This window comes from Amphiura filiformis, chromosome 1 (genome assembly GCF_039555335.1).
Source record: "Amphiura filiformis chromosome 1, Afil_fr2py, whole genome shotgun sequence".
NCBI lineage: Eukaryota > Metazoa > Echinodermata > Ophiuroidea > Amphilepidida > Amphiuridae > Amphiura > Amphiura filiformis.
Genome location: NC_092628.1, coordinates 74,448,746 through 74,588,475, shown reverse-complemented (window position 1 = coordinate 74,588,475; position 139,730 = coordinate 74,448,746). Strand labels below are relative to the sequence as shown.

At 35.4% G+C, this 139,730-nt stretch overlaps 5 protein-coding genes and 1 long non-coding RNA gene across 6 annotated transcripts in view; all 6 read right to left on the bottom strand.

The window, feature by feature from the left end:
• Positions 1-47,383: 47,383 nt before the first annotated feature.
• Positions 47,384-50,758, bottom strand: LOC140166935 (uncharacterized). Its single transcript, XR_011860908.1, has 3 exons — positions 50,662-50,758; positions 48,627-48,707; positions 47,384-47,475 (listed from the first exon to the last, which is right to left on the bottom strand). It is a non-coding gene; the product is annotated as an uncharacterized lncRNA (long non-coding RNA).
• A 5,413-nt stretch (positions 50,759-56,171) lies between these two features.
• Positions 56,172-66,495, bottom strand: LOC140162966 (carboxypeptidase B-like). The gene is made up of 5 exons (XM_072186292.1): positions 66,466-66,495; positions 65,986-66,076; positions 56,977-57,197; positions 56,713-56,797; positions 56,172-56,353 (listed from the first exon to the last, which is right to left on the bottom strand). The coding sequence occupies exons 1-5, from the start codon at positions 66,493-66,495 to the stop codon at positions 56,172-56,174; spliced, it is 609 nt and encodes a 202-aa protein (XP_072042393.1).
• A 3,231-nt stretch (positions 66,496-69,726) lies between these two features.
• LOC140162958 (carboxypeptidase A1-like) lies at positions 69,727-80,748 on the bottom strand. The gene is made up of 6 exons (XM_072186279.1): positions 80,684-80,748; positions 78,463-78,544; positions 76,605-76,823; positions 75,243-75,341; positions 70,615-70,725; positions 69,727-69,762 (listed from the first exon to the last, which is right to left on the bottom strand). The coding sequence occupies exons 1-6, from the start codon at positions 80,746-80,748 to the stop codon at positions 69,727-69,729; spliced, it is 612 nt and encodes a 203-aa protein (XP_072042380.1).
• A 2,123-nt stretch (positions 80,749-82,871) lies between these two features.
• On the bottom strand, positions 82,872-95,228 carry LOC140162947 (carboxypeptidase B-like). The gene is made up of 10 exons (XM_072186268.1): positions 95,224-95,228; positions 93,147-93,228; positions 92,255-92,473; positions 92,058-92,156; positions 90,681-90,782; positions 89,282-89,392; positions 88,688-88,778; positions 85,970-86,181; positions 83,960-84,032; positions 82,872-83,053 (listed from the first exon to the last, which is right to left on the bottom strand). The coding sequence occupies exons 1-10, from the start codon at positions 95,226-95,228 to the stop codon at positions 82,872-82,874; spliced, it is 1,176 nt and encodes a 391-aa protein (XP_072042369.1).
• A 5,775-nt stretch (positions 95,229-101,003) lies between these two features.
• On the bottom strand, positions 101,004-116,627 carry LOC140162939 (carboxypeptidase B-like). Its single transcript, XM_072186257.1, has 9 exons — positions 116,563-116,627; positions 112,571-112,652; positions 111,834-112,058; positions 109,290-109,388; positions 108,613-108,711; positions 106,346-106,487; positions 103,930-104,135; positions 102,610-102,694; positions 101,004-101,185 (listed from the first exon to the last, which is right to left on the bottom strand). Exons 1-9 carry the CDS (start codon positions 116,625-116,627, stop codon positions 101,004-101,006), a joined length of 1,185 nt encoding a protein of 394 aa, XP_072042358.1.
• A 2,664-nt stretch (positions 116,628-119,291) lies between these two features.
• The window catches only part of LOC140153217 (carboxypeptidase B-like), a 102,159-nt gene continuing 81,720 nt past the window's right edge, over positions 119,292-139,730 (bottom strand). Inside the window, exons 5-10 of the mRNA XM_072175913.1 lie at positions 130,944-131,042; positions 129,001-129,111; positions 127,194-127,284; positions 121,745-121,956; positions 120,768-120,852; positions 119,292-120,311 (exon numbers count right to left, since the gene is read on the bottom strand). Of these exons, the coding sequence (XP_072032014.1) occupies positions 120,130-120,311; positions 120,768-120,852; positions 121,745-121,956; positions 127,194-127,284; positions 129,001-129,111; positions 130,944-131,042 (780 nt within the window). The 3' untranslated portion in view covers positions 119,292-120,129. The remainder of the gene's footprint in view (positions 120,312-120,767; positions 120,853-121,744; positions 121,957-127,193; positions 127,285-129,000; positions 129,112-130,943; positions 131,043-139,730) is intronic.

Sequence of the window (139,730 nt, the reverse complement as noted above, 5' to 3'; positions counted from 1 at the left end):
ACGCGAACTTTTTTTCCGTAGTTAACATTTGAATAGGAGGTAGTTTAAAAAGATCCATATACATGGTGTCTCCAAATCCAGATGTGTCAAAACCCACATTCAATCGTATATACATAAAATGTCTACAAAACCTGGATTCAGTATTCTATATATAATATGTCTTTTTATATTATAAATATAATGTGTTTTTGCCCTGTGTCTTGGTGTCATTGGTGACAAAACCTGGATTCAGTATTCTATATATAATATGTCTTTTTATATTATAAATATAATGTGTTTTTGCCCTGTGTCTTGGTGTCATTGGTGACAAAACCTGGATTCAAGTATTCTATATATAATATGTCTTTTTATATTATAAATATAATGTGTTTTTGCCCTGTGTCTTGGTGTCATTGGTGACAAAACCTGGATTCAAGTATTCTATATATAATATGTCTTTTTATATTATAAATATAATGTGTTTTTGCTCTGTGTCTTGGTGTCATTGGTGACAAAACCTGGATTCAAGTATTCTATATATATTATGTCTTTTATATTATAAATATAATGTGTTTTTGCCCTGTGTCTTGGTGTCATTGGTGACAAAACCTGGATTCAAGTATTCTATATATATTATGTCTTTTTATATTATAAATATATTGTACTTTTGCTCTGTGTCTGGGTGTCATTGGTGACAAAACCTGGATTCAAGTAGTCTATATATATTATGTCTTTTTATATTATAAATATAATGTGTTTTTGCCCTGTGTCTTGGTGTCATTGGTGACAAAACCTGGATTCAAGTATTCTATATATAATATGTCTTTTTATATTATAAATATAATGTGTTTTTGCTCTGTGTCTTGGTGTCATTGGTGACAAAACCTGGATTCAAGTATTCTATATATATTATGTCTTTTTATATTATAAATATAATGTGTTTTTGCCCTGTGTCTTGGTGTCATTGGTGACAAAACCTGGATTCAAGTATTCTATATATATTATGTCTTTTTATATTATAAATATATTGTACTTTTGCTCTGTGTCTGGGTGTCATTGGTGACAAAACCTGGATTCAAGTAGTCTATATATATTATGTCTTTTTATATTATAAATATAATGTGCTTTTTGCTCTGTGTCTTGGTGTCATTGGTGACACAACCTGGATTCAAGTATTCTATGTATAATATGTCTTTTTATATTATAAATATAATGTGTTTTTGCTCTGTGTCTTGGTGTCATTGGTGACACAACCTGGATTCAAGTATTCTATATATAATATGTCTTTTTATATTATAAATATAATGTGTTTTTGCCCTGTGTCTTGGTGTCATTGGTGACAAAACCTGGATTCAAGTATTCTATATATATAATATGTCTTTTTATATTATAAATATAATGTGTTTTTGCTCTGTGTCTTGGTGTCATTGGTGACAAAACCTGGATTCAAACATCCTTTACATAATATGTCTTTTTATATTATAAATATAATGTGTTTTTGCTCTGTGTCTTGGTGTCATTGGTGACACAACCTGGATTCAAGTATTCTATATATAATATGTCTTTTTATATTATAAATATAATGTGTTTTTGCTCTGTGTCTTGGTGTCATTGGTGACAAAACCTGGATTCAAGTATTCTTTATATATTATGTCTTTTTATATTATAAATATAATGTGCTTTTGCTCTGTGTCTTGGTGTCATTGGTGACAAAACCTGGATTCAAGTATTCTATATATATTATGTCTTTTTATATTATAAATATAATGTGTTTTTGCCCTGTGTCTTGGTGTCATTGGTGACAAAACCTGGATTCAAGTATTCTATATATATTATGTCTTTTTATATTATAAATATATTGTACTTTTGCTCTGTGTCTGGGTGTCATTGGTGACAAAACCTGGATTCAAGTAGTCTATATATATTATGTCTTTTTATATTATAAATATAATGTGCTTTTGCTCTGTGTCTTGGAGTCATTGGTGACACAACCTGGATTCAAGTATTCTATATATAATATGTCTTTTTATATTATAAATATAATGTGTTTTTGCTCTGTGTCTTGGTGTCATTGGTGACACAACCTGGATTCAAGTATTCTATATATAATATGTCTTTTTATATTATAAATATAATGTGTTTTTGCCCTGTGTCTTGGTGTCATTGGTGACAAAACCTGGATTCAAGTATTCTATATATAATATGTCATTTTATATTATAAATATAATGTGTTTTTGCCCTGTGTCTTGGTGTCATTGGTGACAAAACCTGGATTCAAGTATTCTATATATAATATGTCTTTTTATATTATAAATATAATGTGTTTTTGCCCTGTGTCTTGGTGTCATTGGTGACAAAACCTGGATTCAAGTATTCTAGATATAATATGTCTTTTTATATTATAAATATAATGTGGTTTTGCTCTGTGTCTTGGTGTCATTGGTGACAAAACCTGGATTCAAGTATTCTATATATATTATGTCTTTTTATATTATAAGTATAATGTGTTTTTTGCCCTGTGTCTTGGTGTCATTGGTGACAAAACCTGGATTCAAGTATTCTATATATATTATGTCTTTTTATATTATAAATATATTGTACTTTTTTGCTCTGTGTCTGGGTGTCATTGGTGACAAAACCTGGATTCAAGTAGTCTATATATATTATGTCTTTTTATATTATAAATATAATGTGTTTTTTGCCCTGTGTCTTGGTGTCATTGGTGACAAAACCTGGATTCAAGTATTCTATATATAATATGTCTTTTTATATTATAAATATAATGTGTTTTTGCTCTGTGTCTTGGTGTCATTGGTGACAAAACCTGGATTCAAGTATTCTATATATATTATGTCTTTTTATATTATATATATAATGTATTTTTCCCCTGTGTCTTTGTGTCATTGGTGTCAAAACCTGGATTCAAGTATTCTATATATATTATGTCTTTTATATTATAAATATATTGTACTTTTTGCTCTGTGTCTGGGTGTCATTGGTGACAAAACCTGGATTCAAGTAGTCTATATATATTATGTCTTTTTATATTATAAATATAATGTGCTTTTGCTCTGTGTCTTGGTGTCATTGGTGACACAACCTGGATTCAAGTATTCTATGTATAATATGTCTTTTTATATTATAAATATAATGTGTTTTTGCTCTGTGTCTTGGTGTCATTGGTGACACAACCTGGATTCAAGTATTCTATATATAATATGTCTTTTTATATTATAAATATAATGTGTTTTTGCCCTGTGTCTTGGTGTCATTGGTGACAAAACCTGGATTCAAGTATTCTATATATATCATGTCTTTTTATATTATAAATATAATGTGCTTTTGCTCTGTGTCTTGGTGTCATTGGTGACAAAACCTGGATTCAAACATCCTTTACATAATATGTCTTTTTATATTATAAATATAATGTGTTTTTGCTCTGTGTCTTGGTGTCATTGGTGACACAACCTGGATTCAAGTATTCTATATATAATATGTCTTTTTATATTATAAATATAATGTGTTTTTGCTCTGTGTCTTGGTGTCATTGGTGACAAAACCTGGATTCAAGTATTCTTTATATATTATGTCTTTTTATATTATAAATATAATGTGCTTTTGCTCTGTGTCTTGGTGTCATTGGTGACAAAACCTGGATTCAAGTATTCTATATATATTATGTCTTTTTATATTATAAATATAATGTGTTTTTGCCCTGTGTCTTGGTGTCATTGGTGACAAAACCTGGATTCAAGTATTCTATATATATTATGTCTTTTTATATTATAAATATATTGTACTTTTGCTCTGTGTCTGGGTGTCATTGGTGACAAAACCTGGATTCAAGTAGTCTATATATATTATGTCTTTTTATATTATAAATATAATGTGCTTTTGCTCTGTGTCTTGGAGTCATTGGTGACACAACCTGGATTCAAGTATTCTATATATAATATGTCTTTTTATATTATAAATATAATGTGTTTTTGCTCTGTGTCTTGGTGTCATTGGTGACACAACCTGGATTCAAGTATTCTATATATAATATGTCTTTTTATATTATAAATATAATGTGTTTTTGCCCTGTGTCTTGGTGTCATTGGTGACAAAACCTGGATTCAATCATCCTATATATAATATGTCTTTTTATATTATAAATATAATGTGCTTTTGCTCTGTGTCTTGGTGTCATTGGTGACAAAACCTGGATTCAAGTATTCTATATATAATATGTCTTTTTATATTATAAATATAATGTGTTTTTGCCCTGTGTCTTGGTGTCATTGGTGACAAAACCTGGATTCAAGTATTCTAGATATAATATGTCTTTTTATATTATAAATATAATGTGGTTTTGCTCTGTGTCTTGGTGTCATTGGTGACACAACCTGGATTCAAGTATTCTATATATAATATGTCTTTTTATATTATAAATATAATGTGTTTTTGCTCTGTGTCTTGGTGTCATTGGTGACAAAACCTGGATTCAAGTATTCTATATATATTATGTCTTTTTATATTATAAATATAATGTGTTTTTGCTCTGTGTCTTGGTGTCATTGGTGACAAAACCTGGATTCAAGTATTCTATATACATTATGTCTTTTTATATTATAAATATAATGTGTTTTTGCCCTGTGTCTTGGTGTCATTGGTGACAAAACCTGGATTCAAGTATTCTATATATATTATGTCTTTTTATATTATAAATATATTGTACTTTTGCTCTGTGTCTGGGTGTCATTGGTGACAAAACCTGGATTCAAGTAGTCTATATATATTATGTCTTTTTATATTATAAATATAATGTGCTTTTGCTCTGTGTCTTGGTGTCATTGGTGACACAACCTGGATTCAAGTATTCTATATATATATTATGTCTTTTTATATTATAAATATAATGTGTTTTTGCTCTGTGTCTTGGTGTCATTGGTGACACAACCTGGATTCAAGTATTCTATATATAATATGTCTTTTTATATTATAAATATAATGTGTTTTTGCCCTGTGTCTTGGTGTCATTGGTGACAAAACCTGGATTCAAGTATTCTATATATAATATGTCTTTTTATATTATAAATATAATGTGTTTTTGCCCTGTGTCTTGGTGTCATTGGTGACAAAACCTGGATTCAGTATTCTATATATAATATGTCTTTTTATATTATAAATATAATGTGTTTTTTGCCCTGTGTCTTGGTGTCATTGGTGACAAAACCTGGATTCAAGTATTCTATATATAATATGTCTTTTTATATATAAATATAATATGCTTTTTGCTCTGTGTCTTGGTGTCATTGGTGACACAACCTGGATTCAAGTATTCTATATATAATATGTCTTTTTATATTATAAATATAATGTGGTTTTGCTCTGTGTCTTGGTGTCATTGGTGACACAACCTGGATTCAAGTATTCTATATATAATATGTGACCGTACACCACGAATGAGCCGTAAATGTCCTCAATTGTATTCTGAGTTACAGTGTAAAATGGGCATGAAGGTCGTATTCATAGGTACCTCAATTTGGTGCTACGTGTACCTCATTTAATGAGATACACGTAGCACCAAATTGAAATACCTATGAATATGACCTTCATGCCCATTTTACACTGTAACTCAGAATACAATTGAGGACATTTACGGCTTCATTCGTGGTGTATGTCTTTTTTTATATTATAAATATAGTGTGCTTTTGCTCTGTGTCTTGGTGTCATTGGTGACAAAACCTGAATTCAAGTATTCTATATATATTATGTCTTTTTATATTATAAATATAATGTGTTTTTGCCCTGTGTCTTGGTGTCATTGGTGACAAAACCTGGATTCAATCATCCTATACAAAATATGTCTTTTTATATTATAATTATAATGTGCTTTTGCTCTGTGTCTTGGTGTCATTGGTGACACAACCTGGATTCAAGTATTCTATATATAATATGTCTTTTTATATTATAAATATAATGTGTTTTTGCCCTGTGTCTTGGTGTCATTGGTGACAAAACCTGGATTCAAGTATTCTATATATAATATGTCTTTTTATATTATAAATATAATGTGTTTTTTGCCCTGTGTCTTGGTGTCATTGGTGACAAAAGCTGGATTCAAGTATTCTATATATAATATGTCTTTTTATATTATAAATATGAGGTGTTTTTGCCCTGTGTCTTGGTGTCATTGGTGACAAAACCTGGATTCAAGTATTCTATATATAATATGTCTTTTTATATTATAAATATAATGTGTTTTTGCTCTGTGTCTTGGTGTCATTGGTGACAAAACCTGGATTCAAGTATTCTATATATAATATGTCTTTTTATATTATAAATATAATGTGTTTTTGCCCTGTGTCTTGGTGTCATTGGTGACAAAACCTGGATTCAAGTATTCTATATATAATATGTCTTTTTATATTATAAATATAATGTGCTTTTGCTCTGTGTCTTGGTGTCATTGGTGACAAAACCTGGATTCAATCATCTTATATATAATATGTCTTTTTATATTATAAATATAATGTGCTTTTTGCTCTGTGTCTTGGTGTCATTGGTGACAAAACCTGGATTCAATCATCTTATATATAATATGTCTTTTTATATTATAAATATAATGTGTTTTTGCTCTGTGTCTTGGTGTCATTGGTGACAAAACCTGGATTCAATCATCCTATATATAATATGTCTTTTTATATTATAAATATAATGTGCTTTTGCTCTGTGTCTTGGTGTCATTGGTGACAAAACCTGGATTCAATCATCTTGTGTATAATATGTCTTTTTATATTATAAATATAATGTGCTTTTGCTCTGTGTCTTGGTGTCATTGGTGACAAAACCTGGATTCAATCATCCTATATATAATATGTCTTTTTATATTATAAATATAATGTGCTTTTGCTCTGTGTCTTGGTGTCATTGGTGACAAAACCTGGATTCAATCATCTTATATATAATATGTCTTTTTATATTATAAATATAATGTGCTTTTGCTCTGTGTCTTGGTGTCATTGGTGACAAAACCTGGATTCAAGCATTCTATATATATTATGTCTTTTTATATTATAAATATAATGTGTTTTTGCTCTGTGTCTTGGTGTCATTGGTGACAAAACCTGGATTCAATCATCCTATACATAATATGTCTTTTTATATTATAAATATAATGTGCTTTTGCTCTGTGTCTTGGTGTCATTGGTGACAAAACCTGGATTCAAGTATTCTATATATATTATGTCTTTTTATATTATAAATATAATGTGTTTTTGCCCTGTGTCTTGGTGTCATTGGTGACAAAACCTGGATTCAAGTATTCTATATATATTATGTCTTTTTATATTATAAATATATTGTACTTTTGCTCTGTGTCTGGGTGTCATTGGTGACAAAACCTGGATTCAAGTAGTCTATATATATTATGTCTTTTTATATTATAAATATAATGTGCTTTTGCTCTGTGTCTTGGAGTCATTGGTGACACAACCTGGATTCAAGTATTCTATATATAATATGTCTTTTTATATTATAAATATAATGTGTTTTTGCTCTGTGTCTTGGTGTCATTGGTGACACAACCTGGATTCAAGTATTCTATATATAATATGTCTTTTTATATTATAAATATAATGTGTTTTTGCCCTGTGTCTTGGTGTCATTGGTGACAAAACCTGGATTCAAGTATTCTATATATAATATGTCATTTTATATTATAAATATAATGTGTTTTTTGCCCTGTGTCTTGGTGTCATTGGTGACAAAACCTGGATTCAAGTATTCTATATATAATATGTCTTTTTATATTATAAATATAATGTGTTTTTTGCCCTGTGTCTTGGTGTCATTGGTGACAAAACCTGGATTCAAGTATTCTAGATATAATATGTCTTTTTATATTATAAATATAATGTGGTTTTGCTCTGTGTCTTGGTGTCATTGGTGACACAACCTGGATTCAAGTATTCTATATATAATATGTCTTTTTATATTATAAATATAATGTGTTTTTGCTCTGTGTCTTGGTGTCATTGGTGACAAAACCTGGATTCAAGTATTCTATATATATTATGTCTTTTTATATTATAAATATAATGTGTTTTTTGCTCTGTGTCTTGGTGTCATTGGTGACAAAACCTGGATTCAAGTATTCTATATACATTATGTCTTTTTATATTATAAATATAATGTGTTTTTGCCCTGTGTCTTGGTGTCATTGGTGACAAAACCTGGATTCAAGTATTCTATATATATTATGTCTTTTTATATTATAAATATATTGTACTTTTGCTCTGTGTCTGGGTGTCATTGGTGACAAAACCTGGATTCAAGTAGTCTATATATATTATGTCTTTTTATATTATAAATATAATGTGCTTTTGCTCTGTGTCTTGGTGTCATTGGTGACACAACCTGGATTCAAGTATTCTATATATATATATGTCTTTTTATATTATAAATATAATGTGTTTTTGCTCTGTGTCTTGGTGTCATTGGTGACACAACCTGGATTCAAGTATTCTATATATAATATGTCTTTTTATATTATAAATATAATGTGTTTTTGCCCTGTGTCTTGGTGTCATTGGTGACAAAACCTGGATTCAAGTATTCTATATATAATATGTCTTTTTATATTATAAATATAATGTGTTTTTTGCCCTGTGTCTTGGTGTCATTGGTGACAAAACCTGGATTCAAGTATTCTATATATAATATGTCTTTTTATATTATAAATATAATGTGTTTTTGCCCTGTGTCTTGGTGTCATTGGTGACAAAACCTGGATTCAAGTATTCTATATATAATATGTCTTTTTATATTATAAATATAATGTGCTTTTGCTCTGTGTCTTGGTGTCATTGGTGACACAACCTGGATTCAAGTATTCTATATATAATATGTCTTTTTATATTATAAATATAATGTGGTTTTGCTCTGTGTCTTGGTGTCATTGGTGACACAACCTGGATTCAAGTATTCTATATATAATATGTCTTTTTATATTATAAATATAATGTGTTTTTGCTCTGTGTCTTGGTGTCATTGGTGACAAAACCTGGATTCAAGTATTCTATATATATTATGTCTTTTTATATTATAAATATAATGTGTTTTTTTGCCCTGTGTCTTGGTGTCATTGGTGACAAAACCTGGATTCAATCATCCTATACAAAATATGTCTTTTTATATTATAATTATAATGTGCTTTTGCTCTGTGTCTTGGTGTCATTGGTGACACAACCTGGATTCAAGTATTCTATATATAATATGTCTTTTTATATTATAAATATAATGTGTTTTTGCCCTGTGTCTTGGTGTCATTGGTGACAAAACCTGGATTCAAGTATTCTATATATAATATGTCTTTTTATATTATAAATATAATGTGTTTTTGCCCTGTGTCTTGGTGTCATTGGTGACAAAAGCTGGATTCAAGTATTCTATATATAATATGTCTTTTTATATTATAAATATAATGTGTTTTTGCCCTGTGTCTTGGTGTCATTGGTGACAAAACCTGGATTCAAGTATTCTATATATAATATGTCTTTTTATATTATAAATATAATGTGTTTTTGCTCTGTGTCTTGGTGTCATTGGTGACAAAACCTGGATTCAAGTATTCTATATATAATATGTCTTTTTATATTATAAATATAATGTGTTTTTGCCCTGTGTCTTGGTGTCATTGGTGACAAAACCTGGATTCAAGTATTCTATATATAATATGTCTTTTTATATTATAAATATAATGTGCTTTTGCTCTGTGTCTTGGTGTCATTGGTGACAAAACCTGGATTCAATCATCTTATATATAATATGTCTTTTTATATTATAAATATAATGTGCTTTTGCTCTGTGTCTTGGTGTCATTGGTGACAAAACCTGGATTCAATCATCTTATATATAATATGTCTTTTTATATTATAAATATAATGTGCTTTTGCTCTGTGTCTTGGTGTCATTGGTGACAAAACCTGGATTCAATCATCCTATATATAATATGTCTTTTTATATTATAAATATAATGTGCTTTTGCTCTGTGTCTTGGTGTCATTGGTGACAAAACCTGGATTCAATCATCTTGTGTATAATATGTCTTTTTATATTATAAATATAATGTGCTTTTTGCTCTGTGTCTTGGTGTCATTGGTGACAAAACCTGGATTCAATCATCCTATATATAATATGTCTTTTTATATTATAAATATAATGTGCTTTTGCTCTGTGTCTTGGTGTCATTGGTGACAAAACCTGGATTCAATCATCTTATATATAATATGTCTTTTTATATTATAAATATAATGTGCTTTTTGCTCTGTGTCTTGGTGTCATTGGTGACAAAACCTGGATTCAAGCATTCTATATATATTATGTCTTTTTATATTATAAATATAATGTGTTTTTTGCTCTGTGTCTTGGTGTCATTGGTGACAAAACCTGGATTCAATCATCCTATACATAATATGTCTTTTTATATTATAAATATAATGTGCTTTTGCTCTGTGTCTTGGTGTCATTGGTGACAAAACCTGGATTCAATCATCCTACATATAATATGTCTTTTTATATTATAAATATAATGTGCTTTTGCTCTGTGTCTTGGTGTCATTGGTGACAAAACCTGGATTCAATCATCCTTTATATAATATGTCTTTTTATATTATAAATATAATGTGTTTTTTGCTCTGTGTCTTGGTGTCATTAGTGACAAAACCTGGATTCAATCATCTTATATATAATATGTCTTTTTATATTATAAATATAATGTGCTTTTGCTCTGTGTCTTGGTGTCATTGGTGACAGAACCTGGATTCAAGCATTCTATATATATTATGTCTTTTTATATTATAAATATAATGTGTTTTTGCTCTGTGTCTTGGTGTCATTGGTGACAAAACCTGGATTCAATCATCCTTTATATAATATGTCTTTTTATATTATAAATATAATGTGCTTTTGCTCTGTGTCTTGGTGTCATTGGTGACAAAACCTGGATTCAAGCATTCTATATATATTATGTCTTTTTATATTATAAATATAAGTGTTTTTTGCTCTGTGTCTTGGTGTCATTGGTGACAAAACCTGGATTCAATCATCCTATATATAATATGTCTTTTTATATTATAAATATAATGTGCTTTTGCTCTGTGTCTTGGTGTCATTGGTGACAAAACCTGGATTCAAACATCCTTTACATAATATGTCTTTTTATATTATAAATATAATGTGTTTTTTGCTCTGTGTCTTGGTGTCATTGGTGACACAACCTGGATTCAAGTATTCTATATATAATATGTCTTTTTATATTATAAATATAATGTGTTTTTTGCTCTGTGTCTTGGTGTCATTGGTGACAAAACCTGGATTCAAGTATTCTTTATATATTATGTCTTTTTATATTATAAATATAATGTGTTTTTGCCCTGTGTCTTGGTGTCATTGGTGACAAAACCTGGATTCAAGTATTCTATATATATCATGTCTTTTTATATTATAAATATATTGTACTTTTGCTCTGTGTCTGGGTGTCATTGGTGACAAAACCTGGATTCAAGTAGTCTATATATATTATGTCTTTTTATATTATAAATATTATGTTTTTTTGCTCTGTGTCTTGGTGTCATTGGTGACACAACCTGGATTCAAGTATTCTATATATAATATGTCTTTTTATATTATAAATATAATGTGTTTTTGCTCTGTGTCTTGGTGTCATTGGTGACACAACCTGGCTTCAAGTATTCTATATATAATATGTCTTTTTATATTATAAATATAATGTGATTTTGCCCTGTGTCTTGGTGTCATTGGTGACAAAACCTGGATTCAAGTATTCTATATATAATATGTCTTTTTATATTATAAATATAATGTGTTTTTGCCCTGTGTCTTGGTGTCATTGGTGACAAAACCTGGATTCCAGTATTCTATATATAATATGTCTTTTATATTATAAATATAATGTGTTTTTGCCCTGTGTCTTGGTGTCATTGGTGACAAAACCTGGATTCAAGTATTCTATATATAATATGTCTTTTTATATTATAAATATAATGTCTTTTTGCTCTGTGTCTTGGTGTCATTGGTGACAAAACCTGGATTCAAACATCCTTTACATAATATGTCTTTTTATATTATAAATATAATGTGTTTTTTGCTCTGTGTCTTGGTGTCATTGGTGACACAACCTGGATTCAAGTATTCTATATATATTATGTCTTTTTATATTATAAATATATTGTACTTTTGCTCTGTGTCTGGGTGTCATTGGTGACAAAACCTGGATTCAAGTAGTCTATATATATTATGTCTTTTTATATTATAAATATAATGTGCTTTTGCTCTGTGTCTTGGTGTCATTGGTGACACAACCTGGATTCAAGTATTCTATATATAATATTATGTCTTTTTATATTATAAATATAATGTGTTTTTGCTCTGTGTCTTGGTGTCATTGGTGACACAACCTGGATTCAAGTATTCTATATATAATATGTCTTTTTATATTATAAATATAATGTGTTTTTTGACCTGTGTCTTGGTGTCATTGGTGACAAAACCTGGATTCAAGTATTCTATATATAATATGTCTTTTTATATTATAAATATAATGTGTTTTTGCCCTGTGTCTTGGTGTCATTGGTGACAAAACCTGGATTCAGTATTCTATATATAATATGTCTTTTTATATTATAAATATAATGTGTTTTTGCCCTGTGTCTTGGTGTCATTGGTGACAAAACCTGGATTCAAGTATTCTATATATAATATGTCTTTTTATATTATAAATATAATGTGCTTTTGCTCTGTGTCTTGGTGTCATTGGTGACACAACCTGGATTCAAGTATTCTATATATAATATGTCTTTTTATATTATAAATATAATGTGGTTTTGCTCTGTGTCTTGGTGTCATTGGTGACACAACCTGGATTCAAGTATTCTATATATAATATGTCTTTTTATATTATAAATATAATGTGTTTTTGCTCTGTGTCTTGGTGTCATTGGTGACAAAACCTGGATTCAAGTATTCTATATATATTATGTCTTTTTATATTATAAATATAATGTGTTTTTGCCCTGTGTCTTGGTGTCATTGGTGACAAAACCTGGATTCAATCATCCTATACAAAATATGTCTTTTTATATTATAATTATAATGTGCTTTTGCTCTGTGTCTTGGTGTCATTGGTGACACAACCTGGATTCAAGTATTCTATATATAATATGTCTTTTTATATTCTAAATATCATCTTCTTTTGCCCTGTGTCTTGGTGTCATTGGTGACAAAACCTGGATTCAAGTATTCTATATATAATATGTCTTTTTATATTATAAATATAATGTGTTTTTGCCCTGTGTCTTGGTGTCATTGGTGACAAAAGCTGGATTCAAGTATTCTATATATAATATGTCTTTTTATATTATAAATATAATGTGTTTTTGCCCTGTGTCTTGGTGTCATTGGTGACAAAACCTGGATTCAAGTATTCTATATATAATATGTCTTTTTATATTATAAATATAATGTGTTTTTGATCTGTGTCTTGGTGTCATTGGTGACAAAACCTGGATTCAAGTATTCTTTATATAATATGTCTTTTTATATTATAAATATAATGTGTTTTTGCCCTGTGTCTTGGTGTCATTGGTGACAAAACCTGGATTCAAGTATTCTATATATAATATGTCTTTTTATATTATAAATATAATGTGTTTTTGCCCTGTGTCTTGGTGTCATTGGTGACAAAACCTGGATTCAAGTATTCTATATATAATATGTCTTTTTATATTATAAATATAATGTGCTTTTGCTCTGTGTCTTGGTGTCATTGGTGACAAAACCTGGATTCAAACATCCTTTACATAATATGTCTTTTTATATTATAAATATAATGTGTTTTTGCTCTGTGTCTTGGTGTCATTGGTGACACAACCTGGATTCAAGTATTCTATATATATTATGTCTTTTTATATTATAAATATATTGTACTTTTGCTCTGTGTCTGGGTGTCATTGGTGACAAAACCTGGATTCAAGTAGTCTATATATATTATGTCTTTTTATATTATAAATATAATGTGCTTTTTGCTCTGTGTCTTGGTGTCATTGGTGACACAACCTGGATTCAAGGAGCCTTTATAATATTATGTCTTTTTATATTATAAATATAATGTGTTTTTGCTCTGTGTCTTGGTGTCATTGGTGACACAACCTGGATTCAAGTATTCTATATATAATATGTCTTTTTATATTATAAATATAATGTGTTTTTTGACCTGTGTCTTGGTGTCATTGGTGACAAAACCTGGATTCAAGTATTCTATATATAATATGTCTTTTTATATTATAAATATAATGTGTTTTTGCCCTGTGTCTTGGTGTCATTGGTGACAAAACCTGGATTCAAGTATTCTATATATAATATGTCTTTTTATATTATAAATATAATGTGTTTTTGCCCTGTGTCTTGGTGTCATTGGTGACAAAACCTGGATTCAAGTATTCTATATATAATATGTCTTTTTATATTATAAATATAATGTGCTTTTGCTCTGTGTCTTGGTGTCATTGGTGACACAACCTGGATTCAAGTATTCTATATATAATATGTCTTTTTATATTATAAATATAATGTGGTTTTGCTCTGTGTCTTGGTGTCATTGGTGACACAACCTGGATTCAAGTATTCTATATATAATATGTCTTTTTATTATAAATATAATGTGTTTTTGCTCTGTGTCTTGGTGTCATTGGTGACAAAACCTGGATTCAAGTATTCTATATATATTATGTCTTTTTATATTATAAATATAATGTGTTTTTGCCCTGTGTCTTGGTGTCATTGGTGACAAAACCTGGATTCAATCATCCTATACAAAATATGTCTTTTATATTATAATTATAATGTGCTTTTGCTCTGTGTCTTGGTGTCATTGGTGACACAACCTGGATTCAAGTATTCTATATATAATATGTCTTTTTATATTATAAATATAATGTGTTTTTGCCCTGTGTCTTGGTGTCATTGGTGACAAAACCTGGATTCAAGTATTCTATATATAATATGTCTTTTTATATTATAAATATAATGTGTTTTTTGCCCTGTGTCTTGGTGTCATTGGTGACAAAAGCTGGATTCAAGTATTCTATATATAATATGTCTTTTTATATTATAAATATAATGTGTTTTTGCCCTGTGTCTTGGTGTCATTGGTGACAAAACCTGGATTCAAGTATTCTATATATAATATGTCTTTTTATATTATAAATATAATGTGTTTTTGCTCTGTGTCTTGGTGTCATTGGTGACAAAACCTGGATTCAAGTATTCTATATATAATATGTCTTTTTATATTATAAATATAATGTGTTTTTGCCCTGTGTCTTGGTGTCATTGGTGACAAAACCTGGATTCAAGTATTCTATATATAATATGTCTTTTTATATTATAAATATAATGTGTTTTTGCTCTGTGTCTTGGTGTCATTGGTGACAAAACCTGGATTCAATCATCTTATATATAATATGTCTTTTTATATTATAAATATAATGTGCTTTTGCTCTGTGTCTTGGTGTCATTGGTGACAAAACCTGGATTCAATCATCTTATATATAATATGTCTTTTTATATTATAAATATAATGTGCTTTTGCTCTGTGTCTTGGTGTCATTGGTGACAAAACCTGGATTCAATCATCCTATATATAATATGTCTTTTTATATTATAAATATAATGTGCTTTTGCTCTGTGTCTTGGTGTCATTGGTGACAAAACCTGGATTCAATCATCTTGTGTATAATATGTCTTTTTATATTATAAATATAATGTGCTTTTGCTCTGTGTCTTGGTGTCATTGGTGACAAAACCTGGATTCAATCATCCTATATATAATATGTCTTTTTATATTATAAATATAATGTGCTTTTGCTCTGTGTCTTGGTGTCATTGGTGACAAAACCTGGATTCAATCATCTTATATATAATATGTCTTTTTATATTATAAATATAATGTGCTTTTGCTCTGTGTCTTGGTGTCATTGGTGACAAAACCTGGATTCAAGCATTCTATATATATTATGTCTTTTTATATTATAAATATAATGTGTTTTTGCTCTGTGTCTTGGTGTCATTGGTGACAAAACCTGGATTCAATCATCCTATACATAATATGTCTTTTATATTATAAATATAATGTGCTTTTTGCTCTGTGTCTTGGTGTCATTGGTGACAAAACCTGGATTCAATCATCCTACATATAATATGTCTTTTTATATTATAAATATAATGTGTTTTTGCTCTGTGTCTTGGTGTCATTGGTGACAAAACCTGGATTCAATCATCCTTTATATAATATGTCTTTTTATATTATAAATATAATGTGTTTTTGCTCTGTGTCTTGGTGTCATTGGTGACAAAACCTGGATTCAATCATCTTATATATAATATGTCTTTTTATATTATAAATATAATGTGCTTTTGCTCTGTGTCTTGGTGTCATTGGTGACAGAACCTGGATTCAAGCATTCTATATATATTATGTCTTTTTATATTATAAATATAATGTGTTTTTGCTCTGTGTCTTGGTGTCATTGGTGACAAAACCTGGATTCAATCATCCTTTATATAATATGTCTTTTTATATTATAAATATAATGTGCTTTTGCTCTGTGTCTTGGTGTCATTGGTGACAAAACCTGGATTCAAGCATTCTATATATATTATGTCTTTTTATATTATAAATATAATGTGTTTTTGCTCTGTGTCTTGGTGTCATTGGTGACAAAACCTGGATTCAATCATCCTATATATAAAATGTCTTTTTATATTATAAATATAATGTGTTTTTGCTCTGTGTCTTGGTGTCATTGGTGACAAAACCTGGATTCAAGTATTCTTTATATATTATGTCTTTTTATATTATAAATATAATGTGTTTTTGCCCTGTGTCTTGGTGTCATTGGTGACAAAACCTGGATTCAAGTATTCTATATATATCATGTCTTTTTATATTATAAATATATTGTACTTTTGCTCTGTGTCTGGGTGTCATTGGTGACAAAACCTGGATTCAAGTAGTCTATATATATTATGTCTTTTTATATTATAAATATAATGTGGTTTTTGCTCTGTGTCTTGGTGTCATTGGTGACACAACCTGGATTCAAGTATTCTATATATAATATGTCTTTTTATATTATAAATATATAATGTGTTTTTGCTCTGTGTCTTGGTGTCATTGGTGACACAACCTGGCTTCAAGTATTCTATATATAATATGTCTTTTTATATTATAAATATAATGTGTTTTTGCCCTGTGTCTTGGTGTCATTGGTGACAAAACCTGGATTCAAGTATTCTATATATAATATGTCTTTTTATATTATAAATATAATGTGTTTTTGCCCTGTGTCTTGGTGTCATTGGTGACAAAACCTGGATTCAGTATTCTATATATAATATGTCTTTTTATATTATAAATATAATGTGTTTTTGCCCTGTGTCTTGGTGTCATTGGTGACAAAACCTGGATTCAAGTATTCTATATATAATATGTCTTTTTATATTATAAATATAATGTGCTTTTGCTCTGTGTCTTGGTGTCATTGGTGACAAAACCTGGATTCAAACATCCTTTACATAATATGTCTTTTTATATTATAAATATAATGTGTTTTTGCTCTGTGTCTTGGTGTCATTGGTGACACAACCTGGATTCAAGTATTCTATTTATAATATGTCTTTTCTATATTATAAATATAATGTGCATATTATAAATATAATGTGTTTTTGCTCTGTGTCTTGGTGTCATTGGTGACAAAACCTGGATTCAAGTATTCTATATATAATATGTCTTTTTATATTATAAATATAATGTGCTTTTGCTCTGTGTCTTGGTGTCATTGGTGACAAAACCTGGATTCAATCATCTTATATATAATATGTCTTTTTATATTATAAATATAATGTGCTTTTGCTCTGTGTCTTGGTGTCATTGGTGACAAAACCTGGATTCAAGCATTCTATATATATTATGTCTTTTTATATTATAAATATAATGTGTTTTTGCTCTGTGTCTTGGTGTCATTGGTGACAAAACCTGGATTCAATCATCCTTTATATAATATGTCTTTTTATATTATAAATATAATGTGCTTTTGCTCTGTGTCTTGGCGTCATTGGTGACAAAACCTGGATTCAATCATCCTATATATAATATGTCTTTTTATATTATAAATATAATGTGCTTTTTTGCTCTGTGTCTTGGTGTCATTGGTGACAAAACCTGGATTCAAGTATTCTATATATATTATGTCTTTTTATATTATAAATATAATGTGTTTTTTGCTCTGTGTCTTGGTGTCATTGGTGACAAAACCTGGATTCAAGCATTCTATATATATTATGTCTTTTATATTATAAATATAATGTGTTTTTGCTCTGTGTCTTGGTGTCATTGGTGATAAAACCTGGATTCAATCATCCTTTATATAATATGTCTTTTTATATTATAAATATAATGTGCTTTTGCTCTGTGTCTTGGTGTCATTGGTGACAAAACCTGGATTCAATCATCTTATATATAATATGTCTTTTTATATTATAAATATAAAGTGCTTTTGCTCTGTGTCTTGGTGTCATTGGTGACAAAACCTGGATTCAATCATCCTATATATAATATGTCTTTTTATATTATAAATATAATGTGCTTTTGCTCTGTGTCTTGGTGTCATTGGTGACAAAACCTGGATTCAATCATCCTGTATATAATATGTCTTTTTATATTATAAATATAATGTGCTTTTTGCTCTGTGTCTTGGTGTCATTGGTGACAAAACCTGGATTCAATCATCCTTTATAGAATATGTCTTTTATATTATAAATATAATGTGCTTTTGCTCTGTGTCTTGGTGTCATTGGTGACAAAACCTGGATTCAATCATCCTATTTATAATATGTCTTTTTATATTATAAATATAATGTGCTTTTGCTCTGTGTCTTGGTGTCATTGGTGACAAAACCTGGATTCAAGCATTCTATAAATATTATGTCTTTTTTATATTATAAATATAATGTGTTTTTGCTCTGTGTCTTGGTGTCATTGGTGACAAAACCTGGATTCAAGCATTCTATATATATTATGTCTTTTTATATTATAAATATATTGTACTTTTGCTCTGTGTCTGGGTGTCATTGGTGACAAAACCTGGATTCAAGTAGTCTGTATATATTATGTCTTTTTATATTATAAATATAATGTGCTTTTGCTCTGTGTCTTGGTGTCATTGGTGACACAACCTGGATTCAAGTATTCTATATATAATATGTCTTTTTATATTATAAATATAATGTGTTTTTGCTCGGTGTCTTGGTGTCATTGGTGACACAACCTGGATTCAAGTATTCTATATATAATATGTCTTTTTATATTATAAATATAATGTGTTTTTGCCCTGTGTCTTGGTGTCATTGGTGACAAAACCTGGATTCAAGTATTCTATATATAATATGTCTTTTTATATTATAAATATAATGTGTTTTTGCTCTGTGTCTTGGTGTCATTGGTGACAAAACCTGGATTCAAGCATTCTATATATATTATGTCTTTTTATATTATAAATATAATGTGTTTTTGCTCAGTGTCTTGGTGTCATTGGTGACAAAACCTGGATTCAATCATCCTTTATATAATATGTCTTTTATATTATAAATATAATGTGCTGTTGCTCTGTGTCTTGGTGTCATTGGTGACAAAACCTGGATTCAATCATCTTATATATAATATGTCTTTTTATATTATAAATATAATGTGCTTTTTGCTCTGTGTCTTGGTGTCATTGGTGACAAAACCTGGATTCAATCATCTTATATATAATATGTCTTTTTATATTATAAATATAATGTGCTTTTGCTCTGTGTCTTGGTGTCATTGGTGACAAAACCTGTATTCAAGTATTCTATATAATAATATGTCTTTTTATATTATAAATATAATGTGCTTTTGTTATGAGTCTTGGTGTCATTGGTGACAAAACCTGGATTTAAGTATTCTATATATAATATGTCTTTTTATATTATAAATATAATGTGGTTTTGCTCTGTGTCTTGGTGTCATTGGTGACAAAACCTGGATTCAATCATCCTATATATAATATGTCTTTTTATATTATAAATATAATGTGTTTTTGCTCTGTGTCTTGGTGTCATTGGTGACAAAACCTGGATTCAATCATCCTTTATATAATATGTCTTTTTATATTATAAATATAATGTGCTTTTGCTCTGTGTCTTGGTGTCATTGGTGACAAAACCTGGATTCAATCATCTTATATATAATATGTCTTTTTATATTATAAATATAATGTGCTTTTTCTCTGTGTCTTGGTGTCATTGGTGACAAAACCTGGATTCAAGTATTCTATACATATTATAATTGTCATTGGTGACAAAACCTGGGAGTCGATGAGGTATTATCCAATTATTTAGAGTTAGACAATAAAAGAGTCGAAACGCTTCGTGGAGATTTCATAATTATCTTCATTTTCCATAATTATCTTCATAGTTCATAAGTAAGGCGACGGATTCGCTATCTCTAAGAGCTTCTAAGGACCGCTATCTCTAAGGTTCGCTATCCCTAAGGTTCGTTATCACTAATTACGAAAAAGGTCCACTATACCTATTGTTCGATATCACTAATTTTTAATAAGGTTCGGTATTTCTAAGGTTCGATATCACTAATTTTAAATAAGGTTCGCTATCTCTAATTTTAAATAAGGTCCGCTATCACTAATTTATTGAAGGTTCGCTATCTCTAAGGTTCGCTATCACTAATTTTAAATAAGGTCCGCTATCTCTAATTTTAACAATCATGGTATCCCTAAGGTTCGCTATCTCTAATTTTAAATAAGGTCCGCTATCTCTAAAGTTCGATATCTCTAAGATTTGCTATCTCTAAGGTTCGCTATCGCTAATTTCAAATAAGGTTCGCTATCTTTAATTTTAAATAAGGTTCGCTATCTCTAATTTAAATAAGGTGCGCTATCTCTAATTTTAAATAAGGTTCGCTATTTCTAATTTCAAGTAAGGTTCGCTACAGCGGTCCTTATTTAAAACGAACCCTTTTCTCTATTAGAGATAGCGGGATTCTGATCTCCATAGACTTTACACGTTAGTGATAGCGAACCTTAGAGATAGCGAACCTTAGAGATAGCGGTGCTTAGAGATAGCGGGATTTCACGATAAATAATATCATTATTAATGCATTTTAAGATCTAGGCCTAATGATCAATTGGATTGATCATGACAGAGAAAGGATGAAACCCTGAAAACGGATGTGTTCTCCATGTTCGAAATGATTTGCTACAGATATTGTGTTGAGGACGCCCTCATTTTATTTGAAAATTTGAGATTTTTTTGGCATGTACACATTATAGTGCACCTCAAATAAACAAATGCTCCAAATGAATAAGGCTAAAATATTTTTGTTTTGAAAATAGAGTGATTTTTGTAAAAGATGGGAGCCTCAACTATACAAAAATACTCATAAATTCAAATGGGAGTGATAAATTGAACTGAAATTTTATTTTGTAGTCCTCTGTTGAACTATAGGCCTAGGGCCAAAACACCAGATCTCTGAATATGGATTTAAGGATTGGGGACTTAAAGGTGAGGCTTCTCCTCCCAGTGAATGCTATCATTGGTTTGTATGTCCATTGTCCAGCCCTCTTCCCTAGTAAATGTGGCACAAAAGTGTGATTTTACCCTTTCGTTGTCAACATATCTCGAGATTAAAGCAATCGAATTCAGTGAACAGCACAAACGGCATTTGAAAGCTAAGACTCAGTGCGCCCTTGACGTTGATAATGACACCAAGACACAGAGCAAAAGCACATTATAATTATAATATAAAAAGACATATTTTGTATAGGATGATTGAATCCAGGTTTTGTCACCAATGACACCAAGACACAGGGCAAAACACATTATATTTATAATATAAAAAGACATAATATATATAGAATACTTGAATCCAGGTTTTGTCACCAATGACACCAAGACACAGAGCAAAAAACACATTATATTTATAATATAAAAAGACATATTATATATAGAATACTTGAATCCAGGTTGTGTCACCAATGACACCAAGACACAGAGCAAAAACACATTATATTTATAATATAAAAAGACATATTATATATAGAATACTTGAATCCAGGTTGTGTCACCAATGACACCAAGACACAGAGCAAAAGCACATTATATTTATAATATAAAAAGACATATTATATATAGAATACTTGAATCCAGGTTTTGTCACCAATGACACCAAGACACAGGGCAAAAACACATTATATTTATAATATAAAAAGACATATTATATATAGAATACTCGAATCCAGGTTTTGTCACCAATGACACCAAGACACAGGGCAAAAACACATTATATTTATAATATAAAAAGACATATTATATATAAATACTTGAATCCAGGTTTTGTCACCAATGACACCAAGACACAGGGCAAAAACACATTATACTTATCATATAAAAAGACATATTATATATAGAATACTTGAATCCAGGTTGTGTCACCAATGACACCAAGACACAGAGCAAAAACACATTATATTTATAATATAAAAAGACATAATATATATAGAATACTTGAATCCAGGTTGTGTCACCAATGACACCAAGACACAGAGCAAAAAAGCACATTATATTTATAATATAAAAAGACATAATATATATAGACTACTTGAATCCAGGTTTTGTCACCAATGACACCCAGACACAGAGCAAAAGTACACTATATTTATAATATAAAAAGACATAATATATATAGAATACTTGAATCCAGGTTTTGTCACCAATGACACCAAGACACAGGGCAAAAACACATTATATTTATAATATAAAAGACATAATATATATAGAATACTTGAATCCAGGTTTTGTCACCAATGACACCAAGACACAGAGCAAAAACACATTATATTTATAATATAAAAAGACATAATATATATAGAATACTTGAATCCAGGTTTTGTCACCAATGACACCAAGACACAGAGCAAAAAACACACATTATATTTATAATATAAAAAGACATATTATATATAGAATACTTGAATCCAGGTTGTGTCACCAATGACACCAAGACACAGAGCAAAAACACATTATATTTATAATATAAAAAGACATATTATATATAGAATACTTGAATCCAGGTTTTGCCACCAATGACACCAAGACACAGGGCAAAAACACATTATATTTATAATATAAAAAGACATATTATATATAGAATACTTGAATCCAGGTTTTGTCACCAATGACACCAAGACACAGGGCAAAAACACATTATATTTATAATATAAAAAGACATATTATATATAGAATACTTGAATCCAGGTTTTGTCACCAATGACACCAAGACACAGGGCAAAAACACATTATATTTATAATATAAAAAGACATATTATATATAGAATACTTGAATCCAGGTTGTGTCACCAATGACACCAAGACACAGAGCAAGAACACATTATATTTATAATATAAAAAGACATATTATATATAGAATACTTGAATCCAGGTTGTGTCACCAATGACTCCAAGACACAGAGCAAAAGCACATTATATTTATAATACAAAAAGACATAATATATATAGACTACTTGAATCCAGGTTTTGTCACCAATGACACCCAGACACAGAGCAAAAACACATTATATTTATAATATAAAAAGACATAATATATAAAGAATACTTGAATCCAGGTTTTGTCACCAATGACACCAAGACACAGAGCAAAAACACATTATATTTATAATATAAAAAGACATATTATATATAGAATACTTGAATCCAGGTTGTGTCACCAATGACACCAAGACACAGAGCAAAAACACATTATATTTATAATATAAAAAGACATTATGTAAAGGATGTTTGAATCCAGGTTTTGTCACCAATGACACCAAGACACAGAGCAAAAGCACATTATATTTATAATATAAAAAGACATATTATATATAGAATACTTGAATCCAGGTTTTGTCACCAATGACACCAAGACACAGGGCAAAAACACATTATATTTATAATATAAAAAGACATATTATATATAGAATACTTGAATCCAGGTTGTGTCACCAATGACACCAAGACACAGAGCAAAAAAACACATTATATTTATAATATAAAAGACATATTATACATAGAATACTTGAATCCAGGTTGTGTCACCAATGACACCAAGACACAGAGCAAAAGCACATTATATTTATAATATAAAAAGACATAATATATATAGACTACTTGAATCCAGGTTTTGTCACCAATGACACCCAGACACAGAGCAAAAGTACAATATATTTATAATATAAAAGACATAATATATATAGAATACTTGAATCCAGGTTTTGTCACCAATGACACCAAAAAAAAAAAAAAAAACACATTATATTTATAATATAAAAAGACATAATATATATAGAATACTTGAATCCAGGTTTTGTCACCAATGACACCAAGACACGGAGCAAAAACACATTATATTTATAATATAAAAAGACATATTATATATAGAATACTTGAATCCAGGTTTTGTCACCAATGACACCAAGACACAGGGCAAAAACACATTATATTTATAATATAAAAAGACATAATATATATAGACTACTTGAATCCAGGTTTTGTCACCAATGACACCCAGACACAGAGCAAAAGTACAATATATTTATAATATAAAAAGACATAATATATATAGAATACTTGAATCCAGGTTTTGTCACCAATGACACCAAGACACAGGGCAAAAACACATTATATTTATAATATAAAAAGACATAATATATATAGAATACTTGAATCCAGGTTTTGTCACCAATGACACCAAGACACAGAGCAAAAAACACATTATATTTATAATATAAAAAGACATATTATATATAGAATACTTGAATCCAGGTTGTGTCACCAATGACACCAAGACACAGAGCAAAACCACATTATATTTATAATATAAAAAGACATATTATATATAGAATACTTGAATCCAGGTTTTGTCACCAATGACACCAAGACACAGGGCAAAAACACATTATATTTATAATATAAAAAGACATATTATATATAGAATACTTGAATCCAGGTTTTGTCACCAATGACACCAAGACACAGGGCAAAAACACATTATATTTATAATATAATAACGTTTTCAATCCCATCAATTGAAAACCAATTTAACCCCTGCAGAATAAATGCTGTGGTCCCCGTTGGTAAGGCCTATTGTGTGAATTTGTGTACTGTTGCCAAGTCACGTGGTACACAAGCGATGTTTTGCATTCCGATCATCTCTTGTTTCGTCATTATTTTGTCAGATTCAACAAGACTAGGTTGTGTTTAAAAAATTTTCTTTCGGAAGTTTTTTAGTTTGCAGATTTTACAATTTAACCATCGTTCATAAGTAGTAATCCCAGTAGCTTTATATATTAATTTGGAAGTGTATTTACAACAATATTTCGTGGCGTGGACCATGTTTTCATTGATGGTTTTCGTCGGAAAAATACAACAAAAATATGTGCGGCGGTTTGGAATTTCAAGAACTTTGAGTGGAACATTGGGAGAAAAGGAGCATATAACACCAGCTGGATCGAATTTTATGTCTATTTTTGCTATCACCGAGAGCATCTCGCCAGGTGCATAGCTGATAATTCATCGGTTATGAAAGCAAGTGCGATCATAGGCTAATGATATAGTTCCAGTTTGGTTCCCTTACGATTCCAAAGTCTTTTTTACATGAACGGAAAATCGTTGTTGAATTTACGCACGAAACAACTAGCTGCAGCAATCAAGTAAAGTCGTCAATATTATCATAGTGATGGTACTGCGGCAAGTGGAAATTGTGACATTGTCTGGGATTCTCTTAAATATTTTATAAAATAATACAAATAGTTGGACAAAACTAACCCGAGTGAGAAGAGAGGCGAAGTTGCTGGTATTTTAAATGCGGAATGTGACAATTTTACGTGGACGGGTCACCTAGCGTCGGGCGTTATCCGGCAGTGGTGTTGAGAGCAGTCAAGATGATGAGTTGATTCGGTGAGAAATTTGCTTTTATAATCAATCCCGGGTTTTAGCCTTAAAATGGCATTGGGTCGAGTGCGATTTATTTTATAATTTCACTTGACACGGTTTTAAGTTTTTCAAACTGTGATATTCACACAAGCAGAACGCAAAACCAGGTTGCCAAAAAATTTCTGCTTGAATTGCTGGCCAAATAATCAAAAAGTCTCCAAAAATGTTTTAATTTGGTTTAACTTTATGGGACAGGAAACTATCGGAAGTCATGGGAGCCAAATGTTAAAACGTCGCAAAAAGTTTCCTTAATCATTGGGTTTTTGAGGTCAGGAAATTGTCAAAAGTCGCAAAAAAAATAATAATAATAATAAAAATAAAAATAAAAATCGAAATTCGCCCAATTGGGCTACCAAATCGCGGGTTTGGCAATACTAAATGGTGATCTCGATGATTGCAGATGATTGCGTATTAATTGTTTACCGTCAATCAGTCCTGGGGATTTTGCAAATAGCCGATTTCTGTGGCGTGCTATCAACAGATTATTGATCAACCCATTTACGAGAAATTACATAAGTTATTTATTAATGGTATGACGTCATTCGAACATGTATCACATAAACAAAGATATTTACATGTTGAACTTGCGATATCAAGTTGTGTCCGAAACGAAATTTGAGTGCCAATAAGAAGCAGTTATGATTAAAATGTTTATTATTTAGTTTAATTATGGGTTTTCACATATAATTTGCATCGGTCACATAATGTATCAACTTAAGATAAAAGTGACACGAACGCTGATATAAATAATCTGTTTACATTTATATAGTAGCAATTGTGATCTGCCAAGATAGTATGGCCAAGAGATCGTAAACAAGTGTTGGGCGATATGCAATATAGTAATATCGCTGGCGGTGCATTAGTGATGCGCGGTATATGATATCCTGATATTACAAGTGGGATATTCGTGAATCGTTTAGTCTGATTAAAGAATTTTAGTGGCTCTTGGAAAAGCTTGAAATTACTGGAAGTCAAATTTTGGTTGGATTTTCATGTAAATTCCTGGAAAATTGTTTAAAGCAATCGGTAAGTGTTAGGATATGTGAACAGATTTCCTTTCTGGCATAAAATACTAACATGGAAGGGCAGCATTATAATTTAACAATTTTGGAGGTCGTTTTTCTGACATATGCAAAGGTTGTTGGATTTTGGTCATTCAAGGCAATCGGTGAAGGTCAAAGTTAAGAGTCATTCGTATGTAAATTACAGAAAATATTAACAGTGAGTAGCAGCCCTATAATTTAACAATTGGAAGATCGTTTTATGGGTTTTCTGACATATGCATAGGTGTTGGCATTTAAGGAATTCATAGAAGATGTATCATCAGGGAAGCAAAATAGTAGAGTCATCTGATGTAAAACAAGTTTGGTAGATCTTGGTACGATTCCTTTTACTTGCCCAAATTAACTCGGCATAGTTTTTACTAGATTTGGTTTTACTCTACTTGGTAGCATCTTTGTGAAGCTCGCCTAGATAGTGGGAACAGAGCACACTGCCTTTCCACTTGGACCTTCTGGCATATTTAAAAAGTTGAAAAGTAAATAAAGAGGTAAATAAATGAACAAAATAAATGGAAAAATAATCATGTTCAAGATCAATTCAATTTTCAACTCCTTAGTATATAGTAAGGTAGTTTTATTAATAATCAGGCTTGTATATATGCAAAAGCCTTTGCTTGCACAATTTGCTTCCCTTTTTCTGTTTTCTTCATTGCAGATTATATCAGGTAACAGGAGGGAAGACGTGTTGCTTCAACTTGCTTGTCGTGAGACTGGAGATTTGTTTATGACCACAATAATATTTGACGGTGATCTCTTCATCAAGCATTTACCTATAATCATGATAATGGGTTTACTTCAGTTAGACATGGAGCCACGTAGCAGCTACATTGCAGCAATCAATGACTTATATTTGCACATTTTGAATTAACACTGAATGTTGCACGTTGCTTTATCTACAAACTACGTAAAATGGAAGAATCATGTCAAGTACTTTTAAAAAAAACATAAAATGGTGTACAATCTGGTAAGAATCACAAATCACGTACAATTGTACGTCGTTGTTGTCTTGTGGGTCATAAGTAATATGACTGACCTGGTATTGTGATTTTAAGAGTGATGTTTCAACTCTGCCTGTCCAATTCAAGATGTTGCATGTTGAACATTCACAAGGGACAGTCTATTTGGTTTTTGAATGTCATCTGACCAATAGACCTCTGTTCCCAAAGTCCTGCAGTTGCTGCAATCAATCTTCTGACATTCTGAACATTTGACAGGTATGTACACTTGTACAGCGTCATCAATTATACTTTCAGTTGTTAGGTACTCAAAATTGTTTAATGAAAGTATGCATAACATTTGGAATGCACACTGAATATGTGCACATCATATAGTGGATTAAGGAGATGTAAATTTAAGGCTAAGTACAAGAACACTTAAGAATTCAATTGTTAGATTGGTATAAGTTAATAAGCAAGGAACGTGTCAAGTTGCTGCTTCAGAAGCATGAATGTTTGTTTTTGTTTTGTTTTGTATTGTTTTAAATTAACGATCATCTTGTTCAGAACCATGAATTGCCCTATTGTATTTTATTTAATAAATATTTATTGAAAGCCGGTCTAGCATGTGGGATTTGATCGATTAAGTTTGTTAATACTAAGGAAGGAATCAACTCCAGGTTGGCATGGGATAGCCTAGGCAGGGGCCAAGTACTATGCCCTCAAATTTTTCTTGTTCAACAAAATAAAAAATAAAAAAATTGTGTTCAAGTTTTTTCGTGAGGTTGCGCAGCCGCCTAGTTATCACGTTGATTCAAGAAGTATGTTGACCTATTGTATTATAGAATAGGCATGTTATCCTAGTTCTCTGTACACTTTTATAGCATGGCACACTTCTCGTTTGATGATAACAAACATGGTGCGGGGCTTAGATGTACCAGAAATATAAACAAGTGGCACACAAAATTTGTAGAGCAGAGTTAACGTGTCATTACCCACAGATATAGTTCATCCAGATATGCGTAATATTGACAAAACCACTATGGGTAGGGGATTACACTCACAGTCACCGTTTGGTCTCCTATATATCAGGCAAAAGAACATCCAGAGAGCTTCCCATATCCCCCAGGCTTAACTGATGAAAATTAAAGAATAAATAGAATATGTTTAAAAATCTGGGGGGGGGGGATTGGGAAGTTTATTTCTCATTCAGTTCTTGCATGATCCATTAACTTCTTTGGCAGAGATTTTCTAATTTGAAACATATATCTATTTAAGTATGGATAAGAAATGCACACAAATTAAAGTATGTAGACATTTTAGTATGGATCAAGTATCCAATTTAACCTGTCAGGGATTTCCCTATATATATGAATGTACGATTCCTGGAAACCATCTTACAGGAATATATATTATATATTTTGCATGCACAAATATTGTTAAAGGTTTCAGCACATATCATTTTTATATTACTGGCTGTGCTCTTTGTTTTGGATATTTATAATCTCCCTTTTTGTAGTTCACTGGGGATGTGATTTCAGATAGGTCATCTGGGGTGCTATATTAAATATTCCTTATTTTATATTTATATTTTCTATTAACAAGATATTATTCAGCTCCCTCTGTAGGGGTCACGAGGGTGGTGACTTAAGATAGGTTTCATCTAGGTCCTCTAAAATATTCTTGTTTATTTTAAGATATTTATAAGCCCTTACTGTGTAGGTCACTGGGGTGGTGACTTTTGATAGTTCATCAGGGTCCTTTGCAAATCTAAATATCGTTTTTGCTAATAAGTCCAGGTTTTGGGTGCTGATTCCTTATATGCATGCTATATATTTGTGTTACATACTTATTGCAAATAAATCATATATGTCTGTTGAACGTCTGACAAAGACGCAAATCATTGCTTCCAATTTCATTATTTTGTCTGGGGTTAATAACGTTTTCAATCCCATCAATTGAAAACCAATTTAACCCCTGCAGAATAAATGCTGTGGTCCCCGTTGGTAAGGCCTATTGTGTGAATTTGTGTACTGTTGCCAAGTCACGTGGTACACAAGCGATGTTTTGCATTCCGATCATCTCTTGTTTCGTCATTATTTTGTCAGATTCAACAAGACTAGGTTGTGTTTAAAAAATTTTCTTTCCCACCCACCACTCCCTTTGCAATTTTTCATATTGAGAGTATGCTAGTGGTGGTGCGGAAAAATTTATAAAGACAATTTTAAGTTTCTATGTTAAAGTTAAAGAAGCAATTCTAACGTAATTGATAGAGCAAAGATTGGGTCACGATATTCGTGATTTGATGATTGGTTTGGTGCAGTCGTCTAATTCCTTTTGAGAGCGGTAATTGCTCAAATCATGAAACTCTTGATAGGTGCCTTCCTTTGCTATATCAATCAAGAACTTCCTGCGGATAGTTGAAGTTCATCGTGTAAAATGTACATCTCGGCGGAATCTCTCTCCTTGGGCTAATAAGCATATATTTAAATGTTATCTCTTATGTTTTAGCTTTTCAAACAAAAAGTTTAAAAGAAAAGGACGAGATAGCTGTAGTTGATTAAAAATACACACATGTCTAACCATGTCATTTGAAGTGAGCAATGCTAAAGCATTAGCATCAATTTAATCAAATTTAAAATCCGCTGGCAGAGATTTTCTAATTTGAAACATATATCTATTTAAGTATGGATAAGAAATGCACACAAATTAAAGTATGTAGACATTTTAGTATGGATCAAGTATCCAATTTAACCTGTCAGGGATTTCCCCTATATATATGAATGTACGATTCCTGGAAACCATCTTACAGGAATATATATTATATATTTTGCATGCACAAATATTGTTAAAGGTTTCAGCACATATCATTTTTTATATTACTGGCTGTGCTCTTTGTTTTGGATATTTATAATCTCCCCTTTTTGTAGTTCACTGGGGATGTGATTTCAGATAGGTCATCTGGGGTGCTATATTAAATATTCCTTATTTTATATTTATATTTTCTATTAACAAGATATTATTCAGCTCCCTCTGTAGGGGTCACGAGGGTGGTGACTTAAGATAGGTTTCATCTAGGTCCTCTAAAATATTCTTGTTTATTTTAAGATATTTATAAGCCCTTACTGTGTAGGTCACTGGGGTGGTGACTTTTGATAGTTCATCAGGGTCCTTTGCAAATCTAAATATCGTTTTTGCTAATAAGTCCAGGTTTTGGGTGCTGATTCCTTATATGCATGCTATATATTTGTGTTACATACTTATTGCAAATAAATCATATATGTCTGTTGAACGTCTGACAAAGACGCAAATCATTGCTTCCAATTTCATTATTTTGTCTGGGGTTAAAAAGACATATTATATATAGAATACTTGAATCCAGGTTTTGTCACCAATGACACCAAGACACAGGGCAAAAACACATTATATTTATAATATAAAAGACATATTATATATAGAATACTTGAATCCAGGTTGTGTCACCAATGACACCAAGACACAGAGCAAAAACACATTATATTTATAATATAAAAAGACATATTATATATAGAATACTTGAATCCAGGTTGTGTCACCAATGACTCCAAGACACAGAGCAAAAGCACATTATATTTATAATATAAAAAGACATAATATATATAGACTACTTGAATCCAGGTTTTGTCACCAATGACACCAAGACACAGAGCAAAAGCACATTATATTTATAATATAAAAAGACATAATATATAAAGAATACTTGAATCCAGGTTTTGTCACCAATGACACCAAGACACAGAGCAAAAAACACATTATATTTATAATATAAAAAGACATATTATATATAGAATACTTGAATCCAGGTTGTGTCACCAATGACACCAAGACACAGAGCAAAAACACATTATATTTATAATATAAAAAGACATTATGTAAAGGATGTTTGAATCCAGGTTTTGTCACCAATGACACCAAGACACAGAGCAAAAGCACATTATATTTATAATATAAAAAGACATATTATATATAGAATACTTGAATCCAGGTTTTGTCACCAATGACACCAAGACACAGGGCAAAAACACATTATATTTATAATATAAAAAGACATATTATATATAGAATACTTGAATCCAGGTTGTGTCACCAATGACACCAAGACACAGAGCAAAAACACATTATATTTATAATATAAAAAGACATATTATACATAGAATACTTGAATCCAGGTTGTGTCACCAATGACACCAAGACACAGAGCAAAAGCACATTATATTTATAATATAAAAAGACATAATATATATAGACTACTTGAATCCAGGTTTTGTCACCAATGACACCCAGACACAGAGCAAAAGTACAATATATTTATAATATAAAAAGACATAATATATATAGAATACTTGAATCCAGGTTTTGTCACCAATGACACCAAGACACAGGGCAAAAACACATTATATTTATAATATAAAAAGACATAATATATATAGAATACTTGAATCCAGGTTTTGTCACCAATGACACCAAGACACAGAGCAAAAACACATTATATTTATAATATAAAAAGACATATTATATATAGAATACTTGAATCCAGGTTTTGTCACCAATGACACCAAGACACAGGGCAAAAAAAACATTATACTTATAATATAAAAAGACATAATATATATAGACTACTTGAATCCAGGTTTTGTCACCAATGACACCCAGACACAGAGCAAAAGTACAATATATTTATAATATAAAAAGACATAATATATATAGAATACTTGAATCCAGGTTTTGTCACCAATGACACCAAGACACAGGGCAAAAACACATTATATTTATAATATAAAAAGACATAATATATATAGAATACTTGAATCCAGGTTTTGTCACCAATGACACCAAGACACAGAGCAAAAACACATTATATTTATAATATAAAAAGACATATTATATATAGAATACTTGAATCCAGGTTTTGTCACCAATGACACCAAGACACAGGGCAAAAACACATTATATTTATAATATAAAAAGACATATTATATATAGAATACTTGAATCCAGGTTTTGTCACCAATGACACCAAGACACAGGGCAAAAACACATTATATTTATAATATAAAAAGACATATTATATATAGAATACTCGAATCCAGGTTTTGTCACCAATGACACCAAGACACAGGGCAAAAACACATTATATTATATAATATAAAAAGACATATTATATATAGAATACTTGAATCCAGGTTTTGTCACCAATGACACCAAGACACAGGGCAAAAACACATTATATTAATAATATAAAAAGACATATTATATATTATATTTATAATATAAAAAGACATATTATATATAGAATACTTGAATCCAGGTTTTAATACCATTATAATATACCATATCAGTATACAATATCAGTATAATGATGCTTAAGCACAGTCATATATAGTGAAAATATGTAAACCTTAGTATATAGGCCTACTGCTTTAACATAGATACATGTATAGAAGACTCCCTATTCAAATGTTAACTACGGAAAAAAATATTGCAGCCGGGACTCTCGCGTAAAATTGTCGAGGCCTGCTGGCTTATGCCCTTATCTTTCCAGAAATTCAAGATTCTTTAGCTCATTTATATTTTTTAATACCTTTCGTAATTACCCAGTCCCAATAGGGCGCTGGGTAATCGCAAACGCGACCATTTTGTGGCCATAAGTCCCAAGGGGAATGTTTTTGTCAATGAATGCTTGACACCTTGTAGAACTTCATTCGTACTTTGTGTGGTTGTATGTTACAATGTTTGTCTGTTGTATTTAGAAGCCCAAGAGAAAAGGTGTTCGCCATTACCCAACTTTCCCCTATACTGAGTGGGTTAAGCTGATGAAGTCATTCTTGGAAATACCGGTTCGATGAGGAAGGATTAGAAAACTAAACTAGATATAGACTTCTCCGTAGTCCACTTGCCCATTTAATTATGCATACTCTGGCTATTGCATTTAAGCTTAAACTCTGATTTATATTAATTTGTGCACAATTGATAGATTTTCACATCGGATCATTTCAGTCAATGTACTCCCTCTGTTTGTTAGCTTCCCAAGTAGACTACTTACTTTCGATTGCGGTTAACATGCTTAACACGGCTGTCTATGGATGAGATTGTCGGATTTCTGGCCTACTAAAATTGGACATGATGTAACTACTGACTTTGGATTGCGGTTAACATTTTTAACATGGGACTCTATGGAGAGTTAGGCCAATTTCTGGCCTAACTAAAATTGGTCATGATGTAATGCATCTTTAAATGAATCTGGCTTGTGATTGGTCGCCCAGATCTCGCTATGGTTTCAATCCTCCTGGCACGTGCCATTACCATTAACTACACCGTACACAACAATCTGTGGAATTTACGGCGCTTTGTGCTGGTACGAAAGTTAAACTCTCACTTGGTGCGATGGACGTACGTTTAGCGCGTCTTGTACTTCCATGCTTTGTGCTTGCGGTTAAATTGGATTGATAAACAAGTATGATTGACAGTGTGTGTTAGGTAGGGACAAAGTCCCCGATCAAAGTCCTGTTAAAAATACAAAGTACATCAGAATCAGAATTGTACAGTGTTGAAGTGAGCCATTATAATTATGTCATTATAATATGTTGCAGTCAATAATATAAGCCTACGTATACTTTACTTTTACTGTCACTAATATAACTATATAAACTTTTTGTAACCATTAACTAGTATTTTGATGTAATAAATATCAATATAATTTCGAGTTCAACTGAATGCGTTCATCATGATTAATAACATATTTTAATTTATCAAAAATCGACTATGGCATAGTCTAAACTAAATACAGCTTTACCAAAATCAACTTGTCTTTTACCTTTTAACTCTTTTTCAAAGGTGGTCCGTAGTTTTCGCGAGCCCTGCACGGTGTTGTAAAATGGATCTGCTGCGCTGTTGCAATTTTTGCGGAGTTTGCCATTCTTGCTACACTTTGAGTCATCAAAAAGTATGATTACAGTATGGTTTGAATTCAGCTTTTGTGTTGCATCTTTCCAGGTTTCCGCATTTTCATTTTCCTGAAAAAATGACATTTTGAAATGTTATCATGGTTATTATATTTTTTTTATGTCGAGCATATCTAGGCATTAACAGCTGAAATCTGGGAGTTAACGCTGACGAAATTTCGGCCAGGCTCAAGTGACCTGGTGAAGGGCGGGTTGCCGTAGATAGCTGGTCGGGGTATTTTTACAGGCAGGGGCGTAGCCAGCTTTCTTGGTCAGGGGGGGCAAAATAAAATTTTGGGGGCACAGACAAAAAAATTGCAGTTGCATCATACAATACATAGAGACTGTATGTCTTCAAGCTTCCCGAAAAGGGCCTTATTGGGATGATGTGCGCGCGTAGCGCGAAAAAAAATGGTATTTTACACTATTTTCGCCCATTATCCGGCTAAAAAAGGGCTTTATTGTTACAATTTGCGCGCGTAGCGCGGAAAATTTTTGTATTTTACACTATTTTGGCCCTGAATTTGCTAGAAAAGGGGCTCCTGCCCTTTTTCTTTTCCTTTGCCCTCCTGATTTTCTCTCTCATTTTTTTGTCAGAGGGGCACTTTTTCTTTCATTTTTTTTGTTAGTGGGGCACTGCCCCCGCTGGCTACGCTACTGTTTACAGGACAGGCAAGTGTAGCCGACAACCGGCATGATCGGGCATTACCCTGATCGGACCTGATTGCCAAAGGATATAAAAGTACGTCGTCTATATAATTATTTAAGGATCGAATGCTGCATTAAATGGCCATTCTCAGGGCTGGATTTGCACTGTACATGTTCTTTTTAGCCCGAAAACACCATGTTTTGGACTAAAATATGCGGATAAATTGCAAATTTTGTCCCGCTTCGCGCACATTGGCACTTTACATAGCGAAATTCATCTTCATTTTGGGCGAAAATAGTCTGAAATTGTAATGCTTCCGCCGCCATTGTCGATCTAATAGTAGGCCCTATTTGTGAACCAAAACTTAGCCACCTGAGTGGCGGCGGAAGCATTAGGTTAAATACCACTAATTATGTATTACACGGGTTTCAATGGGAAAATGGCTAATTTCGGGTGGAATTTTCTCATATTCAGAACGCTCACAGTTCAATGCCACTAATATCAGGTGAAACTATATGATTTAGATGACAAATGATCAAAAATTCAACATAGGTTGACCTGAGACTTCTTGTTTTAACGCACTGAACCGTAAACACCTTAAAATGACAGTGCGCCCTCGAAGCTGAAAGTTACAATATGGTAAGGCGAATATTTACTAAAAACCGAAGCCGTGCGTATGAATTTTGGTACTATTACAACAAAAATGTCATATAATGAGAGAAAATGTACCATTTTGAAGTATCAAACTCTAAAAAGTACTTTTTTGGCTATATAACTTGATCAATTTCAGCGATTTTAATGCAGTCTTTTTGAATGCCATGAAAACAAATAGTTCCTCGTCGTATTTCAATGTATCGCCCAGGCCTATTAGTGGTATTTAACCATTACAATAAGATGAGATTTTGTTCTGATTTTAATAGGACATTTGTGCACAAAGCGCGCGAAACATTCCAATTTTAGCTCAAAATGAAGGTGTATTTTGCTTAAAGGGGCAGTGAGAGATTTCTCATGAAAATCAAATTGGAACATTTCACTTTATTTTGATAGACTGGATCCATAGAAACCCACCGGAGTTTCAATTACAAGAAAGAAGTAAGCAAATAAATGAAATTTTGTGAGCGCTACGTTTAGCATACCCGAATTTTGAGTTTTGCACTCGCGTTGCATTCTGGGATTGAACCAAGGCTTATTTCGGTTTCATGTCGATGTGACAGCTATTAGCCGTGTATGGCTGTGGTGCGTGGTGACAGCTCCGATACACGATATAGTAAACAATGGACATGTAAACAAACGGCTAACTACGCCGTATTCAGTTTCTTCTAAAGAAATAATATTAATAATTTCATGTTGTGTCAATATATAATTATTGTGTTTATATCCCACTATGAAAGCTTATGAAATTGAAATAGAGCAGCTTTATAGAACCAGAGAAGATGAGAATATCTTCTCTGATAGAACCGTGCACGCAGCAGGTACAATGCGAAAATATAAGGATGGTACATGATGGTACATAATGAATACCCGGGGATGAATATAATATTCTACATCATGACACAATGTCCCTGCATACTATTTTCGTGCCACTAGAGTCAGAAAAACCATGGAAAAACCCAATCATTTATCCTTGCCCTAACCCACATCCTAAACCTACAGGGGCTGTGCAATAATTATGAGCCCTGCCCCTTTGGGGGAGGGAGCGACCGATTCATGATTGTCAGGCCGGGGGTGGAAGCAATTTTTGGCACACCATTTGGTGTGTTTTTTTGTGGGGGGGCTCATAATTATTGCACAGCCCAAAACACTTGCAAATGGAAGGCGTAGGGCCTACCCATAAACACACAAACACAATTTAAAAAAATAATTTGATCGAACTTCTTTTTACTTGACTGTGTTTTTACACTTTCGCTTCCGCCACTTCCCCGGCCACTTCATGCACCATGCCCTTTTGCCTGGGAGTCTGGGGCAATGTTGTAACAAGTTATGTCTTGTGACTTGAAGTAAAATGAGGCAAGTGACTTGAGGGTTATTCAATGGCTTGACCACAACAGACCCGTAGCCAGGATTTATTGTCGGTGGTGCGGATTTTAAGAGGCTCAAACATAATGAGTGGGGTGCAGGGGTTCGAAGCATGGGGGCACTCACTAAAAATGGGTGACGGATGTGCGGCCACATTGACCCCAAAATTTTCACCCAATGACCACCTTTTTTGTTTTCCTGAACTCCCTCTCATCCAATGACCCCCTTTTTTGTTTTTCTGTCACCAAAAGACCCACTTTTCCAGAATTTTAGACAAATTTTCACCTAATGACCCGTCTTTTTCATTATTTTTTCAAATTTTGTATCAACTTAAATATTTTGACCCAAAATTTTTCCCTGTGTCACAAAACCCCCAATTTTTTTGGTAAGATTTTCCCCAGTCTCACCAAAAGACCCCACATTTTGGGGGCCTTCTCACCGAAAGACCCCTTTTTGTGCGTGGTGTCTAGGCTCTCGCTAAAAGACCACTAGTTTTGAACTGCTGTCCACACCAGGGGTGCAAATTGTGATTTCTTCCTCAGGAGCAAGGTTTTTAGGCTCAAGATTTCCTCAATCATAACCAGACATAAAATATCTTTATTCTACACTTCGAAAGACGACAATGGTAACATTTTTTCAGAGAGACTCTACATGTTAATTCTTCGAGCTTTTAAAGGAGGATTTCGTGATCCTTGCATCCTCTTTTTATGACATTTTTCAGTAGATATCCACGAAAAAAGCTTATTTCCAAAATTTCAGTTGATTCCGATTTTGCGTTTGCGAGTTATGCATGATTATGTGTATTACACTGCTCCATAGACAATGTGTTGTAATTTCGTTCTGGTGCACCAGAACGAAAGTCAAATTTGGCGATATTTTTGCTAAACGAATTAATCTGCAAGAAATATTTGGTAAATAAACATTATGTAGCGAGAGGTATCCAGTGGTGTAAAAATCTCAACTTTTTTGGGGAAAAGTGGGGGGATGAGGCTGTGGATCACGAAATGCCCCTTTAAACTATAGGTTTTTGGGGAAGGATGATGTACATTTTATGTACGCGCGTAGCCCGCAAAAATTCGGTATTTCACACTAGTTTGGCACATAATTTTGGTGGGACACGGTCTCCTTTCCTCTTTACTTTTCCTTCCCCCTCCCCTGATTTTTCTATTTCATATTTGTCAGGGGGCTCTGCCCTGCAGCAGGGCATTGCTCTATTGCCTCAGAAAGCACATCTGATCTTAGTTTGATAGACTTGATGATAAAATCTTGGGAGCATTGTGGTTTGTACTACTTTTCTGTCCAGCATCTCGGAAATCTTTCTCAGCTAGTTGCATTCGGTGAGCAAAATCGTGTGTAAAGTGAGCTCTGTGTAGACTATAGATTGATAATCAGAGAGTTACTTCTGAACACTGTTATGAAAATACTGTCCATCAAAGTCTGTTAAGTTCTGCAACAAGCAGTTTTGATAACTTTTCCTTGTCAAGTTTTTAACATCGTAATGTTCATTTAATAGGGTCCATTTCCTTACTTTTACAACTTGTTCAGTGCTTTATGTTTCTTCTTTTTAAATTTATTTCCTCAAGATTTTCCAGGTTGTTTTCTCCTCACTAACACTTCTGATTTTTTACTATTGATACACTAAATTTCCTTAATTAATGACTACAATGTTTCCATAAATTCCTAATTGCCACGTTGTATAAATTTCCTCAGATAGGTGCCCTATTTCCACATGCATTCACGCATCTTCTTTTTTTCCTCTTGAATTACATTGAATACCTAGTCTTGTGATGAATTGTAAATTTCCTCAACCATTTCCATATTCTAACACAACCCCTTCCTCTTTTAAGGCTTTTTTTAAAACAAACATGTGAATTCCTCAAAATTTTACACAACCAGTGTCTTGAGATTTACTCTCTTCCATTCAGTAGCTTCACTGCCTCACTGCCTCACTGCCGTCAACTTGTTGATTATTAACTTGTTCTTTAGCTGAGATCTGTTTTCCTCTACATTTTTTACGTTATCTTCTACCTCACTCCCCCTCCTTTTCTTCCTCTTTCCTCCCCCTCCTTTCCCTCTCCCTCTCCTTTTTCTTCTCCCTTCCTCTTTTTTTCTTCTCTTTTTTTTCTGCTCAAGGCAGTATTTCCTCAATTTTGACTCTCATTTCCTAGGAGCGGTGCTCCCCGCTCCCGCACAATTTGCATCCCTGGTCCACACATCCCCGTCACTTCCAAAGTCGAATGCCCCCACCCCCTGGGTTCAAAGCCCCGGAAGCTCAGCAATTTTATCAATTTATCATCTGAGACAGGCTTTTTCTGTGTAGTCATTTCATGGGGGATTGACATGGGGGGGGGGTGGAAAAAAATTATTGAAGTATAGCACTTTTTGGCAAAAGATACTTGTATATGTTTATGGTACAAAATCACGCGAAGCACTTTGGGGGCTAAAACGGGCAAATATGAGGTTAATTTGGTCAGAAACCCATATTCAGGCATCAACATTGGGTGCATGATTGTATGGACCATCCCCCTGGCAAAATATTGGGGGGATTTATCCTCCCCCCCCCCAGGATCTACACCTATGCATTTCCCACTTTCCCTTGTGGCTGAGTATGCCCAGCATTTATATGCCAAGTGTTCGTACGATCAAGGATCAAACCACTGAAACAGCTACACAGGTATAAGAACATGTTCACAGTACATCAACTGAACTTGTTTTTGTTTATGAAATAACTTCTTTTAATTTCTTGTGCTTCATTGTTTTTTTAATAATAGTTTCCAATATGTGATGTGGAGTGATCAAGCAAAATCAGTATGAAGTCAGGCATATTCAATTTTCAGTTTTTTGCATGAAAAGCATTTGCAATGCTTTTCATGCAAAAAACTGAAAATTGAACACCTATTTCCAAAGATGTTGAAGTGTTTCAAAAACAACATGCAACAAAAGAAATTATCGTCTTTGTTTGGCTGAAAATCAATATTTCCGACTTCAGACTGATTTTGCTTGATCACATCATATATAATGTTCAATATGTCAAATAATTACAAACAATAAGGCCAAGTAAAACAAAACAAGAAGGGATTCCAAATTATTTTATAGAGGGCTCACTTCTGTACAGAATTTGTGACCAAAGAACCACGCCAACTGTGTAATCCAATAATGACAAAAATTTATCCTGCCAAAACTCCAAGAAACAAGTTGGGGAAAATGTAGGTCTACATTGTATCATGATGATCGTTGCTACCTGTATGTGAGACTACCAGTATCCAGATTTCATGGAATGGGTGGAATGTGGGCACATTTTTGTAAAATAACCTGATGTGGTGAAAATAGTTTACAATAGTAATACGGTAGGCTATTTACAGGCATCAAAAAACAGCCTGGATGTTTCACATTTATTACGGCTTCAGCTTATTTGATGCATGATGGTCTCCTCAACATTTCGACACAGTTTTCTTATCAAAATTGGCCAACATTTTAGTACTAAGGCCTAAAAACCTTATTTTGACAGGGGATCTGCAGGAGGTTTTAAAATTTTTATTTTGCATCAGGGCTTGAAAAAAATGTTAATTTCCTGGGAAGCAAGCTAAATTTCCCACAATTTATAGCATGTTGGATTTATTTTAGAATACCCTACCACTGTAGATTTTCAATGGGATTATGAACGACCCATACACATTACATACACTGTGAATGTAAAAAAGAAAGCCAGTATGTTTTTATACAAAAAAGATCACAACTTTCAGAGCCCCCTCCCGGAACCTGACCTAATGTTTTTTCAGCCGGCACTTACAATGCTCCTCCTAGATTATCCTGCATCATTACAGCATCAAATAAACATGCCTTTAGGAATCTGCAACATCGCCATAGTTGACCAACAGTGACCACCTTTACAACGATTTACAATAAATTATAAACTTTCCATAATTTTAAACTTTATGAACACTGCTCACGGGTGACCGCCCAAGATTACATTACCCGGGCAGGAAATTCCCTGCCCAGGTACCCGAAATTTCAACAAAAAATTGTTTTTTTGGTATCGGAGTGTGTCCCTGGACCTAGAGCTAAATGCTGGGATCATTCATGGTTGATTTACAAAAAAAATTAAAAATTGTGTTTTTTTTATGCAAAGTGATTATTTGTGTTCATGTTATACCGGTACTATATTAATGATTTCAATATGGATAAAATTCAATGTATTTTGAAATCATTAATATAGTATAACATGAATACAAATTATCAATTTGCATAATTATTAAAAACATGAACACTTTTTTTTTGTAAGTCAACCATGAATGATCCTGGCATTTATAAAAAATAGCTCTAGGTCCAGAGACCTTCTGAAACAGAAAATAAAAGATTTTTTTTTAAATTTTGGTTACCCTATTTAATTACCTGAAAATCCCTGGCTTAAGGTGGTACTACACCCCTTGATAAATTTGTGACTATTTTTGCATTTTTCTCAAAAAATAATAACACACTGGTAACAAAAGCTATGTACATGTATATTATAGGGGCAAGGAATCCTTGCCCTTATACATAACTTTTGTTACCAATGCACAGCTATTTTTTGAGAAAAATGCAAAATTAGTCACAAAATGTATCAGTGGGTGTAGTCACCTTAATGAACACCATTTACTACAACAATACGATGACATTTCATCAACTTGAATGTCAGTCAAAGGTCTCATTTCAGGTGTCACATTAGACTACATCGCAAAAAAAGACATATCGTCCGGCAAGGCCCGCAGAGCTTGCACAGTGATTGCTCGCGGGCAACCCAACCCAAACCTCCACGTGGTGTCGGATGGGTAACGCTAACTTGGGCAATGGGGAAACAGGCGTGGAAGCGAAGATTTCGGCGTATTCGGAGGACCATGTTTAGTTTTGGCCACGGTATAGCCACTTCTTCAGCTGATTCGGCCTAGCGTGGCTCTGAGAAGACACCGTTTGGTTTTTGAAAGGAAATTTACGCACAAGCATGCGAGAGGAAATAGAGCAAAAGTATCCGTACATGTTCAGCATAGCATAGACAACGTGCAGTGAAGCAGAGAAAGAATTCATGGTATTGAATAGGATCGAACAAAGGTACTGGATGCTGGAGATTATGTAACTGGCGCAAATAGCCATAGTAGCTGAAGGCGCCATTAAACTCAAAGAAAGAAAGAAAGAAAAGACATATCCATCATGTGATGGCATTTCTTCTTGAAATGATTCCCTGCTGGCTGCTGCCATCAAGTCATTTCCAGTCTATCGCCGTCCCATGCCATGGAAGCTAGAGTTCTTGAGTAAATCATTCTTGAATGCTCCCGTTGAATTTCCATGCTGTTCCCCTCTTTTCATGTTATTTTATATCATGTACATTTGCACCCCATTCATGCCATTTGCTCCTATTTGCCCAGCATGTGTAAGTAATGCTTTGATCACTACTACTACTAACTACATGTAGTTAGCACTGACTGGTTTAGTCTACTTGATGTACTTCACCATCAGTCTCATCATGGTCTTATTCAGAATCTTGTATACTAGACTAACACGTCCTTCACTTACACAGGATCGGCTACATACATACATACATAAGATAGTCCATGTTGCAAATCATGAAATTGCAATGCATATTGAACATGCATCCAGTTGCTGAACAGGCTTCTCATACTGCAGTTACTGTCCGTTTTCCTATACACAATACACAGTGCTCTTTCCCATTGACGCGTGACCTCTACAAATAGCCCTACGTTAAAAGTATGGGGATATGACTAGTTAACGTCGCTGTGTGAAAAATAACCGGCCAATATTAAAAGTACTCTTCTAAAGTTCTAGAAAATATAGTTTTTAACATGTCCTAAATTTTAGCTAATTTAGATGTTTGGAAATATTCGTACTTTGGTGTTTTAGTTAATGTTATAGGTAATAGTACATTGCCTAGTTAACGTCGCTGTGTGAAAAATAACCGGCCAATATTAAAAGTACTCTTCTAAAATTCTAGACAATATAGTTTTGTAACATGTCCTAAATTTTTAGCTAATTTAGGTGTTTGGAGAGGGTCGCACTTTTGTGTTTTAGGAAGGATATGTAAACGACAGATAACACCAAAAATATGAAGAAATTATTTCCAAACCGTGTTAAGTCAACAATCATTATGTTGCTCATTTTCAAGAATGCTGGTTTACAAAAAGCAGACCATTGTCTCATTTCGTGAACAAAGGTACACATACCATTGTTTCCTTTCGTTTCCTTTATAATCGGTTACCCAACTGAAGCTATAATACCAGCTTTATTGCGATATCGCACATGAAAACAGACACTTGTGCACAACCAGAGAAGATCCGATTTAATCAGTTGAGCTGTTTCAATGAGTGTCATCTTGGTTTAATAGCTTTTAATGGGGTTAAGTCCTGGAAAGGTCGAGATGAATTCTACTGTAGACATGACTGCATCATGTGACGAGCAAATGCATAGAGAAGAACTAAGAAGTGCAGTGCTGTCGTCGATGCACTGAACACAGTACACGTCGTCATCATACGCAAAGGTTTAAATGTAAAGTTTTCCATCTTCAGTTGGTTCCTGAAGATGACTAAACTGAAGCAAACTGACCTCTGAAAGCTTCTGAAGCTAAAGAAACGAATAATTACATATTGGCGTCCTGGGTGTATCGCATGCACACTCACCGGCCCATCATCTGCCAACATCAACAACGTACCGGTACATGACGTAACGTAAATGTTATGGCTCAGTCAATCCCATGATGCAATGCACGCGTTAACCTAAAGTCTTCGGGAATTTATGTCCAGATCCGGACTTTTATTCGAAAATCATGAAATTTTACCAGAAAGACGCCGAATTTTGCTTAACTATTTCAGATTATGATTTGTATATGTACAAACATTGCGTACATAACCAGACTTTGAGCTAGTTTGACCGAAATTGAGGGCATTCTGTGCGCGATATCTCTCATTGCCCCTTTAAGGGCCAGTAAGCAAATTTGCCATTTTACCCGCATATTTGTGTCCAAAACATGGTGTTTTCGGGCTGAAAAGGACCATGCAAAGAGCAAATTTGGGCCAATCTGGCCCAATGGTAAATTTGGCCCTGATAGGGAGGTCTATAGGTTTGCATATTAGGGCAATCAAATTAAGGAATCACCCACCACTAATTGCAACAGAAACCATTTAACCACCATTCATTTCAGAAAAGTATATTATTACAAGTCCCCAAAAGCCCAAGTAGCGGAACAGTGCCTGATTAAATCCAAAATGGCCGCTTATGAAGGGGTGAAATTTCAAATTTGGTCAATTGTTGTTAAAAAACCATACCAATGTATTCCTTTCGTCATAAGGATTCAGAAAAAGTATAGTTTGACCTATCTCCGATATACATTTCTGGCGTTATGGGGGAAAAATGTCAAAATTTGGATTCCACAAGGGGACAAAAAATGCTCTAATTTTAATCAAAATGGTTTCATATTGCTCCGCTTGCAGAAACATTTAAAAAAGAATAGTTTGCCATATCTTAGGTGGTTTGTTACCCTGGTAACATGGCAAAGAAGATCGTATTCCATTCAGCCCTGTTGACCTTGACATATTTTGTGATGTTACCTATGTAACAAAAAATCCAAAACAATGCAACGTTTATCATTTTGATTTATTTTGTTAAAGGAACAATTTGAGGCCAGTTGGATTAAAATTGGAGCACATATCCATTGTATGTGTACACCACAAATTGACCTTTGATCTTTTTGCCTATAACTCAATTAAGAACTGTATGTCGGAGACTGGTGAAACTATAATTTTTCTGAATCCGTATGATGAGAGTAAGACATTGATATGGTTTTAAACAAGATTTGACCAACTTTGAAATTTCACCCCCTGCATAAGCGGTCATTTTGGATTTATGCAAATTAGGCACTGTTCCACTACTGGGATTTTTGGGAACTTTTGATATTTTCTACTTTTCTGAAATAAATGGCGGTTTCTTTTGCAATTAGTGGTGGGTTAAGCCTTGGTTTCCTTAATTTGATTGGCCTATATTATCATGATTATTAACAGCAATTTACGATAATCACAGTATATTCATTCTGAAAAAGAGATCTTACCTCTATAATCCCCGATTCACTTCGAATTCGTTTCTTTTCATCGGGGTGAAGTGTGTTCCACGATGTAATGCCAATCACTTCCACATGTGTGCTATTCTGCTTCATAGCTTCATTGACTATTTTTGCCTGACTTAAACCTTCAGCGCAGTATTTAGCTGCGCCCTCGTTGGTCCCACTTGTAAGTATCCACGACTCTGTTAAGTGATAGAAGTTATGGAAAGAAAAATGAATTTGACCGAAAGGCAGCGGCTTTTCATAATTATCATCCACTTCAACTATTCTATCATCAATTTGCATTAATCGCCAGTCTAGTGCAAATTGTTTAAACCTCTGTAGAGGACGAAACCCACACCAAACCAACTTTTTAGGTTCCTTATAAGGTCGCAAAACATATTCCCCAAAAGAAATAGTGGGTATGATAATAAGAATTGATACAGGATCAAAAGGTAGCGATATTTGTATTCTCGTAATAAAGAAAGAGTATAGTTTGACCTATCTACTACGTAATGGTGTTGGTACGCCGTTCTTGGGTGATAAGCAAAAATGTTACAGGCAAAGTTTTGGCTCCACAGGGGCCAATATTGAAAAGTGATCTGATTTTAACAGAAGTAATCTCAAATGCTATTATTGCTCCTTGTGTAAAACAACCGGAAGTAAAATCTAAGAATTCAATATCTAGGGAATAAGCACCCATCTAGTATGTTGCATTACCTTGGAAATACTAACATTTTGCTGTGTTACCCGATACAGAAACAAATCACCCCTTATCCCCTCAATGGCGGTGGTGGCATTTTTTAAAATCATACGTAAACGCCGCGCCATCAAAGGCATGATTGAGTGGAGATACATAATAGTGGCAGGAACTTAGAGCGTGTTTATAGTGGGTGTATACGGAAAGATTATACTGCAATAACAATTGATTTCGTAGTACTATAAGCTAAATACCGGATTATCTGGCTCACTATAAACACGCTCTTCATGTCCGTCTTTCGTATTATAGATGAGTTGACCTCAATGTTTATCATCAAAGGCAAGGGACTGGTATATCGATATGCTTGACCAAACTTCATGCAACCACTACACTGTTCAATAGCCTTAATGTGATGTGGCGGGAGTTTTAAAAGCACGGGCCCATACTACTAGTCTGTTGGGCAATGACAAGGCATGTTAATTGACCAAGTACGTATGTAATGCACACTAGTATAGACGAGTTGACTTCTGACGTCATTGCCTGGCAGTATTTCCATTGTTTTTGCCTGGCAGTATGCGCGCGCATCATATTTTGTTCAGGGCTTTTAAACCTCCCGCAACATCACAATAAGGCTATTCAACAGTGTAGTGGTTGTATGTAGTTCGCTCAAGCATATCGATATACCAGTCCCACGCCTTTGTTGATTTTAAACTTACTTGTACCTACTGTTGCATCAATGATACCTTTACGGAAAACCTCTTTTACATGACTATTAACAGGAAAGTTCCAAGCTCCTCCCGTCAGTGAGATCACTAGGTTGGGATGGTCCATGTTCCATCTCTTCTTTATCTTTCCTATCAGGGTCTTGGCCATGTTGGTGTCGGTCGAAATGAGGTCACACCTACAGGCATTTACTTTCACAATCTGAGTTGAAAAATGAAAATAACAATTCATTGTGAAATATATGAGGTGAATTAATATAATTGACTTAAGCTGCTTTATTTAAATAAATTGAATCAGGGATCAATATAAAGGGATAGGCGACTGGAAAAGGTCACAAAGGTCGCAAGTGGTACCTCATCTCTGTGACTTGAACTGACAAAGGTCAGTATCCTTCCCGGTATGCTTATCAAGTCCAAGCCAAGTCCGTATAATAATATCATGTGTTCCTCCCATTATTTAGTCACATTGACCAACGATGACATATATCCTATGATTGACAGGTGTCATGCATCATAAGAATGCATGTCAATAATTTTATCTGCGCATGGTCAGAGCCGATTCTTAATACTAGCCACAGACCGTCCGACAGTTACTTGTGTCAGGAACAGGAACCATTCATTACAATTAACAAAATGGCTGTTGGTGGTACCTCGTTCTGACATGGTGTGACCTCGAGGTTACCGACATTGCCCTTATGAACTCTCACGCTCCTGAGTCAATTCTGGGCACCAATTTGAAGAAAAAAATGTGCTTTTATATGGCTGAAGAATAAAAGAATTTTTATGACGCTATACGCCACTGGGGTGTGCTAGGTGACAGGAAACTGCACATTCAACTACTTTACCAAGTCAGGTTTGACATGGTTCTGCATCTTTTTGGGAGTGATGACAGCAGACATCGAAGAGGATGGCACATATTCAGATGTCAGCGAAAGATTGATAATATTTTGTGATCACTGGAAGGAGAAAATCACACATGATGTCAGGTATTCATTCATTCATTTTATCATCATATTCCGTCAGGTATATCATATCACCATCTGCCTTTGATAAAGACCATGCTAGGAATCAGATTCAGATAAGATTTATTCACATGATATCTTCCATCTTCATTACATCTAGGATCAAAAGCTCATGCCATTATCCAAATTTGACTTCATATCAACTTTCATCAGACCGTGCCCCTCCCCTAAAAAGGGGGGAATTAGAGGAAAAATGAAAATGATAAACAAGTCTTCTATTTTTCACAACCTAAAACAAAAAATATTGGTCCACACCAATTTGGGCAAGCGAAGCTATATGTACTACATGTACATAGTCGGAGTAGTCTAACCTGTTACAGATTCTTCCTACCTTCATGCCATCAAGGGTTCCAAATTGGTAGTGGTTATCGTCAGCCATCTTGATTTCCTTCCGCTATATGTGATGTTATATCTGTTTGAAGCAAATTAAATTAGGCCTATATTGTAAATGTTATATGTACAAAGGGCGCCCGCTTAATAAATAAAGCAGCTTCAGGATTCTGGTTTGGTACACTAGCACTTGAACATTATACATTGAAACGGGTACATGAACCCATTTAATTATGTTAAATATTATGGGCCCTAGGGCCAAAAATATTTTGGCCGTTTCCTGGAAATTAAAGCATGTTCATGGCCCTGAGTTGAAAAGCTGCGAGTTAGTTAGTTAGTTCCCTAGATGTACCTTTTGGTAGTCTCGACCCCAGAGTTCAAATGTCACAAACTACACACAGGTAACAAAAATAAAGATTTATATATAGTTTAGCGGTTGATAGTCATAGTAGCAGCTTATAGAAATATGTGGCAGTACACTACGAATGAGCCGTAAAGTCGGCAAATTGTATTCTGAGTTACAGTGTAAAATGTGCGTGAGGAAGGTGGTATTCATAGGTACGTCAATTTGGTTCGACATGTATCTTATTCGATAGCGCCAGTCAAACACCGTTTAAACCAATCAATAATCCTATTGCTGAAGAGGATAATAAGCTTCTACTTATTTCTATAGAATCCTTAAATAGCTCTAGTCTTTGTTTGCTTTAGGCTAAATCCTGTTTAAGTGGTGGGTTACAAAGCATTGTATTTTGTCTAGGTATGTATAACCAACAATTAACAATGAGAGGACATTCCTGAACCTCGTTGACTTGGGAATGATTTGAAATGACCCCCAATTATGACTGTTTGATATTTATTACCAGCAATGTGGAAAAAGAGATACATGTATAACCGAAAAAGGTACCATTTTGTTGAAGGAGCAGAGTTCAACAAATATATATCGTTTGAAATCAAATGATTTAAAAAGCTTATGATATATATTTTCTAAACACGAAATAAAACAAAATTGACCGGGCCGACTTTACGGCTGACTCGTGGTGTGCGGTCACATAATATGTTATTTTGTAGGCGGGTCACGTTTGAGAGAAGGTATGTACGATACTAAATAAGCCTTGACTTATAAATCAAATGTTAAAAATTAATTGGTATACTGATAGCACTTATTCTGGTATCAAATAATTGTGATTTTTTTTAAATTCGCAATATAATACAAATTTGATGGCAAATTATTAAAAATAGATATTTTGGATATTTAACAGTCCTCGAAGTAAAATGTAAAGACCTGGCCGTTTCTAAGCAAATAAAGTAGCTTTACGATTTTAACTTATAATTGCTCACGGGCCAAGTTCAGGAGTGATCGAAAATCTTACACCAGAAGACTATATTTCACGCCTGAAAGCGCTTGTTAAACCAGGATTTAAAGAAGAAAAAAAAAAGCGCAGTGATTTATAGTGCGCTACGCACAGGCACAACGCCTAGACGTTGATCCACAAGCCTCGGCACACTTTACAGGTTGTCGCTGACCACTACGGCCCACAACATTCCACAAACCATTAAACAACAAATCAGGGACTTTGCTGCTTCAAGAGCGCACACCCTAGACATTCCACAAGTAACCATCGCAACCAGGATCAGCTCCCCGAGTTTCGTACGGGTTACAACGAGACAAATTCCTTGTCCAGGGGAATTTCAAGCTAACTCAATTTTCTTTCCACGTGAGCGTACTAAGCACCGCCAGGGTTCGAACCCACAACCTCTCGCACCACAGTCGAACGCCTTATCGATTGAGCTAACTTGAAAAGCAGTGTGATAATAAAATAAATAATAGAAATCAATATTTTCATTTGGCCAAGAAAATTAATTTTAATGCAAAAATTAGTGGTTCAAAATTCTGTTGGTTTTAAAATATATCGCGATCGACTCCACCGTCCGGCTCCACCGTAACTACGCATACAAATAGAGAGTACTAATAATTGGTAGCGTTTAACGAGTGAACGGAGCTGTGCCATAATATAACAATGCAAAGTTAATCATACCTCAATTTTCATTGCTTATCTTCTCCATCCACTTCCAGTCCCAGGAGATCCAACGATTGCTAGTCCTATCACTCCGAATGAAAGCTTTTCGTCCGTGTGATACCTTAAGTACTAGGCATCACAATAAATCGAACTACAATACAAGTACTCCTATTCCTAGTACAACGCTTACCAGAAACGAGCTATTCATCTATACACAAATCCAACAGTTAAACTTCAAATAAACTTTCTGTTTCATTAATGGATATTCACCGTGTTCATTGATATGTGAAGTTCGGCGATTCCACGGTTTGGTAAATTTCTGGCAGAGTTTGAATAATTCATGTAGCGAATCATGAAATAAAAGTGCAAATATGACTACGTGCTTGGAAAACAAAATACAAATTTATTCATATATCTATTTATTTTTTACATTGGGATATTTTAAGTTCATTCGCATGGATAGTTGAGAAGTGTAGCTTCACACAAATAACATTTTATGAGGACTTGAGTTTAGAGTTGTGTCCGATATACTGCTCAGTGACAGAAGTGGGTAAGTGCAATAGCTGCCCTGTGATCATTTGACATTTTACACAAAGTATATTTTACTCATCTACACATGACAGATACACATGGCAGCTATTGCAGTGGCATCGAGCAATCGGTGTGGGCAATCTGTTTCTGCTACGTGGCCTTAACTTGCGGTCCCTGAGTTAACATGGTTAAGATGTGACTGCTTCAGTGTCACTGACACACTAGAACCAATTCATTGTTAGATTACAATTCAACTATTATAGTAATAGGCCTATACAACAATGTTTTTGAGTTAAGGGGATACTACACTCCTGTGGTAAATTTGTGACTATTTTTTTTTTTTTTTTAAAAAATAATAACACACTGGTAACAAAAGTTATGTATATTATTGGGGCAAGGAATCCAATTACTTCACTGAAATTTCAGTGATTCAAGACAAACGGTTCAGTATATATGATCGGAAATGAGGTACATCCTAGCGGTACCTTATTTCTTATCATAAATAACGAACCGCTTGTCTTGGGTCACTGAAATTCCAGTGTAGTAATTGGATTCCTTTGCCCCTATAATATACATAACTTTTGTTACCACTGTGTTATTAGTTTTTGAGAAAAATGCAAAAATAGACACAAATTTATCGAAGGGTGTAGTACCCCCTTAAGGCATGAAAAAAATAAAAATAATATTGGACCCGTATCTCAAGAATCACTTAACACCTGGAGAATCGGATGCAATATTTGAATTCCTTGGAACCGGACGCGACGGATCACTAACCATTGTCTTTCAACTTTAGCTGACTAGCGTAAACAAAGTCAGTGAAAGTGTATTTCCAAGTTACTATTTTTGCAGGTTTTAATTTTCATTTCATTGGAGACGTATTACCTGTATAACTTTTGCTATGTAAAACATTACACATGAATTAAAAATGACCTTGGATAAAAATAAAGCGCGAAATCAATTCTGTTAACTAGGGTTCTGAAAACTTGATAATTGTATTTGGGTATACAGGCGCAACGGTAAATTTGCACTGACAATGACTTCGCATGTAAACAGGGCTTCGCTTGAAATGGAAAGCATTAGAATTTGACTAATTCCAAAAACAAGACGAATTTGTCGAATTAATATTATACAAAAACAGTAACTAAGACGTAGTATTGACAATGCCACCCAATGAATAAATATTTTACAGTCTGTGTATGGTGAATATGTGATTTAGTATAGGCTATTAAAGGAGTATTTCGTGATCCTAGCATCCTATTTTTATGACATTTTTCAGTACATATCCACGAAAAAAGCATATTCCCAAAATTTCAGTTGATTCCGATTTTGCGTTTGCGAGTTATGCATGATTACGTGTATTACTGATTACACTGCTCCATACGTTGTAATTTCGTTCTGGTGCACCAGAACGAAATTCAAATTTCGCGATATCTTTGCTAAACGAATTAATCTGCAAGAAATATTTTGTACATAAACATTATGTAGCCAGAGTATTCCAGTGATATAAAAATCTCAACTTTTTTGCGAAAAGTGGGGGGGATGAGGCTGTGGATCACGAAATGCCCTTTTAATAGTGGCTCCTAATTGATTCCGGTAATAATGCTACAATATTGGAATCAGTGGTAAAACTTTAAAATATCCCGAGGAGGGACTTGGGATCATTAAGCATCACGACGGGATTGTTTGACACCTAAATTCTATACCCCCGGGGTGTGATTGATGCTTTTGAAAAAAAACCCAAGGCAATGAAATTGCGAAGCGGAGCGAGCGAAGCTCTCGCCTGTTGCGGCCGGGGGTCCAGGGGCCCGCTTAAGGGCCCCTGGTGGGGTCTAGGGTCAACGCCCCGGTGGGGGGTCGAGGGGGCGAAGCCCCTCGAAGCCAGAGGGGTTTTCCACACTTGAGCACCACTGGAGATGCAATTTCATGGGGTAAAATGCAAAAATGAGAAACTGTTAAAATACTTCACTTTATAGTATAAAAACATTTATTATCTGTGAATACTTCCAGTATCATATCATTCACATACACATGAGAAATTGCATCACCATTTTTGCACAGTACAGTGTGTCTATAAATCATCCAGTCAGGGTTCTAAGGAATTTTCATTTTAAAATTGGAGATTTTCTCATATCCGGAAACTGAAAATTCCGGAAATGTGACATCTCTGTTAAGCATTTAGCTCTTGGTCCAGGGCCACTCCAAAAGCGACCAAAAAAAATAAATAAAAATAAAAAAAAAAATCCGGAAAAATCACACCCCTGATACCCTATAGGAGAAATTCATAAATCCTGCTAAAACATGGTTAAACGGTTTTATACATATTTATTTCAAGCATGTCAAATGTTTATCGTGTATTTTTATTTATCAAATAAAGAGATTTGTTCCCAATTTTTTCGATATTAATGTATAACTGATTATGAAATATGATTGTTCAAACACAGATTCTAGAAGTGGTTCAAATATAGATGCATATGGCATTGGATAGTTGAGACACGAGATTAATTAAGACACGACATTAGTCTCAACAATATGCAGCACTCCTTAATTATACAACTACATCAGATGTCAGAAACATAAACTCAAAAAAAGTATAATATTTCACCAGAATTTATCCGAACGCAGCTCCAGGATGCTGAATGACACATCATAAATCAAACGAATTTACTTGTTATCACTGTCCATCTTAAACATGAAAAATTCGATTGGTACTGAAGGTAGTAGTAGATTTAAATTATGGCGTCGAACTTATTGTAGCTTATTGTGTATTATGGTATTAAATAATCACAGTGATATCATCAAAATATCAAGTAAGCGTTTATTTATTCCTATTAGAATATCAAATCTACGACACCACATCATAAATATTACCATATTGACTTTAATCATAAAGCATAGATACGGTTAATCGATACATATTGATAAAGGTAAAACACCTTAAATGGATGACTAAATTTGTCCCTTACTTTGATATAAACCATTCATCTGATTTAAGTTAAAAATCATATCTTTATCAAGACGCAATACGTTCTCCATCAAAACTCTTACATACCCAGCATACATGGTATACCACTGAGGAGAGGAGAGAATGGGAGAGGAGAGGAGAGGAGAGGAGAGGAGAGGAGAGGAGAGGAGAGGAGAGGAGAGGAGAGGAGAGGAGAGGAGAGGAGGAGAGAGGAGGAGGAGAGGAGAGGAGAGGAGAGGAGAGAGAGGAGAGGAGAGGAGAGGAGAGGAGAGGAGAGGAGAGGAGGAGAGGAGAGGAGGAGAGGAGAGGGGAGGGAGGGAGGGAGGGAGGGAGGAGGAGGAGAGGAGAGGAGAGGAGAGAGAGAGGAGGAGGAGAGGAGAGGAGAGAGAGAGGAGAGAGAGGAGAGAAGAGAAGAGAAGAGAGGGATGCAAACGAGAGACCAATAGGGAAAAGGAGATATTGAGGGAAGAGGTGAAAGAGAGAATAATTGATGGAAAGAGCCTCAGAGAGGCAAAGAGATGGTGTAAGAAAAAAGAGATGGTGTCATGTATTGTTGATCAAAAATTAGACATGCATGATATGGACATACAGTTTAGTTGCAATGTTTGTTAAGACGATATACTAATAATAACTACACACAATTCACCAACTGGTAAAGTCCAGCATAATCTAAATGAGGGACAATCGTTTCATGCAGTGCGCGTGGCAGTGCGAAGATACTACGCCCATAACACGAAGGCACACAACGCTCTATTAGATACATGCGAAGGCATAGATTACGTGCGTGATTTGTTAGTCTCCTCCGCAGCCAGTTTGGTTACGCCCCCTCCACACAAACAGTCTGCCAATTATTATTTATTATTAATCAACACTTTATATGACGCTCTAAACAATTAGCACAGCGCCTAACAAAATATACAGGCAAAAATGAAGCAAGAAACAAATACAACCAACATTAATACAATTGTGTGTTTTAAGGAAACGCTTGAAAGCAGGCACAGACACCGCCTCCCTCAACTGGATAGGCAACTCATTCCAGAGCCGTGGAGAGGCAACAGCAAACAAATGCTTACCAGCTCTCTTATTTGATCGTGGAACCAAGAGCCTTGTTGTATCTGAAGAAGAGCGAAGTCTGGGCCTAATTTCGTGCGTTGCCGTGTCGCTGAGTAAGCAGGTCACATAAACAATATTTTAAACTGTATTCTGTCCTTCACTTGAAGCCAATGCAAGGAGTTCAGGAGATCCGCAGAGCACCTGTCCCGTCCACAAGCAAAAAATAGCCTGGCCGCCTTATTCTGGACACGTTGTAGCCGTTTGAGGTCGGCTTCACGAGCACCAAACAAAAGAGAATTAGCATAGTCTATGCGGGACAGGACAAGTGCTCAACGGCATGATGGCAGGCTTCCTGAGAAATAAAACGGCGTATGCGCCACAGATTGCGAATATGGAAATTGATAGTTTTACACAGGGTACTAATATGGATGGACATGTTCATTGAACCATCAAAAGTTACACCCAGGTTCTTAACAGAGATTGAAGGCTCAATTGTTTTACCATCAAGCTTCAGTTGGATATCAGACACTAAATTTAACACTCTTGGGCCCGCAACAACAAAAAACTTTGTTTTTTCTTGGTTCAATTGCAGTTTGTTTTGCAACATCCATATACATTAAGATCAGATATCGCGTCATACGCCGTTTCTGGTTGGCTAAGAGGGTGACAATGCAAAGTATATTAGAATGTAATTAGAAAAATACATCCGGGAACTTGATTGCCAGTGGGTTGAACTCCTGGCTGAATAATCAGATGGCGAGCAGCACGTGGTGGATGACGTCATAGGAAAAGTGTTAGCAAATCAAAAAGAACTCATTCGTTATCATTGGCAGACTGTTTGTGTGGAGGGAGCGGAACCAAACTGGCTGTTTTGGAGACTAAGAACGATCGGTCCTCATGAATTATGCGCGATTTCTCCAGCATACAAAAGCGTGGGGACTTTGTCTGTTGGTGTGCTATCTGTACCTCTTTAAATCTATGCTTAAGCCAAGGGATCGGTACCAATGACTTTCAAAGCCTCAAACGTTTCGATGGCAGTATCATCAATCAATGTCTCGGGCAGCAGATATCCATATTCTCCCTGATCTCGCACTTCTATACGATATGGGTATTTCACGCCCAATGTGCCGTATGCGTAGTCTTCGGATACCCCCGATTCAGAATCTGTCAAGCATGACATAAACAATATAGTTTTACTCACGATTTATGTGAATATGACACACAATAATTTTTAAAAAGGAGGTTTGTTGACGCCGCGGTTTTCTTTGGTATGTAAAGCACTAACCGGCTTGATTCGATACTACAAGAGGGCGACAAACAAGTTACTTAGCGATCTAGAGCTTTTTGACCGAGTCTTATGTATGAGGTATGATTTAATTCAGTATGCGTTTGATTTTAACTATATAGCGAACATTTTCACATTTTGCGGGAATTTTCACACAAGTTGTGATTTTTTTTTGCCATTCCATGCCTCCCCCAAAACAATTATGGTACCGACACTGCCCAGTTGAACTGTTACTTACTTCCATCCCAACTTCCTCCTTCAAGGTCATAAACGGTTCCGTAAGGTACTTGTAAAGCAGTTAAAGCCCGTATCGCCAAGTCGTCCTATGTAATATCAATGAAAATAACGAAACATTTTAATGGAAATGGCAATTCAAATGGACACAGGACCCAAATAAATTACAACAAGCGACATATGTTGAAACTGAAAAATTTAGGGAAATAGGTTTTTTTTCGGACAAGAATCCCTTGTTATCACGTCAATCGAACACAAAAATACAAACCTGGACTCCTTTATCTGGTTGTGGAGCATCTTCTTCGAACCACACATATCCCCATGGGTAACGCCAATCCTGACCATAGCTTTGGAAATCGATATATGCAGCAATGGTGTTTCTATTTTGTAGTTTGGTAATCCAACTGTGAATAGCGTCCAATTCAAAGCTGCTTAACGGTCCCTCTCCAAAAAATCGATAATCACACGGATGAAGCGATCCACCATATCCTATCAGATCAGTCGAGCAACAACAACATAAAGTGACAACTAGTTTAAGGGATCCAAAATGAGCGTTTATTGCGTTTCGACAGTATTTTTTGTGGGACATGAGAGCACCTCAGACCTATCGAATTGCATTCTGAACACGAAGCATGTCTTTCTGATATCAAATAATTTTCATTTTTTAAAAATCACAATATAATACAAATTTTATGACAAATTATAAAAATTTGATATTTTTCCAATTTTTGATATATAACAGTCCTTGAAGTAAATTATATAAATCTAATGATATATTCTTAAAGTGTATGTAGCAGGGAGGAAAAGCCGACGGTCAATTGAAAATTTTGACCTTTCATATTGAAGATATGGATTTTTTCCCAAAAGACCTAATTTTTTTGTGTGTTTTTGGGGAAAAAAGCCATATCTTCAATACGAATGGTCAAAATTTTCAATTGATCGTCGGCTTTTCATCCCACCTACATACACTTTAAGTATAAATCATCAGATTTATAAAGTTTACTTCAAGTACTGTTAAATATCAAAAATATCAATTTTAATGATTTGCCATAAAATGTGTATTAAATTGCGAATTTCAAAAATCAAAATTATTTGATATCAGAATGACATTCTTCGTATTCAGAATGCAATTTGATATGTCTGATGTGCTCTAATGTCCCAAAATAAATACTGTCCAAACGCGTTCATACCCCAGCCCTTAACAAGGCAATAATTGAAATTCGCCGTCGAAGTGACGTAGTTAATCGGATATATCGCCCTGCACTACAACGTTCACGCGGTACCGATGCATTGATTTCAATCAGCGGTATTGTATTCAATCTATGTTTGCTGACATACACAGGTGATTAATGCAATCTGCTTGTAGTGCAGGGCGATCTATTCAAAAATTGTATTCATCTTATGCTATGGTCCGATTATGACGTCACTTCAATGGCAAATTCTTTACGGCCAGTTAAATATTTATGCCGGGGATGACAGAAATGAAAAGAAAATCATCAAATTATGTCACGTTCTTTTTTGTCCATTCAAATATTTCACGTCCTTCAAACAATTATTTCAGATCCCCAAGGCCTCACAAAATTCTCCCCTTGACATAAACAGATAAATATTAAGGGAGGACAGTTTTTATGGTCTACTTCGCTCAGCAATGCTTTGCTGTCTTCGATAATGGTTCATGTACGCTAGAGCGTTCGATAGGAACAAGCGAACAGTATACGAGTTTGCTGATACACATGTATCTATCGGAGCGTTCAGCAGAGCAGCAGGATTATAAACACGGTTGATGGTAAAACCAAAATCAATTTCCTTTGTGTTCAGTAAGTACATAACGACCCACTCATCAACTTCTCAAGTGGTCATTAAATAAGCATGTCTCGGGTCGTCAATAGAAAGTAAATAATGTGTGTAAGTTTATGTTTACATAAAGTGGTGTAATTAGGTTTCAAGGGGTTGTTAATTCAAGCATGGTCGTAAAATTGATTCGATCGATATTTTGGTCAATGTGTTGTATCGGAGCAGAGTTGTCAATTGAGCGGAGCCTAAAAGAGTTTTCTACAGGCTTTAATGGGTTTGGGCTTTGATAAAAGCCAGGTACCTCTCCGATACAATGCGCTATCGAAGACAGCAAAGCATTGCTGAGCTCAGTAGACCATAAAAACTGTCCTCCCTAAATAGATCCAAGATTCTTTACAGTTTCAGACATGATAAACTGCGCCTTGTTAAGCTGTGGTCCTTAAATAATGTTATAATTTAGACAAAGCCTATTACGATATTAAGATGATATGCCAATTTTTGCACGTTTTACTCCCCCATTTCTTTCACAGGTTTTGTCACCAGCACCTATAATGAAACACAGAGATAAAGAAAGATAGAGACTGGATCGCGTCTGACGTCACTGTCAAATTCTCTACGATCCTTGATTGGTTAAAGGACGAAGCACATGGTTTTATTTAAAACAAACTCATATTGACCATAAGAACGAATAAAAACAGTCGGCTCTCAACACGCGATATTCAAAATTCCCGCGCCGGAATTGTCTAAGTGCAATGACGCAATGGTTATTTGTGCTCAATTGTCGTCACCTTTCATTGTATTACTGGGACGTCATTGCACTCGACAATGTCGGCGCCCGGGAATTTTGAATATCGCGTGTTGAGAGACGGGTGTTTTTATTCGTCACTATGGTTTGTTTCAAATAAAACCACGTGATACACGCAAGCGACTCGTATGAAAAAAAAACACCTGTTGATCAAACTTGGAATGAACTGCATTGATGCCCGCATTTAAATATGTAATCGTTGATTTCACCGCAACCAGTCAACCGAATCAAATAAAATTTGCATATAATGCAAAAATGAGCTACGCGCTACATTTTAAATTTTTTGATTCCGACGTCTAATTCTCGACTTATGTCTAAATTCATTCACCCGGTAATTTTCTCTGGAACACCCTGTATTAGTTCATTAAAGTTAATTACAATCTGAATTTTTGAGAATAATTAAGGGATTCCACGCTAGCAACTGTTAAAATATTGCTTTTAAAAGAGGTATATTACAATTCTGTAAGGGGCTTGTAACGTACACATAGGGCCTGCACTTTGGCTCGACATTTGAAAGGGGTGTGAATTCATTTTTGGATACGCCCCTATTATAATTAGGTAATACTCGAACACATTCCCTATATGTATATATACATGTACCACATGTAGTAAATCTGTCTGCTTTATCTGTATTGTGCCTTTCTTAAGCAAATAGTTAAACACGATTTCATCAAACATTATAACAATAGCTCTTTTACAGTGTGCAATCATCCCGGGCAATAATTGGGCAATAATAGAGGATGTGCGTGAAATTATTGATTAGCTCCATACAAAGGATTTTAACCGGTGTCCTTCACCGTAATCATGGCGCAATGCAGTGCATTCAATCAAACGTTGTCGTCAACCTATTTGATCCTATAGTGCATTTGTTATGTGTGTGAGACGAGCTGTCGCGGTAGATTGCAATAGCTTGTAATCATGCTTTTGTTGAATGAATTTGAGTACTCCGCCATATTTACGGTATGAACGTCATAATCTAGGTGATTATTTGCATTGGATGTCTTGAATACGCTGGCGAAGTTGTGTAATAATCGGATTAATGCTATAACAGTAGGTGAATACAAGTTTTGAATATATCGCGTTGCAAAGCCCCATTCAGTGATCCCAGCGAAAGTGAAAAAAAAAATCAAATTGTTACTTTTATAAAAAATTTTAATGGAAAAACCCAAGAAAACGGCAGTATCGACGAAGTTGAAGCCCCATTCAAATAGGCCTACATGTAGCTAATTTATATATACTGTCAGTATATAAATTAAATCAGTTCAATTCACGCCGAGTGTCCTTGACAGGTTTGACTCTGCTTCAGCGGTCATGAAAAGAAGTCAAAAGATAACCTCGGCCCCAACAATCCCAAGCAATGGTCTGAAACTGCTCTTCGGATGATGATAGTCATATAATGATCAAAAGATTATTACTGACTATATCATTGTACAAAATCTGAATTTTGATGATTTTTACGATCGTCAAGATGAAAAAATCACTGAATGGGCCGTTAGTTCCCTGGCAATATGAATCAAAGAAAAATAAAGAAAAAAAAAAAAAAAAAAAAAATAAAACAAGAAAAAAAAAGACAAAGAAAAAGAAACAATAAAAGAAAAACAAATATGAAAAGTTCGAACAATATTTGGTTTATAAAATTAATGTGACCGTGATGAGGCTCGAACTCACCACCTTCCGATTTAAAGTTCGAAGCGCTCGTGTACCAAATTCTGACGCCTTACCAAGTGAGCTGTGCTCCTGAGATACGAAATAAAAATAAAATAATACACTGTATACCTGCTTGTCTGGGTAATTGATTTGCTCAAATTCCATAATGGTGCAGTGCAACAGAGCAAAAATGCCCAAAATTTAAAAGCTATATAATTTATGAACAATATACACTACACATAAAAATACTAATACAAGGGAATTTCAACATAAGAATCCAAACAATTAAGTACCAACATGCACAGCTTTGTTCTTATATCACATTTGGGTTTTAACAAAATGTTATCAAACCTCTACTGTGATTGGCAGCTGCACAAGGCATCTCTTTGATAGCTGATAATGGCCATCCATTCAGCAAGTGGCTACTAACTGACCTTGACAGGCTTGAATGAGCACTGTCATCTGCTACAAAACCATCACACTCTAGGACCTGGTCGCCTATATTCATGATATTAAGGGCTGGGGTATGAACGTTTGGACAGTATTTATTTTGGGACATTAGAGCACATCAGACATATCGAATTGCATTCTGAATACAGAGAATGTCTTTCTGATATCAAATAATTTAGATTTTTGAAATTCGCAATTTAATACACATTTTATGGCAAATCATTAAAATTGATATTTTTGATATTTAACAGTACTCGAAGTAAACTTACTAAATCTGATGATTTATACTTAAAGAGTATGTAGGTGGGATGAAAAGCCGACGATCAATTGAAAATTTTGACCTTTCGTATTGAAGATATGGATTTTTTTCCAAAACACAAAAAAAAAATTAGGTCTTTTTGGGATAAAAATCCATATCTTCAATATAAAATGTCAAAATTTTCAATTGACCGTCGGCTTTTCCTCCCAGCCACATACACTTTAAGAATATATCATTAGATTTATATAATTTGCTTCGAGGACTGTTATATATCAAAAATTAGAAAAATATCAAATTTTTATAATTTGTCATAAAATTTGTATTATATTGTGATTTTCAAAAAATGAAAATTATTTGATATCAGAAAGACATGCTTCATATTCAGAATGCAATTCGATAGGTCTGAGGTGCTCTCATGTCCCACAAAAAATACTGTCGAAACGCACATAAACGCTCATTCTAGATCCCTTAATTTATTAGTCAACATTTGCATAGGAACCGCATGCGATATTTTTTTTCCTAGTCAACATTTGCATCACATAATACATTAACATGATATAGGCCTATATGAGGCTGGATTGAGCTGTGTTCAGTTTTATACGGCGGATTTATTGCCATAATTATTACCTCTTACTTAACAAAAGAAAAACAAATTTATTCCAATTAAAATTCTACCAGGGTTCGAACCCACAACCTTTTGATTAACAGTCGAGATCGAATACCACTACGCTGTGAGTGCTTCTGCCAGAAATGCGTTTGTTCATCATACTTATTGATTACGGAATAAATCGCAAACACACGATATATATATATATTACTTGTCTATACGTATATAATCTCCAATCAATAATGAACCTTGCCTCCGACTATGCGGTTCCTATGCAAATGTTGACTAGTAAATTAATATAGGCGAACCGCATAGTCGGAGGCAAGGTTCATTATTGATTGGAGATTATATACGTATTTATTACTAATAGACAAGTAATATATATATATCGTGTGTTTGCGATTTATTCCGTAATCAATAGAGGTAATCCACTTCACTCATGTGTGACTTCTAACAAAAGGCACTGGTTCCCGTAGTATTCCTCATTCAAACTAATTCAATGTACGACCTCGGAGTTACCTGCATGACTTTGGCGGGCTATTTTGAAACAGTCATGGTTGCACATGCGGGTACTTCTTTAGAATGTCCTAAACAAGGTATAGCAGTCTTTGATAGGACATGCAGCTTATAGAACATGGATAACCTCTATAAGTATGATGAACAAACGCAGTTCTGGCAGAAGCACTCACAGCGTAGTGGTATTCGATCTCGACTGTTAAATGAAAGGTTGTGGGTTCGAACCCTGGTAGAATTTTAATTGGAATAAATTTGTTTTTCTTTTGTTAAGGGCTGGGGTATGAACGTTTGGACAGTATTTATTTTGGGACATCAGAGCACATCAGACATATCGAATTGCACTCTGAATACGAAGAATGTCATTCTGATATCAAATAATTTTGATTTTTGAAATTCCCAATTTAATACACATTTTATGGCAAATCATTAAAATTGATATTTTGATATTTAACAGTACTTGAAGTAAACTTTATAAATCTGATGATTTATACTTAAAGTGTATGTAGGTGGGATGAAAAGCCGACGATCAATTGAAAATTTTGACCTTTCGTATTGAAGATATGGATTTTTTTCCCAAAACACCAAAAAAAATTAGGTCTTTTTGGGAAAAAATCCATATCTTCAATATGAAAGGTCAAAATTTTCAATTGATCGTCGGCTTTTTCCTTCCTGCTACATACACTTTAAGAATATATCATTAGATTTATATAATTTACTTCGAGGACTGTTATATATCAAAATTTGAAAAATATCAAATTTTTATAATTTGTCATAAAATTTATATATATTGTGATTTTCAAAAATGAAAATTATTTGATATCAGAAAGACATGCTTCGTATTCAGAATGCAATTCGATAGGTCTGAGGTGCTCTCATGTCCCACAAAAATACTGTCGAAACCCAATAAACGCTCATTTTAGATCCCTTAAGTAAGAGGTAATAATTATGGCAATAAATCCGCCGTATAAAACTGAACACAGCTCAATCCAGCCTCATATAGGCCTATATCATGTAAATGTATTATGTGATGCAAATGTTGACTAGGAAAAAAATATCGCGACCTCGACACTATAATGCTACAGGGAGCACAGTACTTTGACAATGGAGTGAAAGACTATTATTATTGATTAGGCGCGGATTCTAAAAGTACAGCTCCTATGCGTGTGTAGCAAAAAATTGGAATAGAATGTTTGGAATCATGTAACTAAAATACTAAATGCATTCTGCAAAATGTGCTCTTACCAATTTATAAAGCATTTCATTAGCTTTAATTTGACATATTGTTTGACATGTTTGGAATTATGGTAAATCATTAAATAAAATATTTATTAATTAATCAATTATGTCAATTAATAAAAATTTAATGCAAATATGCATATTTTCTCTGACAGAATTGTAGGATTTGACAAGAGCCATCTTTCTTGTAAGTTTGATTCTTATAACATACTGGTATCGTATTGCGTCCCGTTATAGTTGCAGAAAAATACGCGTGCAGGACACACATACGCACACCCCCCACACACACACCCAGAGGATCGTACCGCTTTACAATCGTATAACATTCATTGGCGCTAGTAGTAGTAAATTCCAATTTTCTTTGCTTTACCTCACTTGTTCTGCTCAAAATTAAAAGGGACATATCTGACAGTAAAAGCTTACATTTTATGGAAATTATGTTTAAATTTGCTTAAACAGCACAAAACAGATAAAGCAGACTAATGTACTATACATAGGCCTATACATGTATGGTATGCCAGGGACTGTTTAAGAATATATCATTAGATTTATGATATTTACTTCGAGGACTGTTATAATATCAAAAATGTGAAAAATATCAAATTTTAATAATTTGTCATAAAATTTGTATTATATCGTGAATTCCAAACAATGAAATTTATTTGATATCAGAAAGACATTCTTCGTATTCAGAATGCGTTTTCTTTGTCTTTTTTTTTATTTATTTATTTTTTCTTTATTTTCTTTGATTTATATTGCCAGGGTAAGGAGAGTAGGGCCCATTCAGTGATTTTTTGATTTTTTTTTTCATCCCGACGATCGTAAAAATCATCAAAATTCAGATTTTGGATACTAGATTGCGGAACTCAGTCTTCAATGATAGTCAGTAATTTATATATTTTGGACATTATTATGACTATCATTTGAGGACTGAGTTCTTATGATCCGAGGAGCAGTTTCAGATAATTGCCTGGGATTATTGGGGCAGAGGTTATCTTTTGAATTCTTTCATGACCACTGAAGCATAGTCGAACCTGTCAAGGACACTCGGCGTGAATTGAAAGACCATGTCACTCGCCACAAAAGAATGTCAAAGGTCATAAAAGGCCTATGGCTGATTTTGTACGTTTCGTCATTGTCATAGATGTGCTAACATAGCTTGCTAGTGTAGTGGTTCAGCCGAAAGCCGTGTGTCTAAGACAAAAAAAATAATGCATTTACGTGAGTCTGTAATTTATATACCGGTACTGACAGTATATAAATTAGCTACATGTATTTGAATGGGGCTTCAACTTCGTCAATACTGTCGTTTTCCTGTTTTGTTTTTTGCCATTTGTTTTTCATTAAAAAATTTATACACGTAACAATTTGATTTTTTTTTCCACTTTCGCTGGGATCACTGAATGGGACTTTGTAGCGCGGATTATTCAAAACTTGTTTTTAGCTACTGCTATATAGTATTAATCCGATTATTACATAACTTTGCCAGCGTATTCAAGACATAGGTTATGTAAGGGATAAACTGTACATGGGTATAGGGTATAGAGGCCCTGCATGCTTTTATCGATTGGCTCCAAACAAAGGATTTGAACCGGTGTCCTTCAGCGCAGTCCATTCAATCAAATGTCGTCAGTGTGCGAGACGAACGATGTATAAATCTGGAGGTCACATCATCACTTATCATGCTTATTGTAAAAAGTTTGTCCAATGCATATACTGTGTGTATTGTTCCCGGGGATTGTCAATGCAGTCAAGCAAACAGGTATTAGGCCTATATTTTGAAAAGGCCGCTATAGTATATTCACAGGGGTATCTTGAATGGCCAATCATATGGGACATAATCAAATTGCAGTGACTGCTTCCTTTGTTACCACATGTCAGTCATCTTGTGATTATTGGACCATGTAAACCTGCAAAAAACGAGCCAAAGTGCAGGCCCTATGAAATAGAGCTCGCTTATTACCTTGCCACTGGTACGCGTAATTGAAGTGCAGATTGATGCCCCAGCAGGTATGGTACGAATGTGGTTGCCAATTCTTGGCCCACAAACGGTCCTGTGAAAAAAAAAAAAAGAAGTGTAAATTAATGTTTTAATCTTTTTATTACAAATGTATCTATGACATCATTTTAAAATAATATAAAACACGAATAAATAGTCAGTTTAAAGCCATCTTTGGTCTAAGTAATTAGATTAATCTGATACCCTTATGCCTATCCTAACACTATCCCTTGAGGGTCAATGAGGGTGCTGTCACCGAGCTAGACGACTTTTAATTTCGCGGGGATTTTTAGCTTTTTAAATCCTTTATTTTCACCTTTAATCCGGCTATCCTGGTCTTTTATCGCATTTTTAAGCATTTATATATGTTTGCGGATTCGCGTATTGGTTTATTGTTCATCGTTACTATGTTTTTATGACAATTTAAAACAATTTCGTGAACACTGAAATAGTTCTGTATGTGAAATCAGCCATCTTGTACATAGTCACTACAGTTACATCGTACTCGACGTGTACTATTCTATTGATCTAAGTGCAAAGTTTTTATCAGCCTGGATATTTAGTTTGAAGTCTACAAGTTATTTTGTTGTTGGATTGTTGCTCACTTTGGCCCGTAGACTTAAGATTTGCCGACTGTGAAGATGATGTGATATTTGGTACTTCAAATGATCTTCTTGGAACTACTATGCTCTCACGTAAACAATTCATCAAAACTCTCAAAAACTCAAGAGGTCTATCATGGACCCATGTTCTGATTATTGGTCTTGGCAATGACGTTAATCCAAATCCAGGCCCTCCATCAGGCTCTTCATTTAATGACCCTCCAGCACCGTGTGGAATCTGTGGTGATGAAGTAGGGTATTATCCTGTTAAGGGTATCCAGTGTGAAGAGTGTGAAAAATGGAACCATGCTACCTGTATCAACATGAGTAGTAAAACTTACAACCTTCTTGCTAATACAAGCACATCCTGGATTTGTGATGGATGTGGACATCCAAATTGTTCTGACTCATTGATCAATATTGATTTTCAAACGGACAACCCGTTTAGCCCTTTGGATTCGGATCAGTCACTGAATGATGAGCAACTGCTTGCTACATCATCCCCAAAGTTAAACAAAGGCAAAACCAAGAGATTTGACTCTGCTCGCACTCCTAAAGAAAAGCAACCAAATAAGACTAAACCAGAAAAAAGACTAGAGCGAAGAAACTCACCATTTTATACATAAACTTTCAAAGTATAAAAAACAAAACAATTGAGTTCCTGTCAATTCTTCATGAACAAAAGCCAGACATTGTTATTGGCACCGAAACTTGGCTAAACAGTTCCATCCTTGATGCCGAGTATTCCACCTGAGTATACCATCTATAGAAAAGATCGTCCTGATGGCTGGGGAGGAGTCTTGATAGCCGTCAAAGGCCTCTCCTGTCATCTTCTTGATGATTTGAATTCTGACTCTGAATGTATTTGGATTCGTGTTGAATGTGGCCCAAAGAAAAAAGTGTATGTTGGGGCATTCTACAATCCTGACACCTCGCATGAACCAATTGATTGCTGAATTTGTCTCTCTCCAAACTCCACCAGAAAACTAAAGGTAAATGTGCAATATGGCTAGGAGGTGCTTTTAACCTCAAAGACATAAATTGGCCTAATCAGTCTGTTAAAACTGGTAGCAATTTTACTGCTCAATGTAAGAAATGTATTGACATCTGCAACTTCTTCAGCTTCGATGGACTTGTTACCGAGCCTACCCGGAAAGATATCTACTGGTGAACTCCCAGATGATTGAACTACTGCTAATGTGTCTCTTGTGTTCAAAAAAGGCAGTAAAAGCGATGCAAGTAATTATCGTCCTATATCGCTCACGTCCGGTTTGTGCAAGTGTCTTGAACATGTTATCCATCGCCATAAAATGTACCATCTTGAGCGTAACAACATACTTACTGACTGCCAACATGGCTTTAGGAGACGTAGAGGTTGCGACACCCAGCTACTCACTACAGTGGATGATATCGCGAAATCAATCGAAAAGGGAAAGCAGATTGACGCAATTTTATTAGATTTTTCTAAAGCGTTTGATCGCGTCCCCCATCAAAGACTTCTCCTGAAATTGAGACACTATGGTATTACTGAAAATATTTACAACCAGATCTCAGGGTAGTTCTTGAAGGAGAATGTTCTACATCAGCAGAAGTTTTATCAGGTGTGCCTCGGCCCGCTACTGTTCCTCCTTTATGTGAACGATATTCCTTCATATGTATCTTCGAAAACCAGGCTTTTTGCAGATGATTAATTAATTAATTAATTTATTTATTATTCATTTTATTAGGCATTTCAACAAAAATATACAGCAAAATTAGAGCAGCAAGCAAGGGCTGCCAGGGCCCAACAAAAGTGGCAAATTCAGCACTGACATCTAAGAGATGAGTGGACCCCACCCTTACAAGCTGGTCATGAAAATAAAGTATTGCACTATAAATACACATAAAAATTACAAAGATAATTAACACATTAAAAGTACAAACATTTTTAAAAACAGCACTATGATAAAAGCATGAAGCTCCAAGATACAAGAGACACAATATTATTGCACTTCGCAAAGAAGGATAAAACACACCACAACAAATGATGGGCTATTGTATAGAGAAGTTAATTCCTCGTCAGATGCTGCCTCTCTTCAGAGTGACCTGGATGCCCTGTGTAGATGGGAAAGTGAGTGGGAGATGAAATTCAACTCTGACAAGTGCTTTGTCATGCACATGACCACCAAGAAGAACTCAGCTATCCACCCTTATGAAATCAATGGCAGACCTCTGCAGACTACAACCAACCACCCATATCTTGGGCTTATCTTCAGCAGTGATTGCACCATGGTCATCTCACATAAATAAGATCACCACCAATGCCAAGCAGATCAATGGTATTATCAGAAGTAATTTTAAGTCTTGTGGCAGGTATGTGAAATCACGCCTTTACCAATCTCTGGTTCGCCCGAAGCTGGAATACGGTGTTTGCGGTTGGGCTCCATTTACTGAAGGAGAAAAGAAACAGCTTGAAGGTATACAGAGATTTGCAGCCAGAATGTGTTGTAACAACTACAGTAGGAAAGCTAGCGTGACAGCCATGCTTCAAGAACTCGGATGGCCACTGTTTGAAGCTAGACGCACAATAGCCCGGCTCAACATGCTGTATAAGATTACACATGAACTTGTGGATGTGCAACATGAACTCAAACCTCAAACCAGAACCCACCGGAGATCCCACCAGTATTCATACCACCGGGTCCATGCCAAGTCTAAGGTCTACAGTACCAGTTTTTATCCATCAACCATTCCCCCATTGGAATGATCTCCCAGAGGCCATCATTAAGGTGACCAAACTAGAGCAATTCAAGACAGCCGTCGCTGATCATCTTGTTAAGGGAGGAAAGCAAAACTACGTCATCTAGCTCCGCGACTCGTCCAAACTCTTAAGGGATGAGGATCTACCGTTTTGCTGGAGACCCAGATACAGATATAGATCCTTTAACATACGCTACTGTATTAGGGCATTAGAGGTACCTATACATGGTTTACCGGCAAGTGAGTCATTTCTGAATGCAATCATGCATTATGAAAAGAAAAATAATTTCCTCGGCGTCAATGTGACTCGAGCATAGGTTCGTTATTTCGTTGTTTATGAATCTAGGTCTTTACCTAACGTTGTTTATGGTCTAACTTTCTCCATGTTCTCTGAGACTAGCTGTGCCCAATCATACGTATAGGAGAGACAAAACAGTTTATTAAGCTCGATTCAGCCATCACCGGAGAGAAAGCTCCAACGAAAACCTGGACTCTGCAGTCTTCACCCACTCAAAACCCTCTGGCCACCAATTCAAACCTGACGACATTGTAATCTTCGAAGGAGGAGAGGTGGTTTGAGAGTGGAATTAAAGAATCCATCCGGGAAAAGGCCGAACAGCCAGCACTCAATAAAAAGGGAGGTCTCCGATTCCTGCTATCGCACGACTGGGACTCCACCGTGAAACAACTCCCTGCCGATTACCATCACGTGACCAAACCATCAGTCAAGTCTCTGCACAGTCTGATGAAGACCCAGCGAACGGGTTGCAACGTTACTGAAAAAATCGTGGGTTAGTCCAGAATTTGATTCATATTTTGTCTATGATTGAACTTGCTTTTATACTTCTCAAGAAGGATTATGTCGGGACCCAGCGCTAATCTCCTTATCATATCATTTTGAAACTAGCTATACGTTTCAATTAAGCCCAATATTCTTACGACGGTTTATCATTTAATAAAGGCTCAATTATTAAAGTTAACGTAAGCTTTGTCAATTTCTAATTTCCATTTTACAACATAAGTGTAATGAAACACCAATTCTTTCTTTCCCTCCTTCTCTATCTCTCCCCTCCTGTTTCCACTCCCTTCCCTTCCCGTCTCCATATTCTCCCCTCCCTTACTATCTATCATTGCTCTCTTGCTTGGGACTATACTAGTGGGGGAAGTAAAAAAATGATAATAATAACTTCCATGTACCCCTAGAAATCAAAATGGTGCACCCCTATTATATTATAAAGCACTATCCACTTACAGTCGTCCATGTGAAGTCGTAACCATCTGGGTTAACTACTGGGATAATATACCAGTCATAATTATCTACCATAGCTTGTACTGTAGGATCAAATGTATACATCGTTGCCATCTGAAAACAAATAATAATAATAATAATAATAATAATAAATAATAATACTACTAATAATAAATAAATAATAATAATAATAATAATAATAATAATAATAATAATAATAATAATAATAATAATAATAATAATAATAATAATAATAATAATATAATAATAATAATAATAATAATAACACCCCCATTCCCTACAAACTATGTGTATATAACACAAAATGCAAGGTGGAATATTTTGCGTTGTATTGCATTAAACCTCAACTCAGTAGTGACCAAAACAATTAAGAGTTCAACTGCGCATAACATGTGACAGGCTTATCACTGTTATAGTGCTACATAGGATGACTAGAAATAATAATAATAATGATAATAATAATAATAATAATAATAATAATAATAATGATAATAATAATAATAATAATAATAATAATAATAATAATAATAATAATAATAATAACAATAATAACAATAACAATAATAATAATAATAATAATAATAATAATAACAATAATAATGATAATAATGATTAGAATAATAAGTTTTTGTGTCTCCTATTCAAATTTATAAAACATTAGGATGGCACGAGTTAATCATGTCAACAGTAATCATGGGAATCCTTTTTGATGTGGATTTACTAATATGGTCAGTAATTTATTTCAAACTGCAACCTTGCCTAGATACTTCACTATACTACTGTGAATTCGTGAATTAAAAGTTACATACTACTCCCTTGAATACATTCATTAGGACTGTTCCATGAAACTAGATTTTTTTCATATACTACGTAAGTGTGTTTAACCTGGATTAGTATATGAAACAAAAGACAAAGATAAATAAATAATATAATAAGATAATCAGATCTATTTATTTACTTAACATGTCAAATAGGGTACATTGTTCAATAATATGTGACCCGGCAGCACAAATGAGCCGTAAATTCCCTAAATTGTATTCTGAGTTATGGTGTAAAATGTGTACGAAGGTCGTATTCATCGGTAACTTAAGCTGGCCCGACATCAGACTCATTTTGATAGTCAAAAACTAATCAATAATCCTATTGTTGAAGTGGATAATAAGCTTCTACCTTAGATGGCTATAGAACTTTTAATAGCTCTGGTCAAGTCAAGATTTTGCTTTTGCTAAATCTTGTTCAAATGGTGGGTTACCAGGCATTGTATTTTGTACAGGTATGCATAACCAACAATTAACAATGAGAGAACTAGTCTTTCTTAAACCTCGTTGACTTGGGGATGATTTGAAATGACCGCCAATTATGACTGTTTGATATTTATTGCCGGCAATGTGGAAAAAGAGACACATGTAAAAACGTAAAGAGCTATCATTTTGTTGAAGGAGCAAAGTTTAACAAACCATAACCCCGCTTCTGGATATCGTTTGAAGTCAAATGATATACCATTTTTAAGTTTATGATGTTTATTTTTTAAACACGAAATAAAACAAAATTGACCGGGGGAGGAATTTACGGCTCATTCGCCGTGGACGGTCACATATACATGTAGAAATTATGCCCGTAACAAAGGCCCAAAATAGACAGTACACATATCTCCATCACGGTCAAAATATGCAATAAGTTTTCTTTTTCATTTCATCTCATTATTTCGGCTTATAATGATTGAAACTCACCCATAGACAATACCGGGGGAAAAGAATTCGGTGCAAATTCAATCGGGGATGCGATTTGATCCCCAACGGATCTCTGAATGTGATAAGTGATAAGTGATCTTTAGAAAATAGTTGATTATATTACCATGTTAGTCATATACATTAACATTGCAGGTGCTATCCAGTGATGTGGCTGAGAACCTCCTTGAAGGTATATGATTTGTTTTTTATTTCCACCAGAGCTGATCTAAGTAAATCAGAAATGAAATACACGTTATTAGTAAACATGTTAAAAATGCTAAAAATCAAATTCAGTGCACAAACTAGATTCCTATTAAATGCGTGTTAAATAGGTGTTATTGGCTATTTTCTGACACCTGTTCTTTACCGTTTGTTTATAGTTCCTGAGTATATGAGTATAGTTTAAGTTGACTTCATGAGATGTTGGTGATTTGTTTCAATGGATATACATAGAACATGTTTATCTAGCAGAGTAGCCATGCTTTTAGTGTGAGGGGGCAAAGCCAAATTTTCGTCCCATTTGTCAAATGTTTATTCAATTTTTACTCATTTTAATGACACTTTCATACTCTTTGCTATCCATATTTTCATCCATGACAATTTTCTGTTGGGCAGTGCCCCTGGCTCCCACTGGCTACACCACTGCTGTTTTATCTACACATTAAGGGATGTGTAATGGGCGGGAACCTCTTTTGGATTCCAAAGGGACTGTGCCTGTAACAGACACAGCCACCAGAAGAGGACCAGCTCAGATCGCGCGCCAAATAAGTTAACAGTTCAGAAATTGCATTTTTTTCTCAGCTTTGAAAAAAATAGGCAGAGCTGGGAATCGAACCCGGGACTTCACTTTCATAAAACTCAGTGCGTTACCACTAAACCAACTGGCTATTAGCTGTGAGAAGTTTGATAGTAATCCTTGATATTGCTGAATAGAATAAATCAATACTGATAGGCCTATTTATCTAATGTACGATGCTATTCAAAATTAATAGACGTTCCATAAGGCCTATAAACTAGGAATATAATGTGAGATGACTATCAATCGAACAATCAATCAAGTTTTCAAGTTATCACCAATCAATAATAAACCGATGAATCATGGAATATTACTAATTTCATACTAACCCAGGAAACACAAAATGTTTTCGACATCATTCGCAAAAGGTTATAAAAGGTTGTCAGAAAACGTTTAAATGTCGGGTTATATAAAGGATACATCAATGGTATAAAACGTTTTATAACATTAAATAACATTTGATGGTAATTTACTGCACAGCAAACACAAATGTTTTACAGAAAAAATGTCGGGTTATGTAAATGGTATAAAAACGTTTTAATAACATTCCAAAAACATTTTTGAAAACTTGGTACAAATCATTTTAACAGTTGAAAAAATATTTTGCAAAACATTGTTGTCCAAAATATTTACAATAACGTTTTTAAAATGTTTTCACGACCTTTATATAACCCGATATTTAAATGTTATTAAAACGTTTTGTAAAAAAACATTTTAAGAACATTTCTGTGATTGCTGGGTGCAAATATTTTAATATAATGTTATTTAAGTGTTGACAAAATATTTGGTCCAAAATATTTGCAAAAATAGTTTACAATGACATTTCGAAAACATTTTAAAAATATTGTTGTAGTGTGTTTTCATACAAAACATTTTAAAACGATTTCATGACCTTTATATATTAAACCCGACATTTTAATGTTATTAAAACGTTTTTAACTAAACCAAAACCCAAAATATAACTTATTTAAAACGTTTTAAAAACGTTTTTGTGTTTGCTGGGAATCTACCAAATAAATAAGTAAGTAAATAAATAAATAGGTTTAGGCCTAAATAAATAAATAAATAAATACATAAAGCAGAATGCAGTTATTATTTTAGTTAGAAAATCCCAAACATTCTATTATAATTTTCTGCTATGCACACAAAGGACCTGTGCTTTTAATATCCGCGCCTAATCAATAATGGGTCTTTTACCATGCTCACACCATGTTAAACTACTGACTTTATCCCTGTAGGATTATCTACTGACCAGGTGCTAAACAAGTCAGTAAAGTGGATGCTTTTACAGTACCCAATCAAGTCTACATATCAAGGTCATAGCAGCGCATTTACAAAGAATCGTCAAAGGTCAACGTTTCCAAAGAAGTATAGTATAGATATTGACGCAAGCTTTCGTGCGGGAAACATAAAAACATACTCGCCAGCCGTGGCCTTTTTATGAGATTTGATACGGCGCGGAAGTCTATAGCTGTTCCAAAATCAGTTCCAGACCCGGTTTCCAGACGCAAATCTGTATGTTGTTACAAGGAATTCAAAGTAATTTTATCATCAAGTGACCCATATAGAGGAATATAACATCTACCGTGAGCCAATCTGCGGCCTGCAAAAGCCAACGATCAGGTAAAAATTCTAAAAGGAGCGTGACTAGATATTCGCGTTAATTTCATGATAAGCTTAAAACGCATTGAAAAGGCCAAATTGCAGTCACAAAATATATAATATCAGTAAATCACCAAAGCAAATGGTAACGTAGGTATGTGGAAAAGAACTGCAATAACAATAACAAACTATGTGCCAAAATAGTTGTCTTTGGCATGTCGCTTTTTTGGAATATCACATATCAAATTTTGGATTAACGCCCCAAAATTTAAAACAAACACGAACCTTCCAAAATAAATACACATTCGCACTCGGCGGCCCAGTGACTACCTGCCTCTGTGATTTGGGATAACTCGTTGCTTCCTCTCTCCAGATACATGTACTTCAAGTTCGCCAATACCCACGCCTTAACACTTAAATAACATGCATAAAGATCATACTTTTTTACTTTAGTGTGGATAGGTTGTTGTACAATAACTTACTTTTATTGCCTTGATATCACGTCCTCCATAAGTTTGACCAACGATTTCTTCAGTTGCTAAACTCTGCTGGGCAGTAAAGTCCGTCACCCACTGATTAATCTATCGGCAAAAAAAAGGTGCTATATCACCCAAATCTTAATCGCTCTATAAAAAATTCCACTGAAAGACCGACCTTATTGCATATAATCATTACTGCAATTTCACTAGGGACTGCGCGCCGAAAATCCCAACTTTTTCGATGTCTGTGTATCGCATCAGGGGCGACTACACCTGTTCCCTCTCACCCTGACTCCCACGGTAAGCACAAAAACACGGGCAACTGGGCAAACTACAATACAAATATACATGATACTAATAATATCGACATACATAATGATCGATTTGAATTTGATAAAATAATAAATAATAAATAAAAAAAGGTCCTCCGCTTCATCTGTTTGAAAAAAAAAGGTATTTTGTTCTTACTTGGCCTTAAAATATATTGCTTGTATTATTATTGCATATCATAGGCCTATAGATCGCGATCGCTGTTGTCAAATTGTTCCGACAAATATATATGTCAACACAACACAACTTCGTAACCACAATAACTTTTTGTTAAAGCCTTAATGTACGATCTTTTTCAGAATATACCTTTATTTTTTCAAAACCGATTTTTTGGCATATTTGTAATACTTACACATGTTCCAACTTACATCTATGCCATGAGCAAACTGTCAAATTCGCCCTATTTGTAGTAAAACGGGATGATTTTCTGTTGGTCCGACATATTATCATAACTTTTCAGATTATCTTAATCTCCTACGAACCCAGTTTGTACGAACCCAGTTTGGTTATGCTCTCTCCACACCTGTGGAGGGAGCATAACCAAACTGGCTGCGTAGGAAACTAATTCTGAGGCCGCACTCGGCGTCTAATCCAAAGAGTGCGAGATATTTAATACGAGTGATAGAGGTGAAGTTTATGATGTTGTTTCTTTGCAAATTTACAATGGTTTTCACGTCCAAATGTATTAGGAACTTTCATAATGATTGCATATTATCATTTGCCATAAAATGTGTATTACATTGCGAATGTCAAAAACTCAAAATTATTTGACATCAGGACATTCTTCGTATTCCGAATGCAATTCGATATGTCTGATGTGCTCTAATGTCCCACAATAAATACTGTCCAAACGTTCATACCCCATCCCTTAACTGTGCGATGCCAATCTGCATTTTTGATATTCAAGGGTCTCCACATAAAGGAATCCATGGGAGAATAATAAAAAAGAAGAACGAACAATCCTACACTTCTAAGTCGAATTAAAACAAAATGCAGAAAATCATGTACGATAAGGATACTAGAGGACATTCGTACCTCTTCAATGGTATGATAAATATTATAATCAAATCCAGCGCTTGTTTTAACACAGTCTTTACACCTCTCTGTTTCAATCAACGTTTGCACATCTTCAATATTAGTTGTGAAAGTTAGTCCTTGTTTAGCAATCTCAACTTTAGCATCTTCAAGGAGCTCGGGACTTGTCATAATATCTACGGGTCTGTCCACACCCGATGGCTCTTTCCAGAACTGAACCTACAGTACGTACAGTGAGAAAATCAAATAAATGATTATTTATATTATTTCCCTTAACGGTTATTTATATTATTTCTAAACTGGCCTCAAAAAGAAACTTATAATTTTTCACAAGGTCATATCTTAAAATCCTTAGATGAAAAAAAATTACAAACAGGATAACTTCAATACTCTACTCTAAACACATGTCAATAACCAAGCAGTTGTCCAACTGACACAACAGTAAAATGCACTGACACGGAACAGCTTCCGGGACCACATTCACAGGCGAATAATTGGAACCCAACAAAGAAATCTGTTGGGCTGTGAATTTTGGTCCAGGAAGGTGTTCCATGTCAGTGCATTTGCTGTTGTGTCAGTTGGACAACTGCTTGGTTACTGACATGTGTTTAGAGTAGAGTATTGAAGTAATCCTGTGTGCAATTTTTATGGAGAGGATTTTAAGATATGACCTTGTGAAAAATTATAAGTTTCTTTTTGAGGCCAGTTTATAAGTACAGATTAATGGAAATGCAATTTGTTATCAGCAGCAGACCAGCAGTAAATTGATAAAGGTCAGCCCTTATCTACATTATTGTTTTATTGTATTCGTGCTTTTTCATATTGAAGAAACGATTGGTGGCAAATGATTATCATTAGTTATGCAATTATTCATCACCAGTATAAAGTGATAAAGGTTGGCTTTTTGGTTTTTCTTGGTTGAAATGAAAACGATAAACGATCATAGTGGCCCTTATTCGTTATGTGAGAAATTGGATTCGTCTATAAATGATAATAATTGTATATAGACGAATCCAACGAGCCAAGTCATGGTCAGGATTTGGTCGGCCATCTTTGGGTAGCCGCTAGCACCAACCTGGTGTTTTGAACGCCCTATTGTGCAAATAAAAGCCGCCTAACACCTAGAGAAGATGCAAGGACGAGGAGGGTTAATAGAATAATACAATAGAGATAATTCCGCAGGTAATCCCGTCGCATCTATACATACATAGTCCTTTTATTCGCAAGTACATCCATTTGTAGTGTTTGATATGGTGTAGTTAATCCGATTATTATGTCACTTCAACAGCGAATAGACCATGTATATAGAAACTGTGTGTTTTGCCGAAGGGAACTGTAGGGCCTATTGTGTTGTAAACTTTAATCATTCTTTTGTCTACCTGTGTTTTTGCGGAAGATGTAAAACGGGTGATGGAATGCAGTTTAAAATTTCCGCCAAGGCCGAATCATTTCACATTTTGGGTGCATTGTAGCCGACGGCTACCCAACTAAAGGCTGCTAGACAGGTGTAGGAATGCGTGGATTCGGATTCGTCTATATAAAGGACCGAGAATCTCACCGATAGTACAAAGCGCGGTCAATGGAATGGATCTAATCTCTCTTTATGGTTATGATTCGCCAGCGAAGTGGTGACATAACTTCCTGGTAACTGGATCACGCTCCTTTTGGAATTGGCAATACATGTAACATGTCATAGACTTGGTGTTGCGATCATTTTGATCGTGGTGCAGAACTCAAAAGCGTGATCCAGATGACGTGGTGATAACACGTGACACTTCACTGGCGAATAGGATAAACCTTGCTGAAATGAGTTAATGAATCGCATATAATGTGTTTATAATTATTTGTTGTTATTTACCATATTAGAAAAGTCATCGTAAAAGGTTCGTATCTTGTCCAGCTGTTCTGCATCACGTGGAACTATACGAAGTACCTTGTAGCTGCAAAATAATAAAATGAATTGAAATTTTGCGAAAATGCTCTTCAAATTTATACCCTTGTTGACAGGACGAGAATAATACTTTACAACATAATACATAATACCAAAGAGCTTTCAATAGTCGTAGAGTAGCAATAGATGATGTAATGCTTTGTTCCTTTGATGCCGATTAGAAATTGCGACAGGCTATTCATAAAAGTGGTACCATTGTTTCAAACAAAGGAGTTCCGCCATTAAATTGGTCACTGATCCGGCATCATATTAACGCTTTACACAACAGGCGAGTATAAATAAAGTGACCACAATACAGTCATGTGTAAGGGCAGTCATGTGTAAAGTGGTACCATTGTACTCACGTATCCCAAATGTGCGCGTGTGCGGGCCTGAAGTCTATAAAGGAGGCTTAAGTTGTCGATATAATCTTTTTATCACCCACCTGACTTCAGGCGCATTATTTAAATAAATTGAATGCTCCAGCTGATCGATTACACATCAGAATGTGAAGGCTGCCGGGTCCACATTTCTATAGTACTCTATAATGGTAATCGCTGCATATACATGTAAGTATAAGTATAGGCCTATACTAAATTTAGGCCTTTTTTTAAATGTCCATTTAATTTTATTTTAAGAATGAGATTGGCATAGAAATATCGGCGTACCCAAAGGGGGTGGGGGAGGGGCAGCCTCTCCCTGTGAGAAGTCTTGAGAGGGGATGAGGGAGGAAGAGGGTATAGGAGGGATATAGAGAATGAACAGGGAGAGTGAGAGAGGACAAAAAGAAAGAAAGAGGGGGAAGAGAGAGAAGGAGAGCGAGGGAGTGATAAAGTTAGTGTAGGCCTAGTAAAGAATTACAGAGAAAGAAAATAAAGGAAAATAAATGTAATAATAATTATTATAGAAACTTAACACATAACAGCACTAAGCAGCCATTCGATGACATCAATGCCGTTGTGCGTTGCGTAAAGAGCCCAGTCAGATGTATTTCGCACCTGCCAAGCACAAGTCACCCAATTTCGAAAACTGGACGTTGAATGTACACTCTCATGAATATTGATTGGCAACATTTTCCAATATGTCAGCGCTCTAATAAGACACAATAGAACAATGAACGTTGCAGCCCGTATAATTATCCGCACCCCTCGTATTCCTTCCACTGAAACCACCAGTAATATCTAATTGTTAGCTATTGGAATTTCCTTCCTGGTTCAGTAACCTCTTTCCCTCCCTAAGACTCCTAGTGCAAACTCAAGGGTCACATTTCTGTCTGCTGAATTTATTGTGCCTACCTGCCCTGGCTGGTCAAAGATTTATCCATGCACTGCAAAAACACTCTTTAGCATTATTGTAATTGCTCAAACATTTCTAAGATACGAAGTACCTTGTAGCTGTAAAATAATGTCATGAATTGGTTTTTTAATTATTTTAACTGTTGGACAGGGCGAGAATAATGCTTTACTGGCCCTATAATTAGTGCAGACAACCACTATACAGCACTGTACACAAAACATACATCTGATCTGATGCACAAAGAGAAAGTGTGGAGCAAACAAACAAACGCAGAGCTTTTTTAAAATTCAGTTTTAATAGTCATTTTAATTATTAATTTCTTTATAATTTTTCAGGGCACGAATATCATAAGTGCTAGGTAGTATGCAAGACTATCGTAAGCACTACATGCAACAGCAAAATAATACTGCACCTATAATGTCTTATTTCATTAATTAAAATAATAATCAATCACCTTCGCATGGGGACACAGTGGCGCAGCGGTACTGGATTTTCCTCGCAATCGAAGGCTTGCGAATTCGAGTCCCGGTGGTGTCACCGTGTTATGCGCTTGGACAATGCGCTTTACGTCACTTGCCTCTCTGTGCCCAGGGGTAAATTGTGGAGCTGTTAGGAATATTGTCTATTGAGCGCCGCCAAAAAGTATGAACATGCCTTGGACACTGTATAACATATTCTAACGACAGTTGAATAAATGTAAAAGCGCTTTGATACATGTGAAAGGCGCTGAAAAATGCCAACATTTTTTCGCAACGTTTTTGTCAAAATGTGATTATCTAGCATTCCGCCGACAAAATGCATCGTGGTTATGTATTAAACTTTCAATCATCTTGAGCACACCCAAATGACTCACCCAGTATAGTCTTTGGCTGCCAAGGCAGACGAGATGATCACGAGAAACACGCAGATCGACTTCATGTTGTACAATGAGGAAAGGAGTAGTTGCCAGGATCATATTTCTGGGGGGCACTCAACTTAGATTTGGTAGGGGTTGGGGACTAACGAACTGATTTTAGGGTAAAATAGGGACTTGATGAACTGAACTTTTAGCATTTTTGGGTGGTCTGGTGAACTGAAATTGGTTCAAATTATAGCTTGGGGATCTAAAAAATTCCAAATTTGAGCGAAAGCTCTACGATTGTCAGAGTTTGAGGCTCAAATAACCGGAGCATGATTCAAATGTGTGTCTTAAGGAACTGCCAGAGAGCCTGAAAAAGGGACCCTTGATCGCCGCACATACCCGTACCACCTTTACATGTGAGTGACCCCCCGGGATCATATTGTGTTTGTACAGATGCTGCATTTATTTTGTTATCGTCAACTGGTGAAATGAAAGTTGGGGTGGGCAGAACAAACGTTGATAGCGCAGAGTAAACGGACTTTGAAATTGCCCGGGGGCACTCGTGTATAAAAGTTGCAAGCATCCGTGTGAATTGACTTTCAAAAATGACCCTTAGCGAGGATGTAGCAAGTTTGATAAAATAACCCTAAACAAGGATTTTACTAAACGAAAAACACCCTAAGCAAGGAATTGGTTTGAAATTTGCCCTAAGTAAGGATAGACATTTCGTGTGTTGGTATGAGTGTCATTCAGTGATGATGATCGGCTATTCCTGGCGCTGTTGATGTCGGCTCCAAATTCTTTGTAATCTGGTTTGTCAAATCAGTCGGAAACCACTCTTTTTTGTCGAATAACTTGATAAATATGTCACTACACGACTAATGGCTCTTAATTGGGTAATTTTAAACAACTACTAAGCGAGGACCGCTCCTTCTTCTAGTAAAATGAGTGTTTTGAGACCCTAATCGCTGATCCGCACGGATCCTCGTTTTGTTTTTCAAAACTACACTCAACCCTAGTTTTCTTTCACGCAGATGCATACAAGTATAATTCTGAGTGCCCCCGGGTGAATTTGGAACCCTGTTTATGCGCCTGTCACACAGTGCCGCATCAGCCCTTCGTACAAAGAAACGGATGTTATTTTAGTCAATCCGTTGCTGTTCGTCAATGGTCGTTTTATGTTCTTTTTATGTTCTGCTATCTTGCGCCATTGTGCATTTTGTGTTAGGTGATGTCCGGGGGTGATGTTCGTGAAATCCGTCGGCAAATTTTAAGCATGCACACGGTGCAGTGCGCAGTGGTACAGGCGATGACCATAATTATAACGATGTTCTGGCGAACATGGGACGGATTCGCCGGATACTTGACGGAAGTTGAACGTGAACGAATACATATCGGACATATACAAGGTTATTACTGGCCAGAACTCATATCTTCTGCCTGATGGCAATTGGTGGTGGGTTACCTACCCCCTTATAAGTTTAACTAACCTATTACAATAATAATAATTATTGTTCGCTACAGACAGGTATCCTTGAATGGTTGGTGTCTTGCTTTATCATAACATGCGAGTATATGTATCAGATGGAAGATATGCGGAAGAACTTTCAGAAGTCTTCCGAAGTGGATACAATCAAATTTATGGGTGTTTTTAAAGAATGAATGAATAAATAAATAAATAAATACCCAATTCCATGGTCCCAATTTAATCCCTTAAATAAGTAAATAATAGCTGGAAATGAATATACGTAAACAATTATGTGCGTAATTATTATAAACAAGTTGTTTAGACTCTTAACTCGGGATGGTTAACGCCGAATTTCGTTGTTTAATATGTCAAAAGTTACAAATATAACCAACCATTTATGTGGCGATAATAGCGGCAATCGTTTCGATCTTGTGTTTGTACAGGTGTTGCATAAATTTGTTATCATGACATAAAAGTTGGCATGAAAACAACAAAGAAGACCTTCGACCCCTCATGGGAAGTATAGAAAAAAAAAAAAAATGGAACCAATTCGTCGGCCGTATCACATACTGACGTATTTGCAAAATACGCATTTCGAGAAAATCGAACATTTCGCCGTTCAAATGACAAACACGTCGCGCAAATACGTTAGTATGTGAAAAGGACAAAACAGCAATATTGCTTTTCCCCCAATCACCATACCCCCTGGCTCCCTTGGCTATAAATGCCTGTTTAAGCCAATGGATCGGTACCGATGACTTTCAAAGCCTCAAAAGTTTCTATGGCAGTATCATCAATCAATGACTCGGGCAGCAGATATCCATATTCTCCCTGATCTCGTACTTCGATACGATATGGGTATTTCACGCCCAATGTGCCGTATGCGTAGTCTTCGGATACCCCCGCTTCAAGAACTGTGAAATATGACATAAACAATACCGGTTTGAAAAACAAAATATACAACCAACAATGATTTTATTTGACAATGATGCTATTTATTATTCTAGCCTCTTCTACCAACCGAAGGTTCGTATATTGTTGTCTTTAAATCGAAAAACATCAAGCGCTCATTCCAGTACTCTGATCCCACAAGTGAGAAAACATCATAGAAAACATACACAGTATTACAAATATCTTTAGATCTGACATGTTTAGCAGAAATCTATTTTCAACTGTTCCTGATGTTTAGTGAACCTGTGCTTTATGTGATTAACCCTAACACTACTACTAGACTCTACAAAACCATACAGATCGAAGCGACTGCAAGACCATACATTGCACGTGATCCTATTGCGTAATCATGTCAAACTACATAGGCACGAAACCGTTCAGGCCACGGTTACACGCGTGGCTTGCTATACCCGTTATAATGGTTGGCACCCGAGGGTCGGTGGATCAATTCTCGGGCGAAAAAAGACAACTTTTCTCTTCATCTTCTTTCTTCCTTCTTTCCTTCCACTTTTCACAAAGAAAAGCAGAGAGGGATGTTAATCTTATCTAATTTGTACATTGTTCAGTGTACAATGTCTGTACGGATCACAATTTCCCTTGATCAGTTACATGGACAGGTTCCATTTCTCATAAACGATATTAAAATACAAGTTCAATAGAAGCTAATAGACAATATACTAGTAATGGAGTGCAAAAATAGAACTCTTTCCGGACGGTGCTTAAGATTTTTCTCAGTTCTATTGTCTTTGCATTAGTATTGAAACATGATGAAATGATCTAATTTGATATCGTCACAAATTTAGATGTATCTCCGTTGCCATTTTCTTTTGGTACAATTATTTGAAGTATTGAAGTCTATTTTCACTTACTTGAATGTCCTAAGCCGTAAACGGTTCCGTAAGGTACTTGTAATGCGTTCAAGGCCCGTCTCCCCAAGTCGTCCTACATATTATATTAATGAAAATAACGAAACATTCATTCTTTTTGCCATTGGGGGAATGGGTTTGGAAAAAAATTTATTGAAATATAGTAAATCCAGCACAATTTGGCGACAGAATAAGTTTATGGTACAAAGGTGAGTAAAGCGCGCCATATTGAAGCTAAAATGGTGAACTATGGTGCAAAGGTAGAAAATACTTCTCCGTAGTTCACCTGTCCATTGTGCATGCTCTGGCAATTACATTTAAGCATAAAACTCTGATTTGTGTTAATTTGTGCGCAATTGATATATTTTCACATCTGATCTTTCAGTCACCGTACTCCCTCTGTTTGTTAGCTTCCCAAGTGATTTTTTACTCGGGCTTAGCGATCAATAAACTGGTAGATTCTAAAATCAGAATTGTTCAGTATTGAAGTGAGTCATTATAATTAGGCCATTAAGATATGTTGCATTCAATAATATAAGTCTATGTATACTTTACTTTTGCTGACACTAATTATATAAACGTTTTTATAACTATTTACTAGTATTTTGATGTTATAAACATCAGTATACTTTCGAGTTCAACTGAATGCGTGCATCATGATTAATAACATATTTTTATTTATCAAAATTGTCTATGGCGCAGTCTACGCGAAGTGCAGAAAAATGGGCACTTTGTAGGCTAAAATGACCTGCCTCCCAATCAAAGACATCATTATTATTATTGTGTCAATATTTAAATTCTGGTTCGCGGACAATGTTGCAGAACTAACTAGTTCCCCCGTCAGTCGTCACCGGGTAATGGTGTGTGAGATGCTAAGATTTGTGTTTCTTGAAAATCTTCTATTAGAGTTACCAGTTGGTTTATCCTTAACCATTTTCCATTGAGGAAGGAACCATAAATTATCTGGTTAAAAACCTAATGAATCCGCAGTTTTAATCTTTCTACTTCTTGTTTGTAACCTGATTATTAATTTATACAATTACTGTAGTGTGCTAAATCGGTACATTGACTATTGCTTAAACTCCTATTCACGCACGGAGACAGAGTATACGTAAAAGCATGAGTCAAAGAGTTCAGAAGTTTATTTCAATAGCCATATTAGAGAGATTGCGACATTCATACTTGGGTACATATCGCTAGTTTCTGTTCCAAGCTGGATTGTGCGCATTTGTCACAAAGGAGCATAAGCCGACTGTGACCGAAACGCTTTTGCAGAAGAAATCTGACCACATGAAGGCGACTGTCTAATATTTTAAAACGATAAGTCTATGCCTGCTTTTGATGTTGACTAAACAGGGCTAACATGCCGCTGAAAATCAATTATATTTCAAATCTTTCCGAATATTATGGTAGGAAAAAAATATAATTTCGGTAGGTTCGGGGAATCAGGACCACTACGTGCATATATAATGACGTTATTATCAAAATTATACTTTTTCGTGGGCAAAATAGTCACGTTGCATCAAACCGCGTGAGGCAGTATCAAACGATAATTTCAGCGTTCGACGGATTTAAGTGGACTTTTGTATGAAAGATGCAAATCGCAAGCTCCTTTTATACACATTTCAATGGACAAGCTGCTTGTATGAACCGCATGTATGAATGAAGTCAAATTTTCACAACTCACTGTTGCTTTATTGTAATAATTTCTTACACATATAATAGATCATGTTAATAGTTAGTATTTCCTTCGTATGTTCAATATCCTTACTGTCTTTAATAATATTGTAAAACGTGTACAAATGTTGTGCATTTCTTGCGTTCATTTTGAACGTGCAGAATCTTCAATACTTGCTAAATACATGAAATAAGGGACTATGCTCCGTCACCGGAGAGTGATTTTGAATAGTTAGACGGGCGTCCCATCACGGTGTATGGAAATCGCAACCTCTTTATTGTCTTTTGACAGACGTGTTCCTTTGTCATCACCTCTTTCGAACACAAAATACAAACCTGGACACCTTTATCTGGCTGTGGAGCATCGTCTTCGTTAAACAGATAGGCCCATGGGTAATACAACACCTGACCATAGCTTTGGAAATCGATAAATGCAGCAATGTTTGACATTTTGTTGACCCAACGGTGAAGATCGTTCAATTCTACGCTGCTTAGTGGCCCCTCTCCAAAAAATCGCTGATCGCAAGGTAAAGGTGATCCACCATATCCTATTAAATCGAGCAACAACAACATTAACAACAAGGTACAGCGACAACCTTCCATAGGGTGTACTGTGTAGTTTAACAACACAGCTGACCTAACTTTTATAACCAGTGTACTTCGGTTATATATATAAATGCGCTTTTATAAATGCCCATGTGACCACCTCCGCGCTGCCATAACAGCTTGTAGACAGTACGTCTCGAAGTGACTTCCTACATAGCGAGTGGTCTTCCTATACATTTGAATGCAAAGGCGGAACAACATGTTGTCTATTATGTTCAACTTTGTGATTATATTTTAAACATTTCCGTCGTTGCTTATTTTTTTCCGTCATCAAATACTTTCAAAATGTTGTTTTTAATAACATATTACAAATTTGGAATTGCAAAATGTGTAATAATTTTGCAATTCAATCAATACTTAAATTTGATGATATTTATCTACAGAGTTGCTATCCCTTTTCTGTATAGCGGTCAATGCAAGAGGATTTGGTCACGCTTGCTGGTCTTGGTATGTCGTGCTCATGGGTCACGTGCGCATTTATAAAAGCGCATTTATAGATATAACCGAAGTACACTGATAACCGAAAGAACACAAGAAGATAGTATGGGAGACGCATTCTTAACAGCTTCAGACATGTTATAATTTGCTAGACTGCGTATTAACAAATGCAAGTGCAAGATAGTTAAAGCCTTAAAGGCCCTTTCAGTGATTTCACAGGAACATTAAAAAAATGGAAATTTGTCAGAGTTGCTTAGAAATAAAGAATAAGTCTACAGAATTTCATTAAACCACTTTTCCCCTGAATACATCGACAAATTAGTCAAAAACAGAAGTTTTAGAAAGGTTTTCTACTTCAACTCAGATCGACTCGAGAAAATCGAGATTTTCGTACAGTGCGCCACCAATCGACTGGAAAAACTTCCTAGTCCAGTGTTTCTAACACGGGGAAGTAGAGTCTAAATTGATTTAAAACAGACGCTTAATTTTTGTAGTAGAAAACAAAATAAGCAATTAAAGGTCACCGAGGCAAACTAACGGTCAATTCAAATATGAAAAACAGTTAAAATTGTGTATTTTGTTTAAAATAGTAGCTACTGATGTAATAAGTAGTAGAAACAATACGCAACGCGTGTTGGTACAGTGGAGAGTGAGCTTCTTTCGATCTCGAGTCGGACTTTTGTACTGTCAGTATCAAAAGTCCAGATTCATGTAAATGCTTTATTTTGTCTAAAATACACGGCTTTCGACCGAACCACTAGCAGGCTATGTTAGCACATCTATGCCAATTACAAAGGTACCAAAATCTGAATTTTGATGATTTTTACGATCGTCCGGATGAGCAAATCACTGAATGGGCCTTTAATGTACGATCTTTTTAAATGTTTAGATTTTACTTTTTTTCTTCCAAAATGATAACATGCAATCATTATGAAAGTTCCCAATACATTTGGACGCGAAAAACATTGGGAATTTGCAAAGAAAGAACATCATAAACTTCACCTCTATCACTCGAAACATCTCGGACTATTTGGATTAGGACAGCGAGTGCGGCCTCAGAGTTAGTCTCCTACGCGGCCACTTTGGTTACGCTCCTCCACATGTGGAGGAGCGTAACCAAACTAATTTTGTAGGAGACTACGGTTTGCGATCGTGGCCGACATAAAATCATAATCTAAAAAATTATGATTTTATGTCGGACCAACAGAAAATCATCCCGTTTTACTACAAATAGGGCGAATTTGACAGTTTGCTCATAGATTTAAGTTAGAACATGTGTAAGTATTACAAATATGCCAAAAAATCGGGTTTGAAAAAAATAAAGGTAAATTCTGAAAAAAGATCGTACATTAAGGCTTTAAATTATGTTATGGATGAAGACGATTACGATATAATAAATAGCACATTTTTTTTTTTTTTTCTCTTTAAGATTAGTCACTTCAGATTCAAACTTGCAGCAAATCGAGCCAATTCGAAATGAAAATGAGCCAGTCCAAGGTCATAATAATTCAAAAAATCGCGGATAGGCCAAACTATACTTTTTAAAAATTATTTTAGAATATAAGAGGGCCTAGATTGCATCCTCGCTGGGATTTAATGACACATATTTTTAAAGTGTTAAGATTAAGGGTGCCTATTACCAGATTTAACATGTTTTAAGAACAACATCAAATACAAAAAAGGAAACCAAAAAACAGCCAATAAACTTTGGTTTTTAAATACATCAGTACAAAGTACACCAAATAGAAATTAAAAAACCCACCTCTATAAAGTGATTCTAAGCTCGCAAGGGTCAATCAGAGGTCAGCACATGGAAATTTCAAACTTGCCGAGAAAAAGTATAGTTTGACCTACCTGCAACACACCATTCTGATTTCTTGAGCAAAAAGATCATAGCTGGGGGTGGTCAAAAATGAAGAACGCTCCGTTCAATGAAAATTGTCTCAAATTGCTCGTCATGTACATGTAAAACAGGGACTATTAACGTACAAATAGGATAGACTCTATTACCTCCCCACTGGTACGCGTAGTTGTATTTTAATTGTGTGCCCCAACACACTTGCGTCGAATGCGGTTGCCAGTTCTTGCCCCATAAACGGTCCTGTGCATGAAAGAAGATTAATGTAGTCAGTCTTCTGGCAATTAGGTCCAGTGGTGTGCCTGCATATTTTGTCGGGGTATACTGCAGTTACTGTTCATTTTCCTATACATAATACAAAGTATTCTCGCCATTGACGCGTGACCTCTACAAACAGTGTATGTTATAGGTATTAGGGCTAATTTAGGTGTTTGGAAATATTCGCACTTTGGTGTTTTAGTGTATGTTATAGGTATTAGGGCATTGCCTAGTTAACAACACTGTGTGAAAAATAACCGGCCAATATTTAAAGTACTCTCTGAAATTCTAGAAAATATAGTTTTGTAACATGTCCTAAATTTTTAGCTAATTTAGGTGTTTGGAAATATTCGCACTTTGGTGTTTTAGGAAGGACATGTAAACGACAGATAACACCAAATTTGGGAACATATTGTTTTAATGGTAGGCCTTTATCTAAAATAGAAAACAGAACAGCACTGATAATACAGTGTAAACGATACACTTACAGTCGTCCACGTCATCTCGTAACCATCAGGATTAACTACTGGAACAATATGCCAATCATAATTATCTACCATAGCTTGTATTGTAGTATCTGTTGTATACATTGTTGCCAGCTGAAAACAAGTATATAATAATAATAATAATAATAACAATAATAATAATAATAATAATAATAATAATAATAATAATAATAATAATAATAATAATAATAATATGTGCGCGAAATGAAATTGTTTAAAGCTGTTTATGGCTGTTGTTTAAAACAATTGTTTAAAACATACGTAGTTGTTTAAAATTGTTGTTTAAAAGGTTTAAACATTTTTGTTTGTTGAAATCAATTTACTTGGGAGAATGGGCAAGAATAACTGACTGTAAAACATGCACATCAGCCCCATGCATCTGTGCATGAGCAGTGTGAATGCGATACATTCAGAGGTAAGTGTTTGGTTTAATGTTTGATGTGGTTAAGCTTACACTCACACTGTACTTGTCACGGCTGCATACTACTGCACAGCTTGCATCATTTAGCATGTACAACACACAACTGTGTGTTCATATAATACTCTATCACATCAAACAAGATTTAAACCAAACACTTACCTCTGAATGTATCAATTAGGTCTGGCATTTTCCCACTTTTGGAGCAAGTCAATCACATAGTCATCCGCCATGATGATGAATCTGACCCTGATTTCAAGGAAGGAAACCCCTCTTTTGCAGAATTCGATCTTTTTTAAACAACGTTGTTTAAAAGTTTGAACAACATCGTTTTAAACAGCGACATTTTAAACAGTGTTTTTGCTGTGTACAACACAAAAGCCACAGTGTTCATGAATTACACTGGCCTGTCTCAGGTGTTATTAAACTAGTTTCCGTTTTCGTATTTTGTAATTCCATTGAATGTGCTTCAACCCTACGTAAGACCCGTACAACTCCTTATGTCTCAGAAATCCAACAATATTGCTTTAAGGGCTCGGTCACCCACCTTTGCACAGTATTTTTGTGGGACCTGATAGCACATCAAACACATTGTATTGCATTCTGAATACGGGGATTATTCTTCTGATAATTTGGTATTTTATGAAACTTCATGTATATTTTCAATACGAAAGTTCAAAATTTCCATATGATGGTCGGCTTTTCCTCCCAGCTACATACACTTTAAGTACATATCATTAGATTTATAAAGTTTACTACGAGGACTGTTAAATGTCAAAATGTAAATTTTTAATAATTTGCCATAAAATTTGTATTATATATATAGTACTATATATATATGATATCAGGATGACATTCCGCGAATACAAAATCCAAGTTGGTGTGGCTGATGTGCTCTCACGTCCCACAAAGGTGGATGACCGAGCCCATAAGTGAACTTTCAAATATAGATGATCCTGTTACCATGTTTGCCATATACATTAACATTGCTGGTGTTATCCAGTGATGTGGTTGAGAACCGCCTTGAAGGTGTATGATTCGTTTTTTATTCCCACCAGAGCTGATCTAAAATTAATAAACATACAAATATTATTAAAACACAAAGTTATTGAATGCTCCTATTAAAAATCAACGTGATTCATCCTAGGGAGGACCATGCTTGGGGGTGGGGCACACTGGGCCTGATGGGCATGGGGAGGGGGGCACAAGCCGTTTTCATCGATTTTCTCAATTTTCAAATCGATTGGGGCACGTCTCTACGCCCCTATGACGCTACCACTAGGCTATACTTCAAATATTAAGTATTTGAAAATCGTATATTCGACATTTAACGTTGCTGTATGCCTACACTCATAGAAATGACTTGTTCGCCTTGTTGGCGCAATTCAAAAGGAGTAAGTTTGGACAACTCAAAAATAGTGTAAAAGTTGCCAAAACAAAATTCAGTTTAGTTATCCGAACTTAAAAATGCTGAAAAAGCTCAAAAGTTCCGTCAACTAATCAACTTTGTTGGCATTACTTAAAAAGTTGATGTAAGTCGTTGCGTCAACTTTTTAAGTAATGCCAACTTCTGAATTCAAGTTCAGGGAACTTAGAAAAATAAACTAGGTTCAAAGAACCAATTAGTTGAGTTCTTGTAACTCAACATGTAAGTTGATGTAACTCGTTCATATTAAGTTACTGGTACTTATTGTTTTGAGTTATTCCAATTTGGTACTTTGTTACTTAATTCACGTAATTGGATCATTTTCTGCACAATTAGTAGTATTCAAATATTTATTTTTGTAATCAGTGCAAAATTTTGTATACTATAGCACACCTCTATTATGATAACCTAGGCTAGTTTCATTTTCTGAGTTGTAACAACTCAATAAAGTGAGTGCGACCAACATCATGATATCGAGTCAGCGTTACTCAAAAAACATGTTGGCATTCGGAAAATTGACGCAACGACTTACATCAACTTACTGAGTAATGCCAACGAACAATTTCTATGAGTGTAGTATAGACCTTGTTTTTCCCCCAAAATTGAGCTTTTTTGAAATGTATGTACTTTGTTAAGTTTTTTTATAACTTAGGAAAGAAAATCCAGATTTATAAACTCTAACTGCTCTATTTTATGGAATTTATTTCACTATTTCACTCGTTTCCGCAATTTAAAATCGGGGTACACGCGAGCACGTATCGTGTTGCCTAGTCGCGTAATTTGTTAACATATACGCTACGCATACGCAACGCTTATCTGCATGCGCGGCGCATCCTATGAAAGCACCATGGAAGCACTGATGTCACAAGAACCTAGTGGTTTGCCGTTTTAGCTGATACAAAGTGATAACTTACTTTTACTGCCATGATATCAAGTCCTCCATAAGATTGACCAACGATGACTTCAGTTGCTAAACTCTGCTGGGCAGTAAAGTCCGTCACCCACTGATTAATCTATAGAAAAAATAAAACACCGGTGCTTTTCCTTTTATATCACCCGCAATACTGTAATACCACCGTCTATCATAAATAGTGATAGAGGACATTCTTACCTCTTCAATGGTATGATACACATTATAATCAAATCCAGCGCTGGTTTTAACACAGTCTTTGCACCTCTCCTTCTCAATCAACGTTTGCACATCTTCAATATTAGTTGTGAAAGTTAGTCCTTGTTTAGCAATCTCAACTTTAACATCTTCAAGGAGCTCAGGACTTATCATAATATCCAAGGGTCTGTCCACGCCCGATGGCTCTTTCCAGAACTGAATCTACAGTGAGAGAATAAACGATTTGTTGATTTAATTCCCTTTTACAAATGAATTGAAATGTTATTATCTATTTGAAACATAAAAAAGATATAGGTTTAGCCATTATCTACGAATGTCCTTCTACAGTACCACAAATATTAACAAAATGTATACGTGTATAATCTACACGTATACATTTTGTTGATATTTGTGCTTTCTCATAAAAAACTATAAATATCAAATTAGTATCATTAAAAGTATAAAAAGGCAGGCCGTCAAAGTATCCTCCCCACGTCAGTATTATATGAGACATTTCATAGTGGAACCCGACAACGCGTGAACGACTAGGTATGGATCTCTTACAAACTTGACAAGTTATATAGATGAAACAGTCTACGGGTCAAAGTTTCGAATCCGGGGGTACGTACCAAGTGACTTCTCTTTGCTTTGTGACTTATAGTAAAAGTAACCATAAAAGGATATACAAGCTGCCCGAGTGCCAAGAGCGGTCAATGTATAAATGCTCAGAATATGACAAACATTGCTGAAATGTACAGCATTCTCAAAAAGCAAATACGTTTATATTTGATTTCATAATATAAATTAAAATTAGTGAATGGATAGCAATGTAACTAAAAATTATGGGCAAGTCCATAATAATTTGTCTTTTGTGTTGGTTTCTTTACAGACTCACCGTATTAGAAAAGTCATCGTAAAAGGTGCGTATCTTGTCCAGCTGTTCTGCATCACGTGGAACTATACGAAGTACCTTGTAGCTGCAAAATAATAAAATGAAATTGTTGAGTTTCTTAAAGCCATATTATAACATTTCTGTAAAAATAGATTAGTATTTATTTTCCATAAAATGTTAGCTTTTACTGTCAGACATGTCCCCTTTTAATTTTGAGCCGAAAAGTGAGGTAAAGCATAGAAAATTGGAATTTACTACTAGCGCCCATGCATGTTACTCCCGCGGTTATAATACGGTACGATCCTCGGGTTGTATTCACAATCCTCGGGTTGTGTGTGTATGTGTATCACACCGTGTACGTACTGTGCATACGTGTTCGACTAATATTTCCATCGTAATAATAAAACGCCGGTTTTATTCAAAATCTCGGATTTTGACAAAACTACAACACCTAAAGTCTTGATTTTTGCAGAGTATCTTTATTGACTAAAGTACATTACAATCGTGTAAAACCAGAATTTAAAATTTTTTGAGCGCGTTCTCCTCAGCAAATGTTATAATATGGCTTTAATTAATTAACTTTGTGCACCGAAGGCTGCTTGTTCTGGTAAGAAGGTAGTATTTTTCTCTTGTAATCTGCATGTTTTATATAGCATGATCCAAGTAAACACAAAACGTTTTTGAAACGTTTTAACAGGTTATATTTCGGATGTTATATAAAGGTCATAAAACTGCTAAGATGTTTTGAAATGTTTTCAAAATGTTATTATACAATATATTTTGCAAATAGTTTTGCCAAATATTTCGTCAACACTTAAATAACATTATGTTAGAATATTTGCAGTAAGTTATCAAAAAACGTTTTTCAATGTTATGAAAACGTTTTAGGTCTATTGCCATTTGGTCTAATACCATTTCGTCTAATTCCCGTTTAGTCTATATTCAATTGGTCTATTACCAGAAAGGCTAATTGCCACTTAGTCTAATAATCATATAGTCTAATGTCCATTTAGTCTAATATTGTTTGGTCTAATAACCGGTATGTCTACTAACCATATAGTCTAATAACCATCTGGTCTAATATTTCTTTAATAACCATTTGGTCTAATAACCGTTTGGTCTAATAACCGTTAGGTCTAATACTCGTATGGTCTAATAACCAGTTAGTCTAATACCATTTCGTCTATTTATTAATAAACTAAATGCCTGTAAGACAAAATGGTGTGTAGACCAAATGCATATTAGACCAAATGGTTATTAGACCTATTGGTTATAGACCAAATGAGTATTAGACTAAACGGTTGTTAGACTAAATGGTTTTAGACTTATTGGTTATTAGACTAAATGGTTATCGGACCAAATGGTTATCGGACCAAATGGTTAAAGGACCAAATGATTATTAGACGTAGTGGATATAGACCTAATGGGTTTAGACGAAATGGATGTAGACGAAATGGATATTAGACCAAATGGTATTAGACCAAATGGAAAATCCCCACGTTTTATACCCTTTATATACCATATATAACCCGACATTTAAACGTTTTCTGGCAACATTTCTAATTATTAATTTGTGAATGATGTTGATAATGTTATGTGTTTGCTGGGATGGCCGCTTGTAGCACTCCTGGAAAGGAACTGGTAATAGAATTATCAATATCCCTCGGCTGCAGAGCAGGCGACCACAAGATTTCTTTGGCAAATGCGGATATCTGATCTGCTGAAATGCCTTCATCATACCCGAGCACACGTTGAAATATAGTTGCATATATTTAAGAACAATTGGAAAACATGTTCCCTCGTTCACTTGACTTGACTCTGCGCTTGTTCTTCTTATCATTATTCAAGTGTATTATTTTTCAGTATCATCACAACCGCTGTGGTCTTAATAAATAATGTTTAGCATAATTCAGAAGCAGGAGGTAGCAAAATTGTTGAGTTTGCCTTCCATGCATACGGTATTTGACAACAACCAGGATTCACAAGGAGAATAAAAAGTTATTGTCAATGCAAGTAGTGTGATAAACCATTTAATTGAACATTAACAAATAATTATTACTGCTTTGGGTCTATTACATACCTCATAGTCTATTGGGTACATTATTATAAACCATTCAGGGAGAAATGAACCAAACCATCATAAGTACCGAGTAAGATACTAGCAAAGTTTGAGAATAGATACAGATTTGGTGATCTAGAAACCATCGCATTGGAAGAGCGCCGAAAGTTTTGAGGTCATCTTTTGTTCGAAACGTAAACCTGCTTCAATCAGTTTTAAATTGGGTCTTGTAATATCAATGTTGGTTGATATATACCTATTACACTAGAACTGGTTTCCGGCTCTTAAACATTCAAAGTTAAAATGTGCAAACACATTTCACATGAAATTTGTTTGGTATTTTTTAATATCGATCCTGCATCAGCCTATTATTACAAATAATGTGACCTGCCAAATAATGCACAGAAATTAAAGAAATTGGCGAATGAAAAAAATAAAAAACGCCCGATTTAAGCCTGCTTATATAGAAGAAGACTTAAAGTACGGCGTAAGAAACAAAAGATGACCTCGAACCTTACGAGTTTCGACGCTGTTTAAAGAAAGTTGGTAAACTCGCCAAATTTTGATTTATTCTCCAACACCATGGCAGGCAGATCTCTACTGAGCAATTCTGATGTTGTGAATAAGTAGCTACGAATCGCAAGACTATTTCTATGAGACACTGTCGCTATAAATAAATATATCCTACATTATAAAATATTTTAATTTCATTTATCATCATTCGTGTATAACAATAAATTGCTAAACGTAAAAATCAATGTCTCACACAAAAATGAATATATATTACACATTGAGTAATGTTGCCCCTACCTTGTGTACGATGGCAAATAATAGACAGCGCCATGGTTGCGCGATGGGTTTCACCAGTATCACCAACTATGTTGAATTTGTTTATGGAACGGTTTGAACGCACGGCTTTAGATTCGTTTACTGGTACGTCACCGACGCACTGGTATCATTACGTCGATGATATATGGGTGAAGATTAAGAACGATCAACTGTCCCCCTTCTTCGCTGATCAAGTGAATGAACACATCAAGTTCACCCAAGAACCCATCAAGGAATGAAAACTTGCTTTCTTGGACTGTTCAATCTACATACAAAGCGACGGCACAATTATTTAAACGTCAGTTTACTTTAAGGACACGCATACTGACCAATACTTACTGTTCGACTCGCACCACCCCTTAGTATACAAGCTTGGAGTTATCAGAACTTTGTTCCATAGAGCCGATACCATCTCTTCAAATGAAATCGTGAAAGACGAGGAGCACAAACACCTCAAATTAGCCTTGGACGTGTGCGGATATCGCAAATGGAGACTCCACAAAGCGCTTCCTGTAAATTAACGTGTTTCCAAAGACTCTGACACTCGCGACACGCGAAACGACGACACGCCGGTCCAAAGTAAGAACATTTCCATCCTTTACGTGTCAGATCTGTCTGAAAAACTTTGGAAGATTTTCTGCCAACATCAGATCCCCGTCTCTTTCAATCCTACCAACACGTTGAGACAAAAACTGGTTCACCCAAAAGACAAGCCACCCAAAGACAAAAAAAGTGATATTGTCTATGCCATACAATGCAAGGACACTGATTGCCAGGAATTTTACATAGGTGAAAACAAAACAGACATTGGTAAAAAGTATGTACCGACACAGCAACACTGGATGTGTAGATTCCGCAGTGTTGGACAGCACGTATCACACCTTCGACAACAAGAACGTTGTGATTTTAGACAGGGGGCGTGGGTGGTACAAAGGAGAGTCAAGAAAGCGATTTATGTCAAAAAGAACAGCCTTCACTCAACAGTGGAGAGGGTTTTTGTCGCAATTCCATAATCTAGAACATTCCAAGAAGTTTGACTTTAAATCAACGAGCTCTGGCAACCATATCTCGCCACTGGTCAGTGACCAATTGCCGCCAGATCAACAGACGACCTGAAGATGCACATATGTGCGATACTGTAGCCTCTCAAAAAACGTGAGTCCAGTTGATTAGTTAACTATCAATTTCATTGATCTAATTCAATATTATATTATACCTGGATGAATGACAACCTTCATGAACGTACCCTACCTTGTATAGACATTTGGTAAAACACTATAGATAGTTTTTTTTTCACTCAACTATGAGGGTAGCATGCAAAACTACAACATCGTATTACATTAATTAAAAACATATTTAATCGACTTCACAACTTAAAACATGAATTAGAAATGTGTGCTTTGATGCGACTTTTCAAAATTCATCAAAATTTCATTTCCCCCTAAAATGTCACTTTAGATGGTCTCTCTTTCTATCGACGAAATTGTGGTTATGCCTATAAATTTATTTGTTTATTTGCTTGTTTATTTATTTATTTATTTATTTATTTATTTATTTATTTATTTATTTATTTATTTATTTATTTATTTATTTATTTATTTATTTATTTATTTATTTATTTATTTATTTATTTATTTACCTGGGGTGACCAATCAATACACTGGCACTGTTCTCCCTTGGTTCCCAAATATGACAAGCTTGTGTTTTAAACTTTCAACTACCTTAAACATGTTAAATACACCCAAATGACTCACCCAGTATAGTCTTTGGCTGCCAATGCTGACGAGACGAACACGAGAAACACGCAGATCGACTTCATTTTGCACAATAAAGAAAAATATAATTGCCAGGAACATTTTGTGTTTGTACAGATGTTGCATTCATTTTGTTATCGTAAAATGAAAGTTGAGTTGAACAGAACAAACGCTGAAGATAGCGCAGAGTAAACGGACTTTTAAGGCCTACTTAAGGTGTGTGGCTAATTAACCATACCCTCTTATTTCTGTATAACACCTACAAACCACACACCCCCACCCCACACACCCCGTCAATTGCTTCGATTACGTCAAAATGCGCCGATTATGTCAAAATGCGAGTAACGAGTAAATGAGCGGTGAAACGAGTAAAAGAGCAAGGAATGAGTATTTTGGGCAGTATTTGAGCGGTGAGTTGAGTAAATGAGTAGTGAAATGAGTCAATGAATAAGGAAATGACTCAATGAGCGGGGAAATGAGTAAATAGCGTAACAAAACGCGTAACCACGAAAGGGGTTTTAGAGGTTTAAAATTTAAATGACGAGGCGAGTCGGTCAATCGTATTTTGTTTCTCCATTTTATTTTATTATATTCCAATTTGCGGCCTTTGACGCGTTACATCTGCTCCTCATCCTCATCTTCGTCGTTCTGTTGGAAAAGCCCGGAAAATTTAGGTCGATGTTTAGCCAACGTTATTTTCAGCGCTTTGCGTACGTCCATGCCCTTTTCCGTCTTCTCTTCTCGGCCGGCTACGATATCCTGGTGAGTGTCGTCGTCTTTCAAATGGACATTTTGCGACAAAACAGGTAGGGTTTAACGGCCCACACGGTCTTCGTATCGACCTTTTCTTCGGCCAGGTCCATACCTGCGTTGACGTACTTTTCGTATTTTTGGGTCCTCATCTCGCGTTTAGGCCATTCTCGGAACATGACGTTGTCCTCCAGCTCCGCGTCGCTATCGAACGCATCGGAATCATCCATCTCCAAATTTTCGGGTTCAGAATCGTCTACTTTGGAGCGTTCTTCTTCCTCTTCGCCGTGAATCGTTTTCACGTGTCTTCTTGTACAATTGATCGAAACGTTTGTCGCACACGTGACAAGGGTGATTTTTGAACGCTGAAATAGAAGCCATATGTTGACTCGTTGAAGTTTAATCTCCGAATGACGAGAACTGGTTGAAACTAATCTTTATGCTACTCTTTGACTCATTTCCCCGCTCATTTGCTCAATTCACCGCTCATTTCACCGCTCATTGACTCATTCCTTGCTCATTGACCCATTCCACCACTCATTGGCTCATTCCTTACTCATTCCTCACTCATTTCACCGCTCATTCGCCGCTCATTGACTCATTTCCCCTCTCATTGACTCATTTCATCGCTCATTGACTCATTTCTACCTCACCTTTAATCGTGGAAAGTATATTACTCGCCGTTCATCCCCATTATACTGGTACGTGGGAAAGGTCGGTGGTCACGTAGGGATCACAGTTTGTGTAAGGATCGTTGCGGGTTAAAGGTCACTTCAGGGTCAAAGTTTACTTTAAAGAAAAATCGATCCGATTCATTAGCCACGTCCACTATATTAATATTCAGATATGCTAATTAGCCACGCCCACCTCATTAATATTCAGCTATGCTAATTAGTTACACCCACCTCATTAATATTGATAAGAGGCGTGGTTAATTAGCCAGGCCCCTTATGCATACTAAGCAGGCCCTAAAAGCCATTATACTACTGACTTTGAAATTGTAACCCTGACGATCTAAAGACTGAAGCAGCTCCTACTGTTTACGTTCTTCTATTTCTATACTGTAGAGGGTGTGCCTAGCTGATCAAATATTTTAAATATCAATTGATATTGATACATTTTTGTATACCAAAAAATGAATATTTTCAATAAGAAAGGTAGTTTCATATAATGGACGGCTTTTCCTCCCGGCTACATGCACTTTAAGTACATATCATTAGAATGATAAAGTTTACTTCGAGGACTGTTTGAATAGCAAAAATATAAAAAACATAAATTTTTAATAATTTGCTATAAAGTTTGTATTATATCGCGAATTTCAAATTAATCTAAATTATTTGATATCAGAAGAGAATGCATTTGGTGTATCTGATGTGTTCTCGGCCCTACAAAATACTGTGCGAAGGTGGGTTACCGACCCCTTAAGAACATCATTCAAAGACCCATCAGTCCCAAACTAATCCCACACACATACGTCTTTTTGTGTATGTTACTTTTAGGATATTTCCTAATGTACAGGGTGTACCTGGAAGATAGCTACCATATCTAGTTTGAGTTCCTTCCTTCGCTTACTTTCAAGTATAAATATCCAAATTAAAACTCAGAAACACAAAGTATGGGGTTTTACAAAAGTATCCTTTTTAAATCATTGAATGTAGATTGTTGGTTATAGGAATACAGCGATTTCCTAACAAATCATGAAAAAGATTCACGGATACACGCACACGATGTTAGTTAGTTAATCGTGCACGGGGGTGTGTGTACTGGTTAATCATCCGTGGACAAAAATCTGTTTCATATATTTTGAAGAAATCGTTGCATTTCCTATTAAAACGTCATAGCAATGCTGTCTTGTACTTTATAATGATCTCCATTTTGAAATTTCCTCACGCATAAAAAAGCATGGTAAATCTTCGCATACATTCATTCGATAAATTTTCTTTTATTCTTTGTAATAGTTTCCAAGAAGCAAACTTAAATAATTATTTGTCTTTCGAAAAATTTGAGAACTCTGCAACATAATCCCTTAAATCCGGGCTTAATTAATAAGGTTCAATCAGATATGTAAATTTGACTGCTCAAATCGTGTCTCCACTTTTTCACGAAAAACGCTATATTGTTCTTATTTTATTTTGACAGCGAACCGAATTGCGAATCCCCCCCCCCACCTTTTTCAGAATGATTGTACATGTTATTGGGAGTTATTTTTGAGTAAGGTGAAGAAATATTACACACTCTTTTGACTGTAATAGGGACTGCAACATTTTAACCAGCTATTACTAGACTACATACGAGCGTAGCATTATAGATTCAACCAATACGTAGAAATTGAGCTGAAAACAGTTAGCACTGCTGCCGAACATGATATGTATCCCTATTTACGTATTTTATCATCACCCTTATTTGCAAGAAATAATCACATACATGTATCTTGATGTTAATAGTTTAGGAACTTTTCCAATGATTGTCTCAATTTAAAGGATCCGTTCCAAACACTTTGAGCGCTTCAAATGTCTCGATACCAGACGGTTCAATCAAACTCTCAGGAATTAAGAACCCATATCGTCCTTGGTCTCGCAATTCCACAATGTAAGCATAGTTGGCACCAAGAGTACCATAACCATAATCCACGCTGGCTCCGGGGCCGGGGGCTGAAGATTTAAATGGCAAGAGAAAAGTTTAATTTTCCCACTAAGCAATAACGTGTGATTTCCATAGAGAGTTTTACACAACAGTGGCGGTGGAAGCATTACAATGTCGGGGGGGACGAACAGAATTTGACCCGGTTTTACTGTGACAATGGCAAACGAAAAACATTTGTTATTCAGACCAGTGGCGTAGCTAGGGTTTGTGGCGCCTGTGGGAATTGACAAAAGGTTATAATTATCTAGTTGAATTTCGAGTTTTGTCTTTTCAATGATTGGTCGATTCGGTGCCCCTAAGACGGCATTCAGTGCTCGTGCCTTCCCTTGCCCCTACATTACTAATTCAGACTATTTTAGCCCAAAATTAAAGTGATTTTGGTATTTTCTGCTACAGTTCATGGTCCGAAAACATGCATTTATCAAGCTAAAACGGAAGACGAACAGGGCAATTATGGAAATTTCAGGTAAAATATATACATGTGAATAAGGTGATACAGATGTTGTTTTGACCATAGTTTTAAAATTACGCAACAGGAGTCAATTTCATGCTCAATTTGAAACAGTAGGATCAAAAAGGGAGTATTATAATTAGATAATAAAAGATAGGGTTTTGTCTTTTGCCTATCCAATATCGTGTCATATATGAATGAACTGGCCAATATTTTGAATGCTGGATGCCGGCGCAGTTACCTTTGTGAGGACATCTCCGTTGTTTTAAATAAACGAAACCGTTATGAACATCTGAGCTGCTGAACCGCGTTCTTAGTTCTCGCACGTGCATTACGCGAACGCATGATTTAGAGAATAAACGATAGGAATTTTGTTTTTACTATCCTCTACTGTGTGATAGACACGGTCCATATTTTGAGTAGTGGATGCCGGCACACACTACGATAAAAATAGTGGACCTGCCTGTCGTCTATCATAGGTAGAGGATAGTAAAAACAAAAATTCCTATCGTTTATTCTCATTCTTAGTCAGTTAAATATTATTTTAATAACTGTAAATTATTTTTTTAAGCAAAAACAAAATTACCGTCTTAAAAACTCCCCTTATTATAAAATGAACGAAACTTGTTTACAACTTCACGTATTAGTTGCGAGTACTGCTAGCGCGTTCGCATATCCCGCACTAGTCTACGCATACAACGCGACACATACGCGCACATCTACAAGCGTGTTACGCGTTATCAACGCTCATGATGACGTGGGTCGTCTACGGCCTGATAGACGGCATCCAAAATCATGCGATTGTCCAATCAAATTATGTGTCTACGAAGTACAAAAGGGCCTAAAAAATTTACATTTTAGGGGGGGGGGGCAGTTTCCCACACGGGGCAAAAGGGTTGTCAGCTTTTAGAGAAACTTCTAAATAAAGAGTAAATTTGGAACGAGGAATGGGTCATATTAGTTTTAGAGTTTAGTACTTACCTGAGTCAGGTCCAGACATTCCAACGAAATATTCCGTTCCGTACGGCACTTTCAAAGCATCAGTTGCTTTTATAGCTAGAGCGTGCTGTTGTATATCGAATAAATATAAAGAAATAAAACACGAGATGGTTTTAGCTATGGCAGACCACACTTTTCATTACGGAGATGATGTTCCTTGGATAGCCGTTTATACCGTCTCTGCACAACCTTCATCTTCATTTCCCGTCCCAGTTCAGACTGAGTCGGATTTACCGCAGGGCCAAGTGGGTTCGGGCCCAGGTGCCACAATCTAGAGGGGGGACCAAAATTGACGTCTGTGTGTATGACTTTGACCAAAATTAATCTCATATTTGACCAATTCTACTTAAAAAGTGTCAGTTCTCCGCGCGTCGCTCGAATTTGTCTCAATTGTTTACAATTTTTGTACCATCTAAATACCCAGGGGCGATCACGTTGCCGTCCCTAGGGCCCGAGCGGTACTCCCATATATTGGTACGCACCATGTTTTTTTTTTTTTTGCATCGCAAACAAAATATATTTGTAACGAGTGAACGAGTGCTGACACAGTAAACCCACAAATAATAGAGAGATTGCGATTTTCAAACGTAGCATCGAACGTACGTGGAATCTATTCAATAGAGTTGAATAGATTCCGCGTACGTTCGATACGTACGTTTGGAAATCGCAATCTCTCTATTGGCACTTTTCCGAGAACTTATTGTTGAAACTAGCGGGCATATCCCGGGGGTCATATAGCGGAGATGTCGGTGAAACTCACGCTGCAGATAGAATGTGCAGATGCAGAGTCTGAGATCGAATTGAACACAATTACTTGTTAATCTATGATGCCTTACCTAATTACCAATACCAACTTAGGCCTATAGGGATTCAATTTTCATCTGGGGGTGATGGGGTCTGCATCTGCCTTCATTTATCATTTTTAATGTAGTCATAAAGACGACTATGATAATGATATAATGGGATTCATGAGCTTTATTCGGTAATATTTAGACACACATTGCGACTGCTCAGTGCCAGAAATGGGTAAGTACAAATTATACGTTATCATTCCGGTAATAAATGGACGGTTAATTCTGCCTTCCATAATAAATGCAAGTAACTTTGGGGTATATGCATGGTCCATTAATGAGTAATATGTAATTTGCACTTACCCACTTCTGGCACTGAGCAGTCGAAAAAAGGTTCCCAGAATAATTTTAAAAAACCTGGCCTAGGCAATATGTTGTAGGAAAAATTCACAATTGCAAAATGTACAAAAATATAATACAGGTGTCTATGTCTCTGTGAACGGATACCTACTTGAGCGTCTTTGTCTGGTTGTGGCGTGTTCCTGTCGGCAGTATAACTCCATGGGTACATCCAACGCTGACTGTAGTTATGGAAGTCAATGAACAGTGCTATGTTGCCTGAGAACTGCTTGATCCAGGTATCTACTGCAGAAATCTCTGTTCCACTTAATGCTGCCTTACCACGATATGCGTTGCTGCAAGGATTAGATCCGACACCTGTTTTTAATGAAATAAGCATGGATGAAATATCTTTATTTATTCATCCGAGGTGTTTTCATGTGGTCTCTGTCTCCTTTATTGAGGCGGGAGGGAGCATTATAATAAGTAGACCTCCTGTGCCTTTCAATATATTCACCTTTTCAGGACAGATCTGTCAGGAACTTTTTAGCGTTTTCGTGAAATTATATCACACTTGATACATTTGTTTTGTTAAGTAGAGGGAGTCTCCGGCAATCATAACATTATGCCTTATATGTTAGCAAAATAATTATCAAGCACGAATCACATGGCTGTATCTAAAACAAACTCATATTGACCATAAAAACGAATAAATACAGTCGGCTCTCAACACGCGATATTCAAACAAATTCCCGCGCCGAAAATGTCTAAGTGCAATGACGTAATGATTACTTGTGCTCAATTGTCGTCAGCCGTCATTGTATTACTGTGACGTCATTGCACTCGACAATTTCGGCGCCCGGGAATTTTGGATATCGCGTGTTGAGAGACGGATGTTTTTATTCAGTTTTATGGTCACTGTGAGTTTGTCTTTAATAAAACAACGCAATTCGTGCTTGATAATTATTTATCTTACATATAAAGACTAATTGCCGGAGACTTCCTTTAATGAGAATGGTTGAGTACTTGTTCCACTTTGGTAGTAAAATTACAAGACCAATAACTAAATAGAGGCACGTTTGCTCTCACAGGGTGTGACTGGTATAGCCAATGCTATTTAGACAAGCCCACCATGCACCAGCTACCCTCCGAGATCTTCGCAACCGTATAACTTTTGTATTCGCAAGTATTCGCGAGGATGGTAGCAACGCAATAGATGCAATGAGGACCAGGGTTGAAAGGAGGCAACCAGGTAGAGGGCACAGCAACGAAACAGCCCTTTTCAAGGCTGCTTTTTATCCCAAAAAGAGAAACGACTTGTTGTAAATAAAAAGAAAGCAAGAAACAACAATGTAAGAAAGTAAGAAACATAATAAAACAAAAAAGCATAAAAGAAAAAATAAGTAATTGCAAGTATAGCAAAGGAAGTCCCATCCAACATCCATTTTACCCACAAATTAATGACAAAGCCCATAGCCCATAAGCCCACAGGTAAAGCCCATTCCCTAAATAACGTTGTTATTTTATAAAGTTATAAGAGAGGAATGTTTGATATTCATGTTCTCCTATTCAATCTTTGAAGTAGCCAAACCTCTTGTGTGGAAAGAGTGAAAAACAGGTACATTTCTTAAAAAGAGCATATCTTCAAAAGTTGTCAGCGATTGAAATATTTTTGGGGTTTATTAAAGCTAACGATTAAAGGTTTCTTTACATACTAAAATATATTTGATCAACTTTTCTGAAATAGGAGAAAAGGAGAGCGCAATGAGGAATTTTATAGCAGTAACCTTGCCAATCTAATAACATTGGACCACTATATTTTTTGGTTATCATTAATAAAATAATTGCAAATCTCTTTAACAATTTGATAAGAAAATTTAAAAAAAGTTTGTGTCAAAATCTCACCATATATCGATTCGTGATATCCAATCGCGTCACAATTGATCTGGTTTAGAAGACAGAGTAATTATTTTAATTTTATAATACGCCCTATTTTTTTTTTAATTGACTGATTACCTTTTTTTTTATACCAACAATCTTTTCAATCAAAGCAGCATCGTTTAAACCACTTAGATTTATGTGAAAAAATACATATTACATTGTTCGCCGTTTGTTTTTATGGATCTATGGATGATTTAATAGTTAACATAAATCATATAGTTTCAATTGTTATGAATAGAGCATCAGCATTATGATTAGCTTTTGTTTCGATCCGTTTGAATATGCTGAATTTCAAATGTGATATCAAAAAGCGCGTAAATAAATGTTCCTTCTTTTTATGTTGAAATATTGTGAAAACAGTGATTAGTTCTGAAGCTATGCGTATTTAAAAAAAACCAGCTGTTACTTTTTGTCTTTATATATTCAGATACAGACCAAACGGGCTGAAAATGAACACTCAAAGTGATAGTGAATTATGAAACTTGACAGAATACTACAGGATGTACATTATAATGAAGAAATTTAAATACATTCTAGTTTATCATTATAAAATGTTATTGTATAATAGAAACAATATTCATATTGGCCCGGTTTGGCTTGTCCAAGTATTTATAATGAGTTTATAGTGCATCATTGTTCTCTCATACCTTTTGAAAACTTGTAAATTTGTATACTCACATCGGTCCATGTGTACGCATAGCCATCTACGTTGATTGATGGTACAATATACCAGTCATAGTTGTCTACCATGGCTTTTACTTTGGCATCGGTGTTATAATTTGTTGTCAGCTGGAAGATGTAAGTTACTGATATTAATAAAGAGCGCGAAATACACTTAATAGCATGTTTTCTTTTTTCACCAAAGAAAATGTTATTTCAATATATAATTACATAGAAACACAACCTATAATGAAAGACAGAGATAAAAAGATTTTATCGCGTCTGACGTCATCTGCCAATCAAACTCGAGCATGTTTACAAGTGTCGTGATGATGACTTTTTGAACGCGGTGGTATAACCGGGCGCCTTATTGTTAATTTTGCACCTTCAAACATACAAACCATCTCAAAAGTTAGGTCTTTATAGTAGGAAACTTTCTTTCGCGAAGGCACCATGTCAACAATGCCTAGAAAAGTTGCTTTTTGTCTTGTAGAAGTACGTACTTTTTCGTCCTTTTCTGCTATTACTTTTCTCCGACCGTCACCAGATAAATCGGCCTTTCTTTTACGCGCTATTAACCTGTGTAAACCAATCGCGGAACGTAATTGACAGTGATATCAGACGCGATAAAATCTTTTTATCTCTGTCTTTCATTATAGTCGACTGACTTGAAATTGAAATTGAAAAGACTGCACTAACGGTTTTTATGCTAACAGTATGGTCTGCTACTGATGGAAACAATAACATTACTATGTAAACAGGAATTTTAAACAGTGAAATTATTACTTTCTGTGCGACTGCAAATGTGGGTGTTTTGTTGTTAGTGTTTCAAATCGTTGGTCGCAACACATAGTGGCGTACGTGCAGGATAGATGCAAAATACATTTCCGACAAAAACGCGTTTGAAGGATATGCTACTAATCACATAGTCAGTACTCCTCCAATATTATCTTTCAGTGGACCGATTACATTTGAAATTAACGTTAAAGGATTAAACTATTAAACTTAAACTTAAATAGTTAAAAAGGAATAATTTTTACAGGGTATATCTAGCTCTAAACTTATACGCCACTATGTGAAACGGAAGATTTCGAGGTTTTCAGCTCGTTTCTGAAATATATACACCACATTATTGACTTAAGATGTGGCTAAATGTCATCAAATCCGACTATCACCGTTTCACATAGTGGCGTATGTTGATCGTACGTTAGTTTGTGAAACGGAAGATATTGGATTCCGATGTTACGAGATTGCTGACATAGGTCAATCGATTAATTAATGTTATTTATTAATAAGTATAGTTGAGCTTTCTTACTTAGTGTACTTGAAGAACTTGTTATTTAAAGCCGTTGGGCCAAATTTCATAAAAATGACCAAACTCACCGCACGCCACTATTGTGTTGCGACCGAGGAAATGTTAGGGCACCGACAGTTTTGCCTGATTGCCATGAGCCAACTTCAATATGAAATTGATACAGGTTTGTAAGTGTGAGACAGCCTTAAAAATTAAGGGGTACTGTAAAAAGTGGCTTTGGGTAAGAGATAGACCTATCAAATTATGGGTCACTGGGTTAGAACACAATTTTTGCAACAAATATTGGTTGAAAAATAAAAAACACCCCACAGAATAAAGCCTCGAGTATTTTTTTTTTTTTAATGGTTTCAAATTGCGTTAGTATTACAAAGAAGCCTTAGTGATATAAAGTGCGTTTATGCCAAACTCTCAAGCCTCTGCAAGCTTCTGCACACATAATAGATTATCGCTGACCATTGCCATTGTCACCTCAATCGTTCCCGAAACCAGTTACTTAGTATATGAAATCCCATAAACTAGGAGCAGATTTTCAAAGGGCCAATGATGAAAAGTTATCCAGACCGACCATTTAACGACATCTCCGGGACGTGCAGTAAGAAGCGCACACCTATTATATGTTATACATACAACAAGTTTGAACCATGATCAGCTCCCAGTACGGGTTTGCAATGGAACAAAACAATGTAACAATAAACAGTGAAATATTTGTCCAGGAGATTTCACTCACGTGAGCAAACTAACAACACTGCGGGGGTCGAACTCAAACCCTAACACAGCCGAGTATCTTACCTATCAATAGACCTACTATTACCACTTGCGAAATGGGTGTTAGTCTTTGGGCGACAAGAGAATAAATTTGGATAAAAATATCGGATGACAGCGAATCCCCAACACCGGTTCGAGCAACACGAACTATTGCTTCGGCCCTGTCTAGCTTACCAAATTGGACATATATATCATAGTTGCTGGAGAGAACCACTCCTTTCCATGGATACCACCTTGTATATAAATTACGCGTTTATTTCCTCCGGAGCTGATCTGAGAAAAAAACAGAGTGTTTATAAACAGTATACTAACGGTAAATTTCCATGCGTATTCGTCCCGGTATATTCGTTCTGTGCTTTATTGTCGTGGGCTATTCAAAAATATAAATGAGAAGGATCTTTAGTCCATAGTCAAGATGTATCGCATCTAGCGGCAGGGGGCCTTTGGAGCTCACTCTATTATGATTACATTGCTGTCCGTTAGTTCCTCGGGTACTCTCAAGTCACCCTCCCATAAGTAGCCTCCGGTTTGAAGGGTTTTGGGCACGTCCCTGGGCACGGCAACATGTTTCCTGGCTCTTCGGATCAAAATGTTACACCCCACCACGGTTACCTAAGTTTTTTCAAGAACTCTTGCTTCAAGTTGCTTGACTATTCTAGTGTAAAAACAGATACGATATCTTCTTTTTGAGACACATTTGCTGCCTGGGTGCTGAGTAGTGAGTACTGACACTAGCAAAACACGGCGTCCAACGTTGGACAGTGGTCAAAATGAATTCGTTATGATGAAGCGGGCAATAATTCAGTAGGGGTGATCCCTCTCTCATACATGGAAAGGTTTTGGCAACGTACCTTAACTGCTTTGATCGGGCGACCTTCATAAGAATTACCTATGCTAATTTCGGTAACCATAGCATTCTCGTTGGCAAAATCTGTTACCCATTGACTGATCTGTGTATATCAAGTATCAGTAGAAAAAAAACCCAAGCATAAGCAACATTACATTTAACTCCACCATCATACACACACACAACCACCCCCCCCCCACACACACACCCCACACAAAACAAATTACTTACAGACAGGGAACGCAAAAAAGTCAATGTCAACATGGCTTTATAATGGGCTGTTACCAGTTTTGCTCCGTTACGCAGGTAACAAAACACCTGAGATATAGCAAACTATTCTGGTTTTCATTGTTTTTGCAAGATCGGAGAAGATTTCAATTCAGTGTTATCTACTGTAGAACCCAACATTTAACCAATGAATGAATGAATGAATGAATGAATGAATGACATACTGCAGTTACTGTCCGTTTTCCTATACACAATACACAGTGCTCTCACCATTGACGCGTGACCCCTACAAATGATGTACGTTGCAAGAATGGGCACTTGCCTAGTTAACATCACTGTGTGAAAAATAACCAGCCAATATGTTAGGTATTCTCCAAACTTCTAGCAAATATATTTCTCTAACATGACCTAAAATTACAGCTAGGTTAGATGTTCAGAAATAGTCGCACCGTGTTAATTGAATGGAGATTTGACCGAAAATATTGGTATCGGACTGCTCACTTCTGAAGGATGCCACAAAAAAACGGTACAAGCTACATCTTAACTATTCTCTGGCAATCATCATGATGAGTGTCTTATATAGTATGCCGAAATTGGGTACTGTAGGTGATTGACAAAGGGTCGCACTTTTCTGATAAATAAGTGACAGTGAACATGAAATATCAGCGCCCATAAACCCAAGTTAGTAGCTAGTTAGTGGAGGCCGTCACGGGACTGATTATTGATTATTGAAGTGCCTTATTAATAGATACGCACGATTTAGGGCAAGAAAAACAAACCGGGACACTTTTGGAGACATCATCATCATCATCATCATCATCATCATCATCATCATCATCATCATCATCATCGACATCATCATCATCATCACTTTCTACATTTTTTCTAAACAACATAGGGCCTACCGTTTTAATAAGATTTTTTCTTGAAATGCATGTAACTATAATTATTGTTTAGAGCGTGATGAAATAAAACATCACGATTTTCATCACAAAACAAATATAATGCATAAGAAATCGTTTGTTTTAGAGCGTGATGATGAAATAAAACATCACGATTTTCATCCCGAAACAAAGTAATACATAAGAAATCAATTTTCGTGAGTGATGAAATAAAACATCAAAATTGTCATCACGAAACAAAGTAATACATGAGAAATCGTTTGTTTTAAAGCGTGATGAAATAAAACATCACGATTTTCATCACAAAACAAAGTAATAGACCTACAAAAGAAATACATTTTTCGAGAGTGATTAAATAAAACATCACGATTTTCATCACGGAACAAAGTAATACGTAAGACATCGTTTGTTTGATTGCAATCAACCGCGACAGTTCGTCTCACACACATAACAATGCACTGCGATCAAATAGGTTGATGACAACATTTGATTGAATGGACTGCACTGCGCCATGATTACGTGCACCGGTTCAAATCCTTTGTTTGGAGCCAATCAATAATTTCACGTACAGCCTCTATGCAAATTAGAGTTTACACACGCTGCAGCTGGGGTAATCGACCGAAGCTGGTTGCCGTTAGTGATCGAATGCATGAGCTTATTTGCTTTACTGAATCGATTTACTGGATTAATTTCCTGTTAACTGGGTTTAATGCCACAAAGGTCGAATCGCCTTTGCCATGGACCATGACTGCATCATGAATGAATGAATGAATGAATGACACATATATTTACCCTGCTTAGTTGCATAGTTGAACGAATTATATATTTAATGAATGAATGAATGAATGAATGAATGAATGAATGAATGAATGAATGAATGAATGAATGAATGAATGACACATCTACCCTGCTTAGTTGCAGAGTTCAACGAATTATAAGAAAACAAATTACTTTCTATTTGAGATATAATTACAACACCATGCATGAAAACCATACATACAATAAATGAAAGTCACACAATAATGACAGTGATATATTATTATTATTGGATTTGTGCACTAAGAATAAGATGTATGATCAATCGTACCAAAAGCCTTGTATAACTCCCCAGAAAATACCAACAGTATCCATGCTTTTATCCGTTGCTTATATAATTGACAAGATCAAACTCATGTTTACAGTGTTTGAGTAGTTCGCTTTGTAGTCATGTTTTTGGAAAAGTATAATTATTGTTCTTTAATACACCGTCAATCTTCATTTGAAGGTCGGAAAAAGCACCTCATTACTGCTTTGTATACGAAGACAAATCTTTGCCTGAATGATAAATGGTGGACACTAGCTAGGGATCAATGTTTGTAAAATTCTTAATAAATCCTGTAGCAATTTGTACTGGAATTTTAATGCACTAAACCACTCACCTCATCAACCGTATGGTATCTATTGTAATCAAATCCGACCTTAGTATTGACACAGTCAGTACATCTCTCATTATCATTATTAATGTTAGTTTGTACATCTTCCACAAAGATGGAGAAATCCAAACCTTGGCGAGATAATTCTATCTTCACATCTTGAACAAAATTTGGGTCAACCATAATATCTACGGGTCGATTCACTTTGGTTGGTTCTTTCCAGAATTCTACCTATTATTAAAAGAAATAACAGTAGTGTGAAAACTGATGTATAAGACTGTGTAAGCGAACATCCACCAGCGATATTAAGTTGTTAGCTAGCACTCAAGACATTGCCAGACTGTTGTCACTGAGAGTCAAGAATATACCTCGATAGTTAGCATATGTGCCTACTATCAAGCGCTTTTGAAAACATGAAATTGTATCATAGTCCGGCACTTTCCCAACTGAGCTAACAATCAAGTTTTTACGGTAAGGCTATAAAAATCGCATTGAAAATATTATAATAACCCTGACAGATATTTAAAACATAAAAATTTCTTTCTGCAAGTGTTGAAAAATGTTGGGAGGGTGGGTTATTATTTATCATGTCTATGGTCTTTTCTTTGCTTGAGTCAACAAGGCTAGGAAAAACAACCTTATTATGCGCATGCTAGGTAGAGTTAAACCTTATTTAATAGTTTATACAGAGAGGAGAGAGTACATTATGGTATCGGCCTATATGTAAATAAAAGACGACATACGGTATCTTCGAGTAGATTGTACAACTTATGCAGTCCTTGTAATTGTTCCACATCCTGTGGTACCACACGCAACACCTGGTACCTGAAAATAATAGTGGGAAAATGATGCTGATCACTGATTCCAAAATTGAGATTCTTATTATCTTGATCTGATTTATATTTATAGGCAATTAAACAACATGTAGTCATATTTCCTGTATTATTTCACCTTGGATAACCTAGGCCATCTATGGCCTTGAAATCCTTCAAATTGTTGGGTCTACCCAAGGAGTTTATATAGGAAGGAGAAGAAATAGATTATGTAACGCTTATTGTTCCTTTGTGCCAATTGGAGTTCCCGACACGCTATTCATCGAGAGGTACCTTTTGTTCGAGATAAAGGGCTTCCGCCATTAAATCGGTAACTGACCTGACCAGCGTATTAACGCTATAATAGGCAGGCTACTGTCAATAAGTGATGAAACGAAAGTCACGTAAAAGCGCCTATACGTACGAGAGGTACCTTTTGTACTAGTCCATCCCAAGGGTGTGCGTGAGTTGTCGCATGCACACAAAACAGAGGTTCACCTACAATAAAACCTATTGCAGCGCCCAAATTGGTTTGGGCGCTCATTTCATTATACTCAGTGAACACGCTTTGCTCTACCATTTCGCTACGGACAGTTCAGCAGCATAGGCAAAGTGTGCGCTCTGTATGGCGGATATAAGAGTCTACACAAGTAAGTTTTCTACATTGTTTGCCAATAGGTCTACATAATGATTTGAAGTAATTATGATATCACTCCTACTCTAGTATTTTTAAAGACCATTAGCCGCGGTCCACATCGTGTTTTATTATGTATAGGCCTACCATAGTATTTTACATGAGCATCGCGTATAGGAGTCTACCCTGGACCTCAAATGTGATATATTTGCTGGAGCATATAGCCATACTATTTCTGAATCAATCAATAAAGCAAAGCAAATCATACTTGTAGGCCTATAATACTATATTAAATATAATTGCGGATCAACCGATGCAGCTCGATACGCCCAATGTATTAATAAAAGCACCTGACAATAAAGTCGCCCAATTGAACAGCTGTAGGTGTTGATCGCACGACTTCATGAATATTGATTGGCAACATTTTCCAATATGTCAGCGCTCAAATCGGAAACAATAGAACAATAGACCCTTCAGTGCGTTGGGTCTACCAAGTTTGATTAAATCCAACCATCTCTACTTATGTGACTTCAGATGACCCACGTGACATTGAAATAACGATAGAAAGTTTGGCACCTAATGTTGATCATTTCCATGTTTTATGAAAATCCAGCAAGAATGCACCTATTATCTACATAATATTATAGAACCATTTAAGACGAAAATGCAATCCGAAATAAATTAATATTATAAGCAAAAGTATCATGGCAACACTGCCAGGAAGAAGAAAAAACCTCGGTAGTCATTCGCCTGATGATCGTTTAGAAACGTGAAACACAGTGTAGCGAGTCCAATACATGCTGTATTGATATACGTGTAATACTACTGCTTTTTTTTCGAAATCGAACACTCTTTTACAGCAGTTTGTGATAACTTTTTTCGTGTGTAAATAAATAAATAAATAAATAAATAAATAAATAAATAAATAAATAAATAAATAAATAAATAAATAAATAAATAAATAAACAAATAATAAATAAAACATATCGCCATACCTCGTGAAACGAAACATAATCCAGTACCAAAATTTCACTCTTGAGCTGAGACTATGGATAGATGAACTCCTGGATGGGGCAGCTTTAATTAGCATGAGGCCGCATTGATATGTAAATAGCGTATTGTTATTTAAATTTGCGCCCAGACGTATTGAGGGCGACAGTCATGTTACCCAGACGGAGAATGGCTGCATATGCCGGGCTTGTCCATTTGTTGAGTGAAGGCGGATAATCACCTTTCTGTATAGGTAATAAGCTTGTATATTTCGTGTACCAGCTGGTTATAACAAAAAATTAGTATCATATTAAATATATTAAATGTATAAACTTTGAAAGTTACATGAATTTGAAGAGCAGAGCTTCGAAATCTAGCTAAGTCAGGTGATGTGAAATTCTGCTGCGTGACCCCCTCTGCGTGGTAGAATTATATTCATAAAACATTGAATTTAACAGATATCATGGGCAGCCAACCACGATTTATCAGCATTTAAAATATATGTTAATTAACAAAGATAAATGATAAAGAGTCACAAGAGTACAAATGGCAATTAACTAGTAAACAAGCCTGAAATCTTAAAATGTTGCCACGTGATTTCCCGAACACATGATATGTCACCATGTGACCACTATTCAGATTTACCGTAAATATTTGGAGTATGCTTGCACATCATGCACATACACTGTGCATTTCTTTACCTTCGTATAAAATCAATAATTCATGCTGGGAGCCAAGTAACATTGTCTGCTCAGCGCAGATTGGTATTTTATTTTACTTGAGAGCATAATAGAAATACATAAAACGAATCATGGCGCCATGATGGAAGGTCAGGTCGGGTATCAAAGGTTATTATAACTTAAATACTACTTGTATTTCCCACCTTGCCTCTGTCACAAATTTCCTTCATATTATTGACAGCAAGTCCTAATTTTGACTTTGCTACTGCAAAATGTCATTTCATATCAAATTAGTAGACTTTCTTTGAAAAAACATATCCCTGGTGCCTGATGGGAATACCCGTCCGCCATTTCATTAAACTGGATCGTTTTCGCCTGGTTTGTGCCCAGATGTATTGGGGGCGTGCTATACTCTCATTGAACAGGCAAAGTTCGCAAAACTAACAACGTTGTTATTTACCAAACTCAATTAACATGATCCAAGGGGTCGAACATGAATTATTCATAACGAGCTATAACGGATCGATAACTGGCCTCACTTTCTAGCTAGTAAACCAGCTGAATTTTTCATAGATTTTGCGTTGCTAATAGAACAACCGTGAATTTAGTGTCACCCCCTTGGACTATGGCAAACAGATGAGCTTTCAATAGATTCCAAAATCTGCATGGGGGTAGGGGTTGGGGAATTGGGGGTATGATGTTGTCAATCTTGTCAAGTTCATTTAATGGTTTGGAAATTAGTAGAAGGCTTTTGAACCGTAATTAAGACCAAACTTGTTTCCCAAATTAGCCGTCTCAATGTCCCCTTTAAAAATGTTGATATACGCACAAATGACACGGGGCCGATGGTAAGCATTACAGTTTCATACTTCAAGGTTTGCATGGCTCAAGTAAGTGTTCACGTGTCATGAAAAAGGCATTGGTTGATCATCATGAACTTGAGCATTACGCATACCAGTAAATAATTCATTATTAACTTATGAATGTGTAAAATTTGCTTATTGTAGCGGAAACGGCTACTGCGCGCCGGATTCCCGGAGCTTCCAAGTTCATCATGACAAATAAATCATACCGCTGCCACCAAATGTAGCGGAACCGGCCTTCGGTATATATGGTAGCGATTGGCAAAGTAAGGCTTAGGATGTGGTGGGTGTACGAACCATATCGTACCTGACACTGGCAAATGAAATACTCTCAGACACACACAGATATGAGAACAATTGGCTCAACACCTTTATTGGGCTTCGGGCTGATCCAAGATTGGAGTGGAATCAGGAGCGGAGAGCGGCGGTTTGGATGCTTAGAAAAGAGGGAGAGCTAATTGACCAGTCATCGACCAACCACACTCACGGCTACAGACAGACTGGCCACACTTGGTCTGACACTTGTTGAACAGACGGCCCGGCCCGGGCGCACTGGCCCGGCCGACCTGGCGAACTGGCCCAGAGTGCTCTTGCACTCGGCTTATATAGCCAATGAAACCACGTGACTGAAGGAGGCCCTCTCTCGTCGATATCCATTTCCGCCACATTATAATCAATGATGTATTATTTTGCCATGCCAAGAAAACAGTTGCATGTTAAACAAACATTTGTAAAACTTTCTGAATACTGACTTACCCTGCATAGTTCTTGATCGCCGAAGCAGATGCCACAAACACAAAAAGAGCGCAAATCAACCTCATGATTACTGGTAGCTATATAGTTGCTGATAGCCGAATTAGAGGTTAATAACTGCGCATCGGTTATTTGGAGGGCATTGTGAAAAATCTAAACATATTGCCTTTGGAACCGAGGGATATCCCGACGGGCGTAGCCCCGAGGGATATTCAGGTCCAAAGCAAAATGTTTAGATTTTTCACAATGCCCGACATATTACCGATGCAAAGTTATTAACCTCATTCATAACTTCGTCACTTTAATCTCTTCACCTTACAAAATAACACCAAATTTTGCTCAAAAGTTTATAAAATAGATGATTTTTACATCTTCCCTTTCAAAAATCGATCAGGCTAAAACAGAACGACCAATAACAAAAGTGCGTATCAGAATCTGTGCAAATATGGTAGCGCGCAATCCAAATACGGCAGCCAGCGCGCGCGCAGTTTGTTGGACGCACAATACGGCGAACGCGGAAGTCAATTGTGTGCGACATTGAACAATTACGCATTTTGCGGTCAATTGTGAGATATTAATGACCTCGATTTGCGTTCGCGTTTTGCAAATAATAAAATATGATTGGATCGCACGCATCGCGTTTATTAATGAGGTTATGAATTAGAGGTTAATAACTGCGCATCGGTTATTTCGAGGGCATTGTGAAAAATCTAAACATTTTGCCTGTGGAACCGAGGAATATCCCGAGGGGCGCAGCCCCGAGGGATATTCCGAGGTCCAAAGCAAAATGTTTAGATTTTTCACAATGCCCGACATAAAACCGATGCAAAGTTATTAACCTCATTCATAACCGTCACTTTGATCTTTTAACTTTACAAAATAACACAAAATTTTCCTCAAAAGTTTGTAAAAATAAACAATTTTTACATCTTCCTTTCCCAAAATCGATCAGGCTAAAACAAAACGACCAATAACAAAAGTGCGTATCAGAATCTGTGCAAATATGGTAGCGCGCAATCCAAATACGGCAGCCAGCGTGCCCGCAGTTCGTTGGACGCACAATACGGCGCACGCAGAAGTCAATTGTGTGCGACATTGGAACAATTACGCATTTTGCGGTCAATTGTGAGATATTAATGACCTCGATTTGCGTTCGCGTTTTCACAAATAATAAAATATGATTGGATCGCACGCATCGCGTTTATTAATGAGGTTATGAATGTAATGCAAATAATCAACTTAATAATCCTGTGGCAGTTCTAGGACCATCTTTTCTTGAATGTATAATAACTAACTAGGCGGTCACCCGTATTTGGCGGTTCTCGGCTATCGCGATTATGGCTGTTGCTAGACGCTATATAACCCATACCACAGTTTATACCAATGTTCGGAGGCTGATATAACTGGGCGGCTAAGTTGTTTTCTTTCATTTGCCACATTATTTAATATGATCAGAACATCTTCTTGACAGTTGTTACTAATATTATATATAATAATTTGTGGCAAGAATAACAAAATTAAAATTTGACCGAAATCTTACGTTATGGCTTTAAAACGTATTATCGTTTATTTCATATCATCATAATCATTGTGTTATCTTGAATCTACTTATATATTCAGGCGTGTAAGCTATCTACAAAGCACATTTAAAAATAATCTTTATCATTTATCAGTATTTACTTCATCTGCACAAATACAGCATTTTCTCGCAATATATAATGCTAATGAACTTTAAGTCATGAAAGCGGGCAGTGAAATCTTAATTTTTCTTTGTTACTTTCTGGCAAATTGGAAGTCTGACATATTTTATTCAGAATAGGTTTCATTGTTGTTAACCCAAACGGCCCACATAGACTTCCCTAGCTTTTCGCAACTTGCTTGCTTACTGTTCTGCCTTATAGGTAGATCCCGTCTAAGCTAATCTTCTCTCTTCTGCTCTTCTCTTTGTGATGATATTAGCTCCACATACGACCACGTCCTTTAGATAATCAAACATTTTTTCTATTCCTCTCTGTCTTTTCCTTACCTTCCTTTCTTCCTCCCTTCCTTCTTTCCTTCCTTCCTTCCTTCCTTAAGTTCCTTCCTTCATTCCCTCTTCCTTCTTTCCTTCCTTCCTTCCTTCTTTCTATCAATGTGAAATAGTCAGTTTTCCATTGCACTCACTCGCAGCTACCATGGCAACGTTGACAAACACGAGCGTATAGCGCTCGCGGTGACCACCTCTTCTAAATACATAAGAGTGTAGATATATTTCAATTTATTTTGTTTTATTTTGAGTTACAAAAACAAATATTGCATGGTTTTTTTTGTTCATGTTCAATGGAAAGAATATTTTTATTCGGTTAAATATATACTGTTCCATTAAACTAGGTAACGCCTTGTTGAATGGAACAGTCAATATTGTACATAGTGAAAATATTTTTACCATTTTACTCATAAACATTAAAAATTTTATATACTATACACCGGTCCACGACGTTAGTTAATCGTTGTGGTGTGTGGGTGCGGGGTGTACCAGTCAATCATCCGTGTGGGCAAGAATCTTTTTCATATATTATATGGGAAAGGTTTCCTAAATACTTCATTGGGATGGTGTCTTGTACTTCACAATGATCTCCACATTTCCATCTTGAAATATCCTCAGGTCCATAAAAACAAAAAACATCACAAATTTCTTGACACGTACACAGATTCGGATATTTCCTTTTATTCTTGTCAATAGTTTCCCAGAATCGAACTCAAATAATTTTTCAGGCTTTGTAAAATAGAATCATAATCCCTTAAATAAGGTTCCAGTTTTTACAGATATACACTTTTTCCCTTACAGTCATGGAAGAAAGTTTTTGAAAAACGATGCTTTTTTTTCTTGTGAAGACATTCCGATATTTTGACAGCAACTGAAGTGTACCGAGTAGTGGCACATTAAGGATAATTTTCGAAAGATTATTTTGAAAAGTAAATGGGTTTTAAGGTGACACGGTCTAAAAGGGGGTTCTGCTTGTAAGTAGAGCACCCTTTTGGTGGTGATATATCCGATTAAAATACCTCAAGCTTTATCAGACAAAATAGTTACTAAGACGATATGTGGAATTAAACAAAAACAGGAGGTCTAAATGACATTTGTTTTGTAAAAAATAAAAGCAAGATGTTTTATAACAGTTTCTTTTGAAAGAATCCGCAGTACTTTTTTCATCATCAGAAACTATAGCATTCGAATACCCTTCCTTCTCCAGAATAATTTTACATATTTTAGAGAGTATTCTTAATCTTGAGTTTATCAATTGAGGTGAAAACAATTAAACTTGAACTTAAGTTATCATTGAGTAAAAAAGGTTTTGGTAATGACATGGCAAAAAGGTAAAAATATTCCAAAACTGTATCCATAACTGTAATAGGGAATGCAACATAACCAGTTTTGTTTAAAACTGGAGAAATTCCATACTGCTGCCACAATGAGTATGTATCCCTATTTGCGTATTTAAACAACATTACCCATGTATTTAACAGTGATTTAAGGAAACAATCACGTATCTTAATATTACTCTGTTAGGGCCTTTTCCCATGATTGTCTCAAGCTAAAGGATTGGTTCCAAAAACTTTAAGCGCTGCAAATGTCTCTTTACCAGACTCCTCAATCATCCTCTCTGGAATATTAAACCCATATCGTCCTTCGTCTCTCAATTCCACAACGTAAGTATATTTGACACCAAGAGTGCCATATCCATAATCCTCGCTGGCTCCGGAGGCAGGGTCTGAAATTTTGTAAAAGCAAAAAAGTTTCTTTTCATATAAATGATAATGTACATCTTTATCAAGTTCTAAGGGGTTTTTGATGTCTAAGCCACACACATTTGATTGGTGGATACTACATCACCTGACATGAAATGTTTATACTATATCCTCGAATAAAGTTGTCATAAAAAGTATTATATACTTCATTAATATATTCTTGTTCATTGAAAGCAAAAATACGTAAATAGTACCTCTAGTCTATAGGCGTAATTATATTATTATCATTATATTGTTGTCACAACAGGTCAAATATAGAAAAGAAAAATAGTCATAACCATAGAAAAGAATCTTTATGATTGCAACATTACTCTAATACAAAACGTTTCGACATTAGTTTCAATCGATCAGAATCGGGTTAGATTATACTTTTTTCGGTGGATTAGCATCTATTTGATATGACAATTAAAATAACTTACACATGTCAGGTCCAGACATTCCAACAAAGTAAGAGGTTCCAGCCACTGCTTGTAAAGCAGCTGTTGCTTCCAGAGCAATGGTTTGCTGTACAAAGGGACATGGAAAAAGAGATGTGAGTATTATCCTCGATCTAAATGCGTCCAGAAATATCTATGAAATGTTCATATTCATATATATATTCTTCAAAATCTAGAGTTATTTTATACATTCTGATTAGTGATTATCTTAACAGCCTTCTTTTAAACTTGCTACCCGGGTCCGGTAACACAACACTTAATACTCTTACCTAATCGATTATGTAGCTTAAGGTTACGCAGGATTTTAATAATCGTTTTATTCTGAGCCAAAGGGAAACATTTGTTGATAATGTTTGAATTGTTACCATATTCAAGAACCATGACTGTTTCCAAAATCACTTCATTTTCGAAAGTAATAAACTAATGTATACAATTCATTAATTTACTAAAACAACGGTTACCCAAACTGTATACTAGTATCCCATACAAAAGTTCATCTCCATCACTGCACATCCCTTTTACTGAATTTATTCTCATTCAAAGAAAGACCTCACTTGTATGTTCAAATTATGTTCTCACCCGATGAACCCATGTTAGGTCAAAAACAAAGTCCATCTCTCACGGTTTCACCGAAATCTCCCATTTTGTATAATGTTCTCTCACCGAAAGCGCCAATACTTTTAGTCTTTGTTAAAGACTGACTCGCGAAAGTGTCGGACTCGCGATCAAGGGGGATGAGCTTTGGATAATATAGGTACACGGTCTGTAACACAGACTACAATACTTTCAGCCTTATACACCTTTATACATTTCATATCGAAATACCCATCCCCGTCCTCCGGGATAGGACTGTTTTCCCCAACACTTGTATAAACCATACAGGAAGCCGGCGCTCACTTTATCAGGAGCCCCCAGCACCAAAATGTAAAGAGAGTTTATGATCTGGACGATATACATACTTGAACGGCCTTGTCTGGTTGTGGCGTTGCTGCGTTGCCTGTATAGCCCCATGGGTACAACCAAAGCTGACCGTAGTTATGGAAGTCAATGAACAGTGCTATGTTGCCTGAGAATTGCTGGAGCCAGGTATCTACTACAGAAACCTCTTTTCCACTTAATGGTGCCGAACCATAATATGTATCAGAACACTTACTGGGACTAGCTCCGGTACCTGTTTTTATTGAAATAGACATTCATGAAATATTAGCACTAAATATTGTCATTTATTCATCAGAACTAGTATCAATTAGTCTCTGGCTCGTTTCCTGAGGCGGATGGGGAAATTACGTCTTTTTAAACCTTTCAATATCCAACTTTTAAGGACAAATCTGACAGGAACTTTCGGGAGCTTGTAGCGTCAGTTTCCTTTTAATTATATCACCCTTGATACATTAGTTGATTTAAGAAGAATAGTTGTGCACTTGTATCCCTTGGCTTGGTAGTAATATAGGCTCCACAACTTATAAGTTCCCCTAATACGTTTTGAAATAAGTATAAAATTATTTTATGAAAAGTAAAAAGGTAAAAAGGTATGCATAGAAGGCTTCTAAGAGCGTATTTAACATGTTATATTATCAAAGTAAATTTAGGTAAACAAATCCAGTAAACTACACACGTCTTTAGCTTTCGCCATCTTGGATGATGGCTTTCTCAAAAGTGACTTGGTTCACTGCTTCTCCCGCGGAAAGCGGCTGTAGCCTCATTCCCTCATTCACGTTATTTAATGTTTCTACATGAATGAACTTTATTAAAGCATCAAAAATCAAAAAACGGAATTGAAATCGGTCAATGCATTGTGATGTAGTGTCAATTTAAAGATGCTCGTAAATGGAATAAAAACCTGCCACAAAATGGCTGCAATCACAAAATTGGCACATTCCGAGATTTTGACGGTTTATTTGGACGCTTGCTTGAAAAAGCAGCGTTAATTTAAGTATCACAGGTTAAATGCCTATCTTTCCTGACTTCGTTAACGAAAACAAAATTAAAAAATGTATCATTGAATAATTATAATAAATTAACCAAATGTACTATTTTAGCAATTTCGGCCAATCTGCAGACAAATTAAAGCTGAAAAAATGACTATGTTCAGCTAATTAATATGCAAAATTGATGCCAGTGGAAAACCGTACATGATATCAGGGTGCGGGTTTTTTTGCACACATATGTATACGAAGTTCTTTCAATTGATAACAAAAAATACACGAAAAGTAATTAATTATGCAAATTAGCTAATTACAGCTAATTATGTATTCATGATATTATTATGTAAATTAGGCATGAGTAATTTTGGTGTTTTTTAATATTTAATGAAAGTCTATTCATTCACCATAAATTTGTCAAGTATGAACCTGTTATGATGTTGAATAAAGAAACTGCAGTTAATTAAAAATAATACAAAAAATACAAAGTTTGACATTTTGATGGTGTCTGGAATAGAATTGTCTTTTTTACTGTCAACATGGTATGTGTCACCATTACTCAAAGCCAAATCCGAAAGTAACAATAAAAATTAATTTGCAATGAGACTTAAAATTAACATTTTGTTATCTGGATTAACGTAGGAGGGCAAATGGTAAAAGGAACTGTCATTTCACTCTAGCGCGTATACAAAACTAGTATGGCCTTGGATACACACAATGGCTTAAAGCTATTGTGGTTTGGAAAACTACTCCCTGTGGAATATCTTTGATAATAGGCCATGTGTTTTGAACTCGCCACCCTAAGCGTTACATCACAAATATTATGAATTTTTACACCAATCAAGTTTCAAATTAGAATATCTCCACAACTATCAACCATAAACTAGCAAAAGTATACATTTTTGGAAAGCTGAAGGCAAAAGCAATTTAAATATACACATTTCAACTCATTGTACAGGGTGACCTTGAAGTTATACAGGGTGGAATAAAAAAATCCAAATAAAAATGGGTCACATAATGCATTGCTTATTACTAACTTGCAGTTATAAACTGAAAGTAAACAACATTGATTTGGTTAGAGGTTAGGGGGAGCCTACTGACTTTGGAAGAAAAAAAATCACAGCTGTTTGGTAATCTCGGAATACAGGGTGTCCCAAAATATGTTCAAATTTTTTTACAATTCAACATATTTTGAACTGAAACATTTTACCCCTAACCCATACAAAAAAAGTAAGTCCATATTTAGATTCCTCATCAAATTTCCTCTCAGAAAATGTAAACTTTGACTATGATAGGATAAGTAATTAAAATTTAGGGCAGCTTTTAGATTTTGAAGACATCCGCATTGCTTACTACAGTGTTTAATATGAAAACAGGTAGTTTTGCACATAAAAGTTTGCATTTCATAGACTAAACCAATCATAAAGAGTTCAAAATTATTAAAACAATTAGCAGAATAAATAATCTTTCAAAAGAGCTCTTAACCATGTCTGTAGCCCATATGGATGCAAAGATATGATCAGTTGATTCAATGCACACACACAAAATCTTTATTTCCCATAGACTTTGCACATACCGCCACCGCCTCATCCGCCACCGCCTCATCCCCACCTCGGTCATTCTGAACTCAAACAACTCTAACTCCACTATCTTAGCTGATAAACAATTCTCCTTTGGAGGTGGAGGTCTGTTAGGGCACACATTTAGCTACAACATGACACCAAACACACTTCAATACCTTTTGTTTAAGCAGAGATATAACAATTTGAACGAGTCTCGATTTGGAAAAGCGTAACAAAACCACCATTTTTGGGTGGCGAGTTCAAAACGCGTGGCCATTATTATGTTTTAACTAGTGTTCCTCAAGTGCTTCATTCAATGTAGACGGAAATAATTTACATGCTAAGAAAGATTAGTATTTTAGCTAAATGGTGGTAGATCAGACTATTTCAATAGGCCTATATTTACTGATTTATGAGCGATCGTCTAAAATCCATTAAACAGGCAGTAATTCTTGAACAAAGCAAAATTTAATTTTGTCGGATTCAATGGTAGCTTCAGAAAGATTTCACATACCATGTATTAAAATTTGAAACAATTGGGATAAATGGAACATACTAAGGAAATTCATTTTTGACATTGATGTTTTCCTAAAATCAGCCGACTTTGATGCGCGCGCTTTTTAATTCACTGTTATGCTTGCATGCACAGTGTGGCAGAATTATTGCGCAGCCACTGTGACATACCTACATATACGTGATCTAGAGTGTATGAGCCTATGTCCCGGTTCATGGTGGTGGCCACCTTTCTACTGATCCATATGGCCTCCCTGACTTTTCTTTTGAACTGATTTGCTTCCTTGTCAAGTATTGTAGCTCCCTCCCAATCTATAACATGGTTGTCGGCAGCGACATGGTCCGTAATTGCTGATTTGTTGAATTCTGTGGTGGATTCTTTCCGTCTTGTGCGGATGTACTTCTTGTTTTCCGCTTTCTCGGCATCTTTCTGGTGCTCTTTCAACCGTGTGCCAAACGCTCTCCCTGTATCACCTATGTATGATTTTTCACAACCCTTGCAGTCAATGTTATAGACCAAACTGTGTAGACTCTCATTCATCTGGGTATGTTGAAATTAAGTTTAATTTAAATCTGGTCAACCAGACATACCTATTTTTGACGGACGAACCGACGTTGCGACTGAAACCTTCAGTCTTCAGCTGGGTTGTGATGCAAATGACCTTGAGTACCGGACACTTCCGGTATTGATGACAATCGACGAGGAATGTTACCAGGACTGGGCCATTAACAAGGCCTTAAACAAGGACAACAGCAAACCCACCGCCAGTAGCACGAATCAGACGGGGAGAACAACAAGTATTACCATCCCATATCACGGAGATTTATCGGAAAACTCAAAAGAATTTATCGCGACCACGGAATTACCACCCACTTTAAACCCACGAACACGATCCGCCAGTCCTTAGTGCATCCCAAGGACAAACAGCCCAAGGGGAGGATCAGTGGAGTGGTATACGGGGTCCGCTGTTCTGAAGAGCAAGCCTGTCAAGACTCTTACATAGGAGAAACCGCCCAACCTCTTCACAATCGCATGTTACAACATCGCAGAGCCAGCTCAGGTGGAAACGACTCATCAGTGTACTTACATTTGAAAGCCACCGGACACCATTTTGACACCAAGGATGTCCGAATCCTAGATCGCGAGCATCGTTGGTTTGAGCGTGGAGTGAAAGAGGCAATCTGGGTGAGGGCTGAGCAACCATCCCTCAACCGCGGTGGCGGTGTCCGGGCCAAACTATCACACGTCTGGGACAGGATCATAAAGGACATTCCTCGTCGATTGTCATCAATACCGGAAGTGTCCGGTACTCAAGGTCATTTGCATCACAACCCAGCTGAAGACTGAAGGTTTCAGTCGCAACGTCGGTTCGTCCGTCAAAAATAGGTATGTCTGGTTGACCAGATTTAAATTAAATCTTAATGTTATAGACCACTTCGCACATCTGGTTGGTTTCTCTCTTGTCTTTAGGGTGCATTAATAAGCTCTTAATAGTGTTATGAGGTTTCATGGCTGTTGCGATTTAGTGCTTCCAAAAGATGCGCTTGAGCTTCTCTGAGAGGCCTGCAACGTACGATAAAATTACCATACCCTTTGACGGGTTATCATCGGTGCTCTTGTTTGAACTGTTACTCTTGATCTTACTTGTTGACATTTGCTGCTTAACACGGTCCATTGCCCACCTTGGATAGCCACAGTTTTGAAGCGCGGTTCTGATCTTCTTTTCTTCTTCCTTTTTATCCTCCTTCTCTGTCACTATACTATCCATTCTGTCAAACAGTGTACGAATGACCCCGAGTTTCTGATATAGGGGATATTGTGAGTCAAAGTTCAAATATTGATCCGTGTGGGTTTTTTTCTGTATATGAGAAGCTTTATGCTGCCATCTTGTTTACGGACCACTAATGTGTCAAGGAACGGAATGCTACAATCCTTCTCCTCCTCATACGTGAATTTAATATTCCCCGTTTCGTCCACCTTGTTTAGATGTTCAGTTAGTTTCTCTGTGGTGTCCTTTTTGATGACCTCAAGCACGTCATCCATGTAACGGCGCCAGTATTTTGGTGCACAATGGAGTGGTGCCGTGGCAATAGCTTGTAGCTTGTACCATCATACTCTGGGAATGAGGCTACCCCGGGGAGGCTACAGCCGCTTTCCGCGGGAGAAGCAGTGAACCAATTCACTTTTGAGAAAGCCGTCATCCGAGATGGCGAAAGCTAAAGACGTGAGTAGTTTACTGGATTTGTTTACCTAAATTTACTTTGATAACCAAACCAATCCTACAGATGAAACTGTTCAGTGAATGTTTAATATTGATTTCTGATAGTGTGAGATATTGTAACATTAATCCCGGACATTAATGCACAAACTGAAAATTGAGTATTAACATGCAAACTAATGAGACACATACCTCCCCATTGATAGGGGTAGTTTCTGTTCAAATCAGTTCCAACACACCGAGATCCATCGTTTGGCTGGCGGTTCTTCCTCCACATGCGATCCTAAGTGAGTAGATAAAAAAGGATTGTGAAATAAAATGAAACACATCAGACAATGGTGCTATATACCGGAAGAATATTATAGTATAAAGGGAGCAGTGTTCATTAATACTTTGGTCGGATCAGAGAACAAGCTCCAATCCAGTACGGTCTGTGTATTTTGGCCACTTTTTGAGCAAAAACCTGGTAATGAATAATTTAAGTCCCTCCTCGCGCAAAATTGTTCCGATTCCAATAATGTCAACTTGGATGTCAGACATCAGGACGATTTTGCAATTTTGCTATAATTATTACCACCATTAATTACTAATGAAATAACTAACCCCTATAGACAATAAGCTATTCACTGCAAGTCAATTAGGAGCGGCAAATGTTAATTTTCTATGCCCGGTCATAAGGAATGCCGTGCAAATCCAATATGGCATACGAATTCAAATATATACGGACGTCACATTTCAGTTTTCTTCATATTTTATCAATATTTCTGAAATGAAAATGTAAGAGTATTTCCATTTATGGTCCTCGACTGGCTAATGCTAAGCTAAAGCCCGAAAGCGTTGTAAATGTGATCAAAGTCTGTGCATGCGGTTCTTGCGCAATTGAAAAATTGAAATCTTCAGGAATTGGATCCATAGCTCAAAACCACCAGTTCGCCCAATGGGCTATTCCAGAAATTAAAGGCACCCCTAAAGAAGACATGGGATTCCCAAAATTTTCACCATTTTTGCTCTGGAAATTCCCCAAAAATTGGTCATTATTGTCACAATCCTAAAGAAGACATGGGAATTCCCAAGAAAAAGACACCTTTTATTTTAGGCTTTGGAATTTTGGCAAAAATGTGCCTGCCTTCTTTAGGAACACTGGGAATATTCAATCTTTTAATCATTTTATTGTCAAAATGGGAAGTCCCATTTTTTGGGGATAAAATTTTTGTCTGGGAATTCACAAATATTTATGGTACAAACTTACATGTCTTCTTTAGGGGGGGGGGGTGCCATTAATTTCTGGAATAGCCCATTATTGCAAAAATTGAAATGACGTGACGAGCTGACGAGCAGAATTGATGAAATAATATGACAACGTACAGCACGAATGAGCCGTAAATTCCCTAAATTGTATTCTGAGTTACAATGTAAAATGTGTATGAAGGTCGTATTCATCAGTAACTCATGCTGGCGCGACATCTATCTCATTCTTGAAGTGGATATAGAATTTTAATAGCACTGGTCTTTGTTTGCTTTGGCTAAATTCTGTTCAAGTGGTGAGTTACCAGGCATTGTATTTTGTATAGGTATGTATAACCAACAATTGACAATGAGAGAACTTTCTTAAACTCGTTGACTTGGGGGAGGATTTGAAATGACCGCCAATTATGACTGTTTGATATTTATTGCCAGCAATGTGGAAAAAGAGACACACGTAGACACGAAAAAAGCTACCATTTTGTTGAAGGAGCAAATTTAACAAACCATAACACCGCTTCTGGATATCGTTTGAAGTCAAATGATATACCATTTTAAAGCTTATGATGTATATTTTCGAAACACGAAATAAAACAAAATTGACCGGGGGAGGAATTTACGGCTCATTCGTCGTGTACGGTCACATATAATGTGTTGGTAATGCGACAAAATTATTAGTTTCTCATAATAGCACTTATTCTATATTCTCTCATACTTTTTGAAGTTTGTACAGAGCTAATAAAACATGTATACTCACATTGGTCCACGTGTACGAATAACCATCTACGTTGAGGGATGGTACAATATACCAGTCATAGTTGTCTACCATGGCCTTCACTTCGGCATCAGTGTTGTAATTTGATACCAGCTGTAATATGCAATGAGCGAGAAATAAGTAATAACATTATTTTTCACCAACCAAAATATTATTTCAATATAATTGCGTAGACACGACGTATAGTCGTCTGGCTTGGAATTGAAAAGGTGGGCACTTTATTTTTGCTAAAGGTAAAACAGGAAACTACTCCAGCAAAATCAATCGATAAAGTCTAGTCTATCCTCCACATTTATGGTGGACTGCACTTATGCCAATATATGGCACTAGCCAATCAATAAGCTCCACTTGAAATCCCTTGACTCGCTGCACTGACCAAAGATATGACAGATATGGGAGCTGTTTTTACTGCTATCTGTCATTTACATATCAGGTAGGTACGAACATTTGCAGGTGCCCCACATACTCAGTTTTTAGCCTATATGTAATGTATACATTATTCTTGATTGACAGCAAGTACAAAAAATATCCGTCAAGTGGTTTAGCTTTAATGCCCTTCGGAAGAAAGCGGTCTATAAGTGAGTGATAGTCACTAAAAGTTGCATTCGATTTACATAGGGAATTTTCCAGGCCATGCCGTGCCCTACTTACTAAAACACCAAAGTGCGAACATTTTCAAATATCTAAATTAGCTTTAAAATGTTACAAAATTATATATCCTAGAATTTCAGAGAGTACAACATATATTGGCCGGTTATTTTTCACACAGTGACGTTAACTAGGAAATGCCCTATACCTCTAACATACACTGTTTGTAGAGGTCACACCTCAATGGTGAGAGCACTGTGTATTGTGTATAGGAAAATGAACAGTAACTGCAGTATGTACTACTTTCTGTGCGACTGCAAATTTTTTTTGCTGTTAGTGTTTCAAATCTTAAAATTTTGTGTATTCAACTCCAATATGAAATATATACAGGTGTGTAAGGGTGAAACAGACTTTCAAAGTAAGGGCATTCTTTGACAGAAAAATGTAAACAAATGTGGCTTTGGGTGAGAGATAGACCTTTGGACCTAAAATTATGGGTCATAGATGATAATTTTTGCCATAAACATTTGTTTGAGAGTCAAAATACAGTCCAAAAAACCCTTGAGTATTGGCTTGGTTGTTCTATATGGCTTCAAATAGCGTCGGTATTACGAAAGAGCCTTAATGATATATAGTGCATTTATTCCAAACTCACAGGCCTCACATACTTTACCACCCCAATCGTTCCATAACCCAATTCATAAAAGCTCATAAACCATGAGCGGATTTTTGAAAGAGACCAGTCATGAAAACATTTTCCGACTCGACCATCTCACGGACCTACAGTAAGAAGCGCAGAAAGAAACACACACCATATACACACAAGCTTCGCAATTCGCAATCGTGATCAGCTCCCCGTACGGGTTACAATGAGACAATTAGCAGTGAATTATTTGTCCAGGAGATTTCACTTACTTGACCAACTAACAACACTGCGGGGCTCGAACTCATACCCTCACGCACCAGAGTATATTACATATCCATTTACTACTTGGACTGCTGAAGAAATAACGTGTGAATCTTTGGGTGACAAGAGTATAAATTTAACAAAAAATCGGAAGACAGCAGAAAATATATATTGAAGAATCCTCGTTCGGTCCGGTCCGACCAACATTCGCCACTTGCACGGTTCCGCCATTATGCACTATATACGGGAGAGCCTCGAACTGGCAGCATACATGAAAGGAAGAATTACGTAACCTTACACAGAATGTTATATGACTGGTTCAATTCCCATTCATGTATGCTGCCAGTTCGAGGCTCTCCCGCACATAGTGCATAATGGCGGAACCGTGCAAGTGGCGAATGGTATATCGCTTTGGCCCTGTCTAGCTTACCTGATTGGCCATATACATCATAGTTGCTGGAGAGATCCACTCACGTGCATGGATACCACCTTGTATATAAATTACGCGTTTACTTCCTCCGGAGCTGATCTGAAATTTAAAAAAAAATACACCTTGTATAAACTGTATAGTATTAAACGGTAAACTTCCGTGCGTATTTGTTTTGTGCAATCGTCTTAAGCCTTCAAATATGTATGAGAAGGGTATTTAGTGCATACATGTAATCAAGATGTGGGGATTAAACCTTAATATATTATGGATACATTGCTATTACTTAGTTTGTCCTCGAGAACTCTCCAGTCCCCCTCCCATAAGCTCAATACAATTTAGTGCAACTTGTAGATTCGGGGTTGTCCTTTACAAATACTACTATGTTGTTGATATAGATCAAATTGGACGATTGGGGTATCAAAATGCGTGTACGTACATAAGCCACCTTTCTCATTATGTTAAAACATTATGAATACGATTTGATAATTCTGAAGGTATATGCGTATTTGTAACGGCTTCGATACTTTTTGTGAAGTCTTTAGTATAATTGCAGTGCATCTTGTGCCCATTAGAAGGGACAAAATCAACCTGCTTACCAGATCCTTAAGGGATCCAGAATGAGCGTTTATTGCGTTTCGACAGTATTTTTTGTGGGACGTGAGAGCACCTCAGACCTATCGAATTGCATTCTGAATACGAAGCATGTCTTTCTGATATCAAATAATTTTCATTTTTGAAAATCACAATATAATACAAATTTTATGACAAATTATAAAAATTTGATATTTTTCAAATTTTTGATATATAACAGTCCTCGAAGTAAATTTTATCAATCTAATGCTATATTCTTAAAGTGTATGTAGCTGGGAGGAAAAGCCGACAGTCAATTGAAAATTTTGACCTTTCATATTGAAGATATGGATTTTTCCCCAAAAGACCTTTTTTTTGGTGTTTTTAGAAAAAAAAAATCCATATATTCAATACGAAAGGTCAAAATTTTCAATTGATCGTCGGCTTTTTCATCCCACCTACATACACTTTAAGTATAAATCATCAGATTTATAAAGTTTACTTCGAGTACTGTTAAATATCAAAAATATCAATTTTAATGATTTGCCATAAAATATGTATTACATTGCGAATTTCAAAAATCAAAATTATTTGATATCAGAAGGACATTCTTCGTATTCAGAATGCAATTCGATATGTCTGATGTGCTCTAATGTCCCACAATAAATACTGTCCAAACGTTCATACCCCAGCCCTTAAATGACTTTACCGGGATAAATGCACGCGAAGTGCGCGAAAATGTGCAATTTTATACTAAAATACTAACTTGAGTACTCCATACAGTACCTCTGTTACCTTCTGATGTATTCTTGGATCAATAATGTATACAATAAGGCCTACGAAGCAATAAGCACTAAGATGACATTAGCAACACCTGACTGACCATGACGTTGAAGCTTCAAAGGCAATACAAACTATTACGACCTTGATTACCATTAGGTCTACTTATGCAAAAAAATCTAAAAATCTAAATCCATTTGAATCATTACGTCTTAAGGGAGTTCAGTGGCGTAGCTAGGGTCTGTGACACCAGGATCAAGGATAGAGAACAGGAATTGCGCTTCCTTTCCTGTTTCCTAAAAAAATGCTTCAGGGGTTCGAACAGGTGCATATGCTACTAATTTTGTCAGACGTTTTTCATTTGACCATGTATGTTGAAATACGAGCGACGCGCGCGAAATTATTTTGGACTTTCACTTCGATATTAATACAGGTGTAAGGATCTGACCTTCGAGGTAAGGGCATGACAACAAAATAAAAATGAGGTCTTTGGATTGGAGATGGACTTATAGGGTCATCATGGTCATGGAGAGAATATAGCGGGTATCAGAAACTTTGAACCCAAAGGGATGATAAATATTATGCTGCTGACAAGTTCATCACATTTATAGATGTATTTGGATGCTATCCGTGGATGCCATATTCTATTTGGGGACCGTGGTCAAAATAAGTTTGGAAAGGTCTTGGCAACGTACCTTAACTGCTTTGACTGGTCGACCTTCATAAGAATCACCTATGTTAATTTCGGTAACCATAGCATTCTCGTTGGCAAAATCTGTTACCCATTGACTGATCTGTGTATATTAAATATCAGTTGAAAAAGGGATAAATTTATAGCAACATTAATAATAACTACACAATAATACACCAACTTACCACCTCGCGAACTACACACACACACACACATGGAACGTAAATATTCATAAAATAGGTCAATGTCAAAATGGGCTTTGACCTGTTACGCCCTGGTCCCGGGCCCTGGTAACAAAACACCGGAAATATAACAAGCTATTCTTGTTTAAATTGTTTTACCAGCGGAAGATCTGAGACTTTTTCAAATGTTATCTCTGTGTAACCCAAAATTTGACTTTGATCCTTTTGCCTATAACTGAATATCGTACATCGGAGGAGATGTGTCAAACTATACTTTTTCTGAATCCTTATGATGAGAAGAATACATTCACTTAATTATTATAATCATACAGATGTGTCCGGAATATTTTTATCGACAAATGAAAACAACCAAGAAGATCAATTCAATCACATATAAATTAAATAAATAAGAAAGAATCATCAACACCAATAATTTTAAGCATTAGTAGCTTATCACAGAATTAGTTTGCCTAACTCTCCACGAATTGATCAATGACATGAAAATAATGTTGTGGAGAGAAATTGTGATTTTTTTTGAACGCGCGCTTTACGCGAATTTTCTATACAGACTTTTTCTATCGAATAATCTTCCATGTTTAAATTACAGTTTGTTAAAACCATGTATTTATAAAGGCTCACGAAATTCTTAATCGCAATGCTTCATAAAAATACCACAGACTTGTGGAAAAAACAATAACTTTATTTCAGACACCATCATGCGCTTCTTCAATTCTTGTTATTAACCCTTTTCCTATTACAGTATTTTGAAATTTTTGAATTCCAGGTTGTATCCACTAAGTTTGAAACCCGCCTCGATATTAGAACAGAATGTACTAAAACACTTACCTCATCAATAGTATGGTAGATAGTGTAATCAAACCCAGCCTTAGCAATGACACAGTCCGTGCATCTCTCATTATCAATGTTGGTTTGCACATCTTCCACATAGATGGAGAAACCCAAATCACGGCGAGATAATTCTATTTTCACATCTTGAACAAGATTTGGGCCAATCATAATGTCCACGGGTCGATTTAATTTGGTTGGTCCTTTCCAGAAATCTACCTATAATAAAAAGGAATAACAGTAGGAGTGTGAAAAGTAATGAACAAGACTGTATACGTGAACTTCAACTATTAAAGTTGTTAGCGCTCAAGCCATTGACAGAGTATTCAAGTTGTCACAGAGAGTCAAGAATTATAAGGCTATCAAAATCGCAGTGAATATTATAATAACCCGGAAAGGTACTAAAGTGAGAATCTCTTTCCCAGGTGTTGAAAATAATTTTGGGGGTATTATTTGTTGTCATATTTGGGCAGTCCCGTAAGCAGGATTTATTTTGGGGGGGGGGTGAAAAAGTGGACCTTTTTTTTTCAAAATTTTGACCTTTTTTGACTAGGGGGCAGATTTTGAAAAAGGTTGACATTTTCCTCCAAAATATTGCCGTTTTTGACCAAAAAAGGCATAGCATTTTTTCAATCACTACGCTCGCAAATGGGACTTTGGTCCTGGTTACGGGCCTGTATTTGGGGTCATTTCACAATAAGTGGGGCTGGAAAAGGCTAAGTCAAATTTCCAAGATCGATAATGAGGATAATAAATGATAATGGTGATGATATTGTTAATATCAATACAAGAAAGAAACAAATCTCATGACATAACAGAAATAATTGATATCTTAGGTCACCTTTGAATATATCTAAAGGGGCTAATACATTTACATTTTCTCCAAAACCTACGATATTGATGGTAATATCTAAAGCATAATTGAGAGGTTTTAATATATTGACATTAAAGGACATCACAGGTTTAGGCAGGGTTTTTTTGTAGACAACAATCATTTTGCTTGAGTCAACAGGGAAAACAAGCCAGGTAATGTTTAACCTTATTAGTTTGTATAGGAGTCAACTATCAAACAATAGGCAGTAGGCGAGTGGCAGTAGGTCAAGCCTATTCATGAAGGTAAGTTGACTCCTATTCGCCATCGGAGTGACGTAATAAATCGGATTAACTACCATAGCCATGGGGTAAAACAATTTTTGAATTCACGCGGTACCTCTGCATTGAACCATATCAAGCTGATCACTCGCACCTGTAAGATTAGTATATTTGAAAGGAGCGGTATTGTATTCAATCTATGTATGCAGACATACACAGGTGATGAGTACAACCTGCTTGTAGTGCAGCGCGATATATTCAAAAATTCAAAAATTGTTTTACCCCATTTCTATGGTAGTTAATCCGGCATTAACGGCACTTCGACAGCGAATAGATTCAGGAGCAACTTTTAAACCAGATTAAACCAGCCTCTTTGTTGCATAATCATGAACCATTGTGACCGAACGCAATGATTGTGTGACGCTATAAATTGGTCCAGATATGTAAAACAAATAAGAATATACACATACCTTAAAATATTTATTTACGAGGAATTATAAGTTGTGGATCTTATATAATCCACTCTCCATATCATGTCTTTGACATGTATAAACTAATAATTCTACCTAGATTGGGTTTCGTAAAATATATACTTTTTCGATTTAGTTCAAACAGCTCTAGAGGGAACTTTTAAGTTGTGGATCCTAAAGTATCCATGTAAATAATAGTCGACCTACGGTATCTTCGAGTAGATTGCTCAAATCATGCAGTCTTTGTAATTGTTCCATGTCCTGTGGTACCACACGCAACACCTGGTACCTGAAAATGTAATGGAAGAAAATTATTTTGATCACTGATCCAACAATCTGTACTTTGATTCTGATGATCTTGAAATGACCTATTTTGTGGGCGAATAAACAAATAAATAAATAAATAAATAAATAAATAAATAAATAAATAAATAAATAAATAAATAAATAAATAAATAAATAAATAAATAAATAAATAAATAAATAAATAAATAAATAAATAAATAGGTCAACACTTTGATCTCGTGATAGCGATATTTGAGAGTATGTCTTCATTGATAAATACCTTTTGCGTAGGACTATTTCAGCCAACCACACGAGAACGTCGTTTCGTTTCATTTTTACGTTTGTCGTAGGATTATTTCGGCCGTACATACAGATACGTTATATATTTTCGTTTCATTTTTCCTAAGATTGACATGATAGACCGCTTGAAAAGTATTTTGTGAATGACCAGATTTTGGTCCGACTGTATGGTTTCTACCCATTGAAGCTCATTACACAAACATTTTTATTCCAAGTTTGAGTTCAATATTTGCTCGAGCGATTTAGGCAATCACCAAACTACCTTGCTTTTGTTCATACCGCCGAAACGAAACATATTCCAAGACTAAAATGTCACTAGGATTATGACAAACACATGAGGCTGTCATTCTTATCAAGCACTTTGAATGTTTGGGAGGGGAAATTAGTAGGCTTTGACGCGTAAATTAAGACCAAACTTGTTTCGGAATTTACCGTCTTAATGTCCCCTATAAAACTGATGGTACGCATCAATGACGAGGGCCTGTGATAAGTATGCATTACACTATACATATTTTCACGGTTTACATGGCTCAAATAAGTGTTCACCTGTCAAGAAAAAGCATTGGTTTATCATCATGACTTGAAAATTACGTATACCAGCAAATTATTTATGAACCTGTGAGTGTTTAAAATTACTTTTGAAAAATCTACATTGCTTATATTCAAGTGTATAAACGTGTTATTATTTTGTAATGTCAAGAAAACAGTTGCAAGTTTAACAAATATTTGTATACTTTTTGAATTCTGACTTTTATCTATATATAAAAAAAGACTTACCCTGCATAGTTCTTTACCGCCGAGGTAGATGCCACAAACACAAGAAGAGCACAAAGCAACTTCATGATCACTGATAGCTAGCCGAAGTATGCTCTAGGACCAATTAATCCTTTCTTGAATTTATACCGATTTAACACCGCTATCTTTAGTGATGAATATTCATCATAACTTATCAGCATTAGATGATTGCATATGGATGTATAATCAGTGAAATTATATCCAAATGGACCGTATGCCCATGGTGGATTAACATTAATCGTTAATAATCGATGCTCAAATAATATTACTCTTATATTAGCTTATATTATCACGGTATGTTTGAGAAGGCAATTACAGTTTTTTAATATTAATGTTCGTTATTCATATTCCAAGTATCAACCCTAACAGCTCCTAAACCCCTGTGACTACCAGTCGACGAATGTGTTCTTGGCACGCGAGAGGTCTAAGGTTCGAATCCCCGGGATACCAAAGTGACTTATTTGTTCATCTTCTGACCTTTTTCGTTTCTTCTTTTACTCTAACAGCAAACAAAAGTGTTCAGCGTTAGGATTAAAAACCAGAACTAAGAAAAAACAGCAAAGTACTTTAAATATATCTTTGAAATTATCTTTTCGAAATAAAAATGAACAAACGATCGATTTTGAGGCAAGACGTGTGGTAAACATGTTAATAAATCGTTGAATAAATTCATTACGTTGTTGATTATAATAAATATTTCCATTTTGTTTGACTAAACCAAGTGAACTTTTACGTACTACAATATTTCATCCTTAACATGATTAAGGTTGGTCTGAAGTATCTAGTTTTTAAAAATAATTAAAAAAATTTTTTTGGCCAAATAATTTTTGGCTTCAAATAACGTCGGTATTACGAAAGAGCCTTAATGATATATAGTGCATTTATTCCAAACTCACAGGCCTCTGCATACTTTACCACCCCAATCGTTCCATAACCCAATTCATAAAAGCTCATAAACCATGAGCGGATTTTTGAAAGAGACCAGTCATGAAAACATTTTCCGACTCGACCATCTCACGGACCTACAGTAAGAAGCGCAGAGAGAAACGCACACCATATACACACAAGCTTCGCAAGTCGCAATCGTGATCAGCTCCCCGTACGGGTTACAATGAGACAATTAGCAGTGAATTATTTGTCCAGGAGATTTCACTTACTTGACCAACTACTTTTATATTCTTTAGACTAATAATTTAGCAGTTATGAGGTCCGAAAGTTTCCATAATTCCAGGGTTCAGACCAACCTTAAGTCCTCCGATGTGAAGGACGAAATATTGTAGCGAGTAAAAATTCACTTGGTTATGTCAAGCAAAGTGGAAATATTTATTATGGTAATAAGGAGAAACACACCCTCTCCCTCTCCCACTTACCGACCACACATCTGATTGTATGAATAGGATAGGCCTAACTGGGATATTTACCATGCTCTGACATCGATATCTGATCACAAAAAGTATTCAAAAAGATACCCCATAGTTTATTTCAACAAGAGAAGTGATATTATTGTGTTCTAGCAAGATATGCCTAGTCTTGTCTTTGTTGAGCTTCTCCAGGCTGTAAAGTGTCCTAAATACCCACATATTGTTCACGTGCTTATTTTACAGTATTTGACCCAAGCTAGTGTCTCTTATCGGGAGTTATAACGCGCTGCTCATCATCCATCAAGTGATCCTCATAAGGCGGTGTTGTAAAGCCCACGTACTTTATTTGAAAAACATCCAGTTGACAATATCACATACGTCAAGAGAAATACAGCTAATAGATATATAAAAAATACAAATTATTACCTTATCTAATATATTTTACTACTATTCTTTAGATAGGGGAGATTTCTGTTTCTTTTTACACAAACCATGTTTTACATAATATACAGGCATTTTAAACCCCATTTTAACTGAATACATTCCATATAAAAGAACATTATTATATACACGTATATAGCCTTTATTATAATATTATATTATAATAATGTTCTTTTATATATCTATGTTTTACTCTTGTTTTTATGTTTATTGTGTTACACCACAGACGTGTGGAAGAACAAAATGTAACCGTGTATAAATAAAGTGAATGAATGAATAAATGAATGAATGAATGAATGAATGAATGAATGAATGAATGAATGAATGAATATTGGAATAATGAGAATAGACCTAAATACAAACCATTTTATTTGACAATAATATGTGACCGTACAGCACGAATGAGCCGTAAATGTCCTCAATTGTATTCTGAGTTACAGTGTAAAATGGGCATGAAGGTCATATTCATAGGTATTTCAATTTGGTGCTACGTGTATCTCATTAAATGAGGTACACGTAGCACCCAATTGAGGTTCCTATGAATACGACCTTCATGCCCATTTTACACTGTAACTCAGAATACAATTGAGGACATTTACGGCTCATTCGTGCTGTACGGTCACATATGGACTTTTTCATTTGAATGAACCATTCCGTGTATAAGTCTCATTTTGTGCTTATCTTTTACGTATTATCGTTTATGTTATGTCATCATTATTGTTTTATCTTGAATATAAGCACCTTTAAAGATAGTATCATTTATATCAGTGTTTACTTCATCTGCACAAATACAGCATGTTCTCGCAATAGTTATGATACTAATGAACTTTAAATTATACTCCACCAGTGGATGAAATGTATGTAGGTTCTCTTTAATTTCTACAAAGTTGAATTGTGACACATATTCAGAATAGGTTTCATTGTTGTTAGCCCAACCGGTCCACATAGACGCTGGTCTTCCCAAGCTTTACTTA

What these genes read in the sequence shown, in the direction of transcription:
- LOC140162958 (XM_072186279.1), bottom strand. Translation starts at nt 80,748, where the DNA reads ATGAAGTCGATCTGCGTGTTTCTCGTGATCATCTCGTCTGCCTTGGCA. An exon ending in GCAGCCAAAGACTATACTGG is followed by an intron (nt 78,545 to 80,683) that starts GTGAGTCATTTG and finishes ATTATTTTGCAG; the next exon opens with CTACAAGGTACTTCGTATAG. An exon ending in TTTATCATACCATTGAAGAG is followed by an intron (nt 75,342 to 76,604) that starts GTACGAATGTCC and finishes TTTTGCCGATAG; the next exon opens with ATTAATCAGTGGGTGACGGA.
- LOC140162939 (XM_072186257.1), bottom strand. Translation starts at nt 116,627, where the DNA reads ATGAGGTTGATTTGCGCTCTTTTTGTGTTTGTGGCATCTGCTTCGGCG. An exon ending in TGATATATATGTCCAATTTG is followed by an intron (nt 106,488 to 108,612) that starts GTAAGCTAGACA and finishes TACATCTTCCAG; the next exon opens with CTGACAACAAATTATAACAC. An exon ending in AATTTACAAGTTTTCAAAAG is followed by an intron (nt 104,136 to 106,345) that starts GTATGAGAGAAC and finishes CATTAAAAACAG; the next exon opens with GTGTCGGATCTAATCCTTGC.
- LOC140162966 (XM_072186292.1), bottom strand. Translation starts at nt 66,495, where the DNA reads ATGGCTGATTTCACATACAGAACTATTTCA. An exon ending in TCACATACAGAACTATTTCA is followed by an intron (nt 66,077 to 66,465) that starts GTGTTCACGAAA and finishes TTTTTTTCACAG; the next exon opens with GACCGTTTGTGGGCCAAGAA. An exon ending in AACCAGATAAAGGAGTCCAG is followed by an intron (nt 56,798 to 56,976) that starts GTTTGTATTTTT and finishes GATATTACATAG; the next exon opens with GACGACTTGGCGATACGGGC.
- LOC140162947 (XM_072186268.1), bottom strand. An exon ending in TTGATATCATGGCAGTAAAA is followed by an intron (nt 90,783 to 92,057) that starts GTAAGTTATCAC and finishes TATTAATTTTAG; the next exon opens with ATCAGCTCTGGTGGGAATAA. An exon ending in AGCCAGATAAAGGTGTCCAG is followed by an intron (nt 84,033 to 85,969) that starts GTTTGTATTTTG and finishes TATAATATGTAG; the next exon opens with GACGACTTGGGGAGACGGGC.